This window comes from Anguilla rostrata, chromosome 11 (assembly GCF_018555375.3).
Source record: "Anguilla rostrata isolate EN2019 chromosome 11, ASM1855537v3, whole genome shotgun sequence".
Classification (NCBI taxonomy): domain Eukaryota; kingdom Metazoa; phylum Chordata; class Actinopteri; order Anguilliformes; family Anguillidae; genus Anguilla; species Anguilla rostrata.
This window is the reverse complement of record NC_057943.1, coordinates 28,543,297-28,687,475: the sequence shown is the minus strand read 5'-3', so window position 1 is coordinate 28,687,475 and position 144,179 is coordinate 28,543,297. Positions and strand designations below refer to the sequence as shown.

Below are 144,179 nucleotides of genomic sequence, written 5' to 3'. Positions count from 1 at the left end.
TGAATAATTTTCTGTATGAGGACATTAATCGTTAAGACATTTTATCCTGCCTTTCACGAGTCTGTAAAACTGCCCTCTTCTCTGATTTATTATGAAAATAACGCTATTTTTCTCCAGCCCTTGCTGGCCGTGCATTCGGCCGTGCGTGCGCGCACACTGCAGTGATCTGCCTCGTGCCCTCATTCTCTCAGCTGCATCGGACCGCGCGGGGGAAGGCTCACAAACTCATTGGCAGCCATTCCTTTAAAACAAAAACAAACACCGTTCCTGTGGTTTGTCAGGCCGAGCGCACTCCCAACACCGTGAGCACACTCACACCGACATTGAAAAACTCTTTATGACTAAGCCATACAGTTACAGAGGTGTGTCACGCCTGTCTGTTTATTTCGAGATGAACTCTGTAGGTTTGTAAGTTTTGTGGCTGCAGTTTTTGCGCTTGGCAGGACGCGATGGATTTCCTGTGTGAAGTACAGTCCCAGCAGGTGATTTCTGAGATAGGACTCTCAATGAAAAAGGGGTTTTGCTTGAGGACAGTAATGTGTGTGTTCCCGATAACTTCAGTGTCTCAGTGTTGCCATTTCTGTTGGCATGTAGAATGGCTGTAGCTAATTTTGAGTGACTTCCCTAATAGAAACTGCAATGCTGACACAACCAAAAGTTGAGCCGAAGAAAAGCCAAAAAAACCAGAGTAAATGCTCATCGATTCAGGTGTATATAAATGCAGTACAAGACATTTTGGCTGAGAACACCACACACTATCACAGACTACCCACATGCACTATGCCAGACCCCCCGCCCCCCACATACACACACAAATCTCTAGACACTCCCAAAACCCACAAATTCCAAACATACACTACCACAGTCTACCCGCAGAACGTTACCCCAGACTACCCCCTCTTCCCCACACACTACCACAGTCAATATCCCGCAGTGCTACTTGTCTGCCTGTCCTAATGGAGTAATGGGGCCTTCTGTAGGACAGAGGAGGGGAGCATGCTTAGTGTTTGCTACTTTACCCAGCAAAGCCTCAAGGGGGGGGGGGGGGATTGCGCTAACCAAATTGCATCACCACAACTTTGCATGTTTAATTTCCTGTATTTGAAGTCAGGCCCGCCCCCTGGGGGAGGGGAGAGCAGACTGGGGGGTAGGGGGTCGATGTGAAGGAAGGGTTAGTCCCTGACGCAACCGAGCTTGTGGATTACAGCTCATGTAATGTCTGTCTCTGTTAGCGTTTGCAACATGGATGAGAATTGTAGTCGCCCACCCCTGCCCAGTCACGCTCATCACACACTGAAATTAGGAGGGGGGGGGGGGGAGGTGTGCGGTGTGACCTACCCTCCGAAAAAACAATTACTGCAGAGCAGTGCGGGTCTCATTTCAACGGTTGTTTTGCCGCTCTCTTCCAAGTCTTTTCAGCAATCAAGGGTTAATTTCACACCTCAGTGAATCGCCTGTTTTAATCTCTATTCGGAGTAATTAAATCTGTCTAATAAAGTGAGTGCTTTTGTCTTTGTTCTCGTTCCTACTCTTCCCTTTTTCATTGTCTTACACCCTTCACATTTCATCTTCTGAACTACACAGCATCCCACCCCGTTTGACAGCCAGAATCTATCCCTAAAATTAAAACATTCCTGACCCATCTGAGATGACAAGACGGTGAGAGAGAGAGGTAGAGCTAGAGAGGGAAAGAGGGGGAGAGAGAGAGAGAGAGGGGAAGAAAGACTAAAGGAGGAAGAGAGAGCAAAGGAGATGAGTGAAAAAGAGAGAGAGAAAGAAAGGAGAGTAGGAGGTAGCGAACAGAGATAGCAAAACAGACAGCACAAGCGAGTTGGAGAGAGGGGAAGGAGAGAGCCAAAAGGCAGGAAGGAAGGGAGGGAGAGAGAGAGAGAGAGAGAAAGAAAGACAGAGCGGTTAGAGCAAAATAGAGAGAGAAGGAAAGAAAAAAATGTGCTCCGAGCTCACTCTGCGTGCAAAAGGAAGCTTGCACATTCTTCTTTTTTTATTTCAGAAGAATAGAATGTGGAAGATTTTGACCCTGTCAATCAGACCCCGTGACAAGTTTAATCACGGCGCGCCCCCCGCAAAATCATGGCTAAATAGGAATGCAAATAATGGAGCACCAGGGCCTCTTATAAATGCTAATCAAGAGGACTAATCAACTGACAGGTCCACTGATCTCGCTCCTTCAAGGAGTCACTCAAACTTAGTTTCTCCCCCCCCCCCCATCCACCCCCACCCTGCTCGCCTTTTATGACCGCAGAAAGAAAAAAGAAAGGGGAGGGCAAGGAGAGGCTGGAAAATTTACACTCTCAGCCCCCCCCCCCCCCTCGCCCTTCCCCACCTTCTCCGCTGTAGTACATTTCATTGAAGTCTCTCTCCGAGTTTGATTTATTTACACGGATGCAACGTGTCAATTATGACGGCTTTGATGTTCAAGAGTATTTGCTTTTCTGCTCTTCCCTCTTGCGAGCTGGAGAAGAAAGGTTATTTGCGGCCCCCGGAAAGGGTATCTGATAGAGTTTCCTCTTCCCTTTCTCGAGATCCACCGGAGCTGCCGCCTGTTTCCAACCCATGTAAATGAAGGCTTGCCAATCTCCTGTTCTGTGATCCGGCACAAAAGCAGGAGGCTCTGTAAAGACTTTGAAATGTTGATTTAGCTGGAGGTTGGAGGAAGGGAAGTTCCCGGCACCTTTAAAAAATACAATTGATCTAAGTTTTATGTGCGCTTCAAAGTTGTGAAGGTTGCCTTCTTCTACCCAATTGTCTTAGATGTCATAGCTAAATGTGAAATTCCTTTCTGTCAAAAGCAAGGCGTGGCTGATTTTGAAAGTCCACCACGTCGCACAGAAAGGAGACACAATCCAACTGTCCCTTCAGGCCACCGGTTTGGGTTTTGGCTATTGGTATTGTTCAAACGAAGAACACATACATTTTCTTCTTATTTTTTCATTGTCTCTTAATGGGGAGGCAGGGCCAACTCACAGGAGCTATATATCAGGATTTGCATACTGGAATCTCCATTGCTGCTTAGGAACCGGGCGGAATTCATTTTCTTTCCGGAATGTGCTATAGCTGTCCGGCAGCAATACCACTCTGTTGATTCATGAACGTGAACTATATCTCTTCTGTGTGATATTAATTGAGAGGTGAGGACTATTAATCCTGTGGGCCTGTGCAGGAGTCTGCCTGCCTGCTGTGTGTTTTTGGGAAGCTGCGACCGTGGCTCCCCTGCTTTAGGGTCCCATTTAAAGGACGGTTTCTTCCAAATCGAGTAATTTGATCTAAAAACAAAAATGGGTTTGTTGGGCTCGTAAGATCGGAGGCTTGAAACAACTAATGCATTTCTGGGCAATCCCCTCGTGGTCGGAATATTGCATTTGAATTAGGCTTTCAGTGTTTTAATATGACAGCCAATATTTCCCAAGCTAAACAACCAAATATCCACACAATGCTCACCACATTATTATTATTATTATTATTATTATTATTATTATTATTATTATGTTTTTCATAAGTTTAGCACTGTTCTGTAAGGCTTCCTTTAAGAATGAAACAAAGAAATAAATCACTTTTAAATCGTTTTTTTTTTTAAGCTTCAATCTGTTTGTGTCTAAATCTTGGTGTTTGGAACAATATTAAGAGCATCATTAGCTTGGCCCTTATGGCTTGTATAGCTGTCATAAATGAGGAGGATGTGTCACATCACACGTTCTGGCCCACTAAAGCTGTGTTTTTTTTCAGGAGGTACTGTGTGGGAGCTGTTGGTTCTCATCACAGGAGCCCATTATTGGAAATAACTAAAAACTCTGACTCTTGTTCCTTAATAATATTCATAATAGCATCAGCCACAACAGAAGTTGAAGAGGAGTAGTACTAGTCGTCGTCGGCATAATAATAATAATAATAATAATGTTTTGTAAACCCAAGGAGACTTAAGTCACCTGAAAAGAACAACATGATAAACAAGTATTTAAAACAGTAAAATGCCATTAAATTAGCATTCAAAATGTACATTTTACCTTTACCCGTACGTACCATCACCCTTTCCAGCTAACTGTGCTCAGCAGGATAAGGGATCTTGAGACTAGCCTGTAGCTGCTATAGCCCTGGTTCTTAACTTTAAACATAGCTTTGGTCAGTTTCAATGTCTGAAGTTGAGGTTAGACAGACAATACACCTGGGTCACTGTAATGGTGCAGGTGTTTACAGACGCCCCCCAGCCCCACCAAACCCCAATGTTTCCCTGTCTTCCTCCCAGTTAAATACCAAAGCAGGCTTGGACCTGAACTTCCAGGCCAAGACATCTGCATTAATCTCAAATTCAAATGTATGTTGGGCCTGGGGAGCGCAAATTCAAAGTCCTCCACTCGTCTCACGCGGCCCAATCCTACCCCCACCTCCAAATCTCCTCTTACAGCTGCCTAAACAATCTCAGGCTATATCATTCAATTATCATGCTTAGGAGGCCTTCTTCAAAGGGGGTGCATCTCAGTGCTGTAATTAGTCATGATTTCATTTGATTCAGCTTGTCAGTCAGAATAAGGGAATTACTGCAGGTTAGACAGAATCCAACATCCCGGGAACCATCAGTGGCGAAGCCCTTTTTTTCTGCATGCAAATTGTGGTTTGCAGCCCGGTCCCCGGGGACCGCGAGAATGCTCACCGGTTCCTCGATTTTCACAATCGATGCATATCACCGCCAACTCAGCCGGCTGAGGGAGTCGGTTTAAGTGAGGATTTCAGGTAGTTACACATGCGGTCGGATGTCTTTCCTGCTTAGGATGACCACGGACTATGTTGCTATGCAGCTAAATTCTACTGACCCTGTTTTCTTTTACCTGATTTATCCCGTCCCAGAGGGCATCCGCGCCTCCGGTAGACTCATTCTTGTGTCGTATGTTGGGGGAGAAGCAACATAAATTCATATACGTAATTATTTGTCCTTTCTGCCCCTTTACGGGATATTCAGGCTCTGTTCCTAATAGGATTATGCATAAAAGTGAGAACTTTGAATAATGCATGATGGTAATTCACCCAATTAATATGTATTATTTTAAATTCAAATTAAATTAATAACATGCATCCCTTCTTATGCTGGTGTACTGTTTGTGTTGCGGCTGAAGTTCGAAGCATACTACCACAGGTCAGGAAGCCAACGCACTGCAGTCTGAAGTGTAAAGAGCAGTGTCCAAGTGAAATATTTCATTGGTGTTCTCACATTTTCATTGGTCCCCATTGCTATGTTTTATTGTCATTGAGGAGTAAGTAACCATTCTCTCAAAGGCGGAAAACTGTGGAAAGCCAACAATTGAACCTTTGACCCCTAAGTGGTGAACCAGCCAATACCTGTCTTATTAAAACTTGTGAATTGGTAAGGGAAATTAAAAATTGGGCTTTCAAAGTGAGCAAGGGTTCAATACACCCAGAGCAAGAGTGTAACATGCAAAATATCTCCAGTTTTTTTATATATTTCTTTTTTTTTCATGGTTTTGCAATACTGGCTGAATTTATTTTCTATTTATCAAACAGGGAATTAGGAAGCGAGAAGCTTACTGTGCTTTTGTTTGTATTGTACAGTGTGGGCTGTTTATTCTAAAATCTCCCCAGATGTAGAACATTTGAACAAACTATTCCCCTAACATAAAGCTCATTAAAGCTTTCGCCCAAACGTCTTTTTGAAGTGTTTTTTTATACCCCATTTTCTCCATAATATAATCCACTAGGTTAATCATTACTTTGTCGCCAGGGAAACAGCACAAGCTGCTGTGTCAGAGTGATATTAGAAGTGGAGAAATGCTGAACTAAGGAAAGGACACTTTTCCTTTCTGTGACAAAAGAAAACTCAGGGAAAGCTTGGTTGGCCTCACCAACTTTTGTTGTTTGTTTTTTTCGCTAATCTGTTTATTTGGAGTGCCGTTGGCTGTGCTTTACCCGTTCCCTGGGGTCAATGTCCAAATTCTTTTTGGCCTTCTCAATGCAAATTAAATGGTATACTATGCAAATCAATGGTAAATTACTATTTTAAAACTGCTTTAAGAAGAGCTAGCTCTTTGAATTTTTCCTTTCACTCGTGGATTAGAGACAGCCTATTTCAGGTTTACTGTGCAATGAAATGCAGTCGTTTCTGCTCTTCTCGGAGCAAGCGTTCAGTGTAGTCAGTGAATAGATTTATGTCCTCAGTAACTTTATGTGTAGTGCACAAATAACAGTTCAATTTTGGACTGCTATTATTACACATTATTTTAGTATGAACTTTCAGAGGTTTTCTGTTGAAAAAAATAAACATATCCAAAAAGGTTAAATCAGTCTTCTGAGTGGGGAAAGAACAAAGACACACGTGAATATACCTGCAGAATTTAAATTGAAAAGGTCATGCATTTTCAGAGAAACACTTGTTTTTGGATTTGTAGTATCTCTTACTTGCCGAAGTAAAAAAGGCTCTGAGCGTAGACTTCAAACTTCAGCCGAACTCAAAATGAAATAAATAAACAGGATCCCCCATTGCCTGCAATCTCTGTTCGTTTCCAGGACGACGCTGTAAGAATGTGGGCAGGCTGCGGGCGAGAGACCGCACTTAAACGCCTTAGAGTCCCCGGCCCTCGCGTGGAGATTACATTTCATTGTAGCTCCCATTTTAAAAAGTCTGTTTTAGTTGGGATTTTTAACACGCTCCCTAGAGTACAACTGTGCAGCAGGAATGGAGCAATTCCCAGTGTCACTACAGCATTGGCTGGAGCAGCAAGTCTAAGAGCCTCGCATTCCATCTCCGAGTGTACCATTTGGTTAAACTCTCCTTAATGTCTCTCCCTATCAATTTTATATGAAGTACCTGGTTATAGCCACTTGAGATTCATCAAATGCAATTTTTTCCTGTGCCATTTTTCTGTCTTTTCAGATCCAATTTTTGTACACAGGGGCTGTTGAAATGTATTTTGTTCCATAAAAATTCTGTTCCCTCAGCCAAATTGCAGCAGGAGTTTAAGGACGTGGCTGCTTGTTTGGTTTCCGCACCAGAACTCTGGGTATGAAACTTTGCGCATCGCAAAGTTCCTTTATTCATAGACGTTGGACCGGGTTGAAATATTGAGCTTTTACACATCTACCAGGGTGCACTTTTCTTACAGAAAACTCTTAATCACCGTTGTACATAAGGCCAGTGATTAGGAAGAGAAAATTTTCCCAAATCGTTTAAACTCAATCTATAATTTTTTATATATTGACTTAGTTTCACAGTGTTGACTGAGAAAAAGAAAGGCACAATGTTGTGTTTTTCCTTGCTCAACGTTCAGGACAAAGCGTGTCAGCGTTTGTCTGAGCCCGGCCTCAGCGCGGTCAAACCTGGCCAGGATGCTTCTGGCCCTCACGGCGCCGGACAGCACAGCCTGCTGGGATAGCGGACGGAGGCGTCGGAGGAGGGTAAAGACTTTCCTGTCAGTGCGGAGGAGCGAGAGGAGTGGAGGCACCTGCCTGGGAGAGAAGGAGGGAGGGAGGGAGGGGGTTGAAGGGGGGGGGGGGGGGAGTTAATGGGGGCGCTCCGGCCGTCACCCCCCGAGCGCGGGATCAACCGGAGGAGCCGAGCGACCGCGGAGCCGGCCGTCACCGGGGGCGTCAACACGGGCCGGCGGATTGACGGGCGGCCCGCTAATGATGCCCCGGCCTGGCAGCCGGCGGCCGCCGCTTGATCAGGGGCTCCAGGAGCACATCCCGCCGTCGAATCCCCTTACCCGGCCGTCAGAAGTCGCCTTCAAAAAAAAGAAAGAAAGGAAGGAAGGAGGGAAAGGCCCGGCCCCCGTGCGCCTGTCTGCGGCTTCCTCCGTCACCTGCCTGACGGTCTGTCCGTCTGTCAGCTCGTCTGTGGCTCGGGTCTGAGAGCTCGGCCAGGTAGGACAGACGCGCTCCCCTCTGTCCGCGCTGACCCGAGCCGTCTCCAGCCTCCCGCTGCTTATTTTCTGGTCATTTTGACCGCAGTTGTGTTGGGGTGTCATTTTCGCCGCAGTTAGATGATGCATTTTCACTCCGTTCTTCAACGCTCTGGCTCAAGGCCTATGAGTTACATTTCCTTTCCACAACAGTCACCTCGTCTGTCCATTGTAGTAGAATTCCGGCAGCAAGGCCAGTCGTTTTTGCTAATAGACCTCTGCGCTTGATTGGTGCAGACCTTTAGCACTCAACTGTTGTAGGACTGCTCTCCAGAAAGTCTCAGACTGGTTTGGACTTGTTGTATGAGATGCTGTATTACTTCAGCCCTTTGTCAAACCAAGATAGCCACTGTTATGCTAGCACGTGCCCAAAATTAACAGAAAAACGATTTCACAGCTGCGACAGCACATACAGGAATACACGTCTTGGCGGACACATCTGCGACTGCATGGTCATGGAAGGCGAGCGTGTGCTCTCCTCCATCAGAGATCCCCCCGATGCCACTGCAATACCCCAGACAGGGACCTCTCCTCTCACCCAGGGCCCGCCCTGCGCTCAGGACCGGGCGGGGTCCGAGGGATGCATTCGGCGCTCGCTAAGAGGAGCAGGAGCCGGAGGCGGGGTGGGCGCGGGGGGCGAGACTGACACACGGTATTTATAGCACGCAGATAACATGGGCAAAGCTGACGGGCTATCTAATGATGTGTCTTAGAGTGGCACTGACGCGGGCACGGCAGACCTCTGTAAGCGGGGCCTGCCGTCCTCGGCTGACACCGGGATAATAGCGCGCCGCCCGGCCCATTGTCCGCCAACTCTACGCCGTGGCATTTGGAGCTCGCCAGCTCCTTACCTCCCCCCCCCCTTCTCCAACCACACCTGATGAATGACCTGCGCTCTGCAGAGCCGCCATTGTCTTCCGCCCGTACCGTACCGTACCGTACCCGCTAAGAACCGCAGGCGCCGTCCTGCTCGGTTCACTGATGGTCTTAACTGTGGGACGAAGGAGCCGCCATTTTCCTGCAGATGTGACCCAGAACAGCTCTCTGGAGGTGGGCTCAGGGATGGACAGCATCGTCGAATACGTGTTTGACGTATGCTTTTGCATGCGTGTAATTCACATGTTCTCTTGCATTCTCAGTTACTCTGGATAAGAGTGTCTTCTAATAGAAAGTGACGTAATATGTGATATGGTCTGGTTACCCCTAACTTTTGGGTTTATACCATTGTGCCTTCTTCAAAAGACCTGCACCTACAGCAAGCTCCACACTATTACAGACAAAGACATTTTTTTCTTGATTTGGGTCTGTACTTTGGAATTTTAGATTTATAATCAAGAAATTAACATGTGGTTATTGTGCAGATCCTCAGCTTTTATGGAAAAGTATTTTGATTCATTTTGGTTTTACCATAGATATTACAGGACTTTTTATGCATATACAAATGACTTCTGATGAGTCAGGTGTGTTCAATTGCTTCATTAGTGCAGGTATAAGAGAGCTTTGTCTAATCTTGATTCTAAGCTTTTGATTGCCTCTAGTCTTTTATTGGTGTTTGTCAATATGCTGTGCCAATAAAAGTCAATGAAGCTATTCTGAGGCTCAGACATAAGAAAAAAAAAAACAGACGTAAGCCGAACCTTAGGCTAACCAAAATCAACTGTTTGTAACATTATTAAGAAGAAAGAGAGCACTGGTGAGCTCAGTAATAACAAAGGGCCTGGTAGGCCAAGGAAGCCCTCTACAGTTGGTGGCTAAAGAATTTTCGCCATAATGAAGAAAAACCCTGGAACACCTCTCTGAGATCAGAAACAGATCATGTATGGCTGGACGGCACTCCCACCTACAGCAAGACAATCCCAAACGTACTGCTAAAGCAACAAAGGAGTTTTTGAAAGCCAAAATCCGGAAAATTCTTTACTGACCAAGTTGTTCACCCAATCTGAATCCAAATGAACATGCACTTCATATGCTGAAGAGAAAACTTGGCAACTAGCCCCTGAACCAATCAGGGGCTGAAGATGGCTGCAGTACAGTCCTGGCAGAGCACCACCATATAACATAGTCAGCACCTGGTAATGTCTATGGGTCACAGACTTCAAGCAGTCATTGCATGCAACGGATATGTGACAAAGTACTAAAAATGACTAATTTCATTTGCATAAATTTATGTCTCCAACATTATAGTGCCCTAAAATGGGGGGGGGGGGGGCTGTGTATAAAAAGTGCTCTAATTTCTACATGGTCAAACCACAGAGTATAGAAGTACCCTTAAATAAAAGCTGAGATTTTGCGCTTTAACCACACGTGAATTGTTTGATTACTAATCTAAAATTGTGGATTACAGAGCCAAATCAAGAAAAAATACATCTTCGTCTCAAACATTATAGAGCTCGCTGTATAACGTTGGATTGTAGTTCGTAGATGCATTCATTTTGGAAGTTAGCTTGTATTTTAGCTTAAAAAGTTTCCAATAGCAAATCAGGGCAGATATGCCATGCATATTTGAAGATCCACCACACATGTATTAATGTGAAAATATTATATGCCATACTTTTAGAAGGTTATTTTAAAGGTTTACTGTAAATTGATCCCTGGCTTTAGGGAAGTTGCCTGCATTTCCGCTGTTGGCTGTGAATTAGTCATTAAACCCTGGCGCTGGAGAAGCGGGGCGAGGCCGTCCTTTGTCTGCAGGTAGCGGCCAGCACCGGGGATACCGGCGACAACATGGCCGTTCCGCCTCAGGAGAGGAGCCCCCCCCTCGCATCAAAACCAGTAACGGCCCGGCCGCTGTGACCGGGTCACGTTGTGTTCGTGAGGCTCGGCCCGGCCGCTGTGACCGGGTCACGTTGTGTTCGTGAGGCTCGGCCCGGCCGCTGTGACCGGGTCACGTGTGTTCGTGAGGCTCGGCCCGACCGCTGTGACCGGGTCACGTTGTGTTCGTGAGCCTCGGCCCGGTTTTTCACTCGAAGCCCCTCCCCGTGCGGGCGTCCGGCCGCGCCGGGGGACGTTGTGACCCGCCGTCAGTAACCGCCGTTATCTTGCAGCTTCAGCTCGTTGGCGTTTTTTTCCCATGCACACTGTAGGATATACCGTAGAATGTTTTGTTTGCAGAAAACCTGCACGGGAATCATAATCCTCTGTGAACATTATCTCATTTTTTATTCCTTTTTCTTTATCTGGGAAATGGGATTCCATTCCCAGTTCTCCAAAAAAGGGAAAAAAAGAGAAAAAGACTGAGAACAATTTTCTTAAACCCCAATCCACAACCCCCCCCCACGCCCCTCCCGGCTTCCCCCCCTCCCACCCCATCCCATTCCCCAAATCCTGCAGGCAACAGGACGTTCTTGTACATTAAATAAGAACTGTCACCCTAGGCAACCTGCAGCAATGAAGCATTTATTCTGCCTCACATTTCCTGGCACTTAGAATTATTCCTTTCATGCCTGATAACCAAATTACAATATGGCAGGTCTCCCCGGAGCCGCGGGATTGTTAGTGCCAGCTCACAACATACTTTCAACTGATGTGGCATTTCATGTACAGCTGCCAATCAACTAGCGGATGGTGGGGCGGCAGGGGTGGGGGGACCGGCGGAGGGTTTTTGGGGGGGGTGGGGTGGGGTGAGGGGGAATGCAAATGAGGGTGGGCCCGACGGTGTTCAATTACCGCACAGCGCTCTGCATAATCCCCCTTCCCTCCCGGTGACAGACAGCTGCGGCTTTCATACGCTTCCCTCCTTTTTTATCACCTTCATTTTGACTAAGAGCAGGATTGGGGGAAAAAGGATGAACAGAAAAAGAAAGAAAAGGCGAGGAACTTAATGGTAAAAAAAAAAAAAAAAATTACGTTAAATAATTTGGCCTTCCCTTTCTTTTGACCGGCAAAGACGTCTCCCCCCTTGTGCAATGTCATCTCGTTATTTTTTTTGCTGGGGGGTGGGGGGAGGGGGGGTTGGGCCTGAGAGGCATGGGTCGGCAGTGTAGGTCGGCACGGATACAATGGTTCACTCCATAATATGACCCCCCCCCCCCCCTTTCCTTTCAAAATTCTCTGGGTGGTTGCCTTGGTGAACTTGACACCTTCTGTATGTCATTTAGCTGTCATTCCCGGCTGCTCTCCAGTTATTGTATTTTTCTGTGTATTTAAGTACTATCAGAGTGATTACATTTCACTTCTATTTCCTTTTAAGAATCTCTATGGAAATAAGAGGATTGATTCGCTGATTGATTCTGCGCTACATTAATAACATGTAGTTTTGGATTGCTAATTACAGGGCCTTCGGTACAATAGGGTGGTGCTCTTTCACTCACCCTGAATGGTACCACAGTGTCATCCTCTGTATCTGCTAGGAATCTCTAAGCGATGCTGGTCAACAAACTGTCCCTCCCCCTGAGAACTTCACAGCCATGTGCATCTCCCTCCACTGGCTTCCTATATCAGCTCACATCAAATTCAGAACCTTGGCGCTAGCCTATCAGGCAGCTAAAGCTCCAGTAAAGCTTCAATGGCTCATCACGTACCATCACAGACACGTTTGCTAGGTTAACATTAAACTTCTTGGTAATAAATGGGCCTGTATATATCCAATATATGCCAGTATATTGTAGTTTTAACTTAATCATACATTCTGTTGGTTTTATTCAATCCCACTTTATCCCACTGTTTGTGACCAAAGTGGCAATGCTTAGTACACTTTGCAATATGTTTCCATATATTATTTGATATATTTCTCGATATAAATGACAATCTATTGCAGATTTCAAGTCGTATGTTTTGACCATTCTCATATCCTTTTCCAAATGTTCTCCGAATGTTCTGACAATATATTCACAACCAAGAAGAGATTCTGATTGGTCAGGTGGATGATCCGGGGTTTCCGGCCAAGCGGGGCAGAGTTTAACTCATAGCCAGCTGTTATGAGTGTCTGGGGCTACAGTAAATTCACAGATTGCAAGCAGTGAATGATTAAATCATTAATTAAGAATGGCTATTCGCTACCATCATTAAAAAAAAAGAAAAATATGGCTACTGTAATCTTTGTGGTGTGCTCTGTGACCGCCATTTTGGAGGCGAGCTAGCCAAGAGGTTGAATGCGGTGAGAAAAAGCAGACTGTAGCTTTGAGGAAGCCTGTCAGAAGAGCTCAGAGTACATTGAGGTGGGAGGGGTGGGACAGAGTGTGAGTAAAGACTGAGTAAATGCGTAGTATATGACAGAGTAACAGACAGACGCGCCTGACCCCCTTTACGAAGAGCCGCTGTCCGCAGGTCGCTGCTACCACTTCCCTCTCCAGGCGTTATTTTCACTTCATTTTCCCTGGCTCTCTATTTTATTCTTTCCATTTTTTCCCCTCTCTTCTACTGCCCCCCCCCCCCCCCTCCCTCCTCCCTTGTCTGAAACTGGAGCTTTTGTTACATTCCAAGAGGTTGATAAATCAATCCATCAAAAAATTCTTCGCGGTGAAACTCAATCAAGAAAGGTCATGTCGACGGGAAAAAGAACAGATTAAATTAGCATTGAATTAGACATGGAAAGTGAGCTCTGTCAAAACCATCACTGTGCTCAGCACAATTAGAATATGTTAATTATGCATTTCATTAAGGGCTCAGTGCTCTTTGAATGTGAGATGAAATGTCACTGGTGTAGGCAGCCGAAAAATGGAAGATTGCCAGGCACAACTTTCTTTGTACGATGTGTGACACCTTCATTAACATCAGCGATTGCTGGTCTGATTAGACTTTTTGTATTAGTTTAAGCCTTTAGGCTTTTAAATGCTCTGTGTGTATATATATATATATATATGGCATTTAAAGACTTGGACCTGCTGTTTCCTTTCAGTGGCCATTGCCTTGTAAAGGTAAATTTTCAGAACTGCATCCTGTCATATTATAATATCATATGTATCATCTCACATGTCACACCTAAAACAGTTCTGTGGTCTTGCGTGAAACATTCGGGATGCACCTCTGCATCTCTTTACATGTTGCTAATGGAGGGATCAGCCATGTTAACACCAGGCTTTCAAATCCAGGATTTGCATCCCACTTGTCTGAAGGTAATAGAGGATTTATTTTATGCAAAGTGAGCGCATTTAAGTGCTCGCCGAGAGAAAATAAAAATGCACGCCGCGAACATTGTTTGCGCGGCCTGATCTGTTGGTTTATGTTGAGCTTCGTATTCCTGTTGGCTTTAGTTGGTGAAGGGAGCCAAAATGTCCTCCCGTGCCTTCTGTGGCCCGTCTTAAGGGAGAGTTTACTCCTGTATAATGGCTCCCCATCAGGTGGTCGTCTGATCTGGCAGCCTGGTCTCAAGCCCTCGGTGTCACTGTAGTCAGAAGGCAGCTTATCAGCGGAAAGGGCACGAGGGCAGATTGTTCCTTCAGTTTCAGAGCTTTTCTAACTGGATGATATTCACATACCAACCCCCCCCCCCCCCCCTTCCACACGCGCACACACACACACCTCTCAAGAATATATCTAACTCCACTTTGAGGAAAATTGGACTGTAAAGGTCGACCGTGACACAAAACCGTCACTTCTGAAGTTTAATGGTCAGCCGTATTATCAGCCTGGTCTTGTGAACTTTGGGTTGATTTCTCCACATTGACCACGGTGACACAAAGGGCTGAGGCAAGGCTGGAGCCGATGATGTGACACGGGTGTCTGGAAGCAGAAAGGAAATTATGGGATCCATCTGTCAGGAGTCTACAATGTACATGACTGCTCTGGAATCTTTAAGCCAATCAGAGCTCTGGGAACTATGTGTGAGCACCAATGATATGCATTCTTGGGTTGGGGTGCTCAACTTCTGCGCTAGGAAGTACATTTAGAAGCAGAGCAAACAGTTTTGTTGTTAGTATTCACCTCATAAAGACAGCAGTTTGGAAAGGCAAACATTTTGGTGGACGATAAGGACATGAAGATGGGAGAGCGGCCTAACTGACAAAAGCCCTGTCTCATACAACATGATACAAAATAAAAGTCAATAAAACACAATCACAAAGTCCAATAGTATAGAGAGATAATTAAGGGTAATTACATCTGTCTTTGTCAACTATTTAAAAATGAAAGACCAATCTGGAGTTAAATTTTTAAAAAATCAATCCATTCCATTCCTGAGTGGTAAATTTGTTCTTCTGAAACAGAGCCAGTAAGACAACCTGTTGAGATAGATTTTGTACTTTCCTGAAAGATACAAAAATGCTTATTTTTAAGAAGGCCTTCAGTCCATACAACTGCAATGTGTGTTGACCAATCCTTTAAATTGAAATTGAAGTTGATTTAAAAAAACATTGCTTTTCTACATTTGACTGTTGTGAAAGTTGTTCATAAATAAATAATAGTTTAAATGACATTAAGGTGATGCAATGCGTGCAAGAACTCAAAAGGATGAGAAACAGGACACCTGAACTGTCTGACGTCACGCCAAGCTAAATCTCAGAAGAATGTGTCTTAAATCTCCACATTCTAAAATGATTCAAATCTGTGATTGACTGGGGTTCAGCAGTTACCCACCCAATGACCTGAAAACCTTCACCAAGGGTATTCACATCTCGCTGGTGAGCAAAGCAAGGTAGTCCACTAATCCTGCGTCCGTGAAATAGTCTGTGTGATGTAACCCTGGGAAAAGGGAACAGTCTCAACACAGTGAATATAAACTTCTGCAGTTTGAGCATAGAACTGGAGTGGCTTCTCACTCAAGATGACTTACACAGGAGATGTGTCAAAGTTAAAAACTTCATTAAAACAAAATGAAAGTGCTCCTCCACACACTTAGACTTAATAGGGACGCCTGGGAGAGGAATGATGAAAGTTTGGAGTGGGAGTTGACTGACAATTGCATGTTTTAGATCTTTTCAGCGAGTTTGGTTCATTCCCTGGGTTTAAGGGAAATCACGACTGTGATTGTCCTCTTTGGGGGGTGGCTGTCCTGCCCGTTTAATGTGTGAGTCAAAAAAACCGGATGACTGCCCCTTTCCAGTGCAGTTGGAATTTTAGAGTAGAAGGGGTGTGAGGGGGGTTGGGGACTTCGATGCAGAAAAGGACTGAACAGTCCCCCCAGATTTATCTGGTCTCCACATTCACGATAACTCGCTATGCAGCCATATGTATAAACACATTAGCTCCAGTATTGCCAAACGTAGAGACATTCAGTGTGCCCCAGAGACATTCATATGTGTAAATGGTTACAGTACATATTCATTTTTCTTCAAAGAGAAATTTGAAAGTGTATCCAAGCTAAACTAAATAAGAGCACCACGCATGAAATGCGCAAAGCATGTTACCTACAGGAAAGTCTTGCTGCAGCCGTTGGTCAGCCTCATGTTCTCACACTCAACCAATCACGTGCGCACATTGTCCACCCGTTGCTTGGCTCTGCTTCTAGGCACTGGCCATTTATTTATTAATAAATGCAGATTAATAGCATTAATAGCGGATACATTCAGCGCCAAACCAAAATAATTGCATTGCATATTTATTAATATATTTAAATATGTGTGTTGTCCCAACTGAAATGTGTTTCCGTTTCAAGTAGAATGTCAGGACATACTGTACAAAGTAGGTTCATTTTCTCAAAGAAATATCTTTTCCCCCGCTCCAATTCATATTGTAACAATTAAATCAACACAATTCCTGCAGCTACCGGCTGGCTTGCAATGAAGACAAAATGCCATTTACAACTAAGCCATGGCTCCTGAGTGGTGATCTGCAGTTTAACCTCATATTCACTGTTTTATTTCAAATCCAGTGTGCTGGAGAGCCAAAGGAACAAAAATTGTACCACGGTCCCGATACTTTTGCATTTAACTGTTTATATTTTTGAAAAATTTGATTTCACAGCATTGAATTTAAAAGAAAATGTACATATTAAAATACGTATCTGGAAGAGCAATAATTTGTTTGTTCTACAGATTTTGTGGATGGAATTAAGCTGGTATGTTATTCTGGGGAATGTACCGCTCTGTTCAATCCAGCGTTAACACCTAAAATCTCACACCCGCCATCTTGGTACATTCCTGGCAATTTTTGTGTGATCATTTCAAATAAGGACCACTTGGTGTGACCAGTTCACTTTGGGTCTCAACGCCTCAACCCATGGGCCAATCGGCACCGAACTACAGCCCGTGTGACATGCCGCAAGGAGGACAGATAGCTTCCTGACACAATGGAGCTTAACAGAACAGGAGAAAAAAGCCTCTCCAGAAACATTGACAGCGATCTGTGTGTCTGTGTGTAGGACTTTACAAGAAGCAACGGGTTCTTACAGATGGGTGATAAGAGGCGTGGTGAAGCCACATGACAACGCTTCAGGCTGCCGGTGATAAACGGATTGAAATCCGCGGCTGTAACACAACCTACTGGGCGGTATTCAGCTATAACCGTAAATCACGCGCACAGCCATCTTTGAGGGGCTTGCTCAGTGTGTCCCGTGTGCGTTTTATACATGTGGTCGCAAATGCCACACATGAGCTATGTTAGTTTCACTTGCGCATTGCAGTAGATGGTAAAGGGGCAATAACTTGGTAAAAATGTGGTAACATTGAAATGTCTCGTCAAAACTACTTTTACTTCCACCAGAGTTTGCGGATCAGTAAACAAATAAGAAGAACCACTGTTACACTCAAATAAAATGGTTTTTAAGGCAGGGCTTCTCAACTATCGTTTGTGCAGTCTACAGTGTCTGCAGATTTTTGCTCCAACCATGCACAACTTTTTGAATAATCTGAATGTGCCCATCAAAATGTATGGCCCATAAACAATTTTTACTTGCTTATAACTTTAGCGGTTAAAATTCAGCATTACCTGAGCATAACAACGGACATTTTTCATTTTATGAGCAATGCCGTACAAACATGCAGGTGCCTTTGCATGTACCAGGCTGCAGCTGGCTAATACAGACAGTGGCAGGGGTGAGAGTGGTAACAGAATGTTGTTTCAGAAAGAATGGTTTTTGGTTTGGTCTTCTACTGAGGTGGAATTGTGTTCATCAACGTATCAATTGCATCTAAAACATTTGATCGGACTGGAGTTATGGAAAACCTTGCTGGTTCCGTTGTGTCAGCGGGACAAGCATCACCGCTGGAAATGAGCTAAAGGTAAATTCCACACCGATGTCAGGCAGTATTATTCTTAAAACAGAGTCAATGAATGAAATAGCCTGATATGTGGTTGAGGCAAAGACCCTTGAGGTGTTCGAGCCCTGTCTTGATGCAGTGCTGGGTACTCTGGTCTATAGATACCTGAATGGGCTAAATGGCTTGTTCCTGTCATTACGGGTTCTCATTATCTACAACACCATGGTCCCCACAAATGATAACGTTCAAGGAACGGGGCACAGAGCAGATAGGTTTGTGACCAATGTTTTCTCGTGGTATGTGCGCTTTGGGTTTTTTATATGTGTGTATTTTGGGGATGTGATTTCGGGTAGAAAGGTGTGGAGTAACATGGTGTGTGCCCTTGGCAAGAGAGGGAGGCTTCGGGGCTGCTGTCTGAAATCCAGCTGTGAAGAGCGCCACAGATTGACAATGTATTTGGATATTTGGCCTCACGTGTAGGCCAGCATGAGTGATTTCGCTCAGCAGGTAATGCCGTTTTTCGGTAATTGTAGGCATTAGCTACTTTTCGGATCGAAAAAAAAACAAAAATCCCCTGTCTGATGTGCGTGTCTCATATCTCTCCTCCCGTCCCCAAATAGGAACTTTAGCTCTCGTGCCAGAAATCCCTTACTCTTCTCAGATATGAATACCAATCCGAGGTTAAAACAAAAATAATAAAAAAAGCAGTAATATTACAAAACTATTTCGCCATGGAAACAGTGTATTACAGCTGAACTGCAGTGAGCGAGTGAAAAGGTGCTTTTTACACTATAATGTACTCGCTGTGCAGTCTCTCTCTCTCTGCAGGAAGCACTCAATCAAAGGAGAGATATAGAAATCTACGTCCAAGTCCTGAACGTATTCTGTGGCCCCCGAATGAACTTCCCGGCCATGTGATCCGTGATTTACAAGAGAAAGGCCACTGCCTCTCTACAATGATAGATCTCCACTACAGTCTGCCCTAGGTCATTCTATGACATATAATCTTTCTTTTTTACGCAATAAGATAGAGATAGATAATAAAATACTGCATTGATTCCCCAGTCTGCACTTTTTTTCCAGCTGAACACTGCTGGCTTTTATTGTGTGGGTGAGAGTTTGTGTGTGTGTGTGTGTCTGCGCATGTTTGTGTGTGGTCTTGTGCATGTGTGTGTGTGATTGAGTATATGTGTGGCAATGCGGGTATGGCCAAATGTGTGCGTGTATGCTTGTGATCTTACGTGTGTATGTGTGCATGCATTTGGATATGTGGTCATGCTGCACATGTGTGTGCATGTGTATTTGTGCATGTACATGTTTGTGTGTGTGTGTGTGTGTGTGTGTGTACACAGGTGTGCATGCATGTGTGTGTTTGCACATTTGTGCATGTGTTTGTGTGTATAATCATGTGAATGTGTGAGCATGCATGCATGTACATGCGTATCTTCTGTAGGGTGGAAGGTGACAAGTGTGTGTGTGTGTGTGTGTGTGTGTGTGTATTTCTGTATTTCTGTATGTCTATATGTTGGGGCTTCTCTTTCAAATTTGTTATTTTACAAATAATCATAATTTCCCAAGAACATAAAAATAAAACTTAATTCCACACAATGGCTTCAATCAACATTTGTGATGAACTTCGACTAACATTTCTGAACAAGAATTATTTCTATTTTTGCAAACAGATCATTTTTGGATAGTCTGCTCAGCAAACTGAGTTAGTGAAGAAAAAGTCTAAAGTTTGCGTTTAGCTGTAAGTCAGTTTAAGGAAGAAGGTGGATTGAATTTGAGCCAATATCATGGTTAGCTTCTTCACTGTTCATTGCTCATCTTCAGACCTCAGTACAGTTGTGGTTTGAACACAAAAGCGATAGTCTACCAGGATGAGTTGTCCAAAAAATCCATCCTTAAATGCACTTAAAGCTCTTAACAGACAACAAGGGCCATCTTACTTGTGCCATCTGGGCCAGATATGCGAAATGAGGAGCCATCCAATGACTGTGTCTTTAATTCGTTACCGTTATTAGCGCGACGCAGGCCATTGGCCTGTCCGCCTCTCGCTGTGACACATTCGGCGAGGATATGATTCAGCTCGGAGGAAATGGCAGCAGAGGTGCATTCGTGTGTGCACCTATCAGTTCTGGCTCCATTACCATCAGATGCATTCTTATCTTGTGAACTTTTTGGTTTTCCCTCTTTCTGTAGCGGCGGGGTGTGAAGTCCGTGACTCATTTGGCTGCTTTCATTCTGCCTCTACAGCGGGACCAGAAACGCTATGCATGGGGTATACTTTCACACCTCCAAACAACAACTGAAATCGCAAATGAGAGCGATGCCATGGACACAACAGAAGCATTTTTTTTCCCTTTGAAATTTGCCATTGTTGTGCCGGTCTTGTCTTCGTGTGTGTCTGTGGTTTTCAAGCGCTCTTTGCTGGCTGTGAGCTTCGTGTCTCAGTTACTCTGTGTTCTGTGATTCGGTGCTAATTGCTTGGTGTTCCAAGTCTAATAATATTGACCCGTGTAAACTAGCTTATTTGCTAAATAGTGACAATCTGCATGCTTTTGCACAGAAGGTAGAAGCTGTTGGAGTTCAAATGGAAAGAAAATGAGTATACTCTGAATTGTAGATGAGTCAGATTGCGTTTGATAAGAACAATAGTTATCATGTTGATCTCTGTCTTTGCCATCTTAATGATCAACTTTATCTATGGCAACTTAAAGCATATACGTAAAGCAATGTATAGTATATAGTAATATATAAGCATATATAGTAGAACCATGGAGTCAGGTCAACTGAACAAGGTATGAACCAAAAAGAAGCATAAGCAATTTATGCCTTTCCTTATTATATTATCCCCAATCCTCTTTGGGTTCGTATCTCTGAGGTTCGGCTGTATATGCCATATTTTGGCCATGCTAAACACACAACATGCAGGAGCTGCTAGAAAGGGTCCCTTTAACAATTCTACAGTGTGCTCAATTGAGCACTTTACCACATTTTCAGTTATGATGTATATATATATTTTTAAAACCCATTTAACCAACGACTCAACTTCAGTTTTTGCGTGGCAAGGCGAAAAAACCAAAACATAACTTCCTGTTTTTCTTGACTCACATTAAAAAGGGAGATTTTCTTGATGTGTCAGATAAAGGGTTAAACAAATTCCAGACAAACAAGTCCACGTGCCTGGGTTTGACTCTACCTCTGGTGGCATTGAGCTCCTTCCCACAAGCACCTCTGTGGCTTCAGATGCCACGCTCTCACCCGTGACCCGTCAAACTACGGGCATCTTGCATATGGAAACTGCGTGGAGGTTGAGTGTTATCGGCCCAATCGGAGGGGGGGGGGGGGGGACGATGACTGGCAGGAGAACCATTCCGTGGGAAAGCAGTGGGCTGGAAAGCCAGCCGCCCTCGACTAACGGTTCTGTTTTCACTCCGGGCTGGCAGCAGATGCGCCCAGCGAGGCGGGTTTCTGAAATCGAAAGGCGGCGAACGCGAAGGCGGCCCGCTCCGCTGGAACCTTCCGCGGTTTGCCGCCCGGCGCCCGCCCTCCAGGTTCGAGGGTTGCAGCAGTTTTCGACAGAATGAGAGTGATTAGCTGCGCAAACAGACATTGCTCACACTTACAGTGCGTGCGCGCCGAGGCAACTTTTTCCCTCTTTGTGAAAAACAAAAAAAAACAAACTGAAAAGTTACTGTGCGGCAGCCTGCATCACAGCAGTACGCCGCCTCATACTGGGCACTGAAGCCCTGACCGGAGGAGTGCCAGCTTGAATCCTGGGCGTGGCATTGCGAGAGACGGCGTGAGAGATGCAAAACTGCGAGCGGTTTCATGCTCTCTTGGCTGAGGGCATCTGCCAAGTAAATAAATAATGTAATGTACCGTTGCCAGTCAAACTGTCTCGGATACGGATGAAGTTGATGGGTTCAAGAACAGCCAAAAGGCGCTTTAAAAATGCAGCGCATAACCTTGTTATTTATTTAAGACTTTTCATGTCTAGATCTTGTTCCTCATTTAGGTGAGCCCACAAAGAAAATTGAAACAGCTTACACAAAGACTTTTGAACATGTCTGTCACACTGCCAACACAGTGTGGAGGGGTGTCACTGAACAAAGCAGGTCAATACCAGCCAGTGGTATAAAGCCCAGCATGGGTTTTTACTTCACTCAGGAAGTGAATAAATCACCGCCCTCTCCATTTATGATGTCATCAAATGGAAGGGATCTCTATGCTTTACATTCAGCTCCAGTTAATGGCATGTATAGGGACAGGTAGACGGGCATCACGCTCCTTTCCCCGATGCTCATTCACGTGAACGGGCTGATTCAGGCATGGGCACGAGGCACAGAGGAGTGAGCATGTTTGGTGCAGTAAAAAAAAATTCACTTAACTTCAGTTTTCTTTTGGCTAGAATGCCCAAAATGCTAGAAAGGTTAGAACTCTCTTAGCATTAGTCTCACAAGCCTGGTACAAACTCACAATTATCTATGGACAGACACATACTAACATATAATATAATGATAACATAGTTGTGTGCACTCAACAAATGCATCATTGTACATATCTGGATATGCGATATCCCTTTGTCTCCATGTACGGTAATGTAAGAAATGAAAGTGCACATTCTATATGTATCAGCCACTTCCTCATGCCTGGATCCAGTCCACATTTTACCTTAAATGTGACTTGCATGTAAATGCAAGTGTTAAGATTTTTTTTCACGAAAAAAAGTTAATCCTGGTAATTTCTGAAATTTCCAGACCGTGTCTATGTTGAAAAAATGTAGCACTTATATATTTTTTTTAAATCCAGGCTGTAGTATTTTAATGTAATGTGAGAGGACTACAGTAGCAGTGTCCTAGACTAAACAGATATTTTCCTTTCTGGAAGACTACACACTCTGGGCCCTATTTCGGTGCGAGCAACCGCGGTGCGAACGCGCTTGGATGCTACTGGAATTGCTAATTTCGTCCTGCGTAAATTGAATTTTTTTTTTCCCCCCTCCGCCTGGTTTGGTAGTTTCATGGTCTGCAATAAGCACTTCTGCATCAGCATGGGTTGGGCGGCGCGGTAGGGGGTGCGTCAATAAAAACATTTGCCGCTGTTCACGTTTGCTGTAGAATAATCTGTTTTCATGCTAACCCTCCCCGGCCACCTTTTATCTCTAATGCTGGGGATGTTGTGCTATTTTGGTCCTCTCACCAGTGCGCGTAATATGAACACTGACGTAGCTCGTGTGTTGCATTTGTGAACACACACGTTTTTTCCGTGTGCTGTTGTGTATTTTATGTGTAACTGTGTTGGGGCCGCTTATAAGCTCTTGTTTATTGGCCATAATGAAACCGAACCTCCGCCACGCCCACAGGTGCATTTATTACTCCCAAACCAGCCTCTTTTCAAACTGTGCTACAGGTGCACAACAGTTTATCATCTCAAAATGTCCAAACTCAAGTTGGACATCTGTCAATTTGCCAGTGCTCTCAGTTAATGTTAGAATGGAACAGTTGCGCCGTTACCATATAAATAGGGCCGCCTGTGTGCATTCCCAGGTCTGGTTCAGGGACAGTTAGGAAGAGGACAGTCATGGCATCATTTTAGGGGTAGAAAAGAGAGAGTTGCACCAATCATGGAGAACATTAGTAACAATGAATAGAACCATGCTGATAGGTGGATGCTTTTATGATGGATGCTGCACTTCTGGCCTCCATGTAGGTATTATTAGGCAGTATCCACCAATCGCTGTCGTTGTTTTATTGGCTATTCCGAACTGTACTCTCCCTGCAGATACGCTGCTCCGCAATTGGTGGTGCTGCATGTAAATGCAAATGTCTTCCAGTGAGGTTATGTCACAAGTGTCTCTCCCCTGTTTTATTACCCCTCGTCTAGTCGAGGGGCTCCGGGCGCCATCTCGGTAACGGAGCCCGTGGAGCTCCCGCATTAGAGCCTTGGATCCTGCTACACGGGGCCCGGGCTCCGGCGGCGCCACCAGCGCTACCTCTGACGGAACCTTGTGGGAGCGCGAGCTCAACCGGCCGGTAATGAGACAGCCTGGGAAGGCCCTGGGGGATCGGAGGAACAGAATCGCACCGCCGCAGTCACACCATTTATCCCCTCAACTTTATTGGCTGGGGCTAAGGAGACAAGGAAGTTCTCCTTTCAGAGAGAGAGAGAGAGAGAGAGGCGGTCCAGGTGCGCCTTCTCGGTGCGGTCGGGCGCGTTTGGGGGGCCCGGCGTAGCGAGCGGCGCACCGGTTACCTACGAGGTGAGCGGCGGTTCCCGGGCCAGCGGCATTAGGGGATGGCGCTGACGCATCAGGCCCATCTTTCACGCCAAGCGGAGCAGGGATAGGTTGTATCTAATCGACAGCAGGAGCGCAGACCCTTTTCTCATTCTGTTTGACACATGTCGGGGAGACCATTGATAAGGAAACGCTAGCGCAGGGTTGATGGTGGGGCGGGGGAGGGGGGGGGGGCAGGGGGAGAGATAGGGAGCAAGCATCAATTTCACACTCTTCAGGGAGGAAAGCATCGTTCTCTCAGAATGGGAACGAGGGCGACCAGCCGAGGACACGGCAAATGGAGGACGGGGCCAAGCTTTCTGGAACCACTGCCATTTATTTAATTATTTATTTATTAATCTATTCAACTATTTTGATTTTGTGTTTATCCCCCTTTTCTCCCTTTTTGTAATGGCGAATCGTGTCCACCAGCTACAAAGACAAGCACGTGCTCGCTTCTGAAACATGATGTCAAGGCACTGCTCCTTCTCACACCGCAGTGCACAAGCTGAGCGTGTACAGCTAGGGGGCAGGGGAAGATGCATCATTTGCAGACTGAACAAAGAGACTGTGGGCTCCCTCCTGGCCAGCAGGGGCTGCTGGTAAGTAACGAGACACGGCCAAACCAGCAGACTCTGAAACCCATCCTCTCTAAGCAGGGCCGCTGGCCGTTGTTGGCGGTGTTACAGTCAGGATTTGATACCAAACCCTAGGGCTCATCCACACCCTGGAACTTTGCTTTAAAAAAATGAGTCACTCAGCAGTCCATGTTAAGGTCGGTTGTACCAGATATAGGTATTGACCTAATTAACTGCCACAGTAATAGGTCAGGCAGAAGAACATCAAAAAGAAAGCAAAAATGATACTTTATCACATTGCTGTAGGCACAGTTCTACACAGGAAAGCAGGACCAGGGGAATTTGGTGACCTCACTGATCCTAGGTCAGCCTCATGCAACCCTTTCCAGCAGACATAGGTAGACATGGACACTCTTAAAACTTCAGATCTCAGGCAAGAAGACAGGGAGTGGCCAGTTAATGAACTGACTGATCCTAGGTCAGCCACAAGCAGCCCCAACCATGACTTTGTGACAGGGTGTCCATTCAAATCTCCATATCTGAGACAGCTGACTGGGACAGACAAAAACAGGAACTAATGAGCCAAAGGAGACAACCCCAGACAGGAGAACTCACCTTTGAGTCTATTCCACCAATCAGAAATAGTGTGGGACACAGGATTGAACTGTATTATTCAAACTCTTATAACAGTAACAGAACGAGTGTCCAATTCAAGAGACATTTTGATTTATTTCCAGCCTTTTTTGAGAATTGGAACATTTTTCATTTTGAAATTGATCCACCTTGAGTTTAGAATGCATATTCTGTCTCCTCACTGCCCTCCCTATCTGTGTCATCAGGCCTCTGCAGTTTATCCAGATTGCTGCTGCTTACCTGAAGCTAAAAGCCAGTGAGTAAAAGCCCAAATCTAGATGTCTAGAGGGGTGCTGAGACTTGTGATATAAACTGTCTCTCTTGGGGGTTATACTCAACCTACAGAGAATAACAACAGTTGGATCCCTGATCTTTGCACTTGTGCTGAATGCCAGTAGAGTGAATGTAAAGATGCAGCCTACAGAGTGTGCATTGCAACACTATACTGTATTTATATATACTGTTTTATAATCTGAAAAGTTACACTGTTGATAGATAAGGAGGCTCTGATAACTAAATTTAAATGGAATTACGGGTATAGATAATGAAAGTAGAGGTTAGTAGAAAGGCTAAAATTAAAATATGAGCGAGAAAGTGCAAATGCAACAAAGGTACAAAATAATGAGAAAATAATGAAAAAAAGAAGAGAACATGGATTCAAACACATTTAGCCAGTTTAAGGGCACGTGCAATTGAATTGAACGATACTTAAGTTGCTTTGTATTCAATTACAAAGCCTTACTGCTCTTTAACCCTTTGAAGAGTAGGTTTTTTGTAATGTATTATTTTATTAATTTAAAGTCAGTGTTCTGGAACTCCTTTGCTTTCCATTACCAGTAGTGATTCTGTTTCACCAGCATTGGAATGTTCTGTTAATTTCTGTTCTATTCAAATACAGAAGTTTAAAAGTAATTAGTGAATTGAGGAATATCATGATAATCAATTCATGAAACATTTCTGGAATAAACCTACTAAATAATGTAGTTCATCCCCAGCACTACCTGAAATATTTTGGGCATATGGCATGCGTTAAACTTATTTATAAAATAATGAAGAGGACAGAGAACCACTACAGCATTGGCATGTCCTATACAGAGCCCTCTGGGATTTTTTGCACTTTGGTAAAGGAAAGCTAGGCTGTGAGGATATCATTGTTCTTTATCAGCTTGATCTTGCACTCCCAATCTCACCTTGTAAAAAATTGTCCAAAGAAATAGAACTTCATTAAAAAAAGAATTTATTTCAAAAATGTGTGTCAGTTATTAGCACCCCTACAAATAATTTTGAAAAAAAAAAATCAATATCCAGATATTTTATATTTCTATTTCTATTTTATTTTGTAAGTTCATCTGTCTGTTGAAGTGGTCATCCATATCTTTCTGCTTCACTGTGGTATAAATATGAGGTGACACACATGCCAAACTCCCTTATCCATCAACACGGGGAAGGTCAGAGAACACACAAATGAACTGAGACAAAAGGTTGTTGACCTTCATAAATCAGGCAATGGCGATAAAAATAGATAAACGCTTGAAAATAGACAAGAAGTTTAAAACGACTGGAGCTGTGATGTCCCTGGTTGTTGTATCTCAATAAAATGAGCAAAGTAGATTTTTGAGTTAGAGAGCCAAATTAATCCAGTGGGTTTGAATGAATTGCATATACCCTTAAAAAGGTGGGCCGGATTCAATCAAACACACTTAGTCTGTTTAAGGGCATGCTTGACTCGGTCTAATCCCAGAGTGATGGAATGGTAGAGAAGAAAACTAAGGGTAACAAATTGTAAAATAGCTAGAATTAGTAATGAATTTATGATGAGTACTCAACCCCCATCCTGGTGTTCCAGAGAAGTTTGTGTGCTCAGAAGAAGGTTTTTCCCCCAATCCTAGATACATAAATGGATTACTTATTAAGTTTAATGAACGCAGGTGAGCATGTGTTGGACCATTTAACCAGTCAGACCCAGACTGTTAATAATGAATCGAACTGTGCTCAAAAAATCAAGCCCGGACAAAAACCAGGATAATCTCCAGATCATTTCCAGGTCCATGCTCACCCATCCTTGTGTAAAAGCATAGAAACAGTGATGTCTGTGATTTGTCATTATTTGTTTTAAGTGGTTTCTGTTCTTTTTCAAGTACATTAAAGCATTCAGAAGACCAATCAAACTGTGTAAGCCTAAACTTGTTCTAATAACTTTGCATTAGTGTGAATTAGCATACATTAGGTTCAGTCATAATTTTGATATGGCAAGGGGGAAGAATGAACTGTAAGAGAACTCAAAAATCCAATAACACTTTGCAAAAATGTAATTCTGCAGAGAGTGACTGCAAGGGGGATTGATAAGTAATGTCATGGATCACTTTTTTCTTAATAGCACCATTATTTTAAACAAGGAACTGTTTTGATAAATAGCTGGTATTAATGGGTGCGCATGCGGTATTGAACGAGTACCCCTGCATAGCTGTGTGACGCACAGTGGCGGTGCCATGGGAGGCTAGCAGGGGCTGTAGCTCCTTCGCTAATCTGTAGCTCCCGCACAGCCCCCCTGCAAGCATTTTCTTAAAATATGACCGTTGTAATAAAAATATGTATGATCAGCGCTTCCATCTACTGAACTAGCTTCCCGTTAGCACCCCTCACGCCGCTGCTGGTGAAACATGCTACAGAAATATTTTAGCATGCCTCGCCGCAGGTTGAGATAATCTGGGGCCTCATTTATAAGAATGTTATTGGATTTAAACTTAAACGTGATCTTAGTATCATTTCCAATGTTGTGCGTACGCTTGTTTATAAAAAAATAGCTGAAACCGAGAATAAAAAGTTGCTTACGTTGATTTAAAGTGATGAATCTGTCTTGCGTGCCAGTGATTTGTACATCTCACATGATTTAGACCTCACATGCATGTGCTGTACTATTACCCCTTCTTGTGAAAGTGGCCAATAATAGACATTTTCCTGTAAATAAGGTTGCATTTTAACATTTCTCGCAGTCTTAATGCGTAAAATTTATTATCAATGAAATGTTATTTTTAAACGTGAACATAGTCCACTTCGGGGATATGCAAACAGCCCTCAAGTGTGCAGAACCACAATATAACCAGCAGGTAATTAACGCACATCTAGTATAAACTTTGCATAGAGATACGCTAATATCACAACAAAGTAGGATTTTCCAAAAATCAACATACAACTTTTTTTGTAAAACCATTTTGTAAATGAGGCCCATGGTTTTCAGTTGACTGAAGTGGTAAGATCCAAGGAAGAATTTTCAAGCAAATGTTAAAAGTCGTGAAAAATCCTTAATGATACATCTGAAACCTTTGATGAATTTTACCTTGGGCTTGAGGATAAGGTTCTTTATCCCCATGGACCCTCCGCCATTTGAACATAGTGTAAACAACAAGGGGGAAAGAGAGGAATAATGGAAAATAAAATGTATGCAGATAGAGAAACAGAGGGATGGCAGAAACAGCTAGCACGAGAGACCAGAACAGCTCAAGGTGGTACTGTATCTGAAAATCTCTCCCTGGAATCTTCAGCTGAAGCTCCAGGTATAATCGATACAGTGTCTTTGTGATGGTGGGGGCTGTCATTCATGCGCTGTGAGAAGCAGTGGAGTAGAGTATCGCGCACTGAAGTTCTGCCGAGCTCTCGCACACACAGAGGAACGTACACACTCTTTACACACAGACACACTTTCACTGGAGGGCATGTATTTTTATCAGCCGCCCTCTCAGCAGGAAAGACTCACATTTATGTGAACAGTGCTTTTTTTTTTTCTTTCTTTTTTGTTTGGTTACCTGGCCCAGAGGAGAGAGGTCTTTGCGGAGGAGGTCAGTTGTTTGTTTCTTTAGGTCGGTGACCCCTGGCTCTGTTTGCAGAGGGAGGGAAATGGCTGAAATGTGCCGGGGTCTCTGCTGGTTTGTGTTACGGTGACTTATGTGCGACCGGGAGGGCGGGAGGCGGGGGGAGACGGATTAAAAAATGAGTGAAGCGGTGACCTCCTCCTGCCTGCTGTGGGGTGTCTGTTGACAGGGGGCACGGGGTTCTGTGCAGTATCGATCCTGACCTCACCACCCCAAACTCCCAAAAAAAAAAACCCTCACCCTCTGGACAGGCAGGCAGATACTGCAGAAAGACAGGCCAGTGCTACAGAACACATATACAGCCTGACAGCCGTGCCCTCATTTAAAGATGCTCTAAGTTACCCTGGCAATTCTTTCCAGCTATTAATCAAACATTATTTTTCAAAACGAAAGGGTTTCCATCTGTGTGCATATATTGCAGGGGATGATCTGTTGTGTCAAATACCAAGTGCATCGCTTAAATGTTACAATATTTCAGACAAGCAAAGATCTTGCTTCAAAATTCACACGCGGCAAGAATACGGCATATTCAGCTTTATCATAACACTTGAATGAATGAAGCCAATTTTATATTATAAAATATAATAAAACTATATTTAGCACAATATTCTGCACATTAAGGACAGACGGTAATGGTTTGGATCGGAGTGTATTTCAGTTTTCTAAACACATTATATTATTGCTAGCTAAATGAATCATCTGTCAAATCATTTTCTCTCTCTTTTTCTTTCTCCCTATCTCAATCTTTCTCTCTCTCTCTCTCAGGTTTGAGACAGTTACAGCTGAAATAAATGGTTGTGACCGAACGTAACAAGGCTGCAGCATTTAAGTTCCACTGCACACCTTTATGACCTCCGTAGAGCACTTGAGCTCCTTTATCTGTGTTTTTTTCATTTACAGTGTATCCTAACCATCCTCACCGGGCGAAATGTCAGTGACAGCACATTTTAACAGCACAAATCTGCTGATCCTCGTACAGCTTGTCGCTCTTCCAGAGAGATAGCTGCTGGCACAGGAGCGTGGTGTTCCTCTACTGGCTTTTCTACAGCTGTTGCTGAAAGATCCCTGAGTCAGTTCTGCTCCTTCCAATTCGTACTATTCACATCATATTATTTAGCATTCAAAGAGGAAACCACCAGGGTTTCTGAACGATGATCAGTAGATGATATGGTATAAAAAAGAATACACACATACACACATTTATTTGCCTTCCCCCCCACCCCCCCGGGTCGTAATTAGGAATGGCCAGTTGCATTCACCAGCCAAGTGCATTGCTGCAACCTCCACTAGAGGGCGAAGACGGGCACCCGCTCTCAGCAAATCACATGATATCAAGCCGCTGCTTTATTCACGCCTCAACAGACATGAGGCAGAGGAAGATACTTCACGCGCAGCTCGAGCAAGCAGGACGTGGGCATCTGACTGACCAGTGGGGGTCACTGGTTAGTAAATGAGAAATAGTCATCCTGGCCGACTGAACCCCTCGCCCCGTTCCCAGGGCGACGCTCCCACCAAATATGCACCTTTCTGTCAGACTGCTGACCGCAGTCTTGATTCATTACCGGACCATGGGGCCCAGACACCCAGAAACAATTCCTTAACAGGATGGAGGCAACCATCTACCAATAATAAATAAACAAACAAAAAAAATTAACAGTTTGCAATTCTGATTCATACAATTGTTTCCTTCTGGTTGATTGCACATGACATTTCCACCACTGTGAGCAAATCACATCTGGAAGTCATAATTATTGGAATTAGAAAATGAGTTAAATCAGCATCCCCTTCAGAGAGGCAAAATCACACCCGTAAGACACCGTTAACTGAGGAGTTTACTATCCTCTGATAACTAAGAAGCTCACACCCAACACAACAAAATCTTCAGTGTAAAATCAATTCTGTTAGAGTACTTTTAACTTTAACAGAGTATGTATTGTCTATATCGGAATCATAGGGACTCTCTTGAGTTAACACTTAGGATTTTGTACCACTGTCTGTGGGTGTCTCAACTTGAAAATGACACCAGTGCATCTGCCATCTGTTGCCTGTACATTGCTCTCATTGTTTTAAGAAATTCACTTGTAAAATAAGGTTTCTGATCCCTTCAAACCTTAAATTCTAGTGCTAATGTTTCGAGTCAATTTGCCCCCACACTGAGGTAAAATCGAATGGCTGGTATCGGGCATTCAGTACAACAACAGTGTCTTTCTCTATTTTTGGAAGGACACCCGCTTCCGATGCCAGAACTGAGCAGATAGTGCCAAGGCTGGCCCTATGGTGCAGTAGTGTCCTACATCTCACGCTGACAGGCTCTCAATCTGGTGTTCTTCTTCACTAGATCCCGTACATACACAAACAGAAAAGCTTCCCTCCCGTAATGACAATAAAACCAATGAATCTTTTTTTGGATGTTACTGCATGTTAGGCTATATGATGATACGCACATGCACTGAGGTCCCAAGGTTTTTTGGGTGTGTTCCTCAGTACATGCAGATATAGCAGAGTTTGAACCAGCAGGTCAGGCTTCTGTGAGTGTGTCTCACCCGCACCGGCTCACTGCCTCCCTGTCAGCTGGCATAGCTACTACAGCCTTCCAGCATGCGGTATTATGCCAGAGCTTACAGTCATTTCTGAGTAAAATGTATCATGTACAAGAGTCCGCAAGTGTGTCCATCTCACAAGGAATCACACTACGAAACCGAGACGCTATCCGGTTTGTTTTCTGTCTGTCTCGCCAGCTTCACGCCACATTGCAGAACGAGCGTTGTAGCCACGCCTACGTACATACCCTTCACACGTAATCTGATTCGAATGAGAGCGTACGTACTGATGAAGACGAATCTGTGTCTGCGGCACGTTCGCTTATTAACACGATGCGCTCCCGATCGCCTGCAACACAATCGCCCCCCCCTCCCCCCCCCCGCACACACACCCCTCCCCCTGGTGCGACGGCGCCGTTAAAACCACCCAATAATGGCGGGTGTCACCCCGTCTTTGGCGTGCGGCCAGCGCGTTTTCGCCGCGACTCTGCGCAGACGCGAGGGCCCAGTCGGGAGGAATTAGAGGCCGGTCCCCTGATTGTGCTGATGTCTGCAGAGAGCCGGGCCCGGAGATGAAGGCCCAATAAAAACGTGTGATTTGTTGCCTTCATATTTAGGAAGTGTCAGCCCTGATTTGAGCCGGCGCGTCGCCCGGGGCGGCCAGTGTGACACGCTTGAAGGATGCACTGATGCACTGCCCCAATCAAACGCGCGTTCGCTAATCACATCATCCAGCGCCAACGCCGCATCAAAACGTCTGCGCATGCCCTTGAAATGTAAAGAAGAGAAAAAAGAAACAAGAAGACATCTTTGCTATTTCTAGGTGTCAAATAAGTCAGGTAGAATTAAGTCCTGATGTTTTGTGACAAAGTTTCTGACGCTTATGGATCATACAGAATTTTGAAAGATAGAAGGTTTAGTTTGGGACATTCCAACACTCTTCTTTGCAGAGAGTTTATGAGGAAATGGCTGTGGTCCTTCCTGCACCCCCAACCCTTAAGTAGAGCATAGAGTATTTAAGAGCCTTGCAGCAGGTGCCTGCAACACACACTGGCTTTGGTCTCAGGGTCAAATATTCAACTGATGTCTTCTTTAATTGTCGGCAATTTAGAAAGAGCTACAGCTGGTGTTGTAGTAATACCTCCAAAAACAAGCATGCGTGTGGTGTCATACATCCCCTCGGTAAATTTTCTGATTAATAGAATGCCAGAATTTGTGGATGTACATGATGACTTTCTTATACCTACATCCATTCCGTTCAAACTGCAGGCGCGTGCGTGACCACACCCTTAGATGATTGACAGTGTGATCTTAACCACCACGCTTAAGACAACATACCTCCTGCCTCACAATGGTGAAGAGCCCGGGGATTGAGAAGCATTTTAAAGACACACAATTACAAGCGACAGAAAAGTTGACATGTACAAATAACGAAGTTTGAGAGCTTAGAATGACCGGATTCTATCTCAAGTATTTCTCAAATATGTTGTTTACATTTTTAAGGCTATATCTGCATACTGCATGTTAAGAATCTGAAATTACCAATTGAATAATGTTTTTTTAAACTTAAATACAGTCAAGAGCTGTGATAAAAGGACATTTTATGATAAGAAACTTAAAACTTGATATCACAAAACTACATTGTGTATATCCATCTGCAGACGGAATCTTATGATTCCGTCCTCTTGATTTGCAACAATGGCAACTTTATCATGCTGGGCTCGATGTAGAAAATTAGGCAGATGAGGTGTTCAGTTCCAAAGAAAGACCAAAGAAAATGTGAACATTCCACTGCTGTCTTCCCATAGTGGCGCACTCTGTTCAGCTTGGCATTCAATGCTGACTGTGCAACGCACTGCGAGAAGCCAACTCTTGAAAGGTGACTTAAGATGACAGACAGATCGCTAAAGCCTTTCAAATTCTTCTTTCCTTGGTAAAAAAAGAAGTGCGGAGAGGCAGTTCAATCATGTGTCTTTTTTCGGTCCAACCTCGCAAGAAGCACAAAAATGAAAGAAATGAATATTTAAAGACAACCATTACACGTTGAGCTTTCCATGAGAGAAATGTGGAAGGGAGAAAGAGAGAGAGCTTTGGCAACATACAGCAAGACTCTTCTTGTCATACCAATAAAGCCATTTCAACCATTTGAGAGAGAAAGACAAGGAAAGAAAGATAAAAATGAAAGACATATAGAGATGGAGAAAGAGAGAGAGACTACACTTAAACCATATTGCTCAGTTCAGAATTGGCCCCAATCCCCTGTGCATTTAAAAAGCCAATTTGTGCCTGGTTTGCACTACTCTTAAATAAAGCCTTGTAACTTTGTGGCAACACACAGCAGAGATGAAGTTGATGACACGTGTACCATGAACACCACAGTATCTAAACCTATGAAATATGTGAGAAAGTATTCATGGTACTTCGTGGCAGTTGGTGAGCTGAAAATGAATGGGGCAGAAAACCTCTGTCCTCTTAAACTGATTATTGGTCTGACTGTTTTCTGTCATTTTCCTTGATTATCAATACAGTGATTAATTCACAAAATACTCAATACCATCAGATATTATGAGGTGCTTTATGTTCCCTCCTCAATTAGGCCATTTAGCAAGTAATAAACTTGTTTTTTATTTTCATTGAAAAATTGTGCACATTTTATCAACATTATTTGTGGATACATGTAGATGACTTCCTTCTCCACACTCAGGGAATGTGCATGGTAAAGATCTGCAATGCGCAGAATTTATACAATCTTGAAGCACCGTTTGGTTATTGCTGGTAAGGCTGAAAGCTAGTTAACAGAGTAAAAGAGTTGTACATCTTTTTTGTGTGTACTTAGTGATTAAAACAGATTTTTCTCAGTTGAATTTATCGTTTAATCTCCCTAACACGATGTGAAGAAGCTGTATGTTACATGCCAGTTGATTAGTCAAATCTTTTGTGAATGAATGGAAACAGGTTAAGACCAATGATCAGTTTAAAGGAACATTTTCTGCCCCACCAGTTTTCATCACACCAGCCACTACTGATGGTACTCACATAATGCACATAAAATGTGAAAAAACATAAAGCACCTCATAATCTACTTGTGCTACTGTATATTTCACGAAATTTGCATCAGCTAGTGGCAACGTTATGGGACACTTTTCCTCTCAAACATGTTTGCCACCGCTGCAAAACATAGTGCATATACTGTATCTCAAAGCCAGCCAGTTCAACAATGGTTTCCAGGCAAAGTTCTTCCATAACTTGTCCATATTGGTAAACCTTTTTCTTTTAGTAGCCACCATAATCAGTTTAGAATCAGTTTACAAGACAATACTAAGTTGCTTTAAAAATGACTGCATTTAAATATTTTTTAATGTATAACATGAAGCACTAAACATATAAACACCAATGAGGGCTTTTTTTTTTTTGAATGCTTAGGGACATTCAACCGATCTAACATTCTCAGATTGGCCTCGTTCTAAGTGAGGACATCAGATTGACTTGAATACCAAAAGAGCCATTTTGGATTGCAATAACATTTATACAGACAACAGCATCATCAGAATACAGTGAATGCAATGTAAGTACATTACATATGGACATTTAAAACTTTTTCTGAATGTTTTACTGGAGATCTGGAGCACTGACCTGAAAGATAAAAAGGGTGTGCAGAAATTATTTTTTAAAGTTTATGATGTGGTTTACGGTGTAATGAGGGGTCGGGCTGGGGAAGCTTCTTTTATTTTTATGGCCCTGAGCTTAAGGAAGACCTTATAAGGGTAAATGCACTGTTGCTAGCTGCGGACGAGTCTCCTGAAGGCTCTCAGTGTCAATGTGTGGCTATGTTTTAATAAACTGGATGAGGCCAAATTCTGTGGGTGGTAGGTACTGCCCATACCACCAGGGGGCAGTGGATAAAGCGTAAGTACTTGAAAGACAAGTAGCCTAGACTAGCCACTAAGTATTTCACTGACTTGAGTTATCATACGAAAAATAAACACTACTTTAGCAGAAATATCAGAAATATACAACTGCTTTTCTCTACCTCAGACTGAAGATACCAATGGAGCCTCTGTACAACATCACAGTTAAAATTACCACCCAACCTTATCCTCCTACTCTCTGTCAACCTTGGAATTGACTATTTAAAATTATGATTAAGATTAATTAAGATTTTCACACTGCTATACTGTAACACATGAGTAACATTTCATCTGTCCCTTTCCCATTTGATGAAATATCATAAAAAACAATGTTTATGAGGTTGAGAACACCATGCTACTTCCAGAACAAAAACATACATTTAAAAGTTGAATGTTTAGATTACAGTATCACAATTCAGAGTGATTGAACTTAGCATTTCCCCTTAGAGCAGAGATTTCAGTCCCAGGCAAGCACGGATGAGAGGGCCAGCTCAGAGATACAGTTTCAGTCTTTCAGACGACACAACAGATTGACTGACCCCAGACGCTAACAGCAGACAGAGAGCCTTCAGAAGTCAATGGAAGGTTCTAGATTACTTTCGCCACTGAGTGGCAGCGGGCAGCAGTGAGGATGCTCCCGGTCCAGCCATCGGCCACTGGAAGGAGGTAAGGGCAGAGCCGACACTGAAGCAGTTTCTGAAAGGAACATTCTACTCCTGGATGATCTGAAGTGGTGTTTCATTTTGATGCCTTTGATAGGGAAGCCTATGATTAGGGATATGCAGTTTGAGCATGAATGAACCAGTGAGACTTTGTGTTAGTTGTGCAGTGTGGTGTACTGGGTAAAACTTTTGGTGCACAGACTATAGTGTCAAAAAAAAAAAAAAAACTTCACACACTACTGATGTTTTGATAAATTATTTTGAGTTTTTAGTTTATTTTTTGTTGCAAAGTCTGTTCTTTTAAAAATAATTGAAAGTTTTCTCTCAGGTAAAGCGGGACAGTTGATTTGGGAAGGTGGGACATTCATTTTTAGTACACCTGTGCATTAAATCGTATATCTGTGTGTGTTTCAAACAATACAGATTGGAATATTGAAATAATATTTGTTTACATCTTTTATCTGTTATTTCAACTGTTTTGCCAGTTAATTCATAGAATTTATTATCACAACATAAAACCAAAAAAAAAAAAATAAATAACATCATGAATACATTACAGTTTATATAAACAGACATTTAACTGCAGATGCAGTCATATAACATTCAACCTGTATGTGTGCGTGTATATGCGTATGTGTGCCTGCATGGGTATGTGTTTCAAATGATAAAAATATACTGGAATAATTTACAATTAAATAATGTTAATAATAACTGACAATGTTTCATTTCAGCTAATTAGGCAGTTAATTTATTTTGGTTTAGACTAGTCAACTTGGTAGCAGGAGATAGTAAGGCCATCATCAACAGTTCAACAACTTAATAAAATTGTGCATGTCTGTGTGTGTGCCATGTGTGCAAGCTTCCTCTACACACAGTCTTCATATATGATGCCTTCATCTTCAAATATCCCATCTTGTATATTGTACTAATTATATAAAATATTGCAACAATATTGAATAAACACCTTTTGACAGTCTATACTGCATTTTCTTTTAGTGTAATAGGACATTGAGTATGCCTGTTTTGGTGTGGGTGCAAGCATGGATGAAACTTTTTTTTGAAAACCCAAAACCAAGATCAAAATGCTTGTGATACCATCATAACTGTAATATGCCTATAGCAGCTGATAAACTTAAGGTTCAAAGGTGATTTAAACTTAAATGGGTGTCCCAATTTACCTGAATACAAATGTTACACTTTAGCTAACACATTCTTATTTGTGACAGATGATTTGTCAATGGGCTTACCATGTAATTCTTTAGACCAGACCACAGTGGACCAGACCATGCATTGGGTTTCACCCCATCCATGATTGTGACCTCAGACTCAAAAGTACTATTACTGATAAAGGACCCCTATCAACAGTTCAAGACCAAATTAATTTAATGGTTGTTTATATTTAAAGATCAACATACCCAGAATCGTATTTGCCCAAATTTAACTAATGTCTCACTTATGCCGAAACTACTCAAGTTAACATGTCACTGTTGCTGCTTTACTATGAACTAGTGTTGTTTTAATTGCAAAATGCTAGGCTTGAAAACCCACTGGGTTGAAAGACCGTGGTGCCTCTAGTCGGTACTGTCATGCCAATGGTAATGTGTCTGATGACGCAACTTGTTTCTCAAAATGAATGAGGAAGGAAGTAAAGCACAAATCTTTGATATCAAAACCATAGACGTATATGTCTATGATCAAAACGGTTTCGTTCAACTAGCAAATTAAATGCTTGACATTTTGGATGCTACAATAGGCAGCTTCATGTCACACTATGTTCAGTGTTGCCAACACTGCGCGCAAACTCAAAGGCTGTGAGAACTTTGCAACCGCTCACGGGGAAGGAGTTTCCATCGAAAGCTACTAGCGAGGTTGTGTGATGTTTTGGGTTTGGAAATTTACCAACATAAATTTTAGCTACGACAGCAAATGAGGTTAGTTTGTAAACTACCAGTCATCCACCATGTCAAAGTCATGGTCTTGCTACTAGCTAGCTAGGTAGTTCACCTAATTGCTTTTTGTTGAATGCCCACAGTTCGCTAATATGTTTTCAAGTGAAATCGGTTTAGCGAAAAGTTAAGCAGTGTTGTGAGCCAGCTAATTGATAGCTATAAAGTTAATCTTGTTAGTTTAAGGAAATTAGGAAAATGCATAATTAATATAAAAATCAAAGAAACCCTTTGTTGAAGGTTTCCCTGTTTAATAGCTTTCACTGTGTTTTAATTTGACGTTATTAGTATGAAGCCACGACCCACGACTAAAGAGCAAGTGGACATTATTTTCAAGGGCAGAAAATGATTCCCCTGTATGAATTCCCTTTTTTATGACACTCAGCTTGAAACCTGAACTTGAAATACTGTAGCTGTAGTCCTAAATTAAGTTGCTGGGTGCGGGTGAACATTGCTGGGGAACACAGGCCTATAAGCTTACTTGCTAGCAAAACGGTTGGATGGCACCAAGCCCAGGGTAGCGTGTAGACAACTCGGAGGCTCGCTATTACGGACTCACTAACGAACACCAAACTATTTGTAGTTATGACTTGTACGTAGCTAAAGTTGGATGTGTTACATTCAATTGCTAGTATGAATTAATGACTCATGTCTTACTCTACGAGCACATGAGTGAGTTTACTGGTATGTTTGTTTTTTATGTATCAGTAAATATACTTTAGCTAAGAAATGAATAATACTTGGAATTGTCTTGGGTTTTACATGGTATATTACATTTTTTATATGATTCATTTTCTCTTGCAGTTGGTCAACACCTAGTCATTGCATACAATTGCAGTGCCTTCAAATGAGAGGAGGAAGAAACAAAGAAGACGAGTGAAGGAGGCAGCTAGAGGCAGCGGTCGCCAAGACAGCAGGTACGTTTTCCGCCAGTCTTTTGTATTTCCTGCATTAATCAATCGGCTTTTAATAAGTCCTATTATTTACTACAAAAAAGGAGCTTGCTTTCAGTCAACATACTACATTTTAAAATCAAAAGTTATATGTCAGCATAGTATGTCAGTATGAGATTAAACTTGTGAAAACTAGTATTTTTCCAACAAAGGACTTTATAATAGCACCAAGGCAGAAAATGAAACTCAAGCAAGGTAGGAACCACATGAAGTTCCTTTTGGTGTCAGCGGTTGTGTTGTGTAAGTGTTGATGTACTGTACTGTACACTACAGCTTTTGTAAAACAAATACATATGATGAAAGTATTTAATACGAATGCTTTTCTAAAGTGTATACAAACTGTATGTAGCAACTATAGGAAATGTATGTTTGATCAGCTGTAAATGAAACGGGGCAATGGCTCTTTCAGCTCCTGGCCAACAAGTAGTCGGTGTACTGCCCAGTTATTTGTTAAATTGGGAACCTATTCTGAAGTCAGGAAAATTTGTGTTGATGGAAAGAGCTACTTTTGAGTTCGTAATAAAGTTCACATCCACTCTGACCGAAGGGATCTGTTGTTTAAGGAGACCAGTAACTGGCCAGTGACTCTCAAAGGGGCCAAGTCTACACAGGATATCAAGAGCAGTCTGCCTGGTAGGTGGGGAGTAAGGTCAGTGTTTCCTGAGACCCACAAGGTTAGCAGTGGTAGGATCGTATGGATCTCACTGTCCGTGCTGTGAAAGACCATTAAACAGGATGCTGAGGAGGAGGAGAGAGAGGCTGCTTGTGCCCAGTGAGAGACCAAGTCTTCCCAAAGCTGGGTTTCTCCATTCTGTGGAGAAAGAAGGTTCAGGAAGGAGAACATATAGGGGAGATTTTAAGGGGTTGTGGCTTGGGGTAGGTTAGACAGGATACTGTTGGGGCGTGGAATGTTTGCTTGGTGGGTGGGTGGAGGGTTCAGAAGACACTGAGTTGCGTGGGAGATTAAAATGGGGAATGAAAATTGAGAGATGTTTTTGAGGCAAGCATTGAAGTCTCCTAGGAAGACTCCCAGTGTTTCATAGCCATGGCCTGTTTAAGTGAAGAGGGACATCATATAGGATACAGTGGTGTCTTACCACATCTGAAGCAACTAATGTAATATATTAAGTAGGCTAATACGCATATGATTTTACCAGATGTGCTGCAAGACCTTTGATTTATGCATTTTGTTTATTAATATTTCAGGTGTTTTACATGAATGTAGCTAATATACAGTATAACGCGTCAGTCTTAACACTGTAACCTTAAAATATTTTTTATGACGTGTGTCATAAGCTGTGAGTCCAAAGCAAGCCTTTGTTCAGCTAATCTTAGGACTTGGGTGTCTCTGAGAAACTGCTGGTGCTGATTCCACATATCAAGCCATTTTTCATCCCATATGAAGTCTTATTTATTTTTTCTTCAAAGCTTTTTTCTTGTAGGAGCATAAACCAAAATGTTATGGCAAAACCATGTTTAGAAGAGAATATGTGTCATATGTGTGGACAGTGTTCCCTTTTGTGTGTTCACAGCCAGGACGCGGAGTGATTTTCCTCATGAATATTAAAAGGTCATCCATATTTGTGCTGGATATTTGTGTTTCTGCGCTTTAGAACCTAATGTGCATATTTGAGGCCCGAATAAGTGCTCCTCTCAAAGATTAGGCTCTCATTGGCACGTTTGATTTGTACACACCCTTACACTGTTTCAGGGTAAAAATAACAATTTGGAGGTATTTTTGTGTGATTGTGTATGTGTGAATGCGCATGGGTGTTTGTGTGTGTGTGTGTGTATATCTATATGCACACGCACACACGCACCTCCAAATTCTTGTGTTATTTGGAGTAATATGATTTAAATTCTTGATGACTTTTAGTAAAATTAATGTGACAGGAGATAATTATTTCTCCCTGCTTCTGCTGCTGATGGTTTAGTCAGGATTATACGCTGTTCAGTACAGCAGACGGCTTGATGCTCCTCAGATTTTTGTTTCTCTGTTGCGACGATCCTTGTTTGTACTTTGCCCACTCGTAGAACAAAAGACATTAAAATGAAAAAAAAGCAAAAAAAAAAGCCAGCTAGATCACGCGAGGCGATTGGCCCTTTCAGGAATGCGGTTTTGAGGTGGAGAGGGACTGCGTTCCAGTTCCTTGACTTTCACAGGTAATTAGTCCGGGGTAATTCCGGAAACAAATGAGATGTGTTTATTACATGCGATGAGCATCTCCCCCCTTCCCCCCCTTCTTCATCTTCTCTCTCGTTTCTTTCCAATTCTCGGATGCAGTGGAGAACACTTTTGTGTTGGGCCACGGGGGGAAACAAAGTAAGCGGATAGAGACTGTTTTGTGTGTACTCAAGCAGGCAAATTTCAGTGCGCATTTGCCCCATTATGGCACATCAGCATCAGGAAGAAGCACGCCAGTGCAGGCAAGAAAGCATACACTTATCATTATTTGATAACATGTTTAATGACAGATTGACAGAGGATTTGCAAATGCGAGCTGGCGTCGATGTTGCTAAGTTCGGTTTTTAGTGCCGCCTCTGCTATGCAAGCATACTTATGTGCATAATTTGATTTCCCTACTAAGCTATTAGTACGTTTTAAAAAAGAAACTCCGAGCTAGGCCTGTGTGCAGAACGTAAGCCGCTCTGATGTTTTGAATCCATCAGACTATAAATAATGGGAATTATGACATTTATGGAGCCTAAAATGGTTTAAATGTTTCAAAACAATTTTACAGACAGACATAATATATATAACGGTATAGACAGGCTGCTACTGCTGATCGGCTGCACGGGGAGGCAGAAATAATTTCTTAAACAAATACGGGACGACTTTGGACAGGAGCGGATTTCTGTCTTGACGTTAGCGAGGTCTTTATTTATTTATTTTTCCCTTCATCTTTTTTTAGGGCCCGGGAAAAATGCTGATGATGAAAACTAATGAAACGTTGCCCCCTTTTTCAGAATTCAACTAGTGTTTGTGTCTCGTGCAGCGTGCGTGTGTGTGTGTGTGTGTGTGTGTGTGTGTGTGTCTGTCTGTGTATGTGTGAGTGTGTGTGTGTGTGTGTGTGTGTGTGCGAGAGAGAGCGAGCGCTTGTGCGTCTGCACCCGTGTCTATCTGGCATTTATCTTCCTATCTGTCTTCCGGAAGACGGAGTAATAATGCTACCTTGAGCGACGTGGATGAACTGCGGAATTATTCGGCGAACGGCGACCAGGCACGTTTTAATCATGCCCAGTGCACAGAGTGCGTCAGATCGGGCTTCGCAGGAAGAAAGGCTGTAATTAAGGCGGACGTGTAATATATTAGATTAACTGTATTAATATGGAAACACCTGAAATGAATAAACATGAAGCATAAAATAAATGGTCTGTCAACTACCCCCGCTTATGTGACAGTTCATCAGATAATAATCGCATTATTATTATTATTATTATTATTATTATTAATAATAATAATAATAATAATAATAATAATAATAACAACAATAACAATAATAATAATATTATTATTGTTATTATATGCCCAATGTTCATATTTCTTCATTACTCATGTCCATTAGTACACATTAAAAAAAGAAATTACATTGAAATGATATTTATATAATGATGATGGTTACTGCGGAAAGATAAAACTAAGCTGTTGTTTTTTTTTTCTGTGACAGAACAATGGCAGATAAAGCCATAGGGGGGAAAAAAAGGACAAAGCGTGAATGTGGAATTATTCTTCAGCTTTTTCTGGTTTGGAGCACAATCTGCTATGCAAATCCCTTTCTTTATTGACCTGGGTATAATTGATATCTGGCACAGAAGGTCAGTCTAGCTAAATGCCCTTCATTTGAACAATTAACCTTGCGGATATGAGGCTGTGCGGTAGGGGAACAGGTGTGGCATTTCGCCCTTATTGTTAGCCGCGGCGTTCCGGCATGCTGTTCATTCTGAGAGCACTGGAGCAGACACAACAATCGAGCAAAGAGCGGGAACGCTTGGCTCCAAATTCAGCGTATTAATCTTCCCTTTAGCGCCTCGAAACCCGTTCCAAAGACCGCGAAAAGCCGCTGATTTCCGCGTGAAGCTTGACGCAATGCAGATACGGATTTGTTTTGCGCGCTGCAAAAATATGCGCGTGTAACTCGCATTACATTATTAATTTCCTCAACAGATAGGCTTTTTCCAGGGTCAATTAATAACCTTATTTTTGCGTTGTGAATTATTCACAGCCGAGGCAAATCCCATCCCTGAATCATCCCAGCGAGCGCAGAATGTTCTCTCAATGTTACAGAAATGTTCTATCAGTGTTATAAGATGGCCACCTTTTCTTTCAGCTGGGATGGCACACTGCCAGACATTGTTCATTTTGACAAAAATCAAGAATAATAACAGTTTCTAAAAAATAAAAAATAATATTTAAACCGAACAATTATTAACAATGGTTTTATTGTTCTTCTGGCTTGATCTCTTCAAAGTTTATGAACCTTGAAAAATATGGGTTGGTCAAAACAGAATGTCTTAAGAGTACATTTTTTTTCCATTAGTGGGGTTTCTGTTGCATTGAAAGGCCATAAGTGGAGTTTTTGTCGGAAGATTCTGGCTCAATCCGGATTTTTCTGAATGGCTGAATCTTTAGTTGCATATGTCACGTTGAAATCGTGATCCTTCCATAAGAGAGTCTAAATGATCTGCCGGGGAGCCAGAAACATGTGTTTGTTTTATGTTTAATTGTTTGTTCTTTTTTTGTCTGTAAAGATGGTACTTTGAAAGCAAATTACTTTCATTTTGTATTCATAGTCTTTCAGCAGATGTTACATTATTGTCCCCGTGTCCCTGCAATTTGAGTTGCCCTGTACAAGTACTACATTCATAATAAACAAATATGCCAGTTAGCAGCAGTGTAAATTTGCTTCTTATGTTTTAGGTTTTGTTTTATATTGTATGACTCGTAGCCTCCTGGCTTCCGAATTTTCATTCTTTGTGATTCCAAGTCAGTCCGGTTTCTTTGCCTTATGTAACGTTTTGGTTTCCTTCTGGCTCGAAATCTGCCATTGTCTAGATACTCGCAACCATTTTGCAGGACTGGTGCTTAATTAGGCAGAGAAATGACAGTTTTCAAGCGCAGTTTTGACAATCTGATGCACAAAGTTTGAAGGAATAGACAGATTGCATTTGTCGGATTAGAGATTTTTGAAGTATTCAGTATGTGTCATGCATTTCTGTTCACACAACTTTTAAAGTGATTTCTGTGTTTGCATGAAAGTCATGCAGGTACATGTTAGAAAGACAAGCTGTCAGTTTCAATGATGGTTCGGCTCCCGAGAGGTCATTATATTTAGTGCTTAAAGAAAAGTTTGAGCAAATTCCATTTTTGTTCAAAATAGAGGTGTGATCTCAGACTTATTATATTTTTTGGCTTTGCATAACATACTGACCTATTAAGAATTTTTGGGTGTTTTTTGTCTGGCAAAATTAGACACCTGAAAAGGTTATTTTAAATTAAGAAAAAGAAAACGAATCTAACTTTGACACTATGTTCCCAGTGTAATTGGGGAGGGGGTGGGGGCAATACAAGCACACATGAATTTCAGCTTCTTAAATTGTAGGCTAACTGTAGCATTAATTGCAGCTGCCCTTTGTTTCATGATGCCCATTGTTTATAGTGTCTTAAAAACTCATTTCATTAGACTAAATGTATGGGAAATAATGTATTGGTTTTTGGGGAAAACAGTATTAGCATCAGGAAAGCCTTCATCGAACGCCCTTACTTGATGTCTTGCATTATTCACATTTTGAAACCTAATTTGAAACATTTGTTTCAACAATTATTTCCAGCATTGATATAATGTAAATGTGAATTGCTGAAAAGTAAGAACATTTTGTCTCTTCTAAAAATATTTTATATAAAATAATATTTTATTCCAGTATCATGGAAAAACAGCAGCTGCATTGAAATGAGGGGCATTATGATGACTAGTTTGCAATAAGCTAATGTGGAAGGGAATGACTACCAGTTGAGCGTTCCAGCGATGTGTTAGGGTTAGTTTGAAATAAGCGAACTTCCAGGCAGCTTGATGTGTTTAAGGTTTTTATATTAATATTTGATTTGAAGACTTAATGTAATCTAGAACATTAATATTTGATTTGAAGACGGGCGTTTCTGAAGATCGAAGGCGGCCGAATGATATTTGACTGAAATTACAGGGGTCAGACGTCTTTGGCTAAGAGGCTACGCTAGGCCGCTTACAGTTCTGTCTGAAGGGGAGTGGTGGGGGGGACAGTTCCCACAGGAAGGCAGAGGTAGCACGACCAATAGCACAAGGTTAAAAATGCGGTGCAGCGGGCACTTCCTGGCAGAGAGAGGGATCAACAACAAAAACCCATCTCCACAAATCTTCACTCAAAAGCATTTGAGGTAAACGTGGTGCGATGTCTTCCTCGCTGCACTTTTTTCCTTTTCATCCTTTTTTCTTCTTCTTTTTTTTTTTTGATGCGCCAATTCAGAGCCCGGAATTCCGTTTTAATTAAAAAACACAAATGAGGGGAACGCGGCGTCCCTTTTGTCACCGCGCCTCGTCCCTTTCCTAAATCATCCGCTGGCCTCCATTTAAAATAGTTGATACTCTAAAACATAATGGCTCGCCAGATAAATCAAGGTTCCATCACTAAAGCGAAGGCCTAAATAATTTACGGCTTTAATCTGTTCACTGAGGTGTGTGGTCTATGACAGTAATTATAAATGCAAGGAGAAATTATAGCTGAATACGTTAACTGCATTAGGAGTCATCTGATGAGCAACCGTGATTGCCTGCTCATTTCCAACAATAGAGGGCAAGTCGGTGTCAGAATATTCAAATCACGACGGAGCTGTGTGCTTTTTCCCATTTACCATCAAATGTCAGTTGCCCGTTATAAAACAGAGATATGATGGGTGGTGGTAATTGAGGACTTGATTGCTTAAAAAAAGATGAAATGGCATTAAATGTTTATGAATTTAGAAGGCAATTATTTTTTTAATAGCTTTGAAATCAGGGAGAAGAAAAAAGAAATATGTTTAATCATTATGATTCTGCAATGGCGCAACATATCAAGTAAAGCCAATTTAATCACACAAAAAACCTAATTGGGGGTTGCGTGATTAATATTGGATATCGAGGAAGGAATTGTATGGGTGGGGGGAGAAGATCTTTTGAAAAACAAGGAGCCAGGCACCAAATTCTGTTAAGGTTTCGCACAACCCGAGGAGCAAGGATAAAACGATGTCTTCCAGAATATTCAGTGCAGTGTGTGTGATTTAAAAACATCTTAAATGGCACTTTCTTTTCTGCTAAGGTGCTTTTCAGCCATAATGGCTATAATGTCTCCTCAGTATTACTGCCTTATTTTTGTTTTCCCTGCTGAAAGCGGTGGTTATAAAAACTATGCCGAATCCACTTTGGGGATTTGCAAGGGAGTCTTTCCTGTTTGTACTGTACGGCGTCTCACTAGAAGCCCAAGCGACATCGGCATCCACATTAAATATTTTAGCATCCGCTCTCATCCCCGTTTTATTTGGGAGCGCAGCGTCCTCGGGTATTTTGGAAAGAGGCCCCGGTGATGAATGAAGAGGCTCATTCGCGGGGACTGGTCTGCAGAGGAGCCGTTCGGGCCGCTCGCTACTTTGCCGCACGGGGAAAATGAAAAGGACCCGACTTGCCCATCGATCAAGCGGGCACGCGCGGCTCGGAGATATGCGTCATGTGACTCGATTTGCAGATGTGATGGGGGATAATCACCATATTGTCTTATACCGTCACACCAACACTTTTTTTGGAGATTTTATTTATTATTTTTTTATTTTTTTCTCTTCTGGTAAAATAAAATAATTGTTCTGTTGAGGAAACGGGGGCACATATTTACATTTTTATTTCACGAGCAGTATATTTATTTCTGAAAAGTACCCTTTTCCCTACCATTCTACAAGCTTCAGTTTATAATGATGTGAAGACTGCAGCTCCTACCTGAATAAAAGGCTTGTTTGTGACACTGTGCACATTTTGTCAGTTGCTTAAATTTGGGGATAGCTTGGAATAGAGTGATACTGCATTATGGGAGAAAAATGCCTGAAGTGCGTTTACTTTTCTCAGGCAGCGAGTCCTTCTTTCCAGTTTTGACGTTTTTGACATTTTATTAAATCCTTTGCTTAAAGCTTGAAATTCTACATTTTTCCTAGATGATTGACAGCGCACTGCATGCCATGAAATGTTTTTAAAATATACGGTGTGCAAGTTAATCATTTTTGTGCAGCACTGGGGTAACATAAACACATCAACACTAGAACAACAGTAAGTACACCGTTAAGATTCCTAAACTGGTCTGTGAGTGGCAATATGTATCTAGGATTTACAGTGCCTCCTGTCAGGCATGATTGCTCGACTAACTCTGTTCCTGCATCTCGAGTTGGAAAGAAACAGCATAACTGTGTGCGAAATTCCCTTTTTAAACTACTTTGTTGGCATTCGAAGGCAGGGGTGGTGGTGGAAGTGGTTTGGGAGCCAGACTTGCAACCAGTAGGTGGTGAGTTTGAATTGTAGTTGTGATGCTGCCGTCGCTCCCTTGAATGAGGTACTCAATTCTGATTTGTGCAATCAATATTATATAACTAAATAAACTGATAACAAGCTGAATATACACATTGCATACCATAACCTACCCTGGATAAAGCTGTCTGTTGGCAATAGTTGGCAGTACAGTAATGAATTGAATGAATAATATAATGAGCCATTCATTGTAGTTGTGCTTATGTTAACAATATTATAATGTATTATGTGTGGTTTTTGCAGTGCATAAGGAAATTTTGGAAGAAAAATGAAAACGCCCATCAGTTTGGATGTGGTGTTTTCATTTTTGACACCTGAGCAGAACTTCAAGGCCTCCCTTTGTTCTGAGTGCATGCGCCGTGGCATAGGCTACTTATAGTTCCAATTCAGAATTAGAAACGTACAATGAATGATGTCCAAAACTCCATCATCAATCAAAAAGTAAAAGAAAAAGCTCTCCATATAGTAAGGATTATGGCGTTTTCTGTTTATCCAAATGCCTTCGTTGTACTGGGTGGGTGGCATCCTCTCAAATAGACACCAAAGATCAGGATGTCCCCACATTTTCCCCACAGTTAAAAGAAATGTGTTTTGGAGGATATGATCAGATACATCGCAGAACTTACTCTCGTCGGGTGCACCTGACGCGCCTCTTAATAAAAGAAAAGAAAAGGTGTTTGGGTGTGGCTATGAGTAACTCCCCATTTCATAAAATGGCAGTACTGTTGGCCCGCAAGTGAAAGGTCTGGTGGAAGTCTGTCTCATCTGCCTTTCATTTGTACATTTTATGACCACTGGAAGTTTTGTCCTCTTTTACATTTCGCGTCACGTCTTTAGGTCTTTTGACAAGGTCATTTTTTTGAAAGGAGAAGGGATTCTCGATGAAATGGCTCATTAAATAAAGGGTAAAAGAACTACAAGTTTGGGTCAAATTTGAACTGGCAGTAGAATTCAAATCCACTCAGATTTGAACATGCAGTAGCACTGAATTACAACTGACTGTTGATTCATGAACCACTTTGAATAAATGTTGTTAAATCAAGTGTATGGGGAAAAAATGCTGGTTCAGCAATGAAAAGAGTTCTTTGCATGCCTCCCACAGTCACATCTGAATAGTTTAAAATAGCCAATCTTGAAACATCAAAAGTTGCAGAGCTTAATTTAAGAAATTGTTAAAATAAAGTTGCTGTGGGGAGATATTACATATTGTTTGTCTGAAATGTGAAAAACAGCTTAAGCATCAAGCATAGTGAGTGTGCTTTGTTTACTAATGAGGAGTTACCGGATATCATCAAAAACATGTCAAAAACCTGATCATTTTATTTGCTGTACTTATGTTCTGTCCAACTGGAAATGGGTAATCTGCAACAAATAATTATTTTCCTTGCCTGTCAGTTGACTGCAGAAAAAGCTGGTGTTGTAAAAATATTAACGTATGCTTTATGTGCAACGACTATGAATTTGACTACCTTATTAAGGAAGACACAAAAGGCAATCAAGCAGTGCTGGCAGTGTACTGTAATGCTTAGGGGAATGGACAGACTTGCCACTCTGAGGTTGTAGGTTCGATTTCAAGGTGGGGCACTGCCTTTATACCCTTGAGCGGGTACTTAATCCAAATGGCTTCAGGAAACATTCAGCCGAATAAAATTCATTGCATGTGAAGAATCTTAAGTTGTGCAAGTTGCACTGGATAAGAGCACATCTGCTAAATGGCTACAGTGTAAATGGAAATCCCAAGGTGGAAAATGTCAAGGTGGCAAGCTTTAGAGTTGAAGTGAAGAGACCATTTTGAAAATGTTAACACTTTATTTTGCATTGGTACAAAAGGTGCGGGTCTCGGTTGTTTTACCTTATTTTTGCAACATGAAACACTATTTTTGTTCTGCAATATTTACATTTATGAGAGACGCCCTCGTTTCCAGCCTGTCTAAAGTTGGTAGGTCATGTACAGAATCTGAGTCTAAACTGGTGATTAAACATTTATTAAAGTGCTTTTTTCTGTTCTATCATTGCAACACAAACATTTTACAGAGCAATATACTATACATCTCAATAAATGTGTTCACAGGTGTCTCGACTACCTGTTGTAAACATCTGCATACTTATGCAGGTGTCTCATTGAAATTGTAAATTACAATTAACGCATTAATCAATTTGCCATAAAAGTAATACAATTAAAACCTGGCATATCATACAAATAAATAGTAGTCATAGCCAATGCTATTGCATGCAAACATCAGCAATTATGTTTCAAGCAGTAATACAATTCATTACTGGTGATGCATTTGAACTGGGTGCAAAAACAATCAGCTGATGAGTCATTTACCATGTGTGTTTTTTCCCCCCTTCAGTAACAGTTTATTTCAAGTCCAGGCAGTAAGGTCCATATTGGCCTAAATCAAAGTATTTACTGTTCAGTAATGCTACTTGAAACATGGCAAATAAACATGAACTGTGTTGGGGATGAAAAAGGCAAAGCAATTACAGTAACAAAAATAACAAAAAAATGGTAAACAGGTAGTAAAATGTGGATTTTTTTTCATCATGCTGGCCAGTGCTAATCTTTGTCCATTTCTACATACTGTGAATGATTCTCTGGCGATTTGCTGTGAGTTTTGCTCAAATGAAGCTTGACAGCATGGTTGCTAGCGAATGTCCGGCTACAAAGCTTACATTTGAACTTAGAGTCAATGTCTTCTTCTGCGGACAGCGTCTCTGTCGCCCTGACACCCAGAACCTTGGACAGCTCTGGCTCTACTTTCGTCTGATGCTCTACGGGTATTTTGCTCATGTCTTTTATCTGAAATCCCAGGTGGGACTCCAGATGGCAAATAAAAGCGGCCGGTGTCCTGAACTGAGACGCGCAGTCATTGCAGTAGAAAATCGGGCTGCCGGTGTCCATGTTCTTCAAGAACTTGGTCCCTCCCGTTTTCCTCAGCTGGTATTTAACGTTGGCCAGCCAGTGGCTGATGGTGGTCATGGACAGGCCGGTGAACTTGGAGATGTGCATGCGTTCCTGGGGCCCGAGGTCGGACAGCAGGTACTTGCCCTCGGAGGTCTGGAATAGGCTGGAAGCAAACTGGGCCTGCAGGATGAGAAGGTGCTGTGGGTTCCAGTTGGATTGCCTGCCCTTCCGCTTGTGCACAGAGTACACCTCTGCGGACACATCCTCAAAACGCCGCACGTCTGTCTCCAGCTTCAACGCGGGCATCCTGGAGGACACAGAAGGCTTCGGCGTGGTGGCTTTCGGCAGGACCTTGACCATGTCGGCGATGTCAGACAGGGCGTGCTTCTGTGGCACGGGCGTGGAGGACTGCAGGTGCGAGGAACTCGTCTTGTGGTTCTTATATTTTGTTAAGTCAATGGGCTGGTCGTTGCTCTGGAATAGAAACGAGTTGCTGATCCGGCCAGCTCTGGGGGGTACAAGGGCCAGAGCTGGCTTCTCCTGGCTTCTGCTTGGTTTGGAGAACAAGGCCTGGGAGCAGGTGGTCAGTGTGGCCTCAGGCTTGGGATTGGAGGGTTTGTTGGCTTTCCCCAGGTGATTGTTCAGTACGGACTGCAGTGCACTTAGTGGATTTATGCTCAGCATCTCGGGGGATTCATTGGAGACGAGTGTGGAGGCATGGCTCACTCCATTGCCCATGGGAGGGGGGCTTGGGGACGCCTTGTCCCGGTCTGAGAAATTGGGGCTCAGCTTCCCTCTGATGCCATCGTTCCTTTCCTTCTCGGGTTCACTATCTATCTTTGAGGAAGAGGAATCCTCCTGGCTATCGCTCTCCTCGTTTTCAGCCCGCTCTGACTTGCTGTTCTGGCCATCCTTCGTGTCACCCACAGGGCCTCTGTCCTTTTTGACGTCTCTGCTGTGGTGCTGGACCTGAAAGCTTTCTGTACCAATGCTACCTTGGTAAAACTTCCCTTTCGGCGCAATTGCCCTCAGCTTGTTGTTGAAGGCCTGCTTGAGCTGTACGGACGGTGATGCAGAGAGAGGGGCGGACTTGATCACACCCGAGAGCTGGTAGGCAGCGTGAATGCTGGGATAGGCACTCCAGCTGGGGGTCCCCGTTTGGGCTTTGTTGATGGCAGAGGCCACCGTGTTGGCTAAAGACTTCAGTATATCCCCTCCTCCACCAGCGACCTGTTCAAGGTCTTCCTCACGTAGGTACGGGTACTTGAAAGCACCCTCCTCTGCCTTCTGTTCCTCGCCACCATCCTGCTTGTCATAATTGACTTCCTCTGCCTCCTCTTTGCTGCCGTCGGTTGGTTTGTCGCCTGCCCCTTCCTTCTGAGTTTCCTTCTCGGCTTCTCCAGAAGCCACGCTCTTTGGGGAGCCCTTTCCACTGTCTGCATCGCAGTGGGTTTCTCCCGCTGGGGGCTCTGCCAGCGCCTGCATCTTCTCCACGGCCAGGGGGTCCAAAGCCAGCTGCTTCCCCTTTTTTGAAGCAGAGCTGGTGACTTTGATGAAGTGTCCCGTGACCATCATGTGAGATGTGAGCTGCTGGAGGGTGTCGTGCGAGCTCCCACACTCCATGCATTTGAGAATCTGAGACTTGCACGTCTCAAACTGCCACGTGTAGCTAGCGCCGTTCTGATAGCCATAGCGATTGCTGTGCGAACTGTGAAGGCCCGAAGCCCTCTGCGCATCCGTGTAGTGGGACACCCCTGTGGTGGAGTCAGGGGAACAAGGCCTGGTGATTTCAAATGCCCGCTTCTTCGCCGGCGGGACCAACTTGGGGGCGATTACGGGGATGGGTTCTTTCAAAGGCACTTTTTGGTAATGCTTCGTCTTTATCATGTGGACGCTCAGATCTTGGAGGGAGTCAAAGGAGTGGCCACAAAACATGCACTTGAGGACCTTCTGAGCGTCCTCCTTCCCCTCCATGTCCTGCAGGTTCCGCTTGCGCATTTTGGAGGAGGAGGAGGAAGTGCCGCCTGGCCTGCTGTGGTTGTCGTCCTGGTAGTGGCCGCTCTTGTTCATGTGCACGGTGAGCTCCACCAGGGTGTCGTAGGCCGCGCTGCAGTCCTTGCAGCGAAAGCGGCTGGCCCCGGTGAAGACCGCCCCGCACGCCTTACTGCTGGTCTGCCGGTACAGGTGCACGGAGCTGAAGAGGTTGGGCTTGGAGATGGGTTTGGGGGACAGGGTCTGCTGGAGCGACTTGGACAGGGCGTCCTGGTGCCAGTCGAACTCGCCCTTGGCGCTCCCGTTGGTGCTGTCGCAGCTGCCCTTGCTGGCGTTGGCGTTCGCCTTCGGGTCCAGCCCGATGCCCGTCCAGTAGGAGTCGGAGAGGAAGTTGGCGTAGGCGGCGCGCATCTTCTCCAGGCTGCTGTGCATCTCGTCCTTCAGCTTGGCACTCCTGCTCTCCTCGTCCCCGTGGCTCCCGGGCGGCGAGGCGCTCTTGAAGTCGGAGAGGCGGTCGCTGGCGTCGCTGAGGCGGGACTCCAGCTCCGCCTCCTGGTTGGAGAGGACGCTGACGGGCGAGTTCTGGTAGCTGTAGCTGCTCTTGTTATCGGTCTCCTTGTCCTCTGGGGCCTTGGGGCTGGTCTTTTCGGAGCACTCCTCCTCAGTGAGGGTGTCGTTGTCTGCGTCGTCATCTTCGATGGACTCTCTGAGGCTGCCATCGTCATCGGGCATGTAAACTAAAAGAGAGAGAAGGAGATTTATTAATAATAGTAATAATAATAATAATAATAATAAATATTAAATACATAAATATAGGGTTTCTTAAACAGGCATTCAAAATGTTAAAGTAAAATAAAGAGAAATTAAAAACATGTTAGTATTATGAGTACGAGACAGTAAAAAAAAGTCATACGACAAAAATATCAGGACCAAAAATAATTGCAATAAAAATAACAGGGATTAAAAAGTATAGACTGTCTGTATGCAGGCTATATGCCCTCTGGTTGAACATTTCAAAATTTTAAGGCCTGTACAGAGAAAAACAGAGAAGGAAGTGAAAAGCCAGATGTTGCTATTGTATAAGGAAAGGGTTTGTGTTGCTACTGTATATGGAAAAAGGGTTTGTGTGTTGCTACTGTATAAGGACAAGGTTTGGGTGTAGCCATTGTATAAGAGAAAAGTTTGTGTGTTGCTACTGTATAAGGAACAGGTTTGGGTGTAGCTATTGTATAAGGGAAAGGTTTGTGTGCTGCTGTTGTATAAGGAAAAGATTTGTGTGTTGCTGCTTCCGTGTCAAACACATGGGTTTCCAAAATAGAAATCACTGCGGAGAGTTGAACTGAACCATCATTCATGTAGCTTTGATGGATTGTTTGGGTATAAAAAATTACCGCAATTATACGGGCAAAGAAATAGCGCGATGAACTCTAATTAAACCTGATGCAGGCATGTGATAAATGCATTTAGCTGAAAATGGCTTCCGACGTGGAACCACGACAGCAGTCCCAGTGCCGGACTCCCTTTTTTCTCATTGTAATTTTTAAAAAAATTTTTTTTTACATTTTTTATGAGTGATCTCCTTCGTATCCAAAATATTTATTAGGCCCCATGTTTTCCATCCTGTTCTAGAAAAAGGATGTGGGACGTGTAAGGCTATGTGAGCATCCCCCTCCTAAACCCCCCCTCCCCCCCAAATCCCCCCCATTAGCCACTGCTGCGTAGCTCCTCTCTGCGAACAGCAGGCCGCCCTGCCGGGCCTGTGATTCACGACAGGCCATTGACTGAATGCCGTGTCAAAGGTCCCCCCTCCCCCCCGTGTAGAGATGTTTACAACAATCGCGCGCTGCTGAGTGACAAAGGGAATTGATTTCTCTCAGGGTTTTCTAAGTGTTATTGCAAATGACCTATTCCAAAGTGATTATGAGTGTCTGCATTGGCGCCGAACAGCCGAGGACGCCTTCCTCTCGGATAGCGTCCCGCCACGCCGCCGTTCCGATACATTAGACGGGCCGGGCCGCGTTCAGAAGCTCCGCTGGCCGGCTAGGGGCTGGAGGGAACAGGCCGTGTCTCATCAGTCGCCGAAACGCACGGGGTACGCACGTCTCTATCGCCTACCGGCCCGCGCAGGTAAACCGCCGTCCTTCGGCGAGGTCTCGAACGGACACGGCCGAGAAGCGAACGCAGGTTGACCTCTGCACGAGAGCACTTCGATCGAGAAGGGACCGTCTTATTCAGAGGGGTGACACACATTGTCCGTTGTCTACATTTAAGCTGTGAAGTGTGCAAACAGCAGCACTGGGGAGAGCCGCCTGAGTGAAAGGCCTTATTGCATATCGATAAAACCACAGCATTACTGGGTTTGTCCATTTACTGTACATCATATCATGGTAAATCTGAAGATCTAGAAAGCCACGGAGAGAATCAATATTTTTACACCATGCTGAGAACAGCGTGCGGGCTCTCAGCATGGTGTAAAAAAAAAAAAAAGAGTTCTCCATTCAAAACGGACTTCTGCATCTATGTTATTTCTGAGATAATCATCTAGGTGTTCTTAAATACAGTTCAATTGACTTCACACCTTCAAATCTTTAAAGGAAGACACAGCTGCTTGTTGTCGTGACAATGCTGGCAAGTGCTGGAATATTCATTTCAATGCTCGTAGAGAAACGAGCTCATTACCTGCAATTTCAAAAGATTACACAACTAATCCCTCGTATGGCTATACTATTCTTGACAACTCATAAACAGTAATTATCTTTTTCATTATTCACCTGTTCACTCTGGCAATGCACAGGACACAAATGTTATTGCATCAATTAGCTGGTAATTAAAAAACAGTATTTCTAATTGGCACCCTCGCTGGCGTCTTCCAGTTTTTTGTTGCCTCACTTTTGAGATGATGCATTACGCGCTCGCGTTTTGTGAATGCCTGCGGCAGTGTTAATCATAATATCAATACCCTTCCCGAAGACGAGGGTGCCTCGCGCCTTTTCAGTTTTGTAATCTTTCTCAGCACTTCCAGGGAACTGACTGGGGCGATTAGAGCCACTAATGTTGCCACCGCGTCACACTTCTTATCTTCGGAGGGAATCGGCGTACGAGAGTTCCTGGAGACCCTCGCTTGCGGTATTACTCGAGGTCAGGATTTTACCTTGATGCTTCCCTACTTCAGCAAAGGTATTTTTTTTTTACACCCCTTCAACCGGCTGAAAATGGCCACGGAGTAACTTTGCACCAGGGTTTCTCTGAGATCTTTTCAGAAGCAGTAACGGGCAGAGAGGCTTTTATGTAAAAAGACATCGGGCATAAGAGCACTTTCGCATTTCGTGCGCTTAATATTTCTGGTGGAGATGCAGGCACTTTGCAAAGAGGAATACTGAACGTGCGTGCCTGAAAGTGGCAACCATATGCAGCCGCCGAGCATCTCCAACCTTCGGGCTCTGAGAACGAGGCCTTTTTTTTAATCAATATTTCACAAGCGCTCGAGGAGAAGCCCTGGAGGTGATCTGCAGTCAGCTAATGGAGGGAGATGGAGATTGAGATGGAGATGGGATTTGCCCCTTTCAAAACAAACACGTTTGCACCACTGTGCCCGCGGAAGAGATTCAGAGCGCGCTGTGACCCCGCTCCGACACGACGGGGGTTTTCACGCCGGCCTATCGGAACGGGCGACGGGTTTCCCGAACGCGACATCCTGCGCTGTTGCGAGTCCGGCAGGGAACAGGGAATCAGGATGCGCGGAGGTTATGGGGAAACCGAGCTCGCTGAAGAGGACGGACGTCCGGATTGGGAATCCGTGGAGGACCGCAGAATGAACAGGCAGAGCTTTACAGGAGGAGGTTCATCTGGGCGTGCTTTTTTACTTTCTTCCCTGGGCACTTCAAATTTGCACTATGGTAAAATTGAATAGGAGTGGAAAATTCCATCTTTCCCCAAAGTCTCCTGGCATTTCCCTAATGTGACACGCAAAGGAGGACGAAACGAATTATCGAGACCAGTTTTCAAAGGTTTTCAGCGAACGTGAAATCTCATGCACAAACAAATAATGATTTCCTGAAGAGGAGTTTCAGGACAGAAGTGCTTATGCACGTCCATTCATGCAACATGTCACATTTCCATTTTTACGGTAATTGCTGACTTCAGCCTTTATGGTAACAAGCCGTTATATTGGATCTTATTCATGTAACTTTGCCTCATCAAAATCCGCAGCAGCACAGGCCCCCTTGTTTAATTAATTAAGAACTGGTGTTCATAAATATTTTACAGACTGCCTCCAACAATACTACACAAAGACATGCATACACTTTCTATTTCAACTCAGCTATAACAATTTGTATGACAATGTACACAACACTTCTGTCCTTGACAGCACGTAGGGTTGTTATTCAGTATTGAACTCCAGTAAATTATACAGGTACTGCATAGGAGGGTTATATTGATCTTTTTGCCTGTTAAAAACAAGCACTCTGTATGTTAGGGAGGTATTTGATCCAAGTGTTATGGTATGTGGAGTGACACTTATATGCAAGTAAATCTTTATAATCTTGTGCAATATTGTTCACACGTCTCACCAACTGCCAATCTTGAGTTTTTTGCCACTACAAAAATGTGTAAAACTCGCTTTTTTTTTTTCAGTTTTTTACCTCATTCAATGTAATATGGGTGATACTGAAGCTTCACATAGATTGACAAACCTTCAAAAATAGCAAAGCTTGAGGCAGCCATTGCTGATTCTAACTATAGCCTGAATTCAGAAACCATTTGTCCTTGATATTGTATTCAATGGAAGTTCTTTGTTTTAATAATCTTGGGGATGTGTTGGTGATCGTTACATCTCGGGGACCCACGACCTCTCATAATCTAGCTGGTAATTTGTACAAATGTCGACTGGTTCCAAACCTAAGAGTTGCAATTACTTAAGAATTAAGGTGTAACCTACAGGACATCTAGATCCAGGAAGAAGGGGTTTATCATTACAAAGACACACAAGTAGTTGTTCTGAGCTTTCAGAGAACCCACAGTTTTATCACAGTTCCTTCAAGATGAATTTGAGCTTGGACCTTAGACAATCATTTTATTTGCTGTTCAAGTGCCTTTAGGCATTCCAAATCGAGACTATTTAAGTGTATTTTTAAACGTCGCTAAATAAAGAATGCTTTCCCCTCCCCTCCTGCATCATTGCTTTGCCCTCTCAGGCCTGGTGCCCTGAATTAATCCAATCAAAGGCTCCAATTAACCTCTGGGCAAAGATCATGCCAATGCCCGCATGACTTTCTAGACCCCTCCAAATCCTTTGTAATAGAGAGCCTGTGTTTGCCAGCTTTTGATGTGTGCCAAGCACCATGAATTTCCAGAACAAGGCCCGATGCAGGACCGGCGCTGGCCAAGCGTTGCCGGGAGACAAAGCCACAGTCACGCCTTGGAGCCGGGCTGCTCGCTTGTCAATTAAATGACTGTACAATGTGTGACAAACAGGGACATGATGTTTGTGCCTGGCTACAGCTGCGTTTGTGATCTCATTAGGAGTCGACACGCTAGCAAGAACGCAAAATACAAGCAGTATATGACCCTGTTTATATATTAAGTAAAGATGGGGGCAAAACCCATAAGAACAGCAATGTCACAAATAGCCGAGGTAACTGGAACAGCCTGAGCCTTTTCTATCATTGGACATGAATAATGACATTGTGGTGCGCTTTTCTGATACACATCAAGCCAAGGACATAAAAAAGAAGTTGGCTTACTGCACGTTTTTTCAGTCAAATATCTAATGAAGCAAGGCTACAGCGTATTTGAGCCTGTCTTTCCCCATCAAAGGATAGCTGCTAAGGCTACTGCGCAAATATTGTTACATTTGCTATTTTGGGCCCCCGTAAATACAGCTTTGAGTCTAACTAGGCTTACAAAATAAGAAGCTGGCACGCCAGTGGCTGAGATGTAACATGTCATAAACCCCTGTAAAGCCTCCAATCTGTGTCACTACAAATTTATATCTTCAGACAGGGATATGCAAAGGTCAGGAAACCTAGGGTGTCCATCATAAATCAACAACACCGAGTGTTTATAACGTTAATCCGTTAGAACAGACTCCTGGCATAACAGAGGGCCGGAATCCTCTGAGCCGCAGCCCCCCGCCCGAGCCAAGGAATCGCAGCCAATCGAGAGGGTTCAGCATTAATGCATTGTTACCCCTTGCATCTTAACCTGCTCCTGGTTTCTCTTTCATTCTTTTCATGCACGTATCATTTTTTTTTCTGCCTTGTCAAAATCACAGAATGCATGTTAAGTGTAACCTCGCACACACAAATGGGGTGTGGGGGGGGGACTGGCTTCTGCTTCTTTTTCAGGAAGCGACACGACGATCGCTTTTAATTTCTTCCCCGACTTGAGTGTTTGTTAACCGGTCCCATCGGACGAGCGCAAGTGAAAAGGCGGGCGCGCCGCGCCTTTAATAAAGGCTAAGACCTTTGACCCCCTGTCTCTCTCTCTCTCTCTCTCCTGTGGAAGGTTTATCTGAGTGCGGGTCGCCCCGGCGATGAAGCGGCTGCGGAAGTCACTCCGGTCTCGCCGGCTCGCCTGGCCCTTATGAAACGGGAATCGGCAGTTTCTGTACATCACAAAGCCAATCGCGCAGCGCCCCGCTCGCCCGCCACTTCGTTTGGCACGCCTCTGACCCGCGGAGGAGAGGAGGGAGACGTGTGGGGCATAACGAGAGCCCGCCCCGTCACCTTTTTAGCAGGTGCGGCGGCGGTGTCCGCGGGAACGGAACGGAGTTCCGGGGACGTGTTCAGACGACTGCGTCCCACCAGGATCCATTTTCACAAGGGCTGTCACGCGTCGCACCAGCCTGAACCGCTGAATGTGAACAATGCAGTTAATGTCTCCATGTCACCGGTAATGTGTGTGACAAGGCAGATGGATTTTGAGGTACCCCCCCCCCTCCAAGACAAAGTATGTACGCATCAGCGTTTTGTTGGAACGATATAAAACGACAGTCCGCTTTCAGGAGGGAAGAATTAATTAGCGGATTCTTCATGTTTGACAGCAAACGTAGAGGGTGTCCCTTTAAGGCGCTCCGCTCTTAATAATGCTAATCCTAAAATAATCCCAATAATCCTGTCAGCGTTATTGCTGGTGCACATTTAATTGTTGATACTGTACATACAATAAACCATCCTGACAACTGACAAAGTGAGTGCACAGCATGGTCCCCAGACCTCCGTGCATTAAGATTCTGTTAATGAATGCCTCAGCATTTTAAAAAGACTCCAGCTATAGAATTTTCAGGTAATTAAAGTCTTATTGCCACTGGGTGCAAATCATCTTCCAGGAAGACAGTTCTCAGATTGAGTTTCTCCGGGGTGTAAAAGTGTCAATTGACAGCTACCCTTGGGGCTGTTAAGATCACGTTTTAAAATAAGGATTGCGACTGAGGTAATATATGACAGCAGGCGATATTAAAAACATACTGAATATGGATAGTTTGTTTCCTCTTTTATGCCCCGAGCTTATGGTGCCTACTGCGTAAATCTGAATATCTGACCGACTTTAAGTGCAAGACAAAAAAAATAAAAATAAAATCTCAAATAACCGGATCAAACCTGGACTGTTTTTACAGCCTGGACAATTTCTCTCTCCTTTATCGTCAGCCTCTTTTGATTGATCCAGGCGTAGCAGAACCGAGTAGCCTGGGGTTTGGCTCAGGAACAGCTGCAATTTCTCGCGCGTCCGCGTATATCCGAGAGGTAACACTATCTTTTGCGTGGAGCGGGTAATTCATAGGTGCCGCTGACAGGTCCAGAGGCCCGTGCCACTCTCCCATCCCTCTCCCCCCCCCTCGTCTGGAGCTACAGTTTTGCGCCGCGCGGAATCGATAGCTTCTTTTTCTCCCCATCGATCGGCCAGCAGTGGGACCGGCGTAAGCAGGTCTGTTATGACATTTCTAGATTTCCTCCTGTCCTTGGAACAATCAATTACGCGCACGTGGCAATCAAAACCTCTTTGCAAAATGAACCTGCGCCGTGACATTTTCATCTCCCGGATTTATGCCGTGCTCGCGGGAGGCTGGCCGCGGCCCGCGTGAGAGAGCGCCGCGCGCGGGCGCACGCTGACAGGACGCGCCGCGATCCGGCGGAAACCCCCCGCCTCCGCTTCTGACACGCTAAAGCCTCCCCCTCGAAGAGCATCGCCCCCCCCCCCCCTTGCGCGCTTCCCGCCTCGGCTAACGCTCGCGGACGATATTGGTTTTCGCCAAACGGGTTTCCTGAGGTGTCAGTGCCGCAGGGCTAAATTGTTAAAGGTGCAGGAGCGTCTCTGGGAAACGGGATAGCGGCAGAGTCAGCGGCCCTCTGCCCTGTCATCGCTCCGGAACATTCATTCTCCCCCCCGTTTACTCTGGACAACAGAGGCATTAACACGCTCACGCCGCTCTTTATGGGTCACCATTTACCTTTATTGTCATACGCTGCCGACGGCACGCTCCATATGAAATGTTTCCATCGTGACCACGCCCGCGCGCGGCGTGCTTTGATTAGGGGAGAAACGGGGGTTCAGGCGAGAGGACGCCGCGTGACTGCATCTGTCCGGCCATGACAGCGCATCTCAAAACAGAATGAAGTGCCTTTCTCCGAACAATTTATGCCCAACATTACTGACGGAATTCTCCAGAGCCGGGCGTCCATAATCTTCCTCCTGCCATTGTGAAAACCCTCCCAGCTGATGCCGTTAGGCGGAGAGAATTCTTTTAGTCATAATAAAGATATTCTCAACCCTTCAATGGTGTAGATCAGAGGCTGGACTCCCCTGGTCATTCACTTATTTTTTGGAGGTACGGTACATGCGGGTTTCTGGTGATTTGATTCAATAAAGTGGTAATCCCGACAGTGCACATCAGAACAACGGCGTGATGTCACTCTGGGTTTTCGTGCAATTAACACCACCACCCCCCCCCCCCACCCTTCATATCCCTGACTTTCTAAGCCCCAGCTGATGCACCACTACAGACTGCCTGTCATTATAAAGGGCTACATTTTCAAATATTCACATGATATTATTTCTATCATTTCTTATTAATGCACAGATCCCACACAGGAAGGATACTGAACAAGCGCGGAGACCTGGTTATGATATGACACCTAAGGTATATACTGTTTGTTGTTGAGGTGGGTCATGTGACGTGGCTGCTGCAGGAGTGGCTGAACAGCAAATCTCATCACGAAGAAACCGCCGCAGAATATACCTCCTGCCCCAGAACATAAACTCCCGTTTTACCGGAAATGGGTTTGGGTGCTCACGCTGCACACAGCTCTCCTCCTTCTCCGGGAAGCTCGTTTCCAGACGAAAGCGTTTTTGGGAGTCCCGCGCCGTCACGTGGCGTGTGCCACAGCGCCGGAAACGGGGAGAGGCGCGCACGCGCCCCCGCCCCCCCCGACGGAGACGTGGAGCGCACATCGGAGCCATTAGGGGGATCAATCGGAGGCCGTGGCGTAGAGGCCCGGGGACGCGGGGGCTGATATCGCCGCATTAAGCGCTTAATTAGCTCGCTTTAAATACCGTTTGCCAATACGGCGCCCGAGGCAGCGCCGGGCTTTCTGTAAACACGCTCCGTCGTAGTTCCCCGTCAAGATAAGGAGGAAATACTCCTGAAGTCTGCCGGAGCTGTCGGGAGGCTAAAAATAAAGCCGTAATCGTCCAATTAACGCCGGGATTGTCACGGACTAACCCTTGCTCTGCGTTCAGAGGCAATATTGGATTTTTTTGCTCTCCACCATTTCGTTTCAAGTCCTTAATTGGCTTATTGTACTTCAGAAAGGACATTATGCGCAGTTCCAGTGGTTCAGCTGCGCCGCTTCTCACCGCCTTTGTGTTCCGGCCCCTTTTTTTTGGGCGGCGCCGCCTTTGAGCAGCGCGTGAAACGCCCTCCTGTCGAGCTTCCCCGCGTTCGCGCGGCGTGCGGACGGACGACGAGCGCAAGGGTGCAGGGCGCCCGAAAATAAATCCGCTTTCTGTCGAGAGTGCTGGCGGTCACGGTGAGGTTGGCCTGATGATTCAGAGTACGAAGTCGTGCCACTAAGAGAGATTGCTATCCATTTTTGTATGCATGAAGGGGACGTTACTTAATGCACATTACTTACTTCACTAACCAGGAGCAATTCATGCAGATAAATGCCTTCCTTTCGAACGCCCACACGTTAAAAAATTTAATAGTTTAATACAATCAAACAGACCAGCTAAACTCAGGAGTTGAAAGACGCAGGAAAGAATAGATTTTTCGTAGTCCCTCTACCTACAAAATAATAGGTCTTATGTACACTTCAGTTATTCTCATCTTAAAACGTTTTCATGCGTATTTGTTCAATAATTATTAATCAAAAACTGCATTGAGAAAAAGGATAGCACACTGCGTATAAATATATAACAGGGTTGTAATTCAGTAATTTATGCACATTTTAATTTATGCATGCTTTGTGTAACCCGGCTGGTCAGCTGAGAACGCGGTTCTCCTGGAGTGATGACGCAGGGAATGGAAGTGGGTCGGAATGCAAGGGATTGTGCAGCCAGTCCGATACGGGGGTGGGTCAGATTTAGCTAGTTTTATGGGGATTTGGCCTGGACAATGTGGTTAGCACCCATACTCACCCATTGGATATTTCAAAAAAATCAACTTTTATAATTGAAACATTTAAGCAGAAAATAAAGGTCATTTGACAGAAGCAGTGCATTCTGTTACAGTGAGTCATGAGAATACTGTAGGTACCTGTGGACTGTTGTTCTTTGTATTAAAACGACCACTAACACGCACTCACCTACTAAAGGCTTTTCATGAAAACTGAGTGATTAAAAAAGCACCCATGTACATATATAAATATATAATTAATTAATATATTAAAACTAATTTTAAAACGTTGAAACGCAGAAATAATATTACCAAACATAATTATCATATTTTTATGAGACGAGACCTTTGCATTCCTTAGAATAAGCAAAGTGTATAAATTCTCACAATGTATTGATTTGCAACTGCATCTGAAAACCCTCTACACACAAACACACACATACACACGCACAGACACACACACACACACACAAACGCACAGACACACACCCACACACAAACGCACAGACACACACACACACACACATGCACACAAACGCACAGACACACACACACACAAATGCACAGACACACAGACACACACACACACACACACATGCACACAAACGCACAGACACACACACACACACACACACACAATGCACACACACACAGACACACACACACACACACACACACACACACAATGCACACACACACAAATGCACAGACACACACACACACACACACACGTGGTGTTTTCTCAAGGGGGCAGTCGCTGGGCCAATGCAGATTGTCTCTCTCGTCCCCGCGCGCCGGCGGTCCCCGCTGTGATGTCACGGAGCCCCGCTGCTCCTTTGACGGGCGCTGGAAGCTTCCGCTCCGAGACGCATCACTCAGCTCCGCGCCTAATAGGAAGTGAGCGGCCGGCGAGGCCGGCAGTCTGTACCGCGGCGCCCGAGCCATCGCTGAACACGCCGCCATCGCCGCCGCCGCCGCCCCGGCTTCACGCGCGTCCGCTAGCGCGAGCCTCACGCTCAGCGGGAGGGGATTTCCCTCAGGGGGACCACCCCCTCCCCCTCCCCCCGACCAGAACACTTTAAGGATATTCTATTACCGCCGGTGCGAGAGCAAGCCACGCTGATGGGGGGAAGGAAAAAAAACCATGTATAGAATTACCTGCACCTCCGAGCCTCCGTCTCCCTCAGGTTTGTCACACGTCCGTTCCAGTGCGAGCCCTGACGTGTGATGCGATCCCGCGGCTGGAGACGCGCGCCCCCCCCCCCCCCACCCCAGTCAGGAAAACCCAGAAAATCTAACGGCCTCTCTCACACCAGGCGATCGGAAGCCGCAGCGGAAATCATTAAATGATTATTTTTTTTAAAGTTTTATACTGTTCGTCCAATTAATTTATTTTAGCCGGGAGAACGGAGGAGAATCAAAGCCGCTCTTATTGCCTCTGGTGCCGCCGGGGGGGAGAATGCTGAGTCAGAAGAGTTTGACGATTAGATCTTTCCATTTCGCCGTGATGAGGACGAACTGGGAGAAGTAATCTGCAAATTATACGAGACGACTCCAATTTCTGCTGCCGCGCTCCGCGTCTGGAAACCGTTCTTTTTACAATCCGCGCTGTAATATTAAACAAATAACTTATCAGAGTCGCTCTAAATAGATTCATATGCCTGCGTCTTCCACAACCCCTTCCCCCCCAGGTACCTTTCCTCCTCGTTGCTTTACAGGAGAACAGCTTGCTTGCTCGGCTTTTCAAATCGTGTTCCTTTCGTACGGTTTACAAGAAATGCTTCGCATGCTTTAGCGAGAACGTAGGCTACTCTGAAACCTTTTGTTTTAGGCCTTGCTGAGTTTGATGAAAAGAGCGATTCCTTTTCCTCAAAGAAAATGTGGAAGCAAAACGAAAGCGTTTTATAAAACGGTCGATCATTCTTTTTTCAAAATATTCCCTTTGGGCACCTATGCTGTACAGTCTCCTTTGTGTTTCTGATGCCTTTGTTTTTTGAAAGAGTAATAATAATAATAATACATTTATCTGGTTACGTTTTAAATACTCAAGATCACCTTCCATGATATTAAACATGGTTTCAAATAACAGATGGACATAACATGGTAAGTTACAGATAACACAGTACAAACTACATGCAGTCAGACAAGATTTCATTATACAGGAAAGAATTAATAGCATCGTAGTATGTTGGGGGGGGGGGGGGGGTTACCTGAAGAAATGACCTGTTACCTAAATTCTCATGTCGGGCAACTGATTGATGACAGATAAAAGAGGAAGTGGCGGGGAGGGTTTGGAACTGATGCATGATAAACAAAAGGAGTGGATCTAGAGAAGCTGCAAGATGGGCGACACCAAGGCTAGCCGTGCGCTCAGTCACAATTTTGTGACGCTGCATCAAATGCTGCACTGAAATCGAGTCCCACTAAGACGTTTGAGGCCACTGTTTCTGAGTGGAGAGAATTAGCAGCAATCAGAACCGTCAACATGGTTTTAAAGGAACTGGGGATGCGTTGATGGGCGTGTTTGATTGTTCAGAAGAAATGTATTGTCCACATTTTGCTCTGCTCCTGCCCTTCTCATCAGAGTGCCACGAGCTGGCCTTAAAGCTGTACTGCCCCCCTCCCATTCCCGCCCTCTACCACTTCCTATCTATTATTAATTCAGCTTTTTATGCCACGGGATGCTTCCCTGTATGTATTTACGACCTGTAGCCGGGTTCTGGGTCGGCACAGTTAATTTAGATTTAGTGCCCCGGCGATGGCGCACTTAAACTCGCGGGCCCGGGGAGCGGCGGGCGGGCGCAGCGCCGTCGCTCATAAAGCTCAGGTGGATGCACTTAGGCTGGCCGGCGCTGCGAGTCTCTCCGGGTGAGCACGGCCTGTGGCACGCGTGGCTTCTCCGCTGCGGCGGCGGCGGCGCTCGGGTACGCCCCGGGTCCCCCCCCGCACCCCCTCCCTCCGCCGCGTTCCGAGCGCGGCGCGGAATTTGGCCCCGGACTGATCTTCGGCTGTCGGCTCAAGTGGCCCCGCCCGTACAATTCCGCCCCCGAAAAGCCAAATGAAGAGGCTTTTTGTTGGGCCTCAGCTGCGGACAATCGGACAGTGTGGGGATTGTTCTGCGGCTTGGGGGGGGGGAAGCGGGGGAAAAGTCAAGCCAGCGTGGCTCTCTTTGTCTCCCCCAGCCTGTACGGCTTGCACTGAATATCCAGCCCTGACAGCGACGCAACTCTTCCGTCGACATGATTAAAAAGAGGGGAAAAAACGTCTTCCTGGGTGGCCCTGTCCCTGGCCCTGGCCTCGTGCGCGATTTCCTCGCCGTCTTTTGTCCGCGCCCCATTCTGCCGCCATACCCCCCCCCCCCCCCCCTTTTTTTTTGTGCCGAGCTGGTGACACGGCTCTCCGGAGCGACATGATGAGGTCTGATCGGCGCGTTCTGCAGAATGGCAGTTTAGCCCTCATTCACCCTTATCAGAGGAGAGCCCATCATCGTCTTACTGTACGCCACTCATGCCGCGTTACATATTGGAGCTGACCAGCCAGGCAAGCCAGGCATGCTAATAAAAGAGCAACCCGCCTCGGTTCAAATTCCCCTGATTGAATGTCAGTCAGGAGTATTAGCATGGCGGGGGCGGGGGGGAAACGGGGCCATCTTTAAAAAGGACCACTGTGTGTAAAGATTACGGCTTTGTTCATACTTCTACAAGGCAATGCCACAGGGAGGGGGAGTGGGTTGCAGTTAGCCTACAGTGAGCTTACAGTGCTTTTCAAGGTGCAATGTTGCTATATAACTTTTTTTTAGGGAGAGCAGTCTAACTGCTGTAGCCCTGTATTTTTAGCTTAAGAAATTCAATTAAGAAACTGCTCCATCACCTTAACCCCCACAGTCTTGCACATAGAAAATACAGGTTTTTACAGAAAATAAAAGTCAGAAAGTAAAACTCCTCCCCAGTATATTGTTCCAATCACCTGGATTTGCTAATTAGCACAATTCCTCAGAAATACACAGCAGAAATTTCTGACCCCCTGGACTTTCTACCTCTGATAATCACACAGTAACCGTTCCTTGAAAATGTCTGATAACAAAAACCAATTCTTGAGAGTGACTACCTAGTTTAAAAAGCAGTGTCTGGATTTTTCAATCCAGATTGCATAGAGGGAGCTTGAGGTCAGCGTCTTAATTTATAAGAAATATGTGCACTGTGGGACCACCTGACGATAAGGTAGCCAGCTGCTAGCTGAAGCCTCTCCTACCCAGCGTGATCTGCAATGCTTAGGTTGGCCCCAGCCTAGCTAAAATTCCAGAGTTCCACATTAGCTCTGGTTGTTTCAATTTTGCAAAGAATCAAATATGGTAATTATTGTTACACTAAATCACAGTTTTTGTAATAGTAATGAGAAGTAAACCCTAGATTTTTCAGTATTTGGTACTAATTACTACGTTAGTTATTATTGTTATTTATAACTCAACACTCCAGAACATAATGCAGAATTGTGATGTTATTAATAAGCAGTGCGTCTGAGGTTTTGGAATGCAGTAGCTATGTGTAGCGAGCAGGAACAATATGTCATCTGATGTCATCACAGGCCTGTTGCTGCAGCACTGGTTAAACTCTGCAAGTCCTACTGTAGGCCTTGTCAATCCATACTATAAGCGTTTACATCTTGCTACAGAAAGATTTATTTGTTATGCATTTAAGGACTTCGATTTGATTTGCACTTTTTCCGTTGCGTCGGTGTAGAAAACTCCGTCGTTGGAAGTGAAGCCTGTCACCCACCAGGAGTTTACCTCAGGATAAATCCCTGAATGTTTGGCAAGGTTTTATAAACTAATGGACTCTTACAAATCACCTTTACTCATTTAATCAGCCATTAACCTGACGGTAAACATGTAGTAAAAAGTAACATTTGCTGAGACGTGTCACTCTCAGGAGAAAGAGCGCTGCATTTTGACAGAGGCGGCCTCGGACCCATTCCAGTGAAATCTTCACCCACCGCCCCACGACTCATTTCCTCTCCATCAGTAGTTTCTGTATAGTTTACTGTGGCTGGCACTGCGCCATCTCTAGGGCCAGACCTGAGAGAGGTGCTGGTGAATACTGACCTGCAATGAGTTGATAAGCAGATCTCTCTGGAATGGGACTGTAGCTATATGGGATTTCCTATACCACGGTGGCAGTGAGAGATTTCATTATGGTTAGTGGAGATATCATTGGGGGGGTACACTTTAAAATGTTGCTATTATTATTATTATTATTATTATTATTATTATTATTATTATTATTAGGTGTGTGCCTTTTAAATGTGTAACCGCTAAATGTTGACAAACATTTGCTAAACCCAGAGGAAAATCTTGATGATTTAGGGCTGTAATTGATTTTGGCTGTTCAATACGATGATTCGAATATTCATTTTTTTCATAGACTTTCTGGAAATCAGAAATGAGTATTTCTAAACGAATCTAAACAAACGTGTAAATGAATAAATGAACAAATTACGCAAGTTAAGATTTATATTCTTTTAGATGAAAATAAATGCAAATGTTTGTAAACAGTTTAAATGAATTCAGCTTTGAAATAATAACTGACATCAGGTCTATAAAAAGGATAGTGGCCTAATTCTGTATTTCTCTTTGAACATAAAAAATAATAAATAAATCTAAACAATAAACAAATGAAACACAATTTAAGATTTAGATTATTTAAGATGAAAGTGCAAACATTTGTCTTCAGTCTTTTCCTGCGCAACAATAAATAATAGGTCTATAAAATGAATGCTTACCCTGTATTGACCACAGGGTAGAGGAGTGGTGTTACTACTTTCCCATGTTATGCAGTATGGGAGAGGAACACAAGTTTATCCACATTACTTGGGAGAAATGAACCTCGTCACATTTTGCTACTCTAGCCAGTTTACCACACCAGCTCAGCTAGTCACGTGGAATTTTTCTATATTTCTCACTGGAGTCAAGCCAGCCAGCATCCTGATCTTTATCTGCTTAAATAAAACATTCTGACTCAGTATTTTGCATGGCTTTATTTTGTTTTCAAATAGACCCATTCTTCTTAAATATGCAGCAAAGCCAGCATCTTATAAGACATTAGCTTACTCTGTTCTTATTCTCCCAATTTAAGCGCTAGCGTGCCACGTGGTGCTTTTGCCTCGTGCCTTCTTACCGATGCTGTTGAAATAGTCCACTCTGTTATTGTTTTTACAATGTATTGAAAAGCTGTGTTCCTGTAGCCTGAGTGCAAGTTGATGGGGCAGCGGCATTTTAAATAAGAACTGAAGTGTGCATCCTTAATTGATTGAGCACATCTCTAACTATTATAATTAATATTATTGTTTGTAAAACTATCTTGAAAGCATTAATTAAATTCAATTAGTCTAAGATGGACTGTCCTGAGGGCTATTTAAAAAATGAATTGTGGTGGTGATGGTAACGTGCCAAAACCCATGGTAACCCTCCTATCACCGCGGTGTGGCCATATGGAGATTATTGTTGCAGCCCTGTTCTGTTAAAGGTGGAGAAACACACTCTGCCTCTACTGGTAATCTCCACTATAGCTGTGACAAGAGCAGATAGCAATTAAGGCTGGATTATTGATGTGTGTGTGTGTGTGCGTGTGTGTGTGTGTGCGTGTGTGTGTGTGTGTGTGTGTGTGTGTGTGTGTGTGTGTGTGTGTGTGTGTGTGTGTGTGTGTGTGTGTATGTGCAGTGATTGAAGCTTCTCTCATTTTGCAGATCTGCTGATCAGGTTAATGTGGTAACTTGGCAAGCCATTTTTTGTCAAGCCGTGCTTAAAATCCACAGCGTTGGGATAATCACAGCATATCAGCTATAAATGAGTCAGGTTCACTGCTGGACATAAAGTGTACCTTTTTCGCCTGAGGTATTTCTCTGAAACATGATCTTTATTTCTAATATAATCTTATTTGCATAATTGTCAGTGCGTAAAAGCAATATGGAACAACTGAAACTGAAAAACTGAAACCAAAGGAACATGCTTTTGTTGGATGTACCACGGTAATACCAAGAACACATCCTCTACAACGGACCCGATTTCAGAAACGTCTCAGCATGCAACCTCACCGTACTGGTGGAATCTGTATTTGAACAAAATCTTTTCTAGTCAATGACAGAAGTTATTTTAAGGAAATACAAAAAAACCGTTCACCTGACTGTCATCCGCAGTCCGTGGCAGCATCAATTTCATCTGACTACAGATACTATGCAGTATGCACTGAAGGAAGCTGAGAAAATGAATCCGTTGTGAAAACCTGGACTGTTGTTTTTTCAAGAACTCAGTTTTGACTGGCAATGATTTCAGAAGGAAATGACTTGATGAATTATAAATGAGTCCCCTTTCATAAGAACATGTAGAAATGCTGAACTTATTTACAGTTGACTGCTTGTGACAATATCTATTTTACCAATCGAATGGAAAATTATAATGAATGGCTTTACTATAAATGTGTATTGTGAAACCCATGACTTTTTACTTTATGGGCAGTAGTTTGTAGTGTTGTTACAGCAATTAGAAAGAAAATGTGTCCTACAAGCCTGCTTCATAATGCCATAATGAGCCAACCAAAGGAGAGCGTACATTCTGCTTGAAAAGAAAAAAAAGCACATTTACACAAATGATAGCTCCACTACAAATTATCGCGCTTTCTGGTTTCAAGATGCATTTCACAGGTTTAGGTATGTTGATATTATGGTATTATATCATGCCATCAGAAGATGGTTCATGTTTGCATTTAAGCCGTGAACTACAGACTGCCAGAGGATCTGTTACACTGCTGTATATACTAGAATGGGAGGACGTCAGTAAGTGTGTTGGAACAGTGTCCTTTATTGACCCGGCACAAGCTGGATTTACATTTATACCGTTTCTCCGGAAATTCGAGCTCGACAGAACCCTTAATTGCGATTCAGGGCCTGAAGGAGGCAGGGAACAGGCCCAGACTGCTAGCTGCAGTTAGCCAGACTGCTAGCCCTACACTGTGTTATCTCCGTGAGCGTTCCCTGTGCCTCGAGCTTCACCCCATTCCGACAGTAAACTTTCATCAAGGTCAAGCCCCGCTGAAACCAGCACTGTGACCGGCGGGATGCACGTTCCTATTAAAACAATCTGCATCTTATTCACTCTCCCTCCCTGCCTCCCTCCCTCCCTCCGTCCATTCTCTATAGATCTTTCATTATATTCTGGATGAGCTCCAGTCAGTTGCTTTCCCCATACAAGCAGTTTTGTGCAGTTTTCAGCAAAGAAGGCATTTTTTTATATTCCAAGTTCATTAATAGTAGATTGCCACTTTTTCCCTTCATTAAATACAATGAGGCTCCGCAGTGAATTTGCCGCAGAAGCGCGACACTGTCAGTTTCCATGGAACCACAGGGCCGCTCGGCGGCGAGCACAAAGGGGAGAAGCGGCCCCGCCGAGCGGCCGCGCCGGGGAAGAGAGGCGCGCGGCGGAGGGAGAGGGGAAACGTCTCGAGAAAAAAACCGCGAGGCTTCCTCCCGCACCGCTTCATTTTAATGGCAAATTTGTCGGGCGCTGTTGTCAAACGTCCCCGGCGAAGTGATTAGAACCTGCTGTTTCCGAAAAAGGCAGAGCTCCTCCGTTCGCCTGGTGCGCATTGTCACTTTGACAGCCCGCTCCTGGAACAATTGCTGCCCAAAATTTGTGAGATGCGTTGGCACCGAAATCCCCCCGAAAAAGTTCCCCCTTCAGTGCAAGCTTTCTGCCGGGCGTGGATATTTAGTTTCCACGCGGCGCTGATATTTAGATGTTCATTAAAACGAAACAAAACGAGAGAAGCTCAGTCAACTGACGTGACAAACATCTCTCAGAGGAAGCACATCAACTATTGTACAAGATTGACAGGCCTCCATTGACTCCATATTTTGGCTCGTTGTGGGTGAGCAGGCCATTGTAATGTAAGCCAGCTAATGGCTGAATCACAGATCACATCTGTGCTTTATCTGTGGAAATGTTCAGTTTTCTGAGAAAACCGACTGCACTCTCGTGCACAAGTGTTAAGATACTGCAACAGTTTTGTATCAGATTATACTGGAACTCTTGACAGTCTATGGAAACAAAAACTTGGTAGGCTGCATATCATTTTGATTTACATATGAATATATAGCAGTAGGGAAGATGAACCCTGGTAGGTTCACTTCTGGTAGGCTTTGTCATTATTGGATTGTGTGTGTGTGCACATTTATACGCATTCATACATGTACACACAGCACAGCTGCACAACAGCCATGCGCATGTTACATTTTACTGGAGAAAGTCCAGATTTTTTTTCATTTCTGTTAACAATTGAGCTGGTCCACCTGTATAAACACCCCCCCCCCCCGTCTGAATCGTACGCTGAGATGATGTAAGCGGCGGTGTAGGCGGAGCAGGAGCCGCCCACCAGAGGAGCAGCAGCGGGGAGCGGTTCATTTATCGAAAAGGAGGTGGGCGGACGAGGCGGCGGATCGGAACTGATACCCGCGCGGCTGCAGGTTGCGCGGGGTGGGGTGGGGGAGGAGGGGGAGAGGGAGAGGGGAGGCGGGGACAGGAGCGACAGAGGACCGGTTAATGGAAGTGAGTGACAGGCTTTCAGAATGATTTACAACGCGCGGCTCCGCCGCCACGCCGACCCTTGATGGATGATCCCGAAAGACGGAGACAAACCATAAATCATGTCTTTGAATCATTGACAAAGATAAAGGAGGGCGAGGAAAAGCAACGGCATTGACATTCATTCTTCCAATAATGTACATTGACGAGTTACACTACGGAGCCTTAATTAAAAAGCGAGCGTGGCCTTCCTCTCCTTGGCTCCGCTCCCCCTCGCCACGGAGATATCAATGGCAATTAACCGTGCGGCGTCCGCGGCCGGCGCCCGCCGCTTCCTCTCCCGCGCCTCGCGGCAGCCAGATTAGATAGGAGGCCCGCTGGAGATAGTGTCAGATCCCCACCGTATCAAGCCAAAAGTTGTTCAGTTTCTTCCCGTCTGGCATCCTTTTATTCAAATCGCGGTCCTTGGGTTGTATGGTCGTCTTTTAAAAAAAAAAAAAAAACTCCTTTTAACAACAAAAAAGTGATTAATCACCGACTGGAAAGCTATATCCGCGCACATTTTCCTGTGTAACTTTCAGCAGCCGTTCTCGAACGGTGAACTTACGCGGCACGCACCCGCCACAACAGAATCACGGGGAATCCATTTTGTTCTTCAGTGGCGTACAGTCGGTGGCTGGAAGAGAAGGCAACCTCTGTCGCAGGGGACCTGAATAATCAGACGTTTCACATCGGTGGCTAAAAAGCAGAGGGTCTTTAAGGACTTACACGCCCTGTACTGCACCACTGTTTGTTCCAGTTCCAGGAAAGGCATTGGCTGGGAAAGAGCGGAATGTATCCTGTTCACGCAGTCGCTTTCCGAGGGGAACGGGCTGACAGCACACATTAGTGCCATTACATCTGTTGTAATAACAGCGCTAATACATTATATTATGCTCTTCAGACGGAGAAAAACAAGGATTAACGTAGGATCGCAATGTAACTGCAGCGCACTCTTGGTTATTAAGCATCAGTTATTTGGTGTGCTTGTCAATTATATTTTGTTCAGGCCTCTAAGTAGTCAGACATTTCGATTTTGGATGTAGTTTGATTGCACCTTTGTAAATGGTTTCATCACTGTGAAACGGGAGGCTGAAGGTTTTTGATGGTGAAATACCAAGGTTGAGTTCCTCAACCTTGGTTGAGTGACAAAATGGTGAGATGAAGCTTTAGTTGGAAGTGAATGGATGGGAGAAGCTCTAGATGGTGGAGCGGTCTGGTTAAGCTGCGAATGGTGAAATAATCCTGTACAATTTCAGGTGATGAAACAACGGCGAACGAAGCGTTTCAGATGATGAAAACGGTGAGGTTTTTAGATGTGGCGAATTGGTCAGGTAAATCCGCCTGGCTATCATACGATGAACGATAAAACGATGAACATTTAATGTGTGCCCACTGACTGTGTCAAACTGGCTTAACATATGATGAAACTAGGATGTAATTCCTGACTGCTTATCAAATAATTATCAGTCTCCATCATGGTACATACTGTACAGGCTTGTGTGTTATTTTTTATTTTATTTATACTGAACTATTTTCACTTTGTCATCCTAAATAGCATTGTAGCTTAATACAGGGTATACACTTCAGATTTTTACTCATTTCAAAAACACTAAATTAATTAGTGTTAACATGCTCTTCAGCAAAGAAAATATTCTCACTGCGAGAGCATCCTAGAACAGAAACAGGAAAATACAAGATCAAAAATGTCACAAGGACAAACATCCAACTGCGTGGAGGTTGCTTTCATATGATGCCAAGAATTCCAGATTAGGAATTTAGCTTTTTTCCCCCATTCTTGAACTATGTGTGGTAATGCCACAACCAAACACTGAAACAGGTTTTTTTCAACTTCCATTTCCGAAACTTCCCAGCTCTCCTGGCCTGCCTCCGTTGTCGGGCCGCCAAATGGAGTAGCACAAAGTGGCACAGACTGGCAGTAATCTGGGCACGGGCTACCTGAGGTGGGCTCCTGTAAGAATTCCGAAGATTGATGGAGTTGAAAGGGACAATGGCAGTCTCGCTCCAGCTGGGAATGGGAATTTTGGCAGGACGGAATGGAGCGGAGGGAACAATGAACCCCCGGCGGGCCGACGTCGCCGCCGGCCATCGCGGTGGGGCATGCGCTGCCGTACTGTGTGCGAACGCTCCCGGAGCAGTGGCTTATGGGTAATACCAACAGCACCAGCTCTCCCCAGAGCACAGTGTTAAACACCCAGCACCATTTCAAATGGAAGCAGAGCTGCAAATCAATTTGTTCTAAAATGCCAACATTTCTCAAACATGGTTTGACGGACACCTAGTGTAATAACTTGTTTCTAAGTCGTTCCTTTCGTCTTTCCGGATCCTTTGTTGGTATGTAGCTGGGATGATTCTGGATGTAAAATTGGGAGACAGTGTGCTCAGAAAACATTAAAAAATACCTTTTCAGTAGGATGTATTTTTAAGCCAGAAATGAGCGCATCTGTGGTTATGCCACACAGATAAATAAGATATAAAATCAGCAGTAACGCTCACCCAACGCTGCACGTCACCTATTAGGGCTTCAGAACTGCTCTTCCGTGGGCTACAGCAGAACGTTCGATAAACTCCTTTGAGTCTCTTTGTCTTCGAGCAGTCAGTACTTACTTGCCTCTGGGCCTTGTGATGTTAAATGGTCTTAAAAGATGATCCATACAGTAATGAACAGGTCCTCTTGGCACGGGGCCCGAAGCAGGGACATAATTAAGGCACGGCTGCGAGGGGGCGGACCTTCGCATCTGACCACGCCTTTCAGCCACCGCCCACCGACCCCACCCCTCGCCCTCACTCCCACAGCATCCGAAAAAAATAACCACTCGCTCGTTTCTTTTTCCTTTTCAAAGTATTCGTCTTTTTGGAAAGGTTTAGGTCCAAGAGGAGGCCGAGAGGGTTGGGTGTTTTTGCACCCGTGCCAGGAAGGCAGCCCCCCCCGCCCCCCCCTCCCCCGGCCGCCCCGCCCCGGCTCGCTCAGGACCACCCTGCTAGCCGGCGCGGCGCGGCACGGTGACAGGGTGACGCGGCTCAGTCCTGGGACCCATCGCGCTGTTGTTCTTGGACCGTGGTGAAAGCAAATAGCAGCTAAAGGGCCCGCTGCTCGCAGCGAAACCAAACCCCGCGCAGCCATTCATCAGCAGCACAGACAGCCCCCGCGCCCCCCCTCCCGGGCACGACCATCTCCCCGACTCTGGGTTTTAACTAGGACTCCAAATAATTCCAGAAATGACAAATGATACTTATATCTCTGGCCTGCGCAGAATCAATAAGCATGCTGGAGTACTATCCATCTTGAGGAGTATCGACATGGAGGCTCGCCATTGGTGGAGGAGAGCCTGCCGGCCTGTTCAGGACAATCTGGCTGTTAAATTAATAAACAGCGCGGCAAAATACTGTAAATTGTGCTTAAACATATAGAGTGTGCACATATGCACAAGCACACAAACACCCACATCCACCCACACACGTATGTGCAGATATATGAATGTGAACATTAACAAAAACTATTTGCAAATACATATATTATTTTGTATGTGTATATATGTATTTTTGTATACATATACATAATGTGCATGTATTATATATGTGCATCTGTATATATTATAATATACACATTAATCTTATAGACAATATATATTATAAATACATATAAGCTCATATACATTTAATTCTGTTTCATGTTATAGATTGATAAACATCACACATATGCATGCCTTGTGAACTAGAAACATTTTCTAGTAAATCTGCAAGTACAAATGATATTTTCTTAAATTCCCTTTGTATTCTTCAGTTCCTTAAAAAAAAACACATGCCCAATCTGAAGTTACTTCAGCTGGCTGCTTCCTGTCCAGCATGCAGGTGTATCAGGGCTGTAAGTGGGTTAGCTCCAAACGCACCCATCACTCACAGCGTTCCACTGTAGCTGCTTTTCACCAGGTGTTCGGGACTGCATCAGTATAAGCCGGCGAAGCACCTGCTCAGCAAACAGGCAGGGATTAGGCCTCTCTCAACGGTTTTAACAAAACACAGCGACCGTGCAGACGGAACAGAACTCATTGTATTGCATGGAGTCCTGTTTATTCAGCATCAGCAATAATACCTGATGTCTTTTTCAATGATGCGCTCATTCAGAGCTGCCATGTTCTCATCCAGGGAAACATTCAGTTGTACCTTCCTGGTGCTTTTTTCCCTGCCCTTTATGTGATGTTCTTCTTTTTTTTTTTTTAATTTAACGATAATTCTGTTTGTTTCATCACGTAGCTTAAATGAACAAAGCTGGCGTACTTTGAATCTTAAAGCCGTGTCTGAACATTAAAGACAGAGTGCCAAAGGACTGACTTGCCCACTCGCTCTGGAATTGGTGGCGGTTGGCAGTCGTCTCTGCCATCTGTGACTGTTCTGAGCAGCCTCAAACCACAGTATTGACCAACTGCCACGCACCTTTTCACGTTAAGGGCCTGATATACAAAGACCGTTAGCACATGCTAAACGCAAAACTAACAACACGACCAATGATTGGTGAAAAACAAAAAATACTGCTAACAAATCATATTGGTAATAACCAATCGTTAGGGGTCCAAGCAGCGAAGCTGGTGGAACCCTATTGTATCTGTTAGGATAATTATTATTATTATTGGTTGTGTTATTACTTTTGCGCATGCTATAAGGTTTTCACGTGCTAACGGTCTTAGTAAATCGGGCCTGTAGCGCCTTCCCGTAACTTTGACTAGCAGAAGTTTTGACTGTTTCTGTGTAGCCGCTTTGTCTTTATTTGTGTAACTTTGGGGGACGGCTTGCCCCACATTCTACGGTTCTGAGAGAGCGGGCGGGTGGGCGGGTGGGCGGGCCTCCGAGCGCGATACATCAATGCCAAAACCGCCGTCTCCGCCGCAGCCCGGCCCCGTCCGCCGCAGCCCGGCCCCGTCCGCCGCCCGGTCTCCCCCCGGCCGCGGCGGGAAGAGCGAGGCATCGGCCCGGCGGCGTAGGGGTCGGCGACCCCCGGCCGGGGTCGCGGGTTCGTTTGGGCGCAAACACCTGCGCGTTGGTTCGGCGGGGGGGGGCAGGGGGGGGGGGCGGTCCGGCCGGGCGCGTGGAGCGGTCCCCATCGACGCGCCGCGCCGCGCCTCCTTCCTGCGCCGCATCAGAAGCGGCTGACAGATAGCCCTTCAGTCCGCGCTTCCCCCGGAGGACACGTGATTGATGACTCCCGCCGCCACCTATATCCATTCTCTCCGCCAGCCGGCTGCCTTTCAGGCCCCGGATTCCCCAGAACTGGGGAACGTGCTTTTTCCCCTCCTTTTTTTCCTCTTTTTTTCTGGAGATACGGTCACAAAGGGAGCCGCGTGTCAGACGGGTATTTATTGCCATAGTGACTTCAGCTGGAAAACATCCCGCCTGAACAAATGTAGATTCTCAAGTCCGTCAACAGCGGCTTTTGATGTCGATCCTGCGCTCCCTCTCTCTCTCTCTCTCTCTCTCTCTCTCTCCCCTTCCAAAAGCACTTGAGGGAGCGGGCTAATGTATCGCCAACATCGCTAAACGCAGAGAGAGGCCAACACCTGTTTATTACGACTCGAGCAAAAATGCGCTGCCTCCTCGGTTGCAAATTGAAGCCCTTAACGTAAAGTTTTTTATGTTAATGTGACATGGGCAATGCCATCAAAACATCTCCCTGTGCACCATTACCGTAGCGCTGTGATTACAAAATTATTGCCAACTATGTCAGCAGTTTTTGGTAACCACTCAAATATTTTAATTTGAGAAACTCAAGATGAATCATTCTCTCTTCACGGACTAATTAAACCGTGGCAAAAATGCATTCACACACAAACAGATCTGCACGCACGCACGCACGCACACACACACACAAAACAGCGATATAAGACATATGCAGGATTTTTACAAAGTGAGACTTGACTTCTGACTGTTAGAAACACAAAAGCGGAGACAAAAAGGACAATGGGGAGACGGGTCAAAAGAAGCCATGCTGTAGCCCCTTCTTAGGCCTATCTGCATTTCACGTTTGATCTATTTCGACAGGTCTATAGCCTCGCCCTTTATGTCCGAGGTTTCCTCTGAAAAGGGGCCTAAATCCATCAATTTTAACTATGCCACAACAGTAAATGCATTTAAGAACACTGAGCTTTGCCATATGGTGGAAGATTACACCGGAACAAAGACTCTGCCTCAGCAAATAAGGGCAGGGTCATCAATCACGGGGAACGAGCAGAATTTAGGCTGTTTCTTATGAAGCTCTGTCTAATAAACAGGTGAACCGCGGCGACCGAGCCGGTTGCCACGGGGCCACCGCGCTCGAGTACGGAACACAGCGAGGAAACGACCAAACGCACCGAGCGGTCCTTTCCCACAGTCACACGCGGGAGCGCGGTAAAAGGCGCTCGCCAAAACGTGCGCTCGCTACATCTGAAGAGCGCTTTTGAAGTGCATTTCATCTGCAAACGCCCGCCTCGACAGTGTCAAGCCTGTTACTTCTGCAGTTTGTCAATTAAAACTGAAACGCATCAATTAAAAAGATAATTGGTTCACCCTGAAAAGACAAAGAAAAATATAAACATTTTCTTTCAGGGAAGTTTGAGTAGATGAATTTACAAAAATAGATTTGATTGCGAAATAAGTTTATGACTCTGGTATAAATTGTTTTTTAAATGCTGGTAAATGAAAGCAAATAAAGCTTGTGTGCGTGTGGGGGTGTGTGTGTGTGTGTGTGTGCGCGTGCGTGTAGGTGGCAGGTGGTATTAAAAATTTGGAGATAAAAATCTGTTCGTTCAATTACTTTAATGACATTGAAATGGGTAATAAAAAACAAACAAAAAAAAATGATAACATGCATACCACAAAACACCCCAATATCAACCCATGCAGGACAAACCTAAATACTGAGTAGCCTGAGGATGATGGAGTCTCAGAACCTGAGATGGCACTTGATGAAAGCACACATCTAAATTAAAGCAATCTCCAAACACTGCACAGTGAGCAGTCGATAAGCACAATGCATTCGATATCCCCCCGTTTAGAGAAAAGAGCGCTAATTAATTAGCATTTGCATCGTGTTTTTAATTGCAATCACACTTCGCTCTGGGGACTCATAAGGGACCATAATTGCAATTAAAACAAGGATCGGATGGTACAACAATGTCAGACAAACTGCTAATTTTGAGGGAAGGCAAGAAAAATCGTAGGGGGGTGCAGCTGGGTTTGTCACGTGACCTCTGTGTTTCCTCTGAAGCTGCACAGTCCCTGAATTAGCCCGTGTTTCCCGCCAAAAAGTATAGCCGAGGCATAGCGCTGGCACAAACGGGCCCCTCCCACCAGTAAAAGGACAAAGCGTCACTGATTCCTATCAGGAACGGCGTCTCTATTTTCGCTCGCGTTAGCCAGCGAAGGTCCCGCCGGGCTTTTACTCGTGCTGTGTGTTGTGTCTGTGGAAGCAGACAGGAGGAAACTGTGCAGCCCAAAACAGCCAGAAGGTTTGTGGCCACTCTATAGGGGTGGTCAACAACATCTAACAGTAAACATGGCACGCCACTGAAGATGCCTGGGAAACCGGGCACACTATCCACAGGCCTTCAATGCTTCCCACTTTTCGGCTGCCCATATACAGGCCTGCGTACAACTGCTCAGTTTTAGCATTAGCCGCACAGTTACGGTACAGCATGTTCTTACGGTTGCAGTCATATTTGACCTGTGCCTGAATGGGCATTTGGGTAAGTGTGTGTTTTTGGATTGGCTGTCTGCTTCCATGACTAAGTTGTTGATTGACTGTGCTTTCCTCTTGACAACTAGCACCTAGAAAGCTCTGTGGCTAGAAAATGGGCGGTTTCAGAGAAAGCAAAAGAAAAACAGGTTGCACGTATTTCTGTGCTTTTTTGTTCCTGTGGTGGACAGAAATCTGTTAGAATTACATGTAAATTATATGCAAGGGAAGTAGACTCAGTTGATAATCATTAATTTAACTTTCATTTAACATTTGTCCTGTGAGATGCAAATAGATGCATTACGTACTTTGCCACAACACGGTTTGATGAGTTAATTTTGGTACCTGCTGACATCTGCTGATGATGTCTGTTGTCTGATGTCTGTTGATGAAAAAAACATCATAATTTAATTATAAATTAAAGTTAAAGACAAATGTTGAATGAAACCAGACCCATATCTTGCAGCTATTCAACTTGACTCATTTGCTTGTCTGTACTGGATGCAGCCATTTTGAGAGGTGGAAATTCACATTATGGAAACCTTACAAAAACACACACACACATACACGCATGATTAAGCTATATTTCTTCTGGAAATTTGGGGACATTTAACAAAGCCTAGAATGAAGAAACTAAGATCCATATCCCAGGAGTTCATAACCTACAAATATGATTAATACTTTTCTATTTTATATTACTTTCATATTTTGAATTACTAGCATACTGCATTGCTGAGAATCATTTACATACAATATAACTGTAAATGATTGAATTACATTGAGGTTAACCTCCTGACATTTATGTCTTTGCTTACACGTTGTTTTCCTTCTTTTCAGTCATCGCTAAATTCATTGTGTTGCAACAAATCCAATGAAAAAGTAAAAAATGAAACAAGTGACAAAATGGAAGTTTCACTCTTAACGTTATACTTTCTTTCCCTTAACATAACAGTGTTAAGTAGAAAAGTGCATTATGGGTAGATTTTAATTGGGTCAAACAGTTAGAGAAATGAAGTGAAGAAGTGAAAGGAATGGAATCAAAGGGAAAAAAATGGGAAGAATTTGTTTCATTGAGTATAAAATATGCCGAAGGCAAAAGCAACTGCTTCAGCATTTCAGCTTCATATATTTTACATTTGAGATAAATTCAGAATCGTCTGCAGTTGGCTTGGGGTTACAGATATCGACTATATGCCCGACGACGCTTTGTCTCAGTTACATTTCCTTGATTGTATAAAATATCAACCAGATAAATAGAAACCAACAAGACCTTGATCAAGTGCTATAGATCTGCACATAAACTGGTGTCACATTTATTTTTCTGTAACTGGGTTCACTTTGATGATATCTTTAAGACACCGAAACATTTCTGCGCAAGTGCTTTCATCACGCTAATCAGCATAATGATAGATTATCTCAACCATTTCGGCTTGGGATGTAATATCAGATTGAGGAAACGCATGCATCACCCATCTCTCAGCCTAACTTACGATCCTCCTGATCTTCGATACGATGTGCTTGATAACAGTGTATCGTTCCTAAAATTTATACAAGTCATAACGATCACCATTTATTAGCAATTCAGTTTACGAGAGGCCATCATGTGAGCATATGAACCTGTGTACATAAAATGAAAAAACAAACGCTTTAAAACCTACTCTGGAGAAAATTATAGAAGGGAAATATTGAAACAGATCGTTGTTTATGTCAAGTTCAATATTAAATTAAACAACAAACAAAGGAGGAATGGTTCTATTTTATTATTGTTCTAATTTAGGATTTCCCTCCCGTTAATTTGTATTTCTTCCCATGGGTTTGCAAGTAAAATGGATGCCACAGCCAAAAATAATTTTTTGATATTACGGTCCTCATCTTAAATGTAAGCAGCAGCCATACCGCCCTGTTTCCTGCTCCTGCTCCTGCCCGATTGGCTGAAGCTAAGTAAGTGTGGGCTTGGTTGGTACTTGGGTGGGAGACCTCCTGGGAAAACCGTAAGATGCTGCCTGCAGTGGTGTTGGTGGGCCAGTAGGGGGCGATCCTCCTTCTGTTAAAATGAAACCCCAATGCCCCAGTGCAGTGTTGGGGACGCTATGCAGTAGGAGACGCTGTCTTTCGGATGAGACGTTAAACCGAGGTCCTGACTCACTGTGGCCATGAAAGATCCCATTATCACAAAGAGTCCCGGCCAAAATCCCACCCGGGCTTACAGAACCTGCCACCTAATCATCCCCCAGTTTAGCTGGAAAAAATAAAAATAAATCACTCTCTCCCTCTCCACCTCAGCTGATGTGTGGTGAGCATTCTGGCTGCCATGGGTGCTACACAGGGGTATTGGCTGAGGTGCGTTTCCCCACTCACCGTAAAAAAAGTGAGTTTCAAGAAAAATGCTATATAAATGTAAGTAGTTATTTATTATTATTATTATTATTATTATTATTATTATTATTATTAGTAATTCCTTCATGTCATTTCAAAAGTACCACATACAATATTATCAAAAAAAGAAAATGTAGCAAGCCCTGCCCCAAACAGTGATGTCACCTGGGTATAAAGCCTCCACTTTCTGCAATTGTAGAGAATACCTTCAAAAGATTTAGACAGCTGCAGTTCAGATTCAACTAAAACAAGTTGGCAAACCTTCAATGAAAGCTTATCGATTAAAGCTAATATCGGGACTGTAGAGCGATACAGAAATGTAGCGAAAGCTGTGTATTAGTCTCCATTACACATCAGTCTCCATTTCAGAACACGTCCATTTGTTTAATGATAAGAGGAGCTCTGTCCCAATGACATCAGTGTCTTTTTGCAGGCGCAGACAAAAGACATGGTTTTGACACAGGAAGTACAGGTCACACCAATTATTCTGAGACGGGTGATACCAGAGGATGTTTTTTTGGGTGGTGTTCCCCAAAGCAGAGGTCTGTTGGGTGGGCGGAGCTTAGGTACACGCATCATCTGTGACCACAGCGGGCGACCGTGTAGCGATCCGGTGACGCTGTAGTCTTTACATTTCCTCATTACGGGGAGGGGGTCTGTTCCCCTCTTTAGCCGAGCCGAAGCTCCTCTTCCGTGACAGGACCACGACCCGGAACGCACGGCAGTGGAGCTCCGCCTCATTCGTTTAGGCTTCGGGAGGCTGTCTGAGCGCGGACCATTCTGATTGGACGATAAGGAATTTGTTTTCTTCCGGACGGCCGGGCCCCAGCAGCCTTATTTTGTCAACGTTGCTCAGCCGTTTTATTTCTGACATTAAGGGTTACTAATGACTCACTGCCCAAAAGCAGATACCGACGCACCGCCATACTGCTCCGTCTGGGGAAACGGTACATGTAATAACTACCGCTGTGAACTCCAGAAAAAATAAATAAAAGGATTTAAGAGCAAGAACAAGGAATATTTCCTGTACAGTGCAGCTCTAGTCGCACTTTATTTCAAATTAAAAGTCCTTAATTTTTAACATCATAATGTGAACAGGTTATGATATAAAATTCTTCTTTACAAAACGTACATCACTGCCAAAAAAAACGAACGCACGTTATTATCCCTCTGTCCTTAAAACGGAGTGTTATTTCATCCCATTACCTGATATTATTCAGCTCTGTGTTTTTTTGTTGTCGTCATTGTTCTTTGTCAGTTGGGGTCCTAAAGTGAACCAAGCGAAAGGACACAAAGCAACACAAAGTAGTTCAGTTGCTCACATACTCCCTCGGAAAAAGTCCCCTCGCTTAAAGATCAGCCACTCAGGAGAATCCACACACACCTCCGAAAGAATCTAAATCCCTTTTCCCACAACCTCTTTCAGCCCGGATGATAAATGACACCCGTCATTCTGTCGTTGCCAAGCAGCACAGAGGGGAATTCTACTGATATATGATTCACAAGAACAGGATATAAACTCCCACCCCACTCCCCACTCCGCCCCCCCACACCCCCCCACCCCTTCTTTCTTGCCAAATCTGGCTGACCAGCACACCATCAGGGCCGGGTCGTAGCAGGAAGGGGTGGCACAGACTCCATCACCAAGAAAGAAAAAAAAGAAGCAGTTCACTGAAATCCAATTTAAATAGACATGTAAGTAAAAATTGGCAGAGATGTACAGAAAAAATACAGTTGGCTGGCTTGAGTAACTTGGAAGTAATTACCAGAAAAAACATTACTGAATGAACAACCCTCCCCTGCCCCCAATTATAATAACTTAAGTGAGGCTAATTACTGCAAGTTGATTATCTCTAAATTCTTTGTGTGTGTGTGTGTGTGCGCGTGTATGTGTGCGCAAGAGACAAAGTGTGTGTATGTCCATGTGAGGGAAATAGTGTGTTTGTATGTGTGTCTGTGAGAGTGTGTGTGTGCGCGCGCGCGCATGTGTTTTTGTGTGTGTGTGTGTGCGCGCTTGTGTGTATGTACGTGCACTTGAATGCATGCTTGCATGTTGGCGTACTCTGCAACAGCAATGCCAATTTCAAACTTGATGAAAGGACGTGACACAGTGATGTATGAGGAAGCTCTATTGTGAAACATTTATCTTTCAAATTCGCTAGGGGCTGTTTCACCCGTACACTATTACAGGCATGTTTCAATCAGTCTGCACACCTTAATCTAGCACCGTGCTAAATATAGCACTACATACAGTAAGGTAAAAGTCCCTTTTTAATTTTAGCCCTTTAGCCTTTAAAATGTACTCAATAATTCTTTTTCGGGATACGCATTTAGCCTAGCGAGTCTCAGTAGATCCCAGGCTCAGCTGTGTCCTGTCCTGCCTTTGTACAGTATGGGTCACCTGTCCCTACCAGTGTCAATAAGGCCACATGAAGAAAACCAAAACAGCGCAATAATCCTTTTTCCATGTAAACTAAATCATAGTATTCACAATAATGATGTATTGCATGACTCAATGTTTATCACAGACATACAGACACACGTGTGTGTGTGTGTGTGTGTGTGAGAGACTTGGACAACAGCACTCTCTGGATTGAGAAACAGGGTGAGCAATAGGGTAATGTAATATAAGGGGTTACTTTGGCTCATAAGCGCTGAAGCTTGTGTCACAGTGAGCTTTCCGTCTTCGGCCTACGCGGCTACGTTCCGCACCCCATTCAGGCCCGGGAGGCCCGGGTGGGCGTCTCCGAAGCGGGGGCACGCCCTCCTCGGCCACCCCGCCTTCGGCCGATCCCCCTAAGGCCACGCCCCCCCCATCCCCACCCCCACCCCCACCCCAAATAAGAGGGGTGTGAGTAGTGGGCTCCAGCGAGCCTGTGTCTGGGAGCACTCAATCACGCAGACAGCGACATCCATTCTCCATCACTATCGGAGGGGCCTCCGTGGGGGGGGGGGGATATTTACGAGCGGTGTGTCCTTACGCGGGCCTCCGCGGCTGCCATCCCTGTGATATACCGCCCGGCTGGCAGCGGGACAGGACCGCCGTAGTTCATCTCCCCCTCGTTTTTAACCGGGGGAGCGCGGGCCCGGGGCCAGGGTCCCGCGGGCTTCCCGCCGCTCGCCTGTCTCTCCCCTCCCGCCGCCGCGGACCCGCTCCCCGCCACGCCGTGCACACCGGCGCGCCGGCATCGTTTGTTTTACGTCTCGTTAAAAATAAATAGATACATTTTTTCGTTTATTCATCTGAAAAAACAGTACATTTTTCGAGTATTTCAGGAGGGGCTGTGTTTCTGCAGCTGGGAACCGAACGATATGGACCCAAAAGCTCACATTTGCGGCCTGTTGTCTCGGTGTCAAAAAAGTTTTTTGTTACATGAGCTCACTCTAAAAAAAAAAAAACTATCAAAATGTTAAAAATTGAACTGCCATTATCAATAACATAAGGGCTTTTTTGGGAAGGGTTTTTTAATTATTAATGAGTAAGTTGTGTTAAACATCTGTGTGGTATAGATGTAGGCCTAAGTACAAGTTTTGTGCCGAGAACGATGTGGACTATCTGATATTATAGCACGCATTTCCTCAACTGGGAACAGAGACAAATACCATCTGAGTCATCCATCACATTTTATACAGACTTCATAATTGGCTCGTATTGTCGTTCAAGTTTTAATCACACAAAAATGAGTCAGAATGCCTTCAGGGGCCAAATACTTCCCAAAATATTCTGTAAATAAATCTTTTTTTTTCTTCTCCTAAGACTCAAAGCTGGCCCCGTCCAGTGCTTTCATTCTAAGCGCTAATTACCATGCCATGCACTCGGTGAAATTGTTTGCTTACCTTCGACTTGTTTTTTAAGAAGGCAAGACGTAGTTACGCAATGGAAACCAAGCTGGAACTTAAAACAGTATTGTGTAAAATAAATTAGCCTAACAGTCACAACAAGGCATCTCTGTATAATAAAGGAATGGCCTGATTTAAAAATTAAAAATGAAAAAATTCAGATCTCCCCTGCCGTTATTTAGATATCGCGGTGTAGAGAAAGATCGTTCTTTGGCAAAGCTTTTCTTTGTGACTAATTTATTATCGCGCTATGCAAACTCTTCTCTTCTACGTTTGAAACGGCGCACTTGTTTTTAAACGATAAACCCTCTGCGATCGCGTCGGAGCTCTCTTCCCCCGGATTAGGAAATCGCAGCTCTACTCCACAGCAGATATTGTACTTAGAGAAATAACAAGCGTGTGTCTCTTACACTTCCTACATATACGGCTCTGCTCCTCTTTCTCTAAGTGGCCTTTCCATCAGGACAGAAGGATGTTGCTAATGTGCTTCGTCGACCAACTTAACGTGATTATTCCACAGAGTATTTTAAGTGGCCTAAGCCATTTATTCTGACTGAAGGCAAACAGACAGCTTTCTATGCGCAATCACAAACACACAATCTTTTTTAACTTTTTTTTTTAGACTTTTGTATTTTATGCCAAGTGTGTGTAACAGGAAAGTCATCACAAAGCTCCATAAACAACGACAAACACTTAGAATTGTGAGATGCGCACGGTTTTGCCCAGGTACCATTAAACAGTTATTTGTGTGTTTAGCTTTTAATTGAATAGATCATAAACGCAATAATTTTGTTGCCAACACAGAAAGAAAGTTTTGTATACACAGCAGTGTGTGATATTAGCTTAAGAATCTCAAATGTCATTAGAAGTCTTGCCATTAGAATCACATACACTATGCAAAAGATATTTGACGGTTGGCTATGAAAAATTTCCCAGAATTTGCTCACATAAAATATGAACAGTAACGGTAGGTAGGCTAAATCTTGTTCATTTGCTTTTTCACAGAAAACAATTTCTGTGAAAACTAGGATTACTCCCTAGATTTTCAAAATATTTGCTCAAGGCAGTGGTTACCCAGCTATCTGCTATCACACGCATAGAAAACACCAGGAGTATTTGTTTGTCTTTCTTTTTTCATTAAAAAAAAAACTAGGACAGAGAGTCTGCCCTATTTGTGTACTTTTTCCACTTTATCCATGGAGCGTTACAGATGGGATTACAGGACAGAAAGGACATGAAGGTGACTGGAGGAAGCCCGGACCACACAGGGGGGTTTATGTATGGGTTGAGAGTTTGCTGCCCTATGCATTGCCACACAGAGAATCTTTAAGACTAAGGAATCACCAGTCTAACTGCACTCAGACTCTTTGGATTTCTGAATTGCCGTCAATAAACCTCTTGCTTCCTATATGATATGATTTAGCAAAAAAGGGATCGATGCTCTTTGGATTTTAAAACCAAAAATCTATTCTCGAGTGGCTGGTATGGTTTTAGGCCTAATATTTCCTCAAACCTGAGCACACATGACCTTCCCACAGTCCAAAATCTATTCATGGAAACTGGGGGGACATATTTAACATTATATAGTCCTACTCCAACTCGTACTGTTGCTACTACTGCTGCTAATACTACTACTATGCACTACTACTATTATTGCTGCTGCTCCTGCTTGCTGCTGCTACTGCTACGACTACTGCTACTACAGCTACTAATAATAATAATAATAACAACTATTATTATTATTATTATTATTATTATTAATAATAACAATAATAATAATAATAATAATTAATGACGTGAGCGTCACACTGTTCAGCTTCATCACAGGCCTTATCAGATTGACATGCTCTGAGGTCTGGAATTGTAGTTTGTCGGGAGACATAAGAGTTCATTTTTTAGGATAGGTTTCACGGTAAATCAGGTGCTGGGTGGTGTCGGGGAGGGTGGGGCGGCTCATGCGTTTATCGTTTCACAGTGTGATTGTGTGAGACTAGACCCGTGAGAGCGGAGTGAAGGCACCCGGGAGCAGCGCGACTTCGGGCTTCTGCCGCAAGGAAATAATTGGCGAGCGGCCTGTGCAGCCTGCCGGCGGATTAGGGAAGGAATTGGAAATGGCTTAAAATTGTCGCTCTCAAGCGGAGAGGGTTGCAGCCACCGGGGGTTCATTTCCTCCGACGGGTCGAGGGATTAAAAGGAACTATAAAAGGTATCTGTAATGGCGCCAGTAATGTTTCATTGCCATTAAAAAACGGCAGGAAAAACATCCACTTTGCGTTTTTTTTCTTCTTCTTCTTTCCCTCGGTCCCTCGTTACTCAGTTTTATTCCAACTTTGTTCTTTGCGGCCGACTCATTTAAATGCTCTCTCCCGCTCGCCTATCCCTGACAAACAGTTCTCCGTTAAACTTTAACATTATCCCCGCTCGCTCTTCTGCATTATGGATTTGTTTCGTCTGTGTCAGTTGGGGAATTTTTCTTTTTTTTTGTTTGTTTTACCGAATAAGCTTCCGCCTTTGAAAGCCTGCATTATTACGTGCGGAGGAATGAATCAACAAGCCCGTGTCTGTGTGCTGCAAACCAGATTACAGAGGCGTGGGTGCAGAGACGCATCGCGTCATCTGCGTCTCCCTCGCCCCGGACCTATTTTATCTCGAAAATAGCTCATAATGAAGTTTGATTTGCTTTTGAAGTCACTCCAACTCCTGCCGAACATGCCTTTATTGCATAAGCCTGTACTTCTCCACCGATTCAAATTTCTGTATGCAAAACGGACGTTAAGTCAGTCGAAGGACACAATAGACCTTTGAGGGCCAAACTCTCTCTATCTCTCATTCTGGCTCTCACTGTCTCTCTTTAACTGTTTGCACCTCTGCGTCAGCAACCTCCTGTGAGTTCAGCCTCATAACATGCAGATATATGTGACATTTCTGTCTTATTCGACAGCTGAGTTATAACTTTAACTCGGTAATTTAAGTTGTTCCGTCAAAAACCCCAAAAAGCTTTACTTTTCATTTTTCTTACTGTTCATTAACAGTTGTGTGGTTTTGGATTTTCAAGGAAGGAAAAAAGTATAGCTTCATATTAAACCAAGCTTTATAAGAAGATATAGCAGCCTCACTGATGACTTGCTAAATTATCGCTACACTTTAATGGTATAGCCTAAATCCAAAGAAGCAGTTAAAAAATCTGTGTGTGTGTTCAATAGTGACTACAAGTTTGAGGACACTACAAAGTCCTCGTTGTTTCCATTATTTGTCAAGGAATGATGTAAGAGTACATGATTGAGAAAATGGAATTCCCACCACAGTCCCTGATCTGAACCCATTCGAACATCTGCCAAACATCAAGTAACATCAACAGATCGTTTATGGGAAGTGTTGAGAAAGTGCTGGGATGCAGTGGAAGTTGGGCTGTTGCACAAGCTGGTGGAAACAGTGGCAAGCACAGTGAAGTTTGTAATCAAGGCAAAAGGCAGACACACCAAGTAAACATTTCTTGACCTTCAGAAGATACCTAAACACTTTTTTTGGTATATCCCTGAGTAATTAATTAAATTGTATTCACACATGTTATAAACTTGGCAAAGAATTCATTGACAGCCATCTGGAATATAACCAACATTTTCTAATCAATTACACCAGCTCAGTGAAGGTGGGTCTGAGGTGATGGTAGCTATTCAAAACCGCCGATTCAAACACAAACTATGAGACTGCAGTGGATTAGCAAGGGGAGGTGTGTATGGAACACACACACTTACGCAACCTCAGTTAATCTACACAACACAAACAACACACAAAAGTATTGGGTCAGTGACACTTTTTTGTTTTGTTTTGGCTTTGTACTCCAGCACATTGGTTTTGAAATAAATAAATGAATATGAGGTTAAAGTGCAGACTACCAGCTTTAATTTAAATTTTTTATACAGTCCTCCCATTTTAGGGCAGCAAAAGAAATTGGACAATTGGCTGCTCAGCTGTTTCTTGGCCAGCTGGCTGTCCTTGCATCATTATTTAATTCATAAGAAAGCTTAAAAAATAAAATAAAAAACAGTCTAGAGTTGACTTTAGGTGTGGAATTTGCATTTGTAGTTTGTTGCTGTTGTGTCTCTACATGAGGACCAAATAAATGTCGATACCAGTAAAGCAGGCCATCGAGAGGCTGAAAAATCAGAATGAATCAGACATAGCCAAAACATTGGGTGTGTCAAAATCAACTGTATGCTATATTGTTAGGAAGCTCAAATGCACTGGTGAGCTCAGCAATAGCAAACCACCTGGTAGAGCACGGAACACCACTGTACTGAATGACAGAAGAATACTTTCAGTTGTGAAAGAAAAACCCCCTTTCAGCTGTTGAACGGATCAAGAAAACCCACTAGGATGTAGGCATAGATGTGTCAAAGACTACCAAAAAGAGAAGGCTATACCCATATAACCTCAGAGAGGTCACTGCAAGATTCAAACCACTTTGCTGAAACGTGCATTTGAAAAAACTGCAGAGTTCTGGAACAAAGTCTTTTGGACAGATGGGATGACGAGTGCTAACCTGTACCTAAGTGATGGAAAGAGGAAGCGTGGAGAAAGAAAGGAACTGCTCAAGATCCAAAGCACCCCCCCTCTTTCATTTCTGTGAAGCATGGTGGAGGTAACGTTATGGCTTGGGCATGCACAGTATGTGCCATGAGTTACATGGTGATGTAACTGCTGACTGCAGCAGCAGGAGGAATTCTGATGTGTACAGAAACATCTATCTGCTCAGATCCAACCACATACTGTACCTAAAATCTTATTGGACGGCACTTCATCTTGCCTGTGGGTCACAGACTTCAGGCAGTCATCAAATACAAAGGATATGTAACCAAGTACTAAGTATGATGGCTTTATTTCAGATTATGTTAATTTTTCTAATTACTTTTGCTCCCATAATTGGGGGGGGGACTACATATAAAAAGGGTCGCAATTCCTACACGGATCACGCGATATGGATGTGAATGCCCTCAAATTAAAAGCCGGCAGGCTGCACTTTAACCTCACATTCGCTGCTTTATTTCAAATCCAGTGTGCTGGATACAGAGCCAAAAGAACGAAGGTTGTGTCACTGTTCCAGCGCTTGCATTTAACTGCATGTCCGAGCCGCTGTGTCTCTGGTGGGGCGTATCGACTACTGCTCTTAGGCTCTGACCATCTGGCCTCTGAGACTGGTGTCCTTACACACAGTGACCACCGATTCCAGGCCTCTGGGGACAGGAGCGACACACAGGCCCCTCCCTCCACTTTGACTGACACAAGATTATTTCTAATATCGTTTGTATTTTTTCAATAGATTAGCTGCAACTACTTCAGTTACGACGCAGTTCCAGATGAACAGTGTATTGTTTACAGTCCAAGAGCGCACGTCATTTGCTAAAAATATGGCATGCTGATGGTGTCTAAAAAAACCCCCAGTAGACTACCAGCGTAAAAAGTAGTCCCAACCTCTTCCTCTAAATTGCGGCGAGAAAATACATGAACAATATTTCATTTATTTCTATCTGCGACCGCAGGGCGGGACCATTAATACCAAATATAGCTGTGGGGAGCGTGTTCCTGATCATGGCCGACTGTAACTAGGCTTTTGGGCGCAGTGTGAATAAACACGCGCGCTGGTTTCAGGTACAGCCTCGCCGAGCGGGCCCGTTAGCAGGATTTACGACCGCGCGCGCCGTCTCTCTCCTCTTCCTCTGACGCCGCGCCCAGAAGCAGCTCGTTAACAAAAGGAAATGCTCCCGCCCCGCCCCGCCCCGCCCCGCGGCCGCACAATGGGACGCAGTGTCCGGTGAACACCCGCGCCGCCCCCTTTCGCGGCCGGGCTCCAAACCCGGGGGCCCCCGCATCCGTTGGGCCGCGCCGCGACGCTCTTGGAACCCCGGCCCCCGCGGTAATCCCCCCCCTCCCGCCGCTCCGGCTGCCCGTGGACCGCAGACTGCTTCATTAGTCTGCCTCCGGGAGTGACTGATTGCTGCCAGTCACGTAAAGCCATTCCCCCCCGCCCTCCGCTCTTAGCCTCCCGAAATAAGCATGTTTTTCAGCCTGACACGGCGTTAAAGGAGGCCGCTCGTCTGGAGCTGGGGAAGGGGCGGCGGCCGGCGGGCCCCTTTTGTTCCAACCCACGCCGAAATCGTTTTTCGGGGGGGAGGCGTTACACCCGACCTGGGAACATTAGACCCCGAAGCGGCGCGCATGTGGTTTCTGAGAGACGGTGGAAATGGAGGGGAAAATGAAAAGGGTTTCGTTTTGGGGAGGGTGGCGATGCCAAGCCCCGCCTTGGCAGTCGGTGTGCTGGGGAAACGGAGAGTGGGGCCTGATGGAGCCGGGCAGGTTTCAGCACAGAAAACCCTCCTCCATTACGGTGGATTTCTCCTTCCGCGGCCCCTTTTCATCGAGGCGACCCTGTCAGAAATCAGGGGGGGAACACGGCGGGTGGCCAGACAATGAAACGTCTCCGCTTTAATTCCACGTAATTAACGCCCTCTGCGCGAATCCAATTTCACATCTCGCCACGTAAAGCTGATCAAATCCGCAAAGGTGCGGCGGGGTTTAGTTCAAGAGATGGAGAAAGCGGGACTCCCAAGAACGTTTGCCAAACGCGTCTCGAACGCGAGAGAGAAAGCCTCGCGAAACACGCTACAGTAGGGTTTCAGTTCGGTATCAAATGAGGTATCAAAGCTGGGACAGGCGTGCAGGCCCGAGTAAAACAGGAGCTTCAGTCAGACCCAGCGGCGTGTTCCGCCGGGCCGACCGTTTGACTGGACAGGACGTCCCGTACGCAGAGCCGTAAATGAATCTTCTGGGCAAACGAAGGCTTCCCCGTAATTAGCGGCTAAAGGAGCGGCGTTTCGCGGGGGTGTGCCGCTGGAGCGCTCTCGGCGCGCTATAAACGCGCGGCGGTTTGATCGCAGGATACCGAGGCGCGGCGGCGGTGCGAGGCGGATGGCGGCGGGCCGCAGTAATAAAGTCGGTAATATCGCTATCTCACCCCTCCTCTCTCAAGGGCTGCTATAAACCTATTTCGAAAATTGCGCCCATATATTTGCGGGAGACAGTTAGCTCATCCTCATGACAGTGCAAACTTTTAGGGTGAATTATGCCGGTGTCATTCAGAAGCGTTTATCAAAAACGGGTCAATTACTCACAGGCCGAAATTTCACACATCAAACAGCCTGTCGCCCAGCGAGCTGCCACTGCAGGGAGAACCGGGCTGGCGTACGCACACACCTGCACACTCACACACACACACACACACACACCTGCACACACACACACAGACACACACACACACCTACATACACACACACACACACACACACACACCTGACTATACATTATGCACGCACAAACGCACAAACACGCACATCACATCACACACGACACACACACACAACCTGCACACACACCACAGCACACACCAGAACACACCTGCACACACACACACACCGCACACTGCACACACACACACACACCACACACCTGCACACACACACACACACACACACACACCACCTGCACACACACACACACACACACACCACCTGCACATACACACACACACACACCACACACACTGCACACACACACACACACACACACACACACACGCTACACACACACACGCACACACACACCTGCATACACACACACACACACACACACACACACACACACACACCTGCACACACACACACACACACACACACCTCACACACACACACACACACACACACCTGCACTCACACACACACACACACCACACACACACACACTACACACACACACACACACACATGCACACACACAACACACACACGCACACCTGCAATACACACACACACTGCACACCTGCTACACACACATGCACACGCACACACGCACACACACACACGCAACAACACACGCCACACATGCCACACCTGCATGCACACACACAACACTGCACACCATGCACACTGCTGCACACCATGCATGCACACACATTGATGGCACATCACACACACAACATGGCATACTACAATTGTACACTGCACCCACACAATCCCACACACACGCATGTGTCATTTAATTAACAAAGACAGACACATGCACGCACGCAAACATGCGCACACAGACGCAGGACAGACAACCCAAAACAACCCCAGACATTCAAGGACAACACCGGGAGAAAAGTGGGACGAGTCGATTGTGCCCTAACTATGATTAGAAATAAGATCTTGACGCGACATTAGGATTCATTTCCTGGACCGACTTTCAGATTGGGCTTAGTCAGGAAATAGCCCGGAACATTACGGGGGCACTTCACTAAAAGCACAAAGGAGTTCGCCTTCGACATTCCAACAACAAATTTGAGACTGAGCTACTTTTTCTGCTTAAAAAGTTCCCTGAGTGCTTCTAAAGTGCCCCCCCCACACACACACACACAATAATAATAAATAGAAAAAGAAAAAAAAAAACAGGGACCTTGATGGTATCTTCAAAGCATGTCAATAATTACAGAGTAAAAAGAGACAGTGCCCAATTATTTTTATAACCATCCATTTCCTTAGCTTGAAGTAAGAGCTAACATCCGCACCCACCTATTTAATCACAGGTTATGCTTATTCAACTGCTGTTCATTCTGTAGCATTATCCAGTGCTAATAGCACCTGAATAGACTGACACTTTATTTCAAATCAAAAATACTGGCCGTAGCAATGCTAGCAATAGATAAAAGAGAATATATTCAAAATGTGTTAGTAGATTGCATACGTAAAATAATATTGTAATACAACGGGCCCTGCTCTGTTAAAAAGGTCTATGTGTTTTATATGAGAAACAGACCAAGGTAAGAACCAGAAGGCTAGCCATGAGATGGAAAATACTGCCAACAAATGTATTCCTACATACAGTGTACTCATGCATGCACACACATAGAAAAGCAGTCATTTTGCAAAAGAATAATAATTTGGTTGCCATATTGCTGTATAAGTTCTCAAATAAATGGCAGAAATAATTTAACCTTCTTCACAGCCAAAATGTATATTATTCAAATATGGTTAAACAAAAATGAGTAGCTTGTGCCTTCATTACACACATCATATGCATACCGAAATGACCAGCAGACCGCGCGCGATCTGTGCGTGTGCACGCGTTGCATTTGCAACAGCTGCGTCCGCGCGGCATCGTCCAATCAGACTCGCGATCTGCCGAATGCCATTCTGCGCCGTCGGGGCCGCCTCGAAAACCTGCGAGGGGAAACGCGGGCAGACCCCCGCTTTTACCGTTTACCGGTCGGCCGACGGACGGAGTTCTGATGAAAAGCGCGAACGGGCGATCGATCGGCAACAGGTCAGGCCTTTGGATGAACGCGGCTCTTCTCCCCTCTGCCCCTCCCCTTTAACGTTTTAACGGCTGCCATCGCGAGCCCTTCCGTAGCCCTGCTAGGAAATGGGTTATTAACGAGCGCAGAAACGGCACGAAGCTTTGGCTTAAATTCCTTCCTTTATGAACACGTCATGTTTTGACAAGTTCAATTATATATTTTCTGTCTTATTAAAATTCAATCACTGTCAGCAAACGTAGCTGTGAATAACTTGCTGCTGAACAGATGTAAACCTTGACTCACTGAGTACAGTATAGGAAACTGCTTTAGTAACAACTCAGCTGTGTCTCAAACGCTGGCCACAGTACAACAGAAAACACTTTTTCCTCCATCTGGCCACCGCTGATTTACAATGCATTTTTATTATTGTAAATTTACTATTACAAGCTCATTGCTTGGATTTTTTGCTTAGCAGACAGCCTTTCCTTGTGTAAATTTCAGTTCAGTGCCTATTTCAGTGCACTTATTTTTTATATTTTTTTAAATCACACGCTTATGTTTACAGAAGGTTGGCAAGGTTAGGTACCATGCTCAAGGGTACACTAGCAGTGTCCCACTGGAATTTGAACCCGCAGCCCCTTTGATGCAAAGCGGGATCTCTAACGTCGGTGACCACGGCGGGCTCTCGGGGCGAGCCGCCGAGACGAAGGCCAAAAGGAGGCCAGGGGATGGGCGAGAGCGTCGCCGGGGCAACGCTGACAACAGCGCACGGTTTCGCAGCCTGCTTTTCGCATTTCTCCCAATCAGCTGAGGAAATGAGCGTGGATGCCTCAGAGCGAGAGAGAGAGAGAGAGAGAGGAAGGAAACCAGGGGCTGATGAGGTCCCCAAAGGAGGTGTCTGGGCAGGGCCTGAACATTTCACCTGGGCCCCTGCCAAGAGGCCAGCACGAGCGCCGAGCACAAAGAGAACCTCCCCGTGTAAAAAAAACAAAACAAACAACAAAACAAAACCAGACCACTAAGCGAGACTCCACCAGGACCATCTCAGAACTCAGAAGCTCAGGTCTCCAGAGAACTAGAGGCTCTCACAGCCTGGGAAAAGCGCTGACTGCAGCAGCGGTAAGCACGGCAGGGACGCGGCGGCTAGAGCGGCCGTCGCATTCTCAGGGCGGTTCGTAGCGGCAGCGTGGCGAATTTAACGGCTTCCCCGCGTCTCACAGTTCGCCCCAGTGGCCGGTTTAAATTGCCGCCTTCGCCTTGGGCCCACCTTCTCCTAGTCGGCGCGGCTGGTCAGAAAGCGCGCACTAGGTCGTGAGGAGCGGGCGGGGTCCATGGCCCCGGGCTGCGCGGCCGGTGCCAGGCTCTCAGCAGAGGGGCTGACCTGGCGCGCGGGGCTAGGAGCAGGGCCTCCGCCGGGTGCCCTCTCTGCACAGCGCACATGCTCCGGGGATGTCATGAATCTTAATGACTGAAAACGGGGGGGGTGGCGAAGAAGCTCTGACAAGAAGAAGGACGATTCATGAGCACGGCTACCGCACCCCCCTCCCCCCGGTACCCAAATGTGTCACAATACAGTTGGGCCTACTGACGCCATTTGGAATGGGCCTCGTTTTGAAGAGACCGGTAAAATCTACATGCATCGTGAGCTCAGTGCACACATTCAGGTCAAGCTAACAATCAGTAATGCGCACAATCAAAACCCGCTGTTCAACCGGCAAGGAAAACTATAATTAAGAGCAACTTCATTTTTTTTACTTTTCTTAAAAAGGCTCTCACACCTTCATTTGATAAAATGTGAATTTTTTGTACTGGGTAACTGGTTACACAGTGTGGTCAGAGACTGTCGTGTTAAATGAGGGTGACAGTACTGGTTTGAGGGAAATAAAATATTCCAGACTGCAGTGATATACTCCGTTTGCACTCACCGTTGCAGTTTGTTTACTTAAATGTGCGCTGGTTGCTACTTGATTGTAATGAGAAACAAACACAGGAAATGGCACAGTTTTAAAACAACCGCTGTCAGCTCTCCCCCTGTAATTACATGTAAATGCGCTAACCGTAGCGCCGTAGTCAGATACAGGATTTCCAACTACCGTATTTTAAAGACGGACACCTTCGCTCCGGCGATTTTGCAAACAGAGTCTATCGTCCCTCTATGTGGGGGCGTGTCCTGCCATTCTCTGGGACACCGAATCACCGAAGGTTTTCACCCCCTGTATTGTCAAGCTCACAAAATCGAAATGTATGATTCTGATGAGCGTTCAGGACGGCCTGGCAGACGGTTCCACATTAGCGTCAGAAGCGTGCCTTCCGGCAAGTAGGAAATTAAGGAGCCCCCCCCCCCCCTCGATTGCACGGCCCATTTGGGAACGGCCACGGGAGGGGCAGGCGCCTTTGTCCCCGGGCCCTCGGATGACCGCGTCCCGCCGAGGCCGGGAGAGAGAGGGGAGACTGGACGTGGGCGAGCCATATGCGATATCAATTTCACAAAGACTAACCACAGGCAGAGTTTACAGGCTGACTGTGGGGCGCCTTACAGTACGTACACATGTACACATTTAAGTACACAGCGAGGTGAAATAAAATAAAATAAAAAACAAAAAGGCATTTTATCACTGTCAAGGACTCAAAAAAACATGCCCCCCCCCCAAGCTGCCTTCATACATGTGCTTCACACCATGTCTGGTGTACAGTGTTCAAATTGAGAAGCTAGCGTGTACATTTTTATTATTATTATTTTTGTTATTATTATTATTATTATTATTATTATTATTATTAATAATAATAATATAACTGCCATTTATGTACTATGTGTTTACCAAATCAACAGTTAGACAGAACAAATGTGAAACAAACGCATCTCATTGAGAGGCAAATGCAAAAGGGCGATTTGCGGTTGAATGCCACTGGGTCGTCTTCTCTCCGCACCGCAAATCTCCTGGAGCCAAATTAGGAAGAGAATTGATTTGACTGTACCTCTGTAACAGAATCCCCTCCTCTCTCTCCTAATTACTATCCCTGGCAGTGTAATGTCAGGTATTACAGTGCTCATCCCGCAAAGGCCCCGAGCTTAAACTGCACCCGGGGCCACCAGAGATGCTCGGAGCGCTCGCTAAAAGCCGAGCGAGGTCGTCCCGGCCCGGGGTCGGCGGTGGTCATCCGATCCCCCGCCGAGGCGGCTCGCTCTCGCTGCCCGGAGGCAGAGTGCGGACAGAAGCCCGCCGGGGGCAGAGAATCCTGCGCCGGTTTTGAGCGAGAGGCCCAAGGTCACGCGAGCGTGTGCTGGCCCAGACGGGGCGTGGGGAGCAGGTGTACGAGGCGCAAAACGTACGAGGCGTGGGGAAAATGGGAGAGGCCAACCGCATCCAGGAAAAACCGTGAATGTGGGGAGTAGCAGGAGGCAGAGTCCCTCAAGGACCAGTGTTGGGACCTCGTCTTTTTCTTTAAAAAAAAAAAAGACAGACTCGTAGGAAGATGTCTGAGAATAGCCTCTACTTGTCATGATTTTTTTTTTTTTTTTACATACAATGTTCTTTTGATTGATTTGCATTGGCACATTTGAACAGACGATTAATTTCAAATAAGCTAGTTATTTCTTCAAAACAGTTCCCTTCCCAGTCAATATTTATGATTTGCAGAATTTGTAGAATTATGCATTTAAATTAATTCTAAACCATTGAATACTGTGCAGAAGCATGCTGTGTAATTTTAGTTTTTCAGAGGCATCTATAACTGCTTTCACACACACACACACATACACACGCATACACTACTACACACTAGCAAGATACAGTAACAAATAACAATGCATGGTGCTTCCCATTTCTAATTTGAATTATTTTAATCCTGATTTAGCTTTACGATTTGTGAAAAATGCAATGTGTATTAATGCAAAGGCTGATATTTGTAAATACTTATACTAGGCAATTAATTAAAACAGTTACTAGAATCATGTGGCGAAGCACAGCTTTTTTTTGGTAGGCTTTGGGCCCAGAAAGGAAGGTGATGTACTTTGGCTTGCAAACTACTAAATCTCAGCTTGGGCTCTTACACAACTCCTGTAATAATTCACATTTGTGCAACAACAGCAGGGTAATCTCTTGGCAAAAAGAAGCAGAGGAATTAAGCTGTGGTCATTGATTGAGGCATTAGGAAGTGTGCACCTCTATCAAATGGAAAAATCTTCATTCAGCAGTTGAAATAAAGCGAAAATCCCCCACCTACTCAAGTACAGCCTCTTTAAGGGTCTACAAACAATGGGCTGTCTAATTCTTTCTATATGTGTCAGACTGCCAGAAATGTATCTTAGCCTGTCAGTCATAAAACATTTACACTCATATCCAGCCAGTGACATAATTCTACACCCACATGTAAATTACAGGAATCTCTCATAAGTCGAGTCTTACAGGAAGCCCTTGGCATTGTGTTATGGTTTAGTCAGATACAGTTGGGCCACAATTAAGCATAAGTCTTCCTGTACAAAGCCCCTGTCTGCGTGTCATAAATCACATGCAGCCGGAATCAGGAGCCCTAAATCCAGCCTTTCGGGAAATCCTCCTTTTCTGTTTATTTTTTTTAAATGGCAAAGGGGCTCCTGTTTGTTTCAGGGAAAATTTCAAATTTAAGGGAAATCTGCCTGATGGGAAATAATAAACAAGTTTTTCCCCTCTTGTTTTTTCGCATTTTGAAATCTTTAATAACAAACATTCCATCAATTTGAATCTTTCCTTTAAAACATTCGGTATATAATTTAGTAGTTGTGTTAATTCGAGTTGGTTCCAACTGGCCAATTGAAATCTTAGGAGGGAGGATTTAATATAAGTTTAATATCATTACTATGCAGTGCGTTTACAATCTGCCCAGTCATTTTGAATGTGGAACATAACATTAAAAAAAGTGAATCCATTATTGTTGAGGTCCGTCATAGATTAATACAACAAACCTGCATACACTATATATGGATCAGTATTGCTTAGTGCTATTGATGTTCTACTCGGTTGTGTAGATTCCCATTAGTTCAGATTGCCATACCGAGCATGGGCTACCCATTCAAAATGTCCACCAATGTTTTTGGAAGCTGTTAACATGAGATGTATAGTGCATACACTCCACGTATGCACCTTTGTAAGTAGCTCAGGATCAGAGCATCTACCTAATATCCAACTGCAAATTCAGAATGAGAAAAGTTAGCTGCTCTAACCCAAATCTTTTGTGCTCTGGTTGTTTGATTTGTCAGGAAAATAACCTTGAAAAATCTTACACTGCTGTTCATTCAAAATCTCCTGAGAAATATAACCGATTAGCCTACCTGCTGTACTGTTCTAAAAATACTCCATAAATGAATACATTATTAACTGAACTGTTAATAATAAATAATTCCATACACTTCATCATAACAATGCTTAAATATTAAACTATGTTTATGGTTGCATTTTGTTATCGAAGCAGAAAATAATTAAACAGCCTGTAAAGCACAGACTATTGGTAATTGGTTCAGGTGTTCACAGCACTTAATTGGCAGAATCTCTACATAATTATAGCAATTTTTTCTTTTTCCAGAGGAGCCATAAAATATTATAATGATCAGCTAACCTAAAAAACTTTCTTAAATGAAATCACTCAGGCACACTTTTTTTTTACAGCTTCCAAGTGCTGACATCACTAGTTTTGAAAGCTGGGGATGTGCAACTAGACATTTAATCATCAACACGTCTTCAACTGATTTTTTTTTTTTTTCTTCTGACTGAGCAGCACCCCTGCTACAACAGAAAAAGGGAGCAGAGAGCCAGTCTCACTAAAATAAGCAGGGAGATATTTTCGTACGGGCCCAGTCAGATTTTGTCATATTGAGGACTGGCGTGATGTAGACACCGTTAATACATCAGCTAAGCGGCAGCCTTCCTTTAGAGGAAAAAAAAAACTATCAAATGAGCGTTTTACATTTCATCATCCTTCTGTCTCACTCCGCACGCCGCAGACTAAAAAGCACGAGCTTCAGTTTTGTAAACTACTTTTTACAGCTCAAAAATTTTGCTGTTTTCTCCCCCCCCCCCCCTGCCGCCAGGAATAGGAGAGAAAAAGGAGCGATAACCGAAAAGGAAAACATTGTCAAGATGACAAAATCTGAAAGATCAGGACGCGTCCGTTCTCTTACGCCCAGACGACAGGATAACGGCGTTGGGCGTGTTAGGAGGAGGGAGAAAGGTGGCAGAGTTCACCTTCCTGCATTAGCGGGATTACTGCGGCTCCGGCTCCACGCGTGACTCTGGTACAGGGGAGACGGGGCGCCAGCCGAATTTGGAACGGCTGAACGACAGATTTCACTCCGCAGAAAAAAAATCCCAGCAACTCATGCAAGTGAACAAACAACAGGACCGCTACAGTTTTCAGTCGCCGCCCATGGCAGTACCTCATATTCAGTGTGAGCAGTTTTTTTAAATTATTTTTATCTAAAAGTGATCCAGGAATAACCGTATCCATATGCCGATCAGACGCGATCGTTAAGCAACTGAGCAACTGAATGACTGACTTCCACTTGTTCCCAGGCTTCTATAATCCATTGCTAAATATTTGCCTTGAATGTTCATCCATAAAACAATCAATCCGAGGGGGGAGGGGGTAAAAGTCATTAACGGACACTGATGCGGAGTAATTACACAGCACCTTCGCTTGGAAAAACAGGCAGTTTGGCCCACGGCCTCCATTTGCGCGACAGGCAGATCTTTACGTGCGGCAGAGAGGAGCGCAGAGAGAGCGGGGAGATCGGAGGGCCGCGCCGTCCCAATTCCGCAGTCCTGTTTTGACTTCGTTTTATCGACGCGGAGCACGTCGGGCGCCTTGCTTGCGTTACGCCTCAGATGCCGTGGAGCAGCGGGCCTGCTACTCCGCGGTGCAAGCCCAGACAGTCTTTCAGCCCGTTTTGAAAACGTCTGTGTTTGGACTCGCCGCACGTGATAGCAGCCCTCACACTCGGCGACAGCGCAGCGGGCCTCACACAAAGCGGCCTTTATCGCGGCTCGACCTTCACGAACAGAAATGCTCTTTCTCGGCCTGACGCTTGCCATGGAAGTGGTGGAAATGGTGTCACCTGCAGTATATTGTAATGATAAGTGTGTAATGATAAATATATTACGCAGCGGTATATTTCTCTTCGCATCTGTTGCAATATCTGAAACTAGCAATAATAATAATATGTATGTCTCTATGTATTGTCAGGCATTGCAGTACCGATATATATTTTATTTCAATATATTTTCAATATGCTTCATTTTTTTGAAGGTTGGCTTTACAGTTTGTTTATGATCGTGTGCAGTATTAATCCTTGCAAGAGCCAATTGACTGGTAGTATGGTCAGAAGGAGATATTTTTCCGAGCAGCCTGCACAGATACCCAGATAAACAAGCGCTCGCATGAATACCTTCTCGTGCACACAAACCGGCGACACCCCACCCTGTAGGGGTCCTGAAAATGTGCACGCTCAGCGACTTACTGGTTTAAAATGTCTGATCTTAGTAATCATTGCATATTCATAATATCATTTCAAATTAATGAGCTGCACAGCTCCCCTTAAACAAGGATTTATTACACAGGTCAGTTTGAAGCAGGAGACATAGCCAGCAGTGTCACTTTAAGCATTGCAGTCATTGTTACTTTATTTTTTTGGTCCCTGGTGCCTTTAATCAGGACGTCAGCGTTTCTTCCTGAAGGACTAGTCTGCGTTCTCTGTTCATGGAGGACAACCTGAGTTGTCACAACTGCTATGGGTCTCAGTCTCGCTACTATTACGGCCAAAAAAATGCTGTCGTACACTACGGAGACGGGGTAAAAACTATGACAGACGGGGGAACTGGCATATTTGAACAGTGCCCTGCACCCTCCTCTCATGGTTTGGCTTGCAGAGTTTCTGAAAGTACAGCAGGAGACACTGTGCGGGCCTAGCTGCAGTGGTTCATTGAAGAGGAGCTATTAAGTGCACCCTCGGTAAAGAGGGCCTTTGTGTGCAGAAGAGCCTGCAGTGGCACAGAATTCTGGGAAACGGTACTAACCAGCAGGGCGGTACAGTGGCTGCATGGTACTTCCAGGTCAGTAACATGCAGTTCAGTTCAACCTTTCAATATTATGAACACTGTTCCAGTTCGTCCTTGAGATCAGCTGACTGACTTTTTCTGCTGTAAGAGCTTTAAAAGCATCACTGCACCAACATGGAACGATGACTCAAAACTATTTTTTTTTATTTTTTTTTTATAGACACACATTAATTGTATCGCCCTGTGAATCTGGGCAGTCAATGTCCCGTTTCACTGGACAGTCAAACCGTATTTGGAGAACAACTCCTTGTTTTGGAGGGGAGTGAACAGTAACCAGGAATGCTCTGGAAAATCACAGGCTTTAGTTAAAGGGCTATTTAGTCATTGATTGAGAGAGCTTGTCAGAGACCTTGCCGTACACCCCCCTCCCTCCCTCGGTTCTATTTTGGGACTTAGTCGAGTGTGCATGTCCAAACATTATTACGGGAGACACCTTCCTCGTATGTGATGGGATTAGCGAAATTTCAAAGCTTATTTTTGACCTCCAGTCGAAAATTGAGAGCATACGCTGGCGAAGGCCAACTGGGAGCCGCAGAACATCAAGTTGATTCATCAAATTAGCTCACACGTAATTGCGCCGCGTGACTGGTCCTGGAGCTCGTCAGCTATAAAGCTGTCAAAAAGCCATCAGCCTCAATGTTAAATGAAGACAAAACCATGAGGTTCAGAACGCGAGGCTCTTTGGACATTAGCCCTGTGAGATGGCTTGGATTATCCCCCGCCACCCCCACCCCCACCCCCACCGGCCATCTCCTTGTTTACATACGGCGTAACTCCATTACACCCAGTAGCTATGAGCTATTTTTTTTCCTCAATTCAGTGCGATTTTTACCGACGGCCTAATTCGTTTTTTTTTTCCGTTGACGAGCCTCTCAGTTCAGGTTAATTGCAAACGAGCAGCGCAGACTGAATAACGCAGCGCACATCCAGGCAAACCCGGCGCTGTACACAAAGTCGCATTTTTTAACTTAAGCCCCGCCCTGCGTACCGCACCGGCGTTCAGTCTGCTGCGCGCGACCGCGGTGGGAGTGACATCACTGCTCCGCGCACAGAGAAATAAGCCGCGGCGGCGGCGGCGGCGCAGGACTCAACCCCGCGTGACAAACGGCGGGCTGAAATATCTTAATTTCACACTTGGCATTACATCTCCCTCACAGGGAACAATGAGATTGAACGGCGCCTCAAACCACTCTTTCATAAGCCCTTTTATTCTGGCGCAACATTAAAATAATTAACGCTCGGGAAGCGGTTTCGGCTTCAGCGGCAAAAACCAATCACAATTAAAAAGAGAGGGAATGGAAGGACTGCTGATTCTCGCTACCTTTCTTGTTAAAAAAAAAAAGAAATGAAAGGAAGAAATGTCTGAGCGGAGGGAGATGAATCCCGGTGCAGGTCCTTTCAGAACAGTGAAATGGTTTATCAGGCGTTACGGTGGGGTTTAAAAATTTCTGAGAAGGATGTGATTGGTTGAAATTTTGTCACGGTTAACTGGGACGTCTGGATGGGGAGGCAACGGGCCTTGCCGGGCCTCTCCCGGACGAACAGGAATTTGTCCTGGACCCATGACACCTGCAGCTTTGAGGAAGCTGTTATGCAAAATGCTAATGATCAGCACAGCAGGTGAGAATCTGCATAATCACAAGAGCATCAACTGTGTGCACACACACACACACACACGCGCACACACGCACATGCACACACAGACACATGCGCACACACACCGCACAACACTCCTGGCTAACCTAATCCACAAGGCCTTTGACTGTCTGTCACTTATGCAGTCCAACAGCCATCCACAAAAAGTCATGCACGGTCACTTTTGAAAAACAATCGTTACGTTGAAGGAAATCGCATGTTTTTTCTCATTTTTTTCATTTGTGAAATATGGCAGCATTTAGAACGACAACGTTGTATGGAAAATGTTACAGGAAACAGTACACCAGCATAAAAAAAATTCAGCAGACTGCAGCAAAGATTAAACAGACGAAGCTAGCTAATGCTAAGGGTGGCTAACCCTACAGGAGGTAGAACATAACTGTCCCCATCCTCTCTGCTATTACTGTCGAAGGACAACAATGAATGTTTAATCAATTAGCCTAATTCAGATAACGGAGATTAAGACAAATAACAACTGCAGTTAAGAAGTACTATAATCAATAAAAATGATACTACACTCAATAAAAAATCTGTTTTTACACAGTTATATGAATGTGGACTCCATCCCAGGTGGCTGTATAATGATTCAACCTGGTGTTTGATGGCATGCATGTGCAAATGGCTTTTTGTCAGATTTTTTTTTGCCCCTACTTAATTCTCTCTGGCAATATTTCTCTCTGATTTATGTCATTCAGAAACGAGACTGACAGATTCCCCGTTACAACACATGTGTACAGTGTAAAGAAAAGTTTACTTTAGTAATTGTTACAAATCACACTATTAGCCAAATATCATGTCTCTTGCTCCAACTGGCAATAATTGCGAGAGGTTAATTTATATAATAAATCTTAATTGGGTCCAATTAAAGACTCGATTGGAGACGCGTCAGGTACGGTGCAGAGGACTTGAGCTTGTGCAAACAATTTTTATTTTCATAAAATTCCTGCTTGGAAGAATTAACAGGGAACAATAAACAGTCGACAGCTAACACAAACACTAGCAGGTTTTGTTTTTGAACTGAAATGTTGTAGACAAAACAAGCATGTAAGGCACTCCATGCAAATGGCGTTATGTTTTGGCTGAGAGACGGTTGCTGAGCGGATCAGACGGCAGGATTATAGGAGGTCAAGGCTGCTTCTGAACAGAGAAGAGCCGATACGATCGCACAGCGATGTCTGCGCCGTCCGCAGACTGCCAGACTGCTAAAAACACGCAAGGTTAAAGGTTGACGAGGTCTGACGAGGAGGACGCGTATCCGCAGCTATAACGGGTCATGGGTCACAAAATGGAAACCTGTGACAGTATTGACCAGCATTAAATCCTGCACTAGCAGGAGCAAAAATGCTTTCTACTTTAAAATGAAGGGGCGCTACGAAATGTGATTTCCTCATCAGCGGGCCACAAATTCAGAAATTTCACTGTGGAGAAATTTGATGTTTGTGAGCACCTCTAGACACCCAAGCTATCAACATCCGTTTGTTAAAAGCGAGCAGGAAAAGGTCCCTCACCGAGACCGAACAGCGTGAGATTTCAGCTCCTCCCAACTCAGTAAGCCTCCACCGGCCCTTTCAATTTCCTCCTCATCAGATTTGTGTCCATCTGCAGGAACAACCGCAGTAATTATAACGATCGTTATTTTGCTGCTGTTATTGTGCGCCGTACACGCTAACATAGGGGACGGGCTACTCTGGACCGACCTGCATTTTGCTTTAGTTATGAATTTAAGAAACCACAGCATGTTCTTAGGCCATTAATGATTTACAGAATTTAATATTCATATTTCAATTTGCCTGTTTAGTACTTAAATCGTGAGTGCTAAGCTAGAGCACTGCTGACATCTTAAATGGATTGGTTTCAAGGTATGCTTGAGCCACACACATTACCAGACGCGTTTGCTAGCGTGTGTTAATTAAGTCCGTATGATAACTAAATGCAGCGCGCAGTACTCAGTCACAATAGAGCACTACAATGTTGTGGACTGGGTTAATTATATTCCTTCTGACATGAAAGTACCGTACCTAAGGTGCGCACATTGTCTTAATTTGGGAGGGAAACAGAGCGCGCGCATTTGAAAACAGTCAGACAGAGATTAGGAGCAGGATAGCGTAATTACAGCCGTTTCCTCCGCGAACGTTCACATCCATCCCGCCGTCGGCGCCGTTGAGATTCTGCTGAAAAGCCGGCTCTTTTCCGGGAGACGTCCTCTTCCTAAAGGATTACTATCAAAAGGCAGCGTATCCGACGCTCAGCTGGTCGACCCGGAGCACCTGTAAAACCCAAAATCACTCCTGCGTTCGGAGTGAGCCGGGGTCAGCGCGAGCGTGTGATCTGCAACCCGATGCGCCCTCGCTTTCTCTTTTTTTCTGACGCTTTTCTTTAAAGTCAAAAGGCTAACAGCCCCTTTCCTGATCCGCTGAGTACCTTCAGAAATGCATCTGGGATCTGGCGGTAACTCGATCGGACGCCGATTGTTCCACGCAACTTTCGGAGCCATATGGCTGACAGAGATAGCCCCAGCCTCGCAAAAACAGTCTACGGACCAATCGGATCAAAGCCATTCGTTTCACTTATTATGACTAACTGTAGGCCTCGCGTTTGAGCACTTTCACGCCAGCGAAGGCAGACGCACACCCTTTTGCTATAAGCTCGAGTTTATCTCACTCGCCTGATGTGGGAATACAGATATATTTTTTAAATTCCCTCTTACTGCCGCAACACATTCCTTCACGTAATCAAACACCGCAGAAACTGAAAGGTGTTTTTTCGCGACTTTAAATTAAGCTTGCTCCACCTGGCTGATTTTTCACACACCAAAAAGCTGCATGGTACCAATTGTCCTTTTGTCCACTTTCAAACACTGAATCACGAGCTCTGCAGGGACCAAGGAGGGGGAAAAAAAGCACTATTGTAATTTATTTTTATACTTTCATGTCTGGGTGGAATAATGGGTTTTCATTCAGCCTGAAATAAACTCTTGGTAACCTGCCCAATGTCACCATGTTAGTGAGGTAAGACAGACAAATATGCAAAGATAATAACAGCAATATTAACAATAAGAAGGAGAAATAGCTTCTCCACACTGATAATTGCACAGAATCATTATCCACTTTGAAAAGAGCGACCAGCGAATCAAATTGTGCCATTTGCCTGGAAAGTGGCGGCGTGTCTCCGAGGAGACGGCACAGGTGAGGTGGGGGAAGTTGGGGGTTCCAGGTGCTGCGCAATGGCGTCTGGAGACCAACGGGTGGGAGGGGGGGAGGGGGGTGGCGGGTACAAGAGAGAGAGCCAGGAAGAGCCCATTGCACTGCTCGAGGGCAACCTACAGTAAAGCCTGCATTTCCCCCCCTCCCATACCCAGCCCCCCCCCCACCCCCACCCCACCCCACAACAAAAGAGAGTGCGCCAAACCGTCTGCTTTTCAGACAAACAAAGGCTCACAAACCATTATCTACACCTGTCACCTCTATGGTATGCTGGTTCAGATGGGGTGAGATTAAAGCAAAAAAAAGAAAAAAAACTCAACCATTTTGTTTATGTTGTTATGAGGGTGTGATTTTAGGTCTTGTGAGGAATGCGGTGGACAATCGATATATTTATTGGTGGGAAAAAAATGCGTTGGATAGCTTGCCGATGGCCAGCCGGCTACTCGTGTTTCTCTGGCGGTGACCTAAAAGCGGGCGGTGATCTCCGAGTCGCCCCGGTTTCACCCTGGCTCTTATTGGTGACCTCCGTTTCCGTGATTCAGCTTGTCGGTGGAGCGTGACCTTCGACGGGCCTCCGCTGATAAGCCAAAGTCCTCGCAGGACGTCATTGGCCGAAACGTGGCCTTCGGGCCTCTCTCAGATTAACCGACCTCGCCCCATCCCGGCACTCGAGACCCTTCCTAATATAGGCACGCAAACAGCCGTCAGGTGTGTGCGTGTGAGGAAACGATCAGTGCAAAAAATAAATGAAATAAAAAATCACGGGACATCTCTTCAGTCGCATTTTTGTTGTTGCTCGTTTGCTCTTTTGAAATGGACGCCGGCGCCCATTTTTTTCCTGCGCGGACGTCTTCGCCATTTCAAACGAAACGCCCTCCCTCGCGGCCCTGCCCCACAACCCGCTGCTCTGAGGCGGGGAAAAGAGGCTATGAACCTAACATGGCCGAGCGGCGACGCAGTCAGGCCCACCCGCGTGACACGCAGTCACGAGAGAAACGACAGAAGGCGAACCCGGGAAGGTCCGTAACAGAAGGAGGCGAGCGCTGACGGAAGGACGGGTAACAGAGTTCAGCGGCATCTCTTCTCTCGGGTTTACGTCTCGGAGTTTTTTTGCGATACCTCATCAGGCCACTTCTTTCTTTTTTTTGTTTATCCTGAGGTGGATAAACAACATCTGCCTTGATCCGAGCGGGTTCCCAGCACAAACCACTTAGGAGGACTTCCAGCCTGCCAATTCCCAGAAGCTGCTGTCAGTCACTTACTGGCACGGCAACACTTAATGCTTTTGTCTGTTCCTCAATTTATCTTGTTAACAGCAAATTGGGCTAACGGTTCGAAGCTCAGAATTATTGTAAAACCAATAGCGGAAACACTTCCTCCCGACACGAAACGGCGTAGGGGTGGGCCCCCGATTAAAAAAAAAAAAACAATTAAAAAAAACAAGATGGCCCTTTTTCAGAGCAACAACAAAATCGAGTCTCTCGATCGTAAATCACGGAAAATTCTATTGTTACAAAGACCGGCAGTGGCAGAAATGAATAAAACTTGAACTGAACTCAGGCTTTTGTATGGAAAGCCCTCTCGTACTCTCTGTAAACTTTAAAAAGGGACGTTTGGGAGCCAGCCCAGAGTAAGCAGCGATGCCTAAACAATATGTCACTGGACAGTGTCATTTTATGCCCGTGCGTCTTGATTTTTTATTATTATAAACCCGTAATTTAAAATGTAAAATATAAAATAAATGTTATATCTGACCTTCGTTTTTATGCCGGTTGTCTCAAATTCATAAAGATTAATTGCTGCCCGATTGCATAATTACTTGGGGTGAAACAGCGTGCCTCGACATTGGCCGCTCATAACAGCAAACCACAGCGATATTGTCTTTGCGGCAGAAAGAAAAATAAAATGGCTTTTTTTTGCCGACAGGGGATACTGCGGCTTTAAGATCGCTGACTCTCAGAAACTTATTATTTCCTTTCCTTTTTTTTTTGCATCTTCTATGGTCTCATTTTAATACCTTTTCTTTCCTTGTTCCCCCTCCACACATCATTAAACATATTATTATAACATGACTGTCAGCCTGCGTCTTTTTGCCCTGTTCTTGCTCAGCCAGGTAATCAATTTGTCGTCACTCTCAGCAGCCCCAGTAAACTCATCAAGCGAAATGAGTTACAGCTGCAGAGAGCCTTCAAGAATATAAAAAGAGAGAGAGCGGGAGAGACGGAGAGAGAGGGAGAAAGAGAAATGACAACGCAGCCAGGAATATTCCGCCACTGATAGCACATCCCAGGTCTCGAAGATGAAATATTAATGCACAATTTGTTTATCTGCAGGCTCACATCTTTCTAGCACCGAGCTGTTAATTTTCTATCGGCGCAGACAACGGATCAGTCAGTCATGAACTCCTCACGGCCATTACCCGGAGACATTTTGATTAAGTATTCCTAATGTAGTGGATAGGAAAGAATGAAAACACTCTGCCTGCCAACTTTTGATTGACCATTAAGCTTCTGATGAATGTGCCTGTCAGAGAGGAGACAATTACCTCAACAATGAAGAAACTCTTGTGGAAGCCTTATTTCTCTATAGGCCTGACACATTTACCAGATTACAGGCGAGGCGGCTGGAAGCGTGTAAACGGATCGCTAAGGAATCTTCTCAAAAGTTCTCAAAATAATCATGTGTGTATTGTCTGGGAGGAGAAAAGGAGCTTTTTTTTTTTTTGCTGAGTGAAGTGTGAAAGAAATGGGTGGAAGGGCTGTGTGTGTGTGTGTGTGTGTGTGTGGGGAAGGGGGAGTAATTGAGGGGTGGGGGGGGGTGGGGGGTGAAAGCAGGGACTGTTAGATAAAGGTCTCCGATTCTTGAGAGGTTAAAAGGATCTGCCACTATTGGCACACAAAGCTCACCATCTGGAAAGTAGATTTTTAAACCATAATAAAGACCGATAATTTCTTCACTGTTTTCATTAACGAAACCAGTGTAACAACACCCAGAAGCTAAAACAATGTCCTCAGTAGTGTATTTATTCCGATTTTTATCTACATTTTTATCATTTGTAACAGTGAATTAGCAGTGTGCTTACGCAAAATGTGGAATTGTCATATGTTGGCAAAATATCATCTATGAACATGCAATTCATTTCTGTTAAATTAAGATTCCAGCCAGGTAAAACATGCAATTTTATATAGTTACTGAAAAAGTGACAGGTGCTACAAGGGGCTTTTAAATCCCAATAGCTGAAAATCTGCATTGGGATTTCTAGGTAATCGCAGGATTTTAGAACTAAATCATATTACAAGTCATTCTGTCAGAATCTAAGGCCCATGTCAATTGTTATTGCTTGTTTTCTTCAGATTTTAGGATATTCAATTATTTTACAATAATTATGTTCATTCTGTGTAGCAGCTGATGAAGGCAGCTGAAGAAAAGAATAAGAAGAAAAGAAGAAAAAGAATACTAATAACAACAATATTAGTAATTCGTCCTTACTGTCTGTCTGTTTGAACATCGTGGACTTCTAATTCCACGTGCCACTTTAACAACGCTATACCAGCGATATGTTGTTTATGGTGTTGTTTTCGTCATTTAACACACATTAAAGGGAGCGATAGTCAACACATAATAAATTAAAAATAGTGAATAGCTTTTGAATTATTATTATTATTATTATTATTATTACTATTATTATTATTATATGTTTCCGCTTCCAAAGGTCGTTTGTTTTGAAGACATATATGAAAAAGTACAATTAATTATTTGATGACGATCCCTTACTCTAAGGCTCGATCTTCCCCCTTAACATTAGACATTACTCCTGTTTTTCCCTTTTCATTTTATACCGATGTATTTAAAAAAGGGCCACATTACACACTAATACAAGACCATTACTGAATATGTCTGAGCTGAGGGGAAACCGGAGAGTGCAATGCGTCACCGGTACACATGGGTTACGCTAGTGAGTGATTTATTCATATCCATCAGGAATAAATATATCAATGACTGCCACGTGACAGGTAATCCATCAACTGTCAAATCAAAAGCAAGCAATAAAATGGAAAAACAGTGTTTTGTCAGTGGTACCGTCGGGATTAAAAAAAAATCAACTTTATTGTACGAACCCCCAAGCCTGAAATGGTCGACTGTAAACAAAACCCAAAAAAGCAAAATATTTCCGTTCGGAATATGTAATATTTGATCACTGACGTTCACAGTCTTCCATAAAATTAATTAATCCTACCACATCGCGTACTTAACAGTACATAAAGGACTTTCACCCAACCAAAAAGTTCCCCCATTGTTGCATATAACTGGGTACTTTCCCGTTATGTATGGCCAATGTATGTCCCTAAATGTCACTAATAAAATTACCCCAATCTCGTCTTTCTGAAAGTTCACATAATGCTATTTGTGTGTGTGTGTGTGTGTGTGTAGCCTATGTGTGTGAGAGAGAGAGAGAAAGGGGGGGAGAGAGAGAGCGAGAGAGAGATCTCATTTATCATATATTCCGGTTTTGGAGTTCATTGTGAGTTCAACAATGAAATCTGACTTGAGTGTAAAATGTTTTCGCCCCCCTCCCACATCAGTCCGTTACAGCTGGCGTCTTTAAAATCGAGGGACATCTTCAAGTTTAAAAGTTTAAACAACGTATTTTCAGACAAGATACAGAAAGCCCGAAATCGGCTAACCAAACATGGGATGCAACATTTACGCTTAGGACAACAATAGAAACTAGCGCGTACGAATCAACGATTCGTTTACTATACATTTTTAGGGGGAAACTGTCACGTATGACTACTTTCTATCAGGAAAAAATTAGGTTTGAGGACGAATTGATGTTTTAAGGGCTACGGACTACACCTTGTTCGGTTACAGTGCAGTGGAGTTGTCTCTATTTAACTGTTTTGCCCGGTTTGTTCCTTAAGTGCGAGGAATTGCGCTTTCCTTAGAAAAAGACGGAGGTACCAATTGCACACATTCAGTCAGAGTCGAAGTAGTCAAATGTCAGTAGTCTATCCGAAATTCAGCGCATGCATGTTACACTCGTTTCGCTATAACTGACAGATTGTTATGATAGCCAAGTCAATTTGTCCCCTTACCCGCAGCCCGTTTCGGTGCTTGCTGTTTTCTTCTTGGCATCTTTGAACTCGTGGTTCACGTTGACTCTGCCCAGGTAAAATTCGTATGCGGTCTGAGATAGTCCATACAGAAAGAGCGAGTCTTTCTTTTGATCTCAGTACTTCTGATCTCTTGTTTAAAATCCAGTATCAGAAACGTTTCTTGAAAAAGAAGATTTCGGAGCGGGTATTCACTTATGTCCCCAGATCTATGGCGGATTGTTTTCTTTTCTTTCCGTTTTTTTCTTCTCTCGAAACCAGAGAGCAATTGCTGTCAGATGCCAGTCTCCCTCCCTCTCCTCTCTCCCTCTCTCTATAAGTAAAGGACAGAGAGGAGCTCTTGAATGTAATACTATATCAGACACCGCACAGGCAGGGCGAGGCGATGCCAGCGAACATCGATCCACAGAACAAACTGAACATTAAAAACTCCTCCCTCCTCGCCTGGACTTGATGATGGCAGCGAGACATTTGTTACACTAGATAACCACGAGTTTATTAAAGAGACAGGCCGGAGCGAACATGCGGAATGTGAGAGCAAACGGCGTGGAAGGGAAAAGGGAAGCGATCCTTCGTCAGTTCGTTTTATTTACTTATTTATTTATTTATTTATTTAATCCAACTATGGGCAATATTTTACGACTGAAGTGGGCTAACGTCACGTGGTTATAGCAGTGTCATTCTGGTAAAAATTGAAATAGTTGTTTTTAGAATATACAGTACGTTTGCAGATGACAGATCACATGTGCTACTGTAAACTAGGTTTATTTATTTATTTTCCTGAATAATCTTTGTATTCGCGCTGAACCGTCAGATTTGCTTTTCATTTTGTGAAATTGATTGATTTGATCCCTGTGGTCTTATTCAATAGCTTTGAAATGAAACTGATGGAAAGATGTAATGCGATCACATAAATGTTTAGATAGGTGCGTAATTCTTAGTTTATTTCCCGTATTTATTTCAGAAATGTGTTCAAGCTACTGCATTCACCGCTGTCCATGTATACCGTGAACAAATCAAAATGTACTGAGGAATAAAACTTCTCTGAATATTCATCATTACTTTTTCTGTACAGGGAAAAGTCACGATAATGTGTGTCATGGCCATGGCCTCAGCTTTTGTTATCATTTTCATATGTTAGGCATGGTCCAATTCCGTTACCATAATAAAACTTAAAGATGTAGTCTACTTCACAGACCAATGGAAATTGCATGTCTGAAAACAGACAGAACTGCCACTTCAAAGCACACAATAGTCCTTTGACCTGAGACTTTCTGAGAAGGCAGAGTCTGTTATGGTCACTGACGTCACCACCCTCGAGTTTGTGATGAAAGTCCCGTCGTTTTCCGTCGTCCCTTCAGTACGGCAGCTCACCCTGCCGTTGGCCGACGTGAAGCCCGCCGCCGTGTGTGACAAACGGCTTTATAGTGCATCTAAACCGCCAGGCAGAAGAAGGTGGGCGGATCATAAAAAGGAACTCAGAACGGCTCTTTTTTCTTGAAGCCCGCGCAGGTTTATGTGCCCCAAACCGCCTTCCAGACCATCAAGGTCAGAAATAAGTATACACTTCCACACAAGCTACATTTTCATTTAGCCACATGAAAAAGCTCTTATTTAGGGTGATTTATGGAAGCGAATGTATGAAGGTTTTAAGCAAAGGCCAGAGAAGATACCAGATTATCAATGCCACAGTGACAGTAGCTGCCAGTAGGTAAACAACAACATAACATAGTCCATGCAGGACGGGATTGAGAGGCTATAATATTAGCTGGAGCATAGGCAGGGCTAGTTAAACGAGTTCAGCATTAGTTGAGCCAAGATTCAGTGTAAACAGGTGTGCTTAGATAGATACTTGGCTGTGGGGGAAAGTTCTGGAGCGTTCCAGGATCCGCCGGTCTGCCTAGAAAGATCTTTAAGGACACGACGGGCCACACAGCGAGCTTTCATCCTCCCTGAAACTCCGCGCGCCGCGTTTCAAAATGCCGTCTGATGCGGCCTTGCTCTCACGCCCCTCGTCTGTTTCCCCGTCTCGCAACGTACACATGTCAATCTCCCGCCATGCCAGAACCTCTCCTGAACTCCCGCTGAACCCGCGTGATCAATCACCGCCGCGAACCCACCCCGGTCTTACCTGTCTGGCAGCTTTTAGCGCCCTGCGTACGGAGCGCGCTCCCGCTGACAGCCCCGCACACACACACACACACAAACACACACACACACACACACGCACACACACACACGCACACACACACACACACACACACGCACACACACACACACACGCACACACACACACACGCACACACACACACGCACACACCGGCTCCCCTCCCTTATCTGCGCCTGCATGACCCGCTTACCCGCTATCGACAGCTGGTCTGTCTCCATCCCCGTCTCCCAGGAACCTGTGTGGGTGGGCGTGGCCTCGAGGGAGGGCAGGCACACGCGTGCCTATAACGCACGCACACTGCAGAATGTCGAGTGTTAATTCAACTCTGACAGAGTGCATGTGAGTGCAATAGGGACCACATGATTTAGCGCTGAACATTTTACTGTGCACCTGTGTGCGTATGCACTGTGGATTTGCGTGTGGCTTCGTTGTGCGTGTGTTTGTCTGTGCTTGTGTATGTGTGTGTGTGTGTGCCTGTGTGTGGGCATGTATACATATTTGTGTGTATGCAGGTACTGTATGTATGTGAGTGTTTTTGTATATGTTTGTTCATTCTTGTGTGTTTCTTTTATGTGCTAGTGAATATGTTTTGTGTGTGTGTGTGTGTTTTCTCTGTGTGTTTGTTTCTGTTTGTGCGCATTTCTGTGTGTGTTCATGCAAGTGGGTTAATTTGCCTTTGTGTATATATTCATTTTTTGTGTATGTGTGTGTATTTTAATGTGTGTATATGTGTGTGTATATTTGTTTGCCTTTATGTGTTTGTGTACATTTGTGTATGGTCATGTGATTATATGTGTCAATTCGTCTGTGTGTATGTATTCATGTTTTTTGTGTATATGTGTGCATGTGTGTGTTTACGTTTATGTATGTTCGTCTGAGCGTGTGTGTATGTGTGCACATGTTGTGTATGCGTGCACGCGTGTGCATGCAAGTGGGCGAAATGTTGGAACGGGAGAGAGAGTCTTTCCACCTGATTATTTCACCCACAGACAGCCACGTGTTTACATGGCCGCACCGAGAGACTGGGAATCGTATGCATGTCCTGAGGCCCTCGTTTGTTGACACTGCTGTTTATAACGTGCATACATTACCCAGGAGGTCTGAAATAGCAGAGCGGCGCGGCGGCAGGCAGCAAAACACAAAACAAGGGCCCGCCACCTCACCTTCAGATGCCTGCGCCGGCAGTCAGCCGGTGGACGCAGGCTCCGGCCTCGTGTGTGCGAGACCCGGTGCCGCATGCTTAGCGAGTCACTCTTAAATTTATTCTGTCTCCCAGCGTCCCTTCCCAGCGCTAAAAAGCAAGGCGCACATCTCTCGGAATTCTGAAGGTCGACAGGCGAACTCGAAATGAATGAATCATTGCATTTATGTAGCGCTTTTCCGAACGCCCAAAGTGCTTCACAGTGGTGAATGGGAACTGACCCGTAGCACCCACCACCAATGTGTAGCGCCCACCTGGGTGATGCACGGCAGCCATTTTGCGCCAGAACGCTCACCACACATTAGCCATGGTGGAGAGGGAACTCGGTTTGGTTCGGGCCAGGCTGGTCTTTCTGTTGTCCTTACACGGGCGCCCCGTCTTCTGTGCCCCCTTTAGCAAAAGCGTTAGCGTTACTGCTTTGCACAACCGTGTTAAATGCAGAGTACAGCACTCCCATCCCGCCCCGCGCCCCGGGCCTTTGGAGCACGGTGAGGTGCCACAGTCCAACAATACTAAACTTACTCCGTTTCAATGTCCAAAGTTTGGATGATTTTTATTTGTGGTTGCAGAGCTTGGTGGCCCTTGTGAGATTTCCGGAGATTTCCTGAGCCCCTCAGCATGTCACACGTTCGTTATGTGTGCTGTTTGCAGTGCCGTACAGATCTGAGTTATTTCCAGCAGTGGGGGAGAGCTGTAAAGGAAACAATAAATCAATCACTCACGTTGTGCGTGTGATATTTAAAATGCAATCGGAGTGGGCTATTAATGCAGCCTCGGATTTGATCTCATTTATCTGTACAGCTGTTCTTCTGTATCATTGTGCTGTACAGTACATGTTTGAAGAAAAGGGCTTCCATATTTAATTCATATTATCCTTTTACATACCACTTCTCAGTTGAAGGTGAGTGTGTGTGGGTGATTGTGTGTGTGTTTATGTGTTATGGAAAGGTAATAAATTGATCAGTTGTGGTCGAATCATCAAAAATAAATTCAGATAAAAATTGCACAATGGCAGTTAACTGACATTGCATTGCTGCAGTAACACTGATTTTAAAACAATTTTGTTTTGGGGTGGGGAGCAAAACCTTTTTATTGGTCTTAAACTAGTTAGTGATTGAGAGCTTATCATTGATTCACCAAATTTGTGATGTTCATGAAACCACTTTCCCAAATCACAGCATTCATGCTGTGGAGCCCAAACTACTGCTGGCCCCCTGTGTGTACTGGTTCTCGTTTTTTAAACGTGTCTGAAGTTCTGCCACAATTTGGTGCTTAACGTTCACATTTTAATGCTTAAAATCTTATTTTAACACAAAGCCAGTTTAGTGCAGTTGCCTTGACTTGGAGCTTCTCCACAAATGGCTTAGTTTCAGTGACCGGGTGCCCATTATTTTTGCATTTAGTACTTTTGTGATTTCAGTTGTACAGTAGGTCCATCAATCAATCAAGGTATGAAGCATTACAGAAAAAAGTTGTCTTTAAATGAATATGGAATATCGCATGAATATCTTTATCTGAAATAATGTAGCATCAGTGCGTAGTAAGAGGGTAAATCATCCTCATCCTTAATTGGGTATTAAATGCATGTGATAAAATAAAAAAAAAACATGACTGCTCATGCTTGGAATTTGGGTTCGAATTGGGGTTGAAATTAAATCCAGCATGCATGGGGAGGCTTAGGCCCAAGTTTGGGGAACCATTTCTGCAAATGATCGTGATACAACAGGATGAAACGTTTTGTCACAGTTTTACCGTTTGTAGCTTGGTGGATCAGGTGTGTGGTTTTAGCCTAGCCCAAACCCCCCCTCTCTCGCTGGCCTAATTAAAATGCACTACCTCTAGTGAACACCAAAAGGCTCGGGGAAGTTGGGGAGCGCAAACCTGCTTCTGATTCCAAGCTGAAATTGCACGTGAAACGGACAGCTGGTGATTGAAGGAAATTTAGGGATTTAGCTTAATTATGCTCAAAGTGCAACAACGTACATGTACCGTTTGCAGCAGATGCTTACCTGGTAATCAAGCCCATGTTTCAGAGAGATGAGGAAGACCACCGACTTTACCAATGGTAGAATGTTAAGAGTGAGTTGCTTTCTTCTCTTCAAAAACATAAATGGTGTATGGTAACATTCTGTCGTGGATGTACGGTTAAATGCAATGCAAATTCTGGAATCAACACCTAGAATTAACTCCAGACCTTTTTTTTTTTAGCTTTGAGCATGAACTACTGATGCAAAGACACACAGCTTGCCAAGATGCAGACAATTGTCCAGTTACTTTTACTCACCTATAAAGGGGGGACTGTGTATAAAAAAGGGCTGTAATTCTTAACCAGATCCCCTAAAATAGATGTAAATACTCTCAAATCAAAGCTGACAGTCTGCCCTTTATCCTCATAGTCATTGTTTTATTTCACATCCAATGTGCTGGAAGGCAAAACCAAAAACAACAAAAACAATTGTCACTGTCCCAATACTTTTGCATTTACCTGCATATGTCTTCTGTAAAAATGTTCAGCATTCATTTATGCATCTCTTTCAATTGTCGGTAAAACAGTATTGCTTGCTTGCAAGATTTACTGGATATCATAGCTTTATTATATACATGGTATGATATGGTAGCTCTAAATTGTGTGGTAGCAATACCCACAATATTGCCATCAACTGTAGAATTTGTATATTCACTCGCGGTAGAAATAATAGCAGCAGGCATGGTAGTACTAGTACTGGTAGCTGTAACTGTAGCATCAATAGTATTATCAGCAAAGTGGTTGTACTACTACTAGTAATATTAAATTTATTGTAGTAGTACTACAAGTGGCAGTGTTGGGAGTATTGGTGTGTGCTGCAGTGTTGCTTAGCAGTACACACATTTCTAAAGGTACGACTGATATCCCCAGCTCCAGGTGATGAACTGATTACACTGACGAATGTGTTGCTCGCATTCCTTGCATTCTCTGTGCCAGCCAATCAGCTCCCTCCCTTTTCTCCAGATTCCTCACTGAACAATAGGAGGTTAATTATTTCCAAGGGCAAACGATGAAGCCATTCCAATTTCGCCTAAGCGTCCAATTAAACAGTATCCCTGGTATCGTTCCTGCAATAAAAATAATCATAATAATTTGAAAGGAGCACCAAAGGGCCCCGCTTATAGACAGTGTTGAGACACAGCTAGGAGTCCAGACGTGATGAAATCAGGGGTGGAAGGAGGGAGGGGCACGTTTTCTTTTTTTTCGTTTGTTTTTTATTTATTTATTTATTTATTTATTTTTTTTATTTTTTATTTTTGTAAGACCTGGGATTTTTTAGCCCCGTAATATCCGAGCAAGCGGCATTCTCGACGTCAAGCGCTTGACCTATTTGTTTTTTCTCTCCCCACGTGTAACATATCGTCAAAGCAGCCTCGTGAAATGACTTAATTATACATGCTTGATTTCAGAATGAATCGCTTGAAGACCGTGACTCCACTGGAGGATTGACACACGCGAGCGTGCTCTACAAGCACACACACTGAGACGCGCGCCGGTCCACGCCGCGCACAAAACCCCCCCCCCCCCAACCCCCCTCCGCTGCGTTAATTCAGCGTGTTGGGCACAAGCGCGGCAGTGAAGATAAATGCCCTGTCATTTTTAATGATTTTTTTTTCTCTCCGAACCTCCGCTTGATTGTATAGGGTTTTGTCAGCTAATTGCTTAAAAAAGAGGCGGATGGAGATGGTTTGCTTGTTGTTTTATGTAGTAGTATGCACACAATATTCAGCACCAGGGGGGCGGAAGTCTTCCTATGAGGGGCTTTACATTAATCCACATGTATACACATTCTCTGGAGAGCAATATTTCTGTGCACACACACACATATGCACGCATACACACGCACAAGCACACACATGTAAATTAGGTAATAGATACATTTTGCTTTTGTCTCACTGCAATTGTTATACTGTTTTTTATTGCTTGCTGTTGTAGTTTGACAGTTGAATTCTACAACTTATAGCTGAGAGAGACTTTCATACAAATGTTTTTTTTTTTCCAGTCGGTATTGTAATATTTTGACAGAAATTTGCCAAAACGTATTTTGACGTGAGAGCCAAACAGTTGAGACTGTTCCTCACTATTCAGTGTCAGTCTTATGATTTGATTGTACAGCTGTGTTGCCCCAGTATTCACCTCTGAAAGCAGTGGATGTGATGAACATCTAGTATCCCAGAGTTTTGTTTTTACTAAAGTGGGGTTTTTTTTTCAGGTACCTTTGTAGTTTGATGCTGTACTTATTCCTTGTGTCATGAAAATTTGTGTGTGTGTGTGTGTGTGTGTGTGTATGTCTGAGTAAGTGTGTGCACATGTTGTGTGTGCCTGTCTGTATGTCTAAGTAAGTGTGTGTGTGTGTGTGTGTGTATGCATGTTTGTGTTTGTGCGTCTGTATGTCAAAGTGTGTGTGTGTGTGCGCGTTTGTGTGTGTGTCTATGTGTGTGTGTGTGTGTGCGTGTGTGTGTGTGCGTGTGTGTGTGTGTGTGTGTGCGTGTGTGTGTGTGTGTGTGTGTGTGTGTGTGTGTGTGGGGTGGTGTGTGTGTGTCGCGTTTGTTTGTGCTAGGTGTGTGTGTGTGTGTGTGTGTGTGTGCATGTGTGTGTGTGTGTGTGTGTGTGCGTGGTGACACACTGCGGTGCAGTAATATCTGGGCCTGGATTGTCACTTGTCCTATGGCGCTGTGTTTGCTTTAGCTTTGTCGACAGCGTGTCCACCCTGGGTTTGTCAGTGTCACTTCAAACCTGACCCATCTTGTTCAGTTCAAGGCTGGGGATACTGACGGACACTTCTGGACCTGCACCCTGGTATCCGTCGCCGGGCGCGCGTTCTGTCCGTGGCGCTTCTGAGGCTGACGACTGGAAATTTGTTGACAAACGCAGGGCGGGCGGGATCTAGAGCGGTGCCAACTTTCATAACCGTAACTCCGCCTGACGGGTTTCTGAACTGCAACTTTTGGTCGGCAGCCGAGCGGAAACGCTGGTGACAGTCACGCTCGATCGATATCTCACAGATCGATCACAGTTTGAACATTCTGCTCCTTTCATGTTTCGGGTTCCTTAAATGCACCGTAACATGCAGTTATACGATTTGTTTTTTTTCCCACCGTGTGACCAGTTTATTCCTGTTGTTTTGTTTTGGGATCTATTCCTTTAATCAACCTCTGACTCCCAGCCCATATACAAATCCCCCCATTCTGCTGAGGGTCTGATGCATCCCGTACTGTGGTCCTGTCACTAGCTGTACCCCTCTGCTTTCCCCCTGTCTGATTATAGGGGGGGGGGGGGGATAACTGTGGACTGTCTGCTCTTGTTTTTAAAATCAAACACAAAAAAGGTGTATTTGAAAGAAATTATCCTTGCCATGTACACAACAACTCTCCTCAGTTGAAGATTATTCATTTCACGGAGAGAAGCAGCAAAAATCTCTCTCAGATTTTCACAGGGTACTTTTTTCCCTAGATGGAAAATGTGTGAATAACATTCTGCAAATAAGCCTACTCTATATGGCTTTTTAAAAAACATTATGCCAAAAGCCCTCTAAGCCTAGTAAAATAGAAAACTCTTTAAGGCTGCTACCCTCATTGCTCTTTTAAAATAGTTAATTTGCTTTTACAGAGTTGTAAATAAATTGAAACCCGTCCCTTTTTAATTGAGATTGAGGCAATCAGATTACAAAGAGTGCCACCCATATTCTTGTTTTTTGAAGAGGAGAACAGCTCCAGCTTTTAATAAGCATGTAATAAGAAGGGAAACAGCTGGTGGCTGTGTCACAGATGGTGCCGTTCTTGGCATCTCCACGGAGGGGACCACACATACAGATGGCTCATTATTCCAGCATTTGGTTATGCATATTGCACAAAATTTTCTTCCAGTGCTTAACAACCAGGATAAGCAATACAGGTGTTACTATCTTTTACACTTCCCGCGTCACGTTCCCGTTCGCGATACTGCTGCTGCGGTCGTGTCGCGGACGCTAGACGCGCGTCTGTCGGTCCCCGCCCCTGTCTGGCCAGGCGTTCGTCGCCGTGCATATGTCCTGTCTGCGCTTTACGGCAAATGCCAAATCTGGGGAAAAAAAATCTGTCTCCCCGTTCGCGGATCTATATGTGAGGGTGACCTCTCGGGTGGTATATCGAGGGCGTCGTTTCTTTTGGCAGGCGGAATTTCCGATAGAGGCCCTGAAAAAATAATACTTAAATTAAAAGCGAGCCGAGCCTCTTCCATCAGCTCCAGAAGACAGCGCCCTCCCGATCCCAGTCAATTCTGAGGTCAAGGGGCGCTATTTATTTGCTCCAATTGCAGGTAAGTACAGACGCTGTAAACCCCTAAGCCCATTGCTAGCAGCCATTTGAACACGAGGCTTCTGGGAAATTCTCTGTAGTCTGGCTGCATTATGGGCTGCTTCTGCTCGCGTGTGCCACAAGGTGCAAGGCGGTAGTAATTGAAATGGAAGTAAGTCGCAAATAAAGCCTTACGGGGGGGGAAAAAAATCTGTTTTCTGTTAGTTTCCTCCGCTTACGCTGTTTTTGACTGAGCGTTTTAAACCGTGGATGCTTTCTAATTGGCTGCGGTCAAATAGAATCCAGCTAATGAGGCTTCCATTCATTTGCTGGTCTCCTTTCAAGTCCTTCCTCTTTGTAAATGAGACCACAGGTTAGTCAGCTGCAGTATGGAAGACGTTTGGCCTCAGACTAAACCAGGCTATTCTGCATGTGCTGAATGTGTGTGTGAGGATATATAGTTAAACAAGAAGGACAGACCAGCAGAAAATTAATATATACTGACTGTATGGTGGGAACAGGTCAGATGTGATTTTTTTTACTTTGCACTCTCGTCATTCTATGATGTTCAAGGTCAAACCCTTGATTTTCTTTGAATTTTTATATCTAATTGCATACACAAAACTGTAGATTTCATACTGTGTAATAAAAGATGAAATAGATAGTAAATAGATAACTGAATTATATTTGACTATATATTTTATAGTGTTTAACATCATGCTTTTGAAGATATCCACACCATACCCACAGCAGACTATAATAATAATAATAATAATAATAACAATGAATTACAGTGCAAGTCAGACTTTGTACAGAATGGGGCTTTTCGTTGGATTTTAGATATGATTGTGCTACTAAATAGAATCATGTTGAATAATTAACAGATGCCCCCTGTAGAGATGAACTACCCCCTCCCCCCTTTATTTGTGAAGGAAAACACTGCCAAGACCCCATTAACAGGTGTTTAGCTTCACAACAGACAGACTGATAAAGCCAAGGTCTTGTGACACATCTCTCATCAATATCTCCCCCCCTCCCCCCCTCCCCCCGGCTCCTCCTCTCTCCCGAGCGCGCTGGTGGGCCTGACCTCGCCGTGTCGCTGTAATTGCCGCGGTCTCCGCATCCGTCCCGGATGGCTCGTACGGCACGGGCCGCGCGGCTGCTCCTCGGCGACACCCCCCCCCCCCCCCACCCCCATAACGGATCTGCGGAGCCCTAATGGAAAACAGCTGGTTTTCGCCCGGGCAACAGCGGGAAGTCACGTGACTGCGCGGCCCGCGTTGCTGCGGCAACCGCGCCGATGATGTTGACGACGGCGACGCCGACGATGGTGATAATGATGCCGATGATCATCATCATTACCATTACCATCATCGTAAATCAAAACACGGGCTGTTTTTATCATTATAAAGGTATTCGGGACACCCACTGTATCATGTTTGCCGGTGTGTGTGAATAATTAGAGTGCGTGTGATATGTACTTTGTATTAATAAATACAAAAGAATTGATTGCAGTTATTTAGAGGCAAAGTTAAAGTACACCCAGTACAAAATGGACCAAAAAGATTGGACTGTCTGGCGAGATCGGTAATAATTTTCATAAAAGCACATTTTCTAGAACGTCATTGTCGTGTTTACCTTTACTGATGTCTTCCGGCCACCAATGCAAAGGATTTTTTGCCATTCACGATTTCTCATTTCTAGAGTGACACGCGCACACAGCATCCCTGACACATCCAGTGCGTTCGCGCTGGTTGTAGTCCATCCTGTGGGTATCTTTATAAAAACGTATTTGAGACCCATGGGCGGTGGAGGTATCCAAGCTATGTTTTCTCCTGAACACATTTAAACAAGTTTTTGTTTGCTTGTTTGTTACTCCCGCAACATGTTTGCTCATACTCTTGTTTGTCAGGAGAACAGCAGGGCGTTCTGGGAAAATCTCTTCACCTGCATTGACTATGCCTGTGCTAGAGCTAGAGCTTGTGCAGCCAAGCCTGTCCCTGGAGGGCCTTAGGCCTGCTGGATTGTGCTGTTAATGAATCAGTTATTGGTGTAGCGGTAACTCACCGCACTATGGGCCTTATTTACTGAGACCTTTAGCATGTTCAAAACCTTTTAGTGCACCAGAAACTAATAATACAACCAGTGATTGGTGCAAAGCAAATACCGTGACCAATCATTGGTCATGTTATTGGTTTTGCTTGTGCTAAAAGGTTTCGCGCGTGCGAAAGGCCTTAGTAAATCAGGCCCTGTGTTTCCTGTGTATAAACCGGTTGCATATTTTACGGCGAAAGCAAAAGCCTGCCGTTCTCCTGGGTACGAGGCCGGCTAATTCTGTCCCAGATGAACTGAGCCGCACGCAAAGACATTCGCCCGTGTGTCATCCGATGATGTCAGCGAAAAAATAAAACAGGCCGGCGCGCCCTCCCCGCATTGTCTCCGCATTATATGATGAACTCCGCTGACGGTGATGTTCCTTTAAGCCGATGATTAAGTGGCTGTTAATCAGGGAGAGGGACGTCCGCGCTTCCCGGCAGACTGACAGCGTTTTCATTGCTACCTCTTCACACTCGGCGTGCACGGGAGCTGTCCGCTCTAATTTATAGCACGCCGCCGCGTGACCTTTAATGCGGGAAGTGACTGTAATGCACTTTAGCACGCGTCACTCTCGGGTCAGAACCGTCCCTCGTGTCATATGTTATGTCTTCAGAGTGGTTTAATCAAGGGGAGGGGCGAGGGGATTTGGGGCGTGCTGACGCTGCGTGGGGTCTTAGCGGTATGTTAGCTCTAGCACGTTTAGCGGTCGTACAGTCTTATCGCCATGGTGTTGTCCTGCATGCAGTGTGTAATAATGACCAAAGATAACAATAACTGTTTTAATACCATTGTGTATATGCACTATATGTGTTTTTTAACTTGCACAATAACTAACGATTTTAATATTTTCTTAAATTGGCTAGTTTGTGTTAAGGACATAGTTCCATAGCGCATAAATGAAGTTATACGTTCTTTTAAAAAAAAAATCTTATACTATGCATCACACATTCATAAAAATTAATTTTCACAGCCCTATGTACTGAAATACTGATTGGTGGCTGGTGTTGGAATCCATAACATGTGACTCATTCCTTGTTAGGCATCATTAATCAAACACAGATCAGCTTTTGAGTCACTGCTTAAATTACAGTTCAAACAGGCCTTCTTCAAAGAGGAAGTGGGTGGTTCCTGGTAGTTATAATACAGCTTGATATTGCATTGTCCATAATTTGTTAGTGTGTGATCCTTGTTATTTCTTGTTTTACATGAATTTAGCATGGACTCATACACTTAAATTGTTTGTACGACAGGTAGGAGACAATATCAGTTACCAAATTTCTACCTCACTTGCAATTTACTATAAAGTCAGGGTTAGCATTGGGTTTTGGTTCAGTTGAGGTAAGGAGTCCCCAGGTTGTTGTTTGGAGTAGGAATAAGATTGGTAATAGTCAGTAATATTGGGGTCAGGGTTCATTAGAAAATGTATTATTACATAAACCAGAAATGTTTTCTACATCAATGTCTTTGCGCTCACTTGCATAGTAAGAGCGTACTGCATGCATTACATATGTAAATACAATGTTATTACAAGGGTACGGGATTACAAGGGTAAATGGATTTTTACGTTCCGTTCCACATATTTCTGTGGAACTGAAGCGGAGAAAAAGCACATTGTTTCGTATTCAGAATCAGACCGGGTTTCATAAGGCAGGTCAGGTTTATTTTTGTCTCTGATTCTCTCTCTGATCTTTTTTTTTTTTTTGCCTTCACGCTCATTTCATCGCTCATCAGCTCCGTTGTCATGTCCGCTCTATCCTTCTGATGGCAAAACTGACAATTAGCGAGATGATTCTGCACAAAACCATCTGGACGGACACATTTCCCTCTGCTGAAGGAGGCAGTTTTTTTTTTTTTTCCCCCCGGCGTGTCGAGGTACCGCTCAAGGTCACCGCTTTTGGCTGCGAAATGCGTCGGGTTCTCCCGCTCGGGCCAAAAAACACGCCGCCGTCGCCGGCGCCGGCGCCGCTCAGACGGTAATGATCCCGAGTCACAGCTCATTTGCCGACACCGCGATGGCGAACGGTAATCCACATCAGGGCAAAAATATGAAGGATGCATTATGACCATCGACGTGTCCCTCCGCAGATTAATTTTATGCTCCGCGCATTTACCTTTCCTCGCAATTCATCACCATCTACGCGAGCGCGCGCGCTCCGTCCTTAAGCATGATCGATGCTGTTGTTTTAAGGAGAATTCATACCCGGACGAAGGGGCTGGGGAGAAAAACATGGCCGCGGCGAAATCGTTGTGAGAGCCGGCCCTGGTTTGGGCCCGCCCTCGTGGCTCGCGCCCGTTGAGGAGACGGATCACTGCGCCGAGGAGGGAGGAGACCGGGGGCTGAAAGAGGCCGAGGGTTTGGGCGGACCGAGCCGGCGTCAGTCTAACTCGATGCATCCAAGCTGCCGCCCTCCGATCGTTCTGAACGCATGAGGAATGGCAGCAGCTATTGAGCCAATGGCCAAAGGGCCAAACCCCGAAGGTTCGCAAAAGCCCAAAGGTTTGCCAAAGCCCAAAGCTTGAAGACCTCATGAATGCTGCCAATAAATATTCCCCCATATCACATATTTCTGCTTTTATTAACCTTTCTCTTCCGCGGAGGTAGTAGTGGGTTGTGGGATTCGTAGTGTACACTTTGCTCCTGTGTGTCTGTCCGTGGATCACAAGGAGAGGGGACCCTGGGTGGTCAATACACATACTGTTAGTCTATGGCATGCGTTTATTTGAATGCCATTTCCATCTGTTGATATTTTATTTAACAGCAAAATGTGTGGCGCAAAGTCAGCTTCGATAGAGTGCTTTTCGATAGGGTGCTAGTTGAGTACATATCGCCCCAGCTGGACTCTTTAAACACTGCTAGCATTGAAATAACACTGTTACAGTTCATTTAGCACTGGGACATTTGTTGTGTTGTTGGCATGAATGCAAGACGACTGTGTCAAAATTCGTAAAATATATGAATTTCATTATATGCGGTTAAACAAAAAGTATAAACAAATTAAAAGATCCAGTGCACAGGTGATATCAAGTACAATTATTCTAGTTCAATGTTGGATCTTTTTTTCGAGTGGGAGCACATAACCAGAGACCTCTTGTTTAAGCTGATATAATTGTCCAATCCAAATAATTTATTTGGTTATCATTCAGTTGTGAGATAGAAGCCTCTTTTCTTGTTGGCTCTGGAGGAAAAGAAATTCTTGCTGAGAGGCTGGCTGGAATTCAGCAGAGGACCAGAAGTTTGAAGCTAGCCAGGTTTGACAGTATTTCTGTGGGGGGGAGTTGGCTGTCACTTAATCACCAGTTTGGTAAACGATGGCCAAAGAGGGGACTCAGTTATTTACCATCCGCTGGATCCACAAGAGCAATAGTTTTGGGGAGCAGAACTTAACCCGGGCCAGATTACAAACTCTCCCCCTCTCTCGTCATCATCTGTCAACGCTGCCCGCTTTTTTTCCCTTTCTTTTTTCTCTTTTTCTTCCTTCTGCTGCACACAGCCCGCATCACATGCCATTAAGCCCCCCATGTCACTGGAAGGTGGGGAGGGGCTGTGTGTTACAGAGTGGACATCTCATAAAATGTACCCCCCCGGCATCTGGCAGTAATCCCTGGGAAGGTTCAGAGCCAAATGATGAGACATTAAACCGAGGTCCCGGCTAACTGTCGTCCTTAAAGATCCCAGGGCAGGAGTCTGGGAGCTGAGCCTGGTGTCCTGGTCAGATCCCCCCTCCGAAAAACATCTGAGCGCCTAATCATCTAGCCCACATCTTGTGGGACACGCAATCCACTGAATTCCCTACCCACATGGATTCCTGAGGTCCATCACAGCAAAAGTGACTGCAGGTGCAGTTTAAAGGAGACAAGGGCAGCAGTTCCATAAAATATTTTTATATGTCTTTTATTTGCACAAAAGTTTACAAATGTAATGAATGGATGTTTGTGGGGAATAAGCAGGGCACTGAGGGTTCAGGGAAGGGTGCGTGCGTGTGTGTGTGTGTGTGTGCGTGTGTGCGTGAAATAGCTGGAGTTGCTGTAGAGCAGACAGATCAACGTGTTCATTATTAAGCTGAAGAGTAGGTGCAGCACTATTTGCGGGCAGGCTGACTAAATGTAACTTTGGTCTGAACCACTGGGGCGAGGAAGGCAGTGTACGTTTTTAATGTAACTTGGCGAAATGCTTTTTGGCTGTAAATGAAGACGGCATGTAGTCCACGTTTTTGTTCGTGTGTTGTGATGCAGAAAGTACATGTGTAAAGCCAGTCATGGTTTGGTACCACCGCACTTAAATAAATTCACTTGCAGCTCCAATAAACCCCACCGCCCCAACGTCATTCTGTGAGTACATGTCCAAGACTCAACTTAGCAGCTGTTCTGGACCAAAATTACAAGGCCTTGTATGATTCAAGAAGACATTAAAATGTTGTGCAATGTCAAGAGACACTACATCGCTACAAGATTAAATGTTTTTGCTAAATAATCAAAACTAGAGTATGTATGTATTTTTGTATTTATGTATGTATGTATGCATGTATGTACGTACATACGTGTGTGTGTGTGTTTTTAAGTAATGTTAAGGCTGTACCAATTAATATATTCATCAGTAACTCATGCTTTAAACATCACCAAATTTTAAGTCAGATAGATTTGTCTTTTTGATATGAAACATAATGCAGAATTCTAAAAGACACCCCTACTCTGTGCCCCGTATCTCGGGGGTTAGATTGTGTGCAGCCTCCCTGACTCCTCACCTGTATGTGGTCATACGTGTGGCTGGCGAACAGGCCATCCCAGTTACCTAGGGGATTGTTTGTCGCTAGCAGACGCCGCCGCTCAACCACATTCACAGAGGAGATTTCATTTGTGGTTTATGTGGTGTGTGTGTGTGTGTGGGGGGGGCGGGGGGGCGGGGGAGCAGTAGCAGCTGGCCTACATCTTTAAACACTTCCTCTGATCCATAAAGGGTACAAAATGATTTCATTGGAAATGTGATAAAACAGTTTGAAAAAGCACACAATACTCTGGTGCTCAGCAATGTCACCGGCTCTTGTGCGCCAGACGCAGGCTACGGCCAGATGCCGGCGCGATCCGCCAATAATTGAGGAGCGCAGTAAGTTTTCTCATCTGAAAAAACAAACGCCCTGGCGGGGAGCGCCGGTTTCCGGCTCCTCCTGCCCGTGCCGTACTGGCGAAGCATGAAGCAGAGCGTCTTTAAAGGGGAACTACGGGGAACGCTTCATCCAAAGCGGTTTTAATGTTTTTAATGATACCTCAGGAGCATCCCCCCGATGCAGAACTGTAAAGCTACGTTTACAGCGCTTATGCACAGCAGCTCACTGGGCTTCGAGGAAGCAAGAGGAGAGGATTTAAGCATGGCGGCCTGAATATCTGAAATCCTTTCCAGAACAGTCCTTTCTAGAGCCTTTTTGGAAAAGTTCATTTGAAAAAACTTCATTGATGGAATGAATACAAGGTTTAAAAAAAAGAATCAAACAAAACTTGGTTTCACCATAACATACTTACTGTAGTACTCATTCTGTGGCTGACCTGTATAGTCCCAAATCTTTTCCCTTGAACTTGCAATTGTGTGCATTGCACGGTTCGACATTTCCTGAGTGCAAAGCGCTAACTGGAGTATGTGGAAAGGAGGGTGATGGTTTTGGCCAGGGATATCTGCACATTTAATAAACCACATTGGAATAATGCAGATGCACACACACACACAGACGAGCAACGCAGACCTGCCACCGAGCATTGTCATCGCCAAGTCCCTGGTCTTAGACCAGTCGACAGCACGTTTTCATTGTTGTTGTTTGGAGAAGAGGCTACCGTCAGTTGCAGTCCAGCTGAGGCAGCATCCCCATCTCTGAGCTAGCATATTCAAGCTCCTCCCCGGTGGCTGGTCGCCCCGGCGATGGGAGACCAGGCCCACCTGTTTCTCATCCCTGGCTTAGCGCCACTGGTGTGCACCTGTCAGCGTACGAGAAGAAAAAAAAAGTTCCTTGCAATTTATCAGTTGCTTTCAATATGATTTCTGCTCATTTTTGCTAGATGTAACTATAGCCCCAGTCTCATCCAATCACAGTGCACCTCACCTTATAGCCCCAGTCCCATCCAATCACAGTGCCCCTCACCTTACCTTATAGCTCCAGTCCCATCCAATCACAGTGCGCCTCACCTTATAGCCCCAAGCATCCAGTGTGCCCCTTCTTCTTCTCAGTCCATCCATGAGCCCTGCTTTGCCGTGGGTTGTTTCTGCCAGGTCATCCTCGGCCTGTCCAGTGCTGCCAGGACGGTGCAGGGCCAGGAGAAGGAGAAAACGAGGGCTAAAATGGGCGCTCCCGGAAGACGCTGCCTTTTGCAGTGGCTGCGCCGCAGCCTCTCCCCCTGGATCCCGGCAGGGGGCCCAAAGCGCTGGGGACGCTCCCGTTTGAAGAACATCTGCCACGCTGACAAACAATAAGCATGACAGACCCCAGGGGAAGCCAGCTGTGAGCTCCGCGCTTTATTTTCCCCCGCCAAGGCCAGAGGCTCCAACGCGCGCTAACGCTAACACAACGTCCTTTCCGACACGCTCTGCTTTTCGAAATGACACTCTGTGTGCGCGGGTAAAAGCTAAGATATGTTCACCTCTCTGCAGGTCAGTGGGGTGGGTTTCTCAGGATTTTAATGTTCTCTCAAACTGCCTAAAATGTTATTATAGAAGATTATTAGTCTGTCTTTACAGTAATGAACACATCTAAACAATCCACGACCGCTATTACGCATCTGAACACAGGGAAATCTCCCTATAAAACCCTAGGGTGATAGGTTTATATAGGGAGGGCTAGGTTTCCTCCCTTTGTTGATACGTTTCTTCCCTTCCATTTCCTACGCAGTGAGGTATACATCACATACTGTAGGCACAAGTGAATCGTCGAGCTGCATAGTTCTGCGTCAGGCGTGTCCCTGGTGACCTCAGGGCGCTGCGGAGCCCCTGTGGAACAGCGCAGGCACCGAGCTGTTCCGTTTACGGACGGCCGTGCGTCAAAGCGAGCACAGACGCAAACGCAATCGCCTGCAACGCGCGCCGCCGGTGGGGCGACGCGGATATGATTCAGAGTGAGGAACGCCATATTGATTCCTTTCAGGTCTTTGTCGCGAAATGTCCTTCATTAATCTTATTTTCTGTCCCGGGCGACTCTCACGCCCGGGCACCGGGGTGGTCTTTGGCGCGGGCTGACCTGGACTCTCCGGATCCGTCTCTCCGGGCTCTGGCGTGGGCGGGGCAGGGCTACATCGCCTCCTTTTTCTAATGCTCTTGCAGTTTCTCTTGGCTTAATTGAGAATTTGAACAAACAAATTAATCTTCGCAGCCCATAAAAATGACAGGATTCATGCAGTAGCATTCTTCATTCTCTCTAATTTGTTGTTACCCCCTTCTCCCTCTACCTCCCCCCACCCCTTTCTTAAATCCCCACAGTGTTTTTTTTTGTGCTGAATCCACGAGTTTACCCCCCTTATGAAAATTACAAATAGTTGTCAAGGTTAACGAGTTAATATTCTCATTCAATATTTATTTTATGGGGGGGGGCATCTCCGTTCGGCGCGTCCTCTCCCAGCCCCGCCGATGGGTTTGTTAATCAAAATGACAAGGACAGTGTCCTTTTGATAATCCCCTGAATCATCCGGAATAAAAAATGGACTTTATTAATCAGGCGCCACTGATTCATTGTTATGGAGTGTTGCTCGCAAACATCCCGGCGTTCCCTTAATTTCTGCGGAGGCTTAACGATCTCCCCGATGGTTTGGAGCCTTTTGGGCCCCCTCCGCCTCGGAGCAGCCGCGCAATAAATAGCCGGCTAGGCTGCTCCTCTCCTCTGCCGGGATCATGCTCGGCTGACAGTTACAAAATACAATTATTGCCCGCTTCTGCTTATAAATTCATAATTTGCATAAGAAGGAAGGTGGAGCTGGAATTTATTTCAGTCTGTAGAACAGGAAGGGGGATGGTGGACGGAGCGTTTTTTATTTTAGAGTGTTATAAAGTCATGACAGTCGAGGCGGTTTAAGTTTCCAGTTGCACTGTATTGTATGCTACAGCTTGGGGGTAATACCACGGTAAAAATCTAGTAACATTGCGGCTGTTAAGTTGCAATTATCTGATCTTCCCCCAGAGTGGCTGGAAACAGAAACAAAGAGCCAAGTCACAATTATGCAGATTTTAAGTGGTATCAGATCTGTGAAGTGCTAATACCAAGTTTCCCATTGTTTGGAAACTAAGCAGAATTGTGGGTAACTCGTGTACAGAAACAAAGTAAAACAGTGCTCTTTGAAACTGTTGTAATACTATAATACTGAGCGTCCAATGCAGAGTTGTTTCTGGTGACCATTAATGTGCTTTACTAGGAGAGCTTCTTTACTGAAGCCATTTTGTAAAAACATCTTTTTGGTCTTTTTTTGTGCTTATTATTGTATTTCCAGGGCTTGCTGTCTTTATATGTATTCAGTACTTATATAGCTTTTAATTACATGCAGCTTATAGCATGATGACATGGGTTAAAAGGCAATTAGGGTTTTCCTACATTTCTGATCTTGTATAGCAGATGTAGAACTGCTCCCTAAGTTTAAAGTAGATTAAATGTATATAATCCTAAATATGTGGAAAGTGTGCTTATGTGGCAGCGATTGAATCGAATCAAATTAAATTTATTTGTGTAGCGCATTTTACAATATGCTTTACAATGGACCCTGGCCTAACCCCCCCCCCCCCAAAAAAAGCAAGGCTAGTGCAACAGTAGCAAGGGAAAAACCCCCTGGGTGGGACAGATAGGAAGAAATGCTGGAAGGAGCCAGACTCATTGAGGAGCCCATTTTCCTCTGACCGACTCAGGGGGAAGTGCAATAGATCACAGCAAGGACACCATTTGAGGATTACACGAGTGAGTCCAGCAGGAAATGAGATTGGCTATATGGCCACATTAGTGCATGAATGCTGATGACTTTTTTGAAAACTTCCCAGAGAAAGGTAAACCGTTAACATCTCAAATTAAGCACTAATTATTTAAATATTACTACATATATGCAGTACTTTTTGAATACGTTTTGAAAAAAATGTGGAATAAGAATGTAAGAAGAACTATTCCTTCAGTGTTATTCATTTTTGACACAAGGCATTTTCAGAAATATTCATAATCATGCCCTGACTGTACGACAATAGATTCGTGACACACACAGAACATGGGTTTCAATAATAAATGAAAGATAAGTGAATAGCAATCTGTGACTTTCCACTTGAAGAAATATTTGTTCCTCCTTCCTCCTTATTTAGGTTAGCAGCTGAGAGATATTGTAGAACAGAATAGTATTTGAGGGAAACGGATTGAAGGTTTATGCACAGTAAACATTGTGAATAATGGAACGCATTGGCAGTCGCGCAGCCAAATTAAGATGTACAGGAATGGGCACATTTGACAGTTCAGTACTCTCACTGGTCCAAAGATGGTTGGAGCTCGGGAAAGAAAAGAGAGGAACTCCCGTTGGCTGCACACTGAAGAGTGCGCTCACATGTGAAGTGTGATCCCAAAACAATCTCGCGCAGACTGGCTTAATTTAGAGTATCTCAAAAAGTGGGGCAATTAATACTGCATACATTGAATGGTTATAATTAATATATAAAATGAAATCCATTTTGCATTGAAAATGGAGCAAGGTTGGACTCTAATCTAATTTACATGAACGTGTCAGGCAGGCAGCGCTGGGCGGCTCTGAAGTGCTGTCCATGAAACGGAATAGGGAAGACGGCTCCCAAAGTTTCACATCTTGAGGGGATTTCCTGCTGATCAATTCTTAGCATTACTGGTAGTGGACGTAAAAAGTAAAAAAATAAATAAATAAATAAAGCTTCTGCTTCTCATGATCCCTTGATCAAATTTAAATTAGGCCCATCGCTACTGTATCACCTAATATGCTCTCCTGCCTGGACCAGCAACTGAACGGCTGTCCTTAATCTGGAAGAGTGGGCTAGAAACCTTTACTTATGGCCAGTAGGTTGCAGGTTTGAATCCCGAGCAGGCAATTTTTTTATAGAGGTTATAGAAATTACTATGTAGAGAAGAAAAATGGCATACCTGGGAAGACTTGTGCATAGAGGTACCCCACCATAAACAGACAGGCAGTTACCTCTTACCCTTACAGTAGCCCCCATGTTGTAGAACAATACATGCATGATATTAAAAGATGGAACTAGTGCATGTAGGGTACCCTGGGTAATGACAGGGAATAGGCAAAAAAAAAAGATGTTGCACGATGAGCCTGAGATGGGCTGAATGGCTTGTTCTTGTCATGCATGCTTAGTTTCTTATGTAAATTATGTATTATGTAAACAAACTGTATCTGTCCAACCAAACTGGCCACTTGATTGAGTGAATGTGCCAGAAGTAGCAGTCTCCCTGTAAAACGCATGCTGCGCACATTTTTGGAAACGAGGGTGGATCTAGCAAATGTTTTTAATAGGTTGGCCGTCCTCGGTACCCCTCCAACTGACGGTGGATTTCTCAGCAGGCCGGCCGCTCCGGCTAATTGTGGCGGCGCGTTATCCATCAAAATGAATTATTTAACCGTATTGTTAATAGCTATCCCGGACCGGGGAGGTTTGGAAAGAGAGACAAAAGCACTCTCTGTGAATCACCCGCCCCCCGATTCCTGTGCTTGTGGAAGGGAAGCTTCCACGCTCCCTCTCGGGCCTGCTGCTCGGCTGCTGAGAGCCACAGATAAACTCGCAGAAAACCCAGGAAGTCGTAAATTGCGAAGATGTTAAAATAACCGGGCAGAGAAGAATGTTACATGCAGTGTAACGGGGTCAAATTAAATTCCAGCGCTGATTTGCTGTCTCTTACCCCAGCCAGTGAATGCAGTCAGTTTTGTACAACGGAAAAAACCGCTTGGCAAAACCGAATCCATTTACCCAACCTTATGGTCGGCGTCAGTTTCCTTTTGAGTAATCTGTTAACAAGTCAAAATAAATTATGTTTTGACTGCGCCTAACTGAACATTCATTATGTTATTTGTAAATTACAGTGGAAATGTAACCATGACTACATGCACCATTGAAGACAAGGTCAAGAAGTCATCAAGACTTTTGTATTCAACATACAGACAGCCCTTCCTTGTAGTCAGCCTCAACCACAAGATCACAGACAGTGTCTCTGTTTAGAATCCAATTTTTTATATATATATATATATATATTTATATATATATATATATATATATATAAGAAAAAGGCCCATTCCACTTGTTTATGATACAAATCAAATTCACTCTTTCAAGTTATCATGTTAAAGCAGGACCGTTTGATATAAACCTGCTTTTAAAAAACAGACTAGAAATCTAATCTGATGTGAAATAAATAAAAGTGTCTCCATGCCAGAGGTTATTTATTCTTCATATTTAAATATATGTTTTAACAGTATCTACCAATAATGTGACTAATACATTGTATAGAGGCTGTATGAAACCAAGCCTTTAATTTATAAACCGATACTTTATAAATAGGTTTTGTAATGTCATTTTAATGTTATCTAGGATTTGAATGCATCTGAAACACATGTTAATGTGTTTTAACATAAGGGGAAATCACCAATCATAAGAAATGAATAGTTCAAAGATCAGGAGTACACTGAGTGATCGGATCGGTATGGTTTTAAAAAATTGCATGCGAGCGGCAATCCCATTCAAATGTGTCATCAGGATCTATATACACTGTTCGCCAAACACAAATTCAAGCAGGCCCAAAGCACGACATAAATCTTCTCCTCAGGGGAATGCTTCCCCTTGATAACTTTTTACCCCTTTACAGGCTTAATTTAAGGCTTGAGCTTCTGAAGGAAATGATTTTATGATTCTACAAGCTCTCGGGTCCACTTTCATTAGAAGGTCAAAGCGGAATATATTCAGTGCCCCTCATCAAAGCTGAAGCGGAGCGTTTTTTCAGACGCAGTCCATCTTCCGGTGTGCGTTCTGCGTTTGACCTCAGAATCTACATCTCATGTTTCTCCTGAGGCATTATCAATTTTGAGTTGCACATCCTTCAGATAATCTTGTACGAAATTTGCACTAGCTGTCAGACAACATAATTGTCTGATGTGTAAGTCCTTTTAAAGGAAAGAGTGGTCCTGTGAAACCAAACAGACAAGGAGTGTCGTGCCTTTCATATTGGGAAGGGATAAGTGTTACCCTGAACCAGTTATTATGTATATCCATGAGTGAGTGTGAGCATACATCATACATTTTAATTGTAGTTAATTACACAATAATTAACTAACTGTATCGGAAGGGAAAGTCATCCCCCTGGCAGGTCTCACACTGCCCTAGCGTGCATGAGGTGGTTGAGGCGCTGGCCCAACCCACTGTGTTCAGTAACGAGCGTTCGCCTCTCTCTTTTTTTAAGAGGTTATAACCTCGGGTGGAACTTTCAACTCAACAGGAAGTTCACTTCTCCTCCGTGGCACCTGCATTGTAATGTTTTCCAGCAGTTACATGTTGGTTCAGGTTCCTGTCCTCCTTTTGTTGTGTATGTTGAGTTTCCTTTTCGACATACACAACAAATACAAATCCCGCAGCCTGTGCATTTCATACAGACAGTCCGACCGCATTATAGGATTAAAAATAAAGCAGGTTTTCAGAGAAATTTATTTTCAGTGGTTGTGTTGTGTGTGAGGGGAAACTAGTCTCCCACAACTGTTTTTCCAAACCATATACATTTTGCAAGACATTTTCCCCCTACTTTTTTCACCTGGAACTGGAAATTAATTAATTTGGATTTGGATTTGGATTTGGGTTTGGGGGTTTTCACAACAAAGAGTGTTGGGAGGTGAGAATTACTTTTCACCCCACATTCCACCAGCAGAGGTGCCATCTCTCTCAGTCAGCTAAATTTGGATGCCCAGTTTTGGACCGGAATGTCTGGTTTTCTCATTATTTGTATCAATGCAGTTTGTGGTCTCGACTGGACAATATAAATGTCGGGTCTGAATAATTGATTGAAATTTGACCTATAGTTTATAATGAAATCTATCTTTTCTTTCCTCCTTCTCCCAGTCTGTGATTGGTTCTGACAGCCCCTTCCTCCCGCTTCACAATGAAGCTATGTTGCCTATGTGTTCATGTGCATGCATGTCCGGTTTCCACAAATTCTAAATCCGGCAGCCCTACTGCAGGACCCCAAATGACCAGAGGTGTCACTGCTGAGCAATGAGACAGGGAGAACCTTAATGACAAGGGCCCTCCCTCCCTGAATTCCAACATGGCTGACTTGCTGGTCTCCGTGTCACAGTCAGCTCCAGTGACGGTTTGAATAATGTGTGGGCACTGCTGCTCTTACAAAAAAAATTATGTGAAAATTGCCTTTCACATGTAAAAAGCACAGTTTCACATGTTAATTTACATTTCCACATTAAAATTAAATGTGAATTAAAATATTTACATGTAAAAAGGAAATGCTGCATGTAAACTGGAAATTTTCACACCTGATTGGCTTTTTAAAAATGTACAAATCCGAAAACAAAACGTGACAGAAAATCATGTGAAATTCCACATTTTCACATGCGACTGCCTTTTTCAAATGTGAACTACCATTTTCACGTGAAAACAAAACATATGTCTTGAACTAGCATCAAATCCCTTATCCCGGCCTCATCTTATAAGTGGGATTCTTTTTATTCATACAGTATGTGTATTCTTCACATGTTGGGTGTTCACATGTGGTTTTTGGACATGTAATTTTTTTGTAAGCGTGCACATGCTCCTCAAATAGGTGTTTTCTCTTGGAAGTCCCTTGATTTTCTTTTTAACAAATCGGACTTCCCCTGAAATTTCCCATGAGGGAGAAAACACAAGACCACCGAGAAGACTATAGAGCAGCAATACCTCTGCTAATGTTGACCCAATCAGATTGGTTCAATTTTATTTTTGTGATTTACCCCTGTATTCAAACAGCATTGTGCTTTTGGTTGCCTTGCTGCCTTAATCTTCGTAATATAAAATATCCAGTTGCAACATTTTTCAATTTCAAATTTCATTTTTTCCCTATTCCATTTTATTCTCAAACTCCTCCATCACCCCCACCCCCACCATATAGTTACACCAAATCAAGTGATTAAATGATTTATTATCATACTATTTAAGCATAATTATAAGTTCTAAGCATAATATTCTCTTTCATTAAACATACAACCTAAATCCTTAGGTTCTACTTATTTAAATATTTGCAAAGCACTGAATGTCTTTTTTCAAGAAAGTTTTTGTCTGGTGTGGTCTGTTTTGCATTATGTGCATCTAACATCACAGTTTCACCAATTGGCTAAAACTAGCAAAATATTTACAGGCCCAAATTAATTCTCTGATATAATTGCAACCATGTTGCCCCAAAACATGTTTGCTTCTTTGTTATCCATTTCGACCAATGTCCAATTTATTTAATGGGGTAAGGAGTCTGACCCTCTTAAGGACGCTGTCTTGCTCCTTTGCATTTCTTGTTGCATTCAGTTTGACTTTCACATAATTATTTTCCGGATATTTTACTTACATGGCACTTATTATGCAGAAAACAGTTTGGGCATCCACAGATTTGATGTAATATAATGGATTGCTGGAGAGATCAGTGGACACAAATAAACCGATCTAATAGCCTAACCTGGTACTCTACAGGTAGCTTTTAGTAGATCGCCAGAGAGGCTGAACAAATGAACAATATCTCTATCCAAAGGGCACATATCGTTTAATGCTGTGCTGCACAGGACAATTTTAATCAAGTCACTAGCATCTGAAAAGAGACAATCTGTGAGTGAGTGCAGGCTTCATGTCCGAGAAATAAAACCTTTCAGCTGAGTAATTGGCATCCTGCAATCTTTACACAACCGAGTAAACCGTGGCCAGGCCTTCGAGGGTACACGGAGCAAGAGAGGAAGAGAGGGAAAAAAGGAATAGAACAGAAGATGAACAGGAAGCACAACAAGGGGATTCTCCAGCAGCAAAGTTGGTTCTGAAGAAGCTCTTTGTCTTAAAAAGCATTTTAGATTTGCAGCCCGTTGTTTCCGCTACCCATATTGCGGCAGTTTTACGTTCCACCTAGGAAATCCACTGAAATTACACTAAAACATAACAGCTACAAAAACTACTCTACTTGTTATGAAGGCCTGTATTTGAACTATATATTGGGATGTTTTTAATGTTTATGTTTTTACAAATTTTCAGAGGTTGGCATAATAGTTGGTTAGTACGAAAAAAGTAACACTGTAGAAATTGTACCTGGCCAGGTGAGGACAGAGAACTACAGTGTCTTGGTTTGATATGGGAAAACTACTTGCTTTGCTCGCTGGCATACCGTGTCCTGCAGCACTGCTTCTAGAACAGGTGTGTTAGACTCACGTCCTTTGATGGCTGTAGCATCTGCAGGTCTACAGGTGATTTTCTAACCACAAAAACCTGTTACTTTAGGCCTTAAAAACTAAGTGTGAGGGTTCTTTAGCCACTCGGTGATTTAAATGAATCACTGGTACTGATACACACCGAAACTCAGCAGACTCTGGCTCCCCAGGGATGGATTCAGACACCCAGGGTCCAGGCATATCATCCCATCCCAGCAGGTTAACACAGAGCGATCCAGGGGATGACCCTTTATGTTCCTACGAAGCACTTCATAGATCATACCTTACATTATATTTACCGTTGAAGTACATTCAGAGATGCAGAGGTAATGCAATCCCAGTGCCAGCAGCTCAATGCTGACGCTCCTCACGGCAACACTCAACAAAATCTAATCGCAAAAGCCACACCGTGTCCTCTCGGCGTCTTTACATCTCATCACAAAAGCCCCACCCCGCCGAACAGAAACCGCGGCCTACTTCACCAAACCTTTTACTGTTGATCTATGGGCTGCGGGAACAGAAGACACTCGGGTGGCAGGTCTGGCGAGCGCCAGCCAGTTCCCTTTCTTCCCGAGTAATTCCAGCGCCTGGCTATTCAGGGTTTGCCCTGTGGCGAGAGCGAGCGCTCCGTGCTCCAGAAATAGCAGTGGCTCATCTTTCACAAGGACTCAGGTCTTCTAATAGGAGGGGTGGAATTCATCTGAATCGCGGTCTCTTAAATAAAGGTGACAGTTATGATGTGTGGTTAATATTGAAGTATTGGGAATGCTTAGCCCCCCCCCCCACCCCCACCCCCCGAAGGCCTGTGGCATGCGTGCATACACATCATTTGTCCTCCAACATTTCATCAAATGCCTTTTACCCATCAGCAAAATAAAAAATGCAAACATTAGCACTCTAGCCTTTGAGCACCGTACACAGAGACGATAGTTATCTTTATTCATCGTGAATGTAAATGTTTAGCATTTTTGGTTTTGTTTTCCTGTTGGGCTTTTTTTAAAATACACCACTGAATCAGTAACTATTCAGTAGCTAAAGTACAAAAATGCACCTTATGCTTTCATGCAGAAGAAGCTATGCATATTATGACATACATTCTATGGTCATTTTTGAGGCTGTAGTTGTAGGGTGTTTCGCTGCTGTCCTGTTAAGTTTCAAGTGACTGGTTGCTAAATCCTGCCGATTTCATTTTTGGTAGCAATCAAAAATTCTGTCTGTGACTGTCTGTGTAACTAAGCTGTCCAACTAAGCAGTGTAACTAAGCTGCAGTCTTTCTCTCACCTTGGGTTTGTGTGTGTGTGTGTCTGTAGGTGTGTGTCCACAGCAGACCTGCTCCTTATCTCCCTACTACAGTGGAGCCTTGGAGATAGAAACCCGTCGGGAATGGGGGTTGTTCAGAATTCTGAAATGTTCAAAACTTTGAAAGTGAAGTCAAACAACTCAATTTCTAAATTGAATCATTAATTTATTTGATTTTTATATGTCATTTCTTTTAAACAAGCTCTCATTTTTAGCTATTATTTATCATTTAATAACTAATAATCAAACAAGCTGTAAGCATTATCATAAGAATGTTTTTATACCTTCACTTTTTGAAAAATGCTGCATAATTAGATGCAGCATAATAATAATAACCTGTCTATAGTTTACAACTACTAGCAAAACAATGTTACCCATCTCAGGAAAAAGAAAACATTACTGTGTATGCTTAGTTCATGTCATAAATACTGTAACTTATGTGTGTCAAAAATATTGTTACAAAATAATATTTTGGCAACTTGCCCAATGAAAGAATGTTTTTTTAAATAGCAAATATGTGTTTTGCAGTGTCTGCAGGTTTGACTCCAGTCCTGGAGTGTTGCAGTGTCTGCGGGTTTAACTCCAGTCCAGGAGGCCAAGTGCCTGCAGGTTTAACTCCATGCCTGGAGGGCCGCAGTGTCTGCAGGTTTAACTCCAGTCCTGGAGGGCCGTAGTGTCTGCAGGTTTAACTCCAGTCCTGGAGGGCTGCAGTGTCTGCAGGTTTAACTCCAGTCCTGGAGGGCCGCAGTGTCTGCAGGTTTAACTCCAGTCCTGGAGGGCTGCAGTGTCTGCAGGTTTAACTCCAGTCCTGGAGGGCTGCATGGTCTGCAGGTTTAACTCCAGTCCTGGAGGGCCGCAGTGTCTGCAGGTTTAACTCAAGTCTGGAGGCCGCAGTGTACTGAGGTTTAACTCCAGTCCTGGAGCCAGTGTCTGCAGGTTTACCTCCAGTCCTGGAGGGCTGCAGTGTCTGCAGGTTTGAACTCCAGTCCTGGAGGGCTGCATGGTCTGCAGGTTTAACTCCAGTCCTGGAGGGCCGCAGTGTCTGCAGGTTTAACTCCAGTCCTGGAGGGCCGCAGTGTCTGCAGGTTTGAACTCCAGTCCTGGAGAGCCACAGTGTCTGCAGGTTTGAACTCCAGTCCTGGAGAGCCACAGTGTCTGCAGGTTTGAACTCCAGTCCTGGAGAGCCACGGTGTCTGCAGGTTTGATCTCCAATTCTGGTGAGAGTGCATTCCCTCATTCTCAGAAATGCATCACTGAACAGTGGCATCTGCTCTCTTACGTTTTAGCCATACAGTACGATCAGTACGATACACTTCAGTGT

General features: G+C 44.3%; 1 protein-coding gene and 1 long non-coding RNA gene across 2 annotated transcripts; one reads left to right on the top strand and one right to left on the bottom strand.

Annotated features, from left to right (window-relative positions):
• Positions 1-38,117: 38,117 nt before the first annotated feature.
• On the top strand, positions 38,118-60,811 carry LOC135234522 (uncharacterized). Its single transcript, XR_010324125.1, has 3 exons — positions 38,118-38,396; positions 39,216-39,328; positions 59,345-60,811. It is a non-coding gene; the product is annotated as an uncharacterized LOC135234522 (long non-coding RNA).
• Positions 49,727-114,930, bottom strand: LOC135234519 (teashirt homolog 2). Its single transcript, XM_064299208.1, has 2 exons — positions 114,378-114,930; positions 49,727-53,574 (listed from the first exon to the last, which is right to left on the bottom strand). The coding sequence occupies exons 1-2, from the start codon at positions 114,415-114,417 to the stop codon at positions 50,498-50,500; spliced, it is 3,117 nt and encodes a 1,038-aa protein (XP_064155278.1). The 5' UTR covers positions 114,418-114,930; the 3' UTR covers positions 49,727-50,497.
• Between the last annotated feature and the right edge of the window lie 29,249 nt (positions 114,931-144,179).

What these genes read in the sequence shown, in the direction of transcription:
- LOC135234519 (XM_064299208.1), bottom strand. Translation starts at nt 114,417, where the DNA reads ATGCCAAGAAGAAAACAGCAAGCACCGAAACGGGCTGCGG. An exon ending in AGCACCGAAACGGGCTGCGG is followed by an intron (nt 53,575 to 114,377) that starts GTAAGGGGACAA and finishes TCTCTCTTTTAG; the next exon opens with TTTACATGCCCGATGACGAT.